General features: G+C 39.3%; 1 long non-coding RNA gene across 1 annotated transcript; it reads right to left on the bottom strand.

Annotated features, from left to right (window-relative positions):
• LOC106508818 lies at positions 46526–80244 on the bottom strand. Its single transcript, XR_001305891.2, has 5 exons — positions 79505–80244; positions 78491–78636; positions 60756–60871; positions 53220–53367; positions 46526–46736 (listed from the first exon to the last, which is right to left on the bottom strand). It is a non-coding gene; the product is annotated as an uncharacterized LOC106508818 (long non-coding RNA).

The following is a 126058-nucleotide window of genomic DNA, read 5'->3' as shown; positions in this document are numbered from 1 at the left end:
ACGTGTAGGAGTTCCCATCGTGGCTCAGTGGTTAACGAATCCGACTAGTATCCATGAGGACACGGGTCTGATCCCTGGCCTTGCTCAGTGGGTTAAGGATCCGGCATTGCCGTGAGCTGTGGTGTAGGTCGCAGATCTGGCTTGGATCCTTCGAGGCAGTGACTGTGGCGTAGGCCAGCAGCTGTAGCTCTGATTCAACCCCTAGCCTGGGAACCTCCACATGCTGAGGGTGCAGCCCTAAGAAAAGACCTAACTAAATAAATAAAATGTGCATGTAAGGAGCTGCTTCTTTGCAAATTAATACTCATTTCCCTTCCCCATTTGTAGCCTAAAAAGTGAAGGAGGGGGAAAATCAAAATCAGGTAAAATATTAACCATAGGATCATTCTACTTGTGGCCATGAAATTCCTAATGAATGATCATAATAGTATTACAACAACACCCATTTTGTGGCATTTACCTATTTATTTTTAAACTAAATTGACTAAATAAAATATATTTTTATCTTCAAATATTTGGAATATTTTGTCTATTTTCACCCTGTGTCTTCTGAATTTTGATGCAGATCTTGATTCTTTTTTGCATATCGTTTATTTTTAGTCACTGATATAATTCTAGATTTTTAGCTTTAAAAATTTCATGCTTACTTGCTTTGTAGGTACTTCATCAATACAGTGGTTCTACCTTTGAAGAAAAGAAATCAACCATTTCACAAAGATGCATATTTTCAAGAAAAAGAAATTATGTTAATGATTTATTCACATTATCTAAGTGTTCTCTACTGAGTTTCTTTAAGCTTAACTACTATGTTTAAAATAATTTTTTTCTCTTTAGGGCCACACCTGTGGCATATGGAAGTTCCTGGGCTAGGGGTCGAATCCGAGCTGCAGCTACCAGCCTATACCACCGCACAGTAACGCTGGATCTGCAACCTACACTGCAGCTTGTGGTGATGCCAGATCCTTAACCCACAGAGGGAGGCCAGGGATAAAATCAACATCCTCATGGGACACTGTGTTGGTTTCTAAATCCGCTGAGCTGTAACAGGAACTCCTAATTTTAATATTTTATTTGAAATATTGTGTTTTGATGTAAGAAGAAAATCTCCTAGAACAACTGACCTTCTATTTTGAACAAACAGCCTTAAGTATCTACTTGTTACTTCATTTGAAACATTTAGAAGCCTACTATATGCTAGCCTCTTTGCTGGACTTGGGGAAAACAGTTATGAACTAGACAAGAAAAGGAAAGCCCTTTTTCTAATAGGTCTTATTTTGGTAGGGGAACAAACACCAAATTAAAAAGTAAATGTTGTAATTTCAAATAATCATAAGTGTTAAAAAGAAACAAAACCATAATGGAAGGTGGGGCTAGGGCACATTAGGTGTGTGTCAGATGGGCCTGAGGAAAGGCTCTTTGAACCAAGGACAAGCTCATTGTCAAAAGGCAGCATATAAGGAGAGGCAGGTGCAGACAATGGCCCTGAGGTAGAAACCAGTGTGTGGTGAGGAGGGAGCTGGAGGCTCTGGAGGGAACAGGGGTCAGGTGAAAAGACTCGTATTTTATTGTAAACGTAATGGGAAACCATAGGAAGGTAATAAGCAGGGGATTAACATGCTCTCATTTACATTTTAAAATAAATCTTTTTGTTTTCTTAACCTCTCAGTTTAGAATATTTTGTGTATTACAGATCTAAACTTCTCATTATATAGTCAAAGATAGGTTTATAGGGCTATGATATTGTGTCATACCAAAATGGTAGAAATATCCAGCAATCTACATGACATTTCTTATACAGATTTAATAACTATAGCAAAACAACTAATACTTGGAAGAAAGAAAACTTTTTCTCAATGAAACCCTCAACTAACTTAATGGCAATGATTTTAGTTACTCAAGAAGATCTTGAAATGCCCCACTTAAAAAAAAAGAAAAAAGTACTTTGAACAACACTGAAAAAAGAAACCATTTTGCTTAAATGCAATTATTAGATAAGTGCGATAGAATCACCTGACAAGATGAACTTCTAACAAGTAGAGCTAATTTTAGGGAGCCTCAGGGCTGAGCCTCATTTTTCCAATGAGATAAAAATATACACAGATAAATCTAGGGACACTTTGAAGCATTCAGTTAGTCATAAAAGAGCCACAGAGGAGGGACCTTTATGGATAAGGCAGGAGGCAAGGCCATACATTTTGGTACTGGTGGGTTAACTTTCTTTTAGAGATTATTACTTTTTATTTCCGTGTAATTGAATTCTAGTCTGTTTCATGGGCTAGTTCTTTGTTGGCAAGAGAAAGATAAGACGGCATTTTTCAATAGGGTTATACTCTGGTGCAATTTTGGCAACAGCTGACATGGTCACTTTCTTCTCTCCTTCATCTTCTCCCAATTCCAGGCCTTTGTGTACAAAGGTTAAATTAGTTCTTACCTTGGTGAACTCCAGAGCAAAGCCATCATATCTGAGAGCTTCAGCAGCGGTAGATGTTTAAGCCATTATTACTTTCTCTGGCGCACACAAATTTCATCTACCTCCCTAATTGAACATGGGAGAAGAAACGCCTAGATGTTTTGTACCACAGGCACCTATGTAAGTGTAAACAGACTGGTGTAAATTCCAAACAAAAAGGAAAAGAAAGTTTGCTTGCTTCATCCAATAGTTTTGAAATATATAGTTCATTATTTAATGGAAGTTTGTGATTTTTTAAATTCAAGGTGTATAGCATAATTTGACTAACATCCATCATGAAATGATTACAACAATGAGTTTAGTGAACATCCATCATCTCATATAGAATTTGGTGTTTTAGAAAGTATGGAGTGTAAAGACTAAAAAGAGAGAAGGGTAGCACACCAAAGTTGTTGTGCAAATTCCTTAAAAGGGTTTCACATGTTTCAGTGTTATATTTTTGTTAACTGTCATTCTAAAACTCTTAAATTGGGAGTTCCCTGGTGGCTCAGCAGGTTAAGGACCTGGTGTTGTCACTACTGTGACTCAGGTTGCTGCTGTGGTGCGGGTTAGATCCTTGACTCAGGAACTTCTGTATGCATTGGGCTTGGCCAAAAAAAAAAAAAAAAAAAAAAACCTCTCAAATTATTTCACAGCTTAATTATGAAGCTTATGAATATTAATTATATTACTTTACAATAGCATTTTGTTATGGGTAGAAAAATATCACTCGGACTTTACAACCTTTTTTTCTTTTTTTTTTTTTTTTTTTTTGTCTTTTTGCTATTTCTTGGGCTGCTCCCTCGGCATATGGAGGTTCCCAGGCTAGGGGTCTAATCGGAGCTGTAGCCACCGGCCTACACCAGAGCCACAGCAACGGGGGATTCGAGCCGAGTCTGCAACCTACACCACAGCTCACGGCAACGCCGGATCGTTAACCCACTGAGCAAGGCCGGGAATCGAACCCGCAACCTCATGGTTCCTAGTCGGATTCGTTAACCACTGCGCCACGACGGGAACTCCAGACTTTATAACCTTTAATGAACTTTACTTCTGGTTGACTTCTATTTTCAAAAATTAAAAATATTTTAAAGATAAACTTTGTCATTATTTGATGATATTTTTAAAAGATATTATGTATGGTAGAATATCAAGTTAAAAAACATTAAACAAAATTGTATTTCATCTTTGAGAGACAATTACATGTTTGCATAGAATAAGAACTTTGGGGAAAATATGGAGTTCCCTTCATGGTTCAGTGGTTAAAGAACCCAACTAGGATCCATGAGGATGCGGGTTTGATCCGTAGCCTTGCTCAGAAGGTTAAGGATCCAGTGTTGCCATGAGCTGTGGTGTGGGTCGCAGATGCGGCTTGGATCCTGCGTTCCTCTGGCTGTGGTGTAGGCCAGCAGCTACAGCTCCAATTTGACCCCTAGCCTGGGAACTTCCATATGCCATGGATGTGGCCCTAAAAAGCAAAAAAAAAAAAAAAAAAAAAAAAAAGAATTTTAGGGAAAACATATCAACATTTAAATAGTGCTAATCTCTGGGTGATGAATTATAGACTTCTTTTTTTGTTTGTTTGTTTGTTTTTTTTTCTTTTTACAGTTACACCTGGGGCATATGGAAGTTCCCAGGCCAGGGGTCGAATTGGAGCTGCAGCTATGGTCTATGTCACAGCCATGGCCACACTGGATCTGAGCCACATTTAACCTATGCCACAGCTTAAAGGATTGCTAGATCCTCACCCGCTGAGCCAGGCCAGGGATCGAACCCACATCATCACAGAGACAACGTTGAGTCCTTAACCTGCTGAGCCACAATGGGAACTCCTTGTTTGCTATTCCTCCCTCACCCCAACCACTGCACTACAACTGCCAAAAGCCTTTAGAAATGGTCTTTAAAAGCCTTAGAAATGGTCTTAAGAGTGAGGCATGTGGTATTAAGGGCAGTGAGAGTGAAGGTAGTTATCAGAATCTTCCCCACAGGGATAAAACATTGAAATGTACAGAAAGCATTATCATCAACATATAGATAAGGCCAGTTCTGCCAGGCAGCAATGGGGACAGAAACAGAGCTGACAGAAAAGCAGGCAGGTGAGTAATCTAATGGCTAGACCAGGCTGGGTTGGGGCAGAGGAATGAACTGTCCTGCTTAGGAAAGTTTCAGAATGTCCTGGATACCTGAGCACTGAAAACTGTCTTCTGTGGAATAGGGTTGTCATCCCAGAGACTCTGCATTACTGATCTGAGTGACCAATTTACCATGTAAGGTCTGGTGCTAGTACCATCTGCCTTCTCTATAGCTGCTGTATGGGAGGAGAAGCTGCAGGAGACTTGGAGAATTTAGTGCTTTACCCAGGTTTTCCCAGGAGAGGTTTCCCTACATTCCTGATGCTAATTTCTAATTTCTAATTCCCTGCTGGTCCATGAACCTCCTTAAGAGACACATATGAGGCGTTCCCAAGTTTATAACTTCTGATTCTGGAATCAAACACTGATCTGTCAATGCGGTAAAATTTCAAACTTTGGAGCCTGGTAGACCTGGGTTGAAGAGGTCTACGTGACCTTGGCTCAGTCATTTGCCCTCTCTGTCCCAGTTTCCTACATGTAAACCAGAGATGAAAATGGTATCTGCCTCATAGGGTTGCTATTAGGATAAAAGAAATAACTTGCTATTTCCTGAAATTTAGCCATTTGAGTCCCATGTGCATGATTTTTATTACTCGTACTATTATTAACACTGCAGTTGTCTTTAAGTTGATTCACTTAGAAGTACCTCTATTTAAAAATCAGATATTTAAAATAAATTTTAAAATTAATTTTTGCCATATAAAGTCAAACTAGTCTCTCTTGCTCTTTAAAGAAGGGAAGAGTCATTTAAAAAATCCCAGAGGAAGAGTTTCCTTGTGGTCCAGCAAGTTAAGGATCTGGTGATGTCACTGCAGCAGCTTGGGTCACTGCTGTGGTGCAGGTTCCATCCCTGGCATGCTGCAGACATGGCCAAAAAAAAAAAAAATTCATGGGAGAAAAGAATCAATGTTATTAGAATTCCAGCTAGTATTGTAGCCTACTAAGACTCTGAGTATAAGATCTACACATTCTCTGTTGAAAGAGGAGATTAGTAAGTATTAGAGAGGAGTTAAAGATGTGCCAGTATCTACTTGAGTGTCCTTTGCTGTATTAGAATAATGGGAAAGGGGTGAAATCTTTCACCACATGATTCAGTGTCATTTAATATTGGATCTCAGAACCCCTAAAATTATCTTCTCCATGGTCTCTTTTTTAAAAATCTGTTCAGGCTGCTATAATGGAATACCATAGAGTGAGTAGCTCATAAACCAGATATTTATTTCTCACAGTTCTGGAGGGTGGGCGGTCTCAAATCATGGTACCTACAGATTCAGTATGATAGCTGGCGAGGGCTCACTTCCTGGGTTCAGGCCAGAGCCTTCTCACTGTGGCTTTATTTGATACAAGGGCTGATTTTTAAAGTATTTTCTAAGTTTTATACAATGGTCACATATAATTTTTATCTGAATGCATTACTTTATATTTTTAAAGTGTACTCACACAAATCACCTAAACTGAAAGTAACTTGGTAAAGGTGTAACAACAGGTGAGACTACAACTTTAGTCATGTGATAGGTGACACTTCATATTTGCTGTCCAAGGACAAATTTTCCCTCAGGAACAATATATATTTGAATGCCATCAAAAGATAGTATTAAGAATTTTTTTTTTTTTTTTTTTTGCCTTTTTACCATTTCTTGGGCCGCTCCCACGGCATATGGAGGTTCCGAGGTTAGGGGTCTAATTGGAGCTGTAGCCGCTGGCCTATGCCAGAGCCACAGCAATGCCAGATCCAAGCCGCATCTGCAACTTACACCACAGCTCACGACAACACCGGATCCTTAACCCACTTAGCAAGGCCAGGGACTGAACCCACAACCTCATGGTTCCTAGTCGGATTCGTTAACCACTGCGCCACGAAGGGAACTGCAAGAATGATTAGTTCTTTTTCAGTGGACTCATTTTAAAGAATAAATTTATGAAGTAAAAAAGGAATTAAAAAAGGAATTGAAAGGGCAAAAGGAACAGAAAAATAATTAACATATGAGGAGTAAAGCTGAAAGAAAGTGGTGTGTCAGGAAACCTTTGTTCTATTATAAGCACTGCAGTGTTCTAGCTCTGTGTCCTTACACAGGTCTCTGGGTCTCATACTCATTTATTTTTTTTTAGCCACACCCCTGGCATGCAGAAGTTCACAGGCCAGGGATTGAACCTGAGCCACAGCAGGGGCAATGCCGAGTCCTTAACCATTAGGCCACCAGGGAACTCCTGGGTGTCATATTCTTTAGCTGTAAAATAAGGAAGTTGAATGAGAGGATGACTATTTTTGGTTTTAAGATTTTTATAAATCTAGACTTCCAAAAAACAAGATTGGAGTCTTGGTTTTGTGTGCAACAGCTAATATATGAATGGGTCCACACAATGTGTGTGCTTTAGCTTTGGTAATATTCAAATATGCTAGTTATTGCCTGATTTCCCCAAGGTACCGTCCTGCCCCAGGACCTTTGCACTCATTGTACCTTCTGTTCTTTTCCTGAGATAATTGTATGCCTAATTCTCTCACCTTCTTCGAATCTTTACTCTAACATCACCTTTTCAATGTTACTACCCTGACTATACTATTTAAAGCTATAAGCTCCTCTTATACCCACCCCTCTTTCCTGCTTTCTTTTTCTCGCATTTATTACCTTCTAATATGTTATTTTCTTTTATTTTTGTCTGTCTTCTTACACTAAAATGGATTGTTTTGAAGAGGGTAAGGGCTTTCCCCTGTCTTGTTCATTCTTATATTTCTAAGATCTATAAAAAACCTGACATGTAAGAGATTCTCAAAGATATTGTATAAATAAATGACTTTTCCATGTCTACAACATCCTGCAACATTTTCATTCAATATTATGAAAGCAGAACAAGAAATATGCCTAAAATCATGGAACATTGGTACAGTGGGAAATTCACTGCAAAAACATGTATCTTTAAAAGGAAAAAAGTGTTTTAACTTTTGACAAAGATTTTTTTAAATTTTATTTTATTAGACAAAGAGTTTTATAATCCTTTTTATTGAAGCAATTTTATTTTTTGCAGAAACTTCAGAGAATATGCAAGCTATATATTTGCTCATATGCAGAAGACATATGATCACATACAGGATATTTAGTATTCTCTAGAGAGCATAAGATCAAATTTTGATCAAGAATACACATTCCTTTGACACTAGCCATTCTTAGTCATATTTAATTAAAGGCACATTTAAATATTTTAAATATTTGGTATAATAGTCTAGTTTAATTACATTGTCTTTACATAGGAAAATTTAGCAAATAGAGCCACACTAGGGGTAAAAAGTCCTTATCATTTGTTTTTTGTTTTTTTAATGTAGGTCTTATGGTAACAAATTTTTGGAAAAAAAAAAACTCTGTTCTGAATTTACAGTGTGTAAGTACTATGTATTAATGAATACATAGGCTTTAAAAAATGTCTTTTATAGACTCCTTGGGCTCTGTTTTCTTCATGTTTGGTTTGACTGCTCTCATTTACATACTTGTTCTCATTAGGGTTTGAATTTCAGAGCTGGCCTCACTCTGCAATAGGAACAAATGTCTTGTCATGTGATACCAACTTTCCATTACATCCTGAAGCATTTACAGTCCCAGAGGCAAAGAATTTATGGTTGGTACATGAGAGATGGAAACATCACATAAAAGAAGCCAAATCTGAAAACATTTTTCTTGGTGCCAATATAGTTTCAAGATAATGAAAATTCAGAATAATCACCTAATGACCAAAAATGAATCATTGTTAAAACACTGTTTCTGGCCTAAAGTAGCTAATGTTTCTAGTTGGCTGATAATTTTCATAGTAACCATGGTATTTGGCATGTCCTAAACACCTTTCATTGGAAGCCTTCAGACCCCTTCGAAGCAGCTCATTATACTCTGAAACAGTTCTGAGAATAACAGAGAATAATACACAAATTTTGCTGATATTCTGTGGCTGTATACAGAGCACCATTTAGCAAATACTGCAAATGCACTACAAAATTTCTCAGTAACTTTCTAGGCAAGTAAGAAATTGAGTAGACCCAGCAAGAGAGATTCAGAAGTACTGAAAGCCAATCCTCAATTTAGAGTTTGGTCAGAATCCCAAACATAATGGTTTCATCCTTTTTTTTAAAGTTGAAGTTTATTAATTGTTTTATTCTTAAAAAATAAATAGATGAATCATGGAGGCTATTTCAATAGCAGGGTCACTGTTAATATCCATAATAATAACATGGCACTGTATTTTCAGTGAGTGCTGTATACTTGCCAGTTTCTCCTTATTCCTCACTTTGTTCTATGAGATTTTTTTTTGGTGGCAAGTAGAATTTTAGTTTTGGCTAGAAAGTCAAGGGTAAAGAGTATTGAGAATAGCAGTCAATAACTGTAAGAACTCATCACAAATCTGTTCATATCTCTAGTCATACCTTGCATTCATGTGACACTTTATGGTTGTCAAACTCTTGCTATGCTTCATATCATTTGACCCTTATAATCCTATGTCTGTGTGACCTTGGACAAATCACTCAGCTCAGGGCCATGTTTCCCATTTGGTAAGCTGCACTTAATAGATGCCCTTAACTAAGTCTACAGGAATGTTTCAGAATTAATAATAGAGTAGTCCAATGCATTATGAACTCTTTAAAAAAACTTATTATTATAAATGTAAGTTATTATTATTTATCTAGCTTGGGAAACTGAAATTTAGAGAGAACAAGTGGCCCTAAGTATTTAACCTAATTGGTGCCAAGAAACACATAGAACCATGGATTAAAATGGTTATGTGTTATAGTTTAGATAATAAGCATTAGCTTTTATCACAAAGTGCAAAATATTGCCTCAAGTGGGGAATAATACTTTATAAAAAAATAAACATATATTAATTCTGCACTGTAAACTCACTAATTTTATTTAAAATTAGCATCAAACTGTACAAAACTGTATACATAAATACATCAATTTGAGTACGATTTCATAAGTTATTGATCAACATTCAGGCTATATATGACAAGTGATGACAAAAACAATTTGTTTGAAAAGATACCCAGTTTCGAGCTAATTAATCCCATAATTGTTCTGAATTACATAACCTGAAAGGAGAAATAGGTAACATTTTTGATAAAAATAATCTTTTTCAAATATGTATATACATAATCAGAACAATATTTTATAAGTAATAGTTAACATGGTCAGCTACTATAGCCTTATCACACAGCTTCCATATTAGAATGAAATCTCCTTGGATATTTTATGTCTCAGGCTGAATGACATGATATTCTCTAGCTTCTAAATTATTGTTCTTTGGGAAGTTCCCATCCTGGCTCAGCGGAAACGAATTCTATTAGTATCCATGAAGATGCAGTTTCTATGCCTGGCCCTGCTCAGTGGAGTAAGGATCCCATGTTGCTGTGGCTGTGGTGTAGGCCAGTGGCTACAGCTCTGATTGGATTCCCTAGCCTGGGAAATTCTTTTTTTTTTTTTTTTTCTTTCTAGGGCCGCACCCAAGGCATATGATGGAGGTTCCCAGGCTAGAGGTTGAATCGGAGCTAGCTGCCAGCCTACACCACAGCCACAGCAACGCAGGGTCCAAGCCGTATCTGGGACATCCACCACAGCAATGCCGGATCCTTAACCCACTGACGAGGCCAGGGATCGAACCCACAACCTCATGGTTCCTAGTCGGATCTGTTTCTGCTGCGCCACAGTGGGAACACCATAGCCTGGGAAATTCTATATGCCATGGGTGTAGCCCTAAAAAACCAATAAATAAATAAATAAATGTTATTTTTAAGATGCATTATTTCCCAAACCTACATTATCGAAAGATTGTTTATATTTACCTAACATTGCTAACATCTGAAAATGATCATTTTAGATTACTTTATTAAAAACTTTTTTATAATGGAACATTCCATTTATATAACAAATGACAATACTTGGATATTTAGCTGGGTTCCTAGAAAATAGAGAAATAGTGGACAACAGAGAGAGATGGAAAAGAATGAGTGTTCAGCATTTGTCAGGCAGTTTGGTAAACACTTAGATGTGTTTGCATAATGTCTCTACAACAATGCTATGGGATAGGTATTATCACCTCTAGTTTGGAGATGAAGACCTTGAGACTGAGGACTCCCTCAAGAGTTTAGAGTCAGAGCCACATTTGAGCTGGATGTGAGTACATCCCAGGTTCAAGTTCTTGCCAGGACTCCATTGGATAATTTATGAACCACCGGATGAGATGTTTCCAAACTCATGAAGAGGAACCACTTTCTGGGTTTTTGTTTTGTTTTGAGGTCTCCTGATGGTGGAAGGAGAAAAAGGCTTGTTATGGATGAATGTGAGAAGAGTTGCTGTTAGTGAAGTTCTTGAGTGGGGAAGAAGCAAGCAGGAGGTAGTTCCTCGCCAGATGAAGCAAACAGTGGACCAGCACAGGCTCTGGGGCAGTCCCTTAAGCTAATGTGTTGGGAACCTCTGCAGTGGTGGAATAAGGCTCTCTGGAGGACTTTCTGTTCACTTATATTAAGGAATAGAGCTTTTATGATATGAAATAAAGAATTTCATTTTTCTACTCTTAAACAGCTGGAGGTGTTGGTCTGTTGCTCTATTTCAATTAAAATGAAGATGCATCTTTAGCTGGAATGTATGTGTAATTGTCTTGGAATTAGACTCTCGAGGGTCAGACTATCTCCACACAGCAGACAAGCAAATTCCCGGGATACCAGGCAATGTTTTCAGCAGGCTGCTGCTGCTTCCTGTCCCAGAGAAGTGGAGACTTTGGTTCTAGTTCCAGCTGTGCAACTGACAAATCATCTTACCTCTCTGGGCCTCTGTTTTTCCCCCTCTGAAAAATAAGTAAGCTGAATGGAACAATTCCTTGACCACCCCCCTTCCCCCCCCCCACCCGCAGCCCCTCTGGTGTATGGTTCCATGAGAAGAACAGAAATCGGTTTATCCCTTAGGCCCTTTGGGGGGATAAAGCCAACATGGAAGGAATTAGCTTCCATGGTAAAACTGTCTGCTATACAAATTTTAGTGTTCAAAGATTTAAAGCCTATTAATCCTGAGGACTTGCTGGGAAGCAGAACATTTTCATACCCTCATTTGAATGTGTTTTAGGGAAGTTAAAAATGTTTATCATAGGCTGAAACTTTGCTTGAGAGTCAAATTTTAAAAATGTTTTTTACACTTCATTTTGCAATTTAAAGTAAATCAACTATACTTCAAAAAATTTGTAAAAATGGAAAAAAATATAGTAATTGACTTTTTTCTTTCTTTCTTTTTTTTTTTTTAGGGCTACCTGTGAGGCACATAGAGCTTGCCAGGCTAGGGGTTGAATCAGAGCTGCAGCCACTAGCTTACATCGCAGCCATAACAATGCAAGATCCAAGATCTGAGCTGCATCTGCAACCTGCACCACAGCTCAAGGCAGCACCAGATACTTAACCCACTGAGTGAGGCCAGGGGTTGAACCTGCGTCCTCATGGATGGTAGTCAGGTTCGTTACTGCTGAGCTACAACAGGAACTCCCCAGTAATTGACTGGTTTTGAGTGTCCTATTTAGGTGCTTTTAAAATATCAAATAATTTTGTCCAACACCCCCAAAATTATGCTCTGCCTTCAGAAATTATTTTAAGAAAAATTGCTTGCTATATGAAATGGATAGATGAAGATTTAAATGTAATGTTATTTCAGTTATTCAAACATATTCAACAATGAACACATGCTCAATGGAAACATTTTTACTGTAAAATTACCTTTTGCTTTTGAACTACATAAAGTTCATTAGTTCAATAATGAGTGGATAATCTTGGTAAGAAAATGAAAAGACTTTTGTGTGAATGTAGAGATTCATCTTCTCTCTCCCTCCTCTTTTTTTCTATGGCTGCACCCACAGCATATGTAAGTTCCTGGGCCAGAGATTGAATCTGAGCCATAGGTCGCAGCTGCAGCAATGCTGGATTTTTTTAACCCAATGTGCTGGGGATCAGACCAATGCCTCTGCAGGGACCTGAGCCACTGCAGTTGGATACTTAACCCACTGCATCACAGCAGGAACTCCCAGATTTGCCTTCTTTTCGAGTGTCTCCTGTTCAGCACACATGTTCTGAGTTCTTGCTAACTTGCTTATTTGCTGAGGCTACAAGATGAGTAAGGTATGCTCACTGCCCCTAGCTAATCACAGCTAGTAGATGCTTGTAGTTTGTTGGGGAAAAAAAGAGATCTCATGAAGTTTTTCTGCTGTATTTTCTTATTTGAACTGATGAGGTGGTATTATTATTTTCTTTATTTTATTCATGAGGAAACTGGGTTTCATAGAGTTTAGATTATTGTAATGGTCAACCTTTTTATTACTTGCTCGGTATCTAATTGTCCTATTGAACAAAGCCTGGGACCATTTCTATCCTTTTCAATCTCTAGCTCCAGTGCCTACCATAGTACCTAAAGATAATAGGTGCTCAATACACATTTGATAGATGAATAGATATTGGATTATTAGTACATCTAACAAATATTGAATGAGAGAAACACTAGTGGCATTAGTTTTCTCACTTTTCAAGTAAGTGCTCTTTTGACTGTGCCTTGCTGCCTCTTTAATTATGTCTGTTTAGTATTAACAGAATGAATGCTTGAGGTCTGGAAAAAGAATTATGCACCACCTAATTTTTTAAATAAGGGAAGAGATTGCCTTTGAAAAGCAGAAGCAGAACATCCTTGCAAAAATACCAGGATAAATCCCCCAGAACTCAGACCTTGAAACTCAACGGTCAAGTTATTCTTTTCTTTATGAAGAAACAGTTACGTCATATGTACTAGGCTTTGCCATTGTTTAATAGTTTGGAATCTTTGGGAATTAGCCATTAGAAGAGATGGCAGCAAGTTTGAGGGTCCAGAAGTACTATGTGTACTTTATTGGTAATTTGGATGATATTTATGAAGCTCATTTTATGGCTGATGCCAAGAAATAGGGTTACTAACACATCAGAATATAAGAATGGAATTCAAAATGATCTTGGCAAAACTGAGAGTTGTTAATCCTAAATAGGAACACATGTAGGCAGAGAAGACAAATGTACAATAACTGCAATGTGCAACGGTGGCAGAAAGGAATTTCGAGTGCCAAATTTAGGAACCACGAAGTAATTCTTGCATTACAGTCTCCGGGCCATTACTGGAATATTCCCATCAGTCTTGGGCCTACCAGTTGCAGAGATTTTCAACAAAATGTGTAAGAGTCAGAGAATATAGAAAATATTAAAAGTTAGAAACTTGGGAATGTGAAAACAGAAAACAAGTTGAATTTTAGTTAGGTTAAGTTCTCAAAAATGTTTACTACTCTTACTGTCATTCTCAGAAGTTACTCCACATGGGCTCCACCAAAATGAGAGGATAAAGCAAGACAGAGAAAGACAATGGGCCCAGGAGGCAGGCAACGAGAGTTCCCAGGAGGTAGGAAGGGAGAAGCTGGTGGCCAGAGTGCACTTGGTCTAGGACCACCTGTCTCGTTGATACATGTTACAGAGTTTGAGGAGAGACTACTTCAAGAAGGTGAAAGGGAAAGAATTTCTAATGTGCTTGAACATTTTCAGAAAAAGATTTAACAAATTGGTGGAGCATTTGGGGTTCAGTTTGTGATAGGATACAGAATATTTGACAAAACAAACAAAATCCAGTTCCAAGGAACCAAGTTTGAGCCAAACAGAGAAGAAAAATTATGGTATGTAAATGGCAGAGCTTTACTGTAGATAACACTTTACCAACTCTAACATAAAAGCCAAATATTCATCTATCCACCTTGATGATCTAATTGATATTGAATGAATGAAGGGATGTGGAGGGGGATATGTGTCACGGGAGTGGGAGGGTGGTTGAAGAAAACTCTGTATTACGTTCCACAGTGTGAAGTCTCAGAATATGTCTGCACTTCAAAAATCAAATTAGCAGTATAGGCAAATATAGTGTACTTAAAGTTGTGGGAGTAAACACCAAAACCATCACCAACCAATGACTGAAACAAACAAAATAAACAGTTTAAAAACCTTCGTATTGTTGCCTTTGGCCTAGGAAGAATGGTGCTGATGGAGGCACGAGGGACTGCTATTTTTCACAACAGACTATATAAATTGGATTCTTTAAACTATGTGCATGTATCACTTTGATTAAAACAAACAGAAAATCAAATCAACTACGTGAAAATACAGTTAAGAGATGACTTAATAATATCCAAATGTGGGGAAATTTGTCACTTCTCAGAGTGGTAACTAACTGCTTGTTGTATTTGTGAGGTCAATGCTGTGGCTGTGCTGTGTGCTCAGAAGGGCTGATCCAAAGGAATTTCTAAATGGATGAGGTGTTTCCTTTCCTGGAGCTGTGTGGGACCAAGGATCCACACTCAGCAGTCTGGCATGGCTTATATGCAGTGATGGAGTTAGGCCCAAGTTGCATTGCCCTGGCTCACCTTCTGTATTCCTTATAACTCTGTGGGCCTCTGGCAGAGGTGTGGTGTGAAGGACAGAGCACTGGCTTTGTAGACACACAGACCCAAGGTCAACTCCGGCACAATCATATAATATTTATGTGGCCTCAGAAAAATTACCTAACCTCTCTGAACCATAATTTCCTCATTTGTAAAATGCGTCTATGTGATACCTACCTCATAGCAGTGCTGAGTGATTAAATGAAATTGTAAAGCACTTGGCAGATACTCAAAACATATCACTGCCTTCCTCTTGGAGGCAGTAATCTCACAGATTCAGGAAAGTCATAATTTGAATCATATTATGATGGCGTCAATTCACTCTAATATAATGAGGTATAGAATCAAAAAAAAATATATATATACACATATATGCTTATTTTACCTTTTACCTGATGCAAACAACCAATTCTCCCATTCTCCCATTCTAAATGGATATGCTTTAAAAATAACTGATTTGCTCAAATGGGATAGCTATTTTGACTTCTTGTAGATACTACCTGAGTGTTTATGTGTTACGTGTGGCCTAGAACCAGGAGAAGACTAAAGAAATGCTCAAGGCCTGTAGGTGATGGAATAGTCAAAACATGTCCCATCCAACCAGTCTCTCAAATTGCTACATAACCCCTTGAGACCCTATGAATCATAGTTTATAAACAACTATTCATAGATACAGATATTTCCCTTAGGGTGTTACTTATGTGAGGCAGCTAAAGAACTTTTTTTTTTTCCCCTGCCAAGTCTTAACCCTAGCACCTGGATCATGAGAGTAGAAGGGTGGGAGGTGGAGAAGAACCCACTTTGGAAGAGAGGCTGAAGGGGCCCCTTGCAGACAGAGGATGGCAAAGAAAAGTCAGCCTGTGAAGAAAAAGTCTTCCTGGAGAACAACAACCATGTGGTCTTGTGGTCCTCCAAAATCCAGATGCCAAGAATGAAAGATTCTGGTTGATGAAGAGCCACTTGCCACTTACTCAGCTTTGTGATTCTGCCTGAGCTGGATTTCCAGCTGAAAGGTTAAAAAAACCAAAAACCAAAAAACCATCTCTGTATCACTGCCTCTCAAATATGCTCTTACCCGATACTAGCAGTTCACGGTCTATGACAGGAGTGCCTATTTTCACACTGAAATTCTTTTATTCAATAAAAATATTTTCATCTTATAAAATTTAAACAATGGGAATTCCCTTCATGGCTCAGCAGTTAACAAACCCAACTAGAATCCATGAAGATTCGGGTTTGATCCCTGGCCTCACTCAGGGGGTTAAGGATCCAGAGTTACTGTGAGCTGTGGTGTAGGTTGCAGATGGGGCTCGGATCTTGTGTTACAGTGGCTGTGGTGCAGGCCGGCAGCTGTGACTCCGATTCAACCACTAGTCTTAGAACCTCCATATACCATGGGTGCAGCCCTAGAAAGCAAAAAAAGAAATAAAAAATAAAATAAAATAAATTTAAAAAATGTAGCCAATAACCATTTTAATTTTTCCAAAATGGGCTCACAGTAATCCAGATTTCTCACCTTTGATCTAGGTGAAAAGCATTGAGTTCCTAGTTTGTATCATTCTACTTTCTCTACCTCAACAGAAACAAAAATCCTTTCAATCATTCATCAATTGGATTCATCGATTCCTTGAATTGAGCCCCTCCTGTGCTCTGAGAATCCCAGAAGACTGTGGCAGGATAGCTGGCCCAAAGGATCTCATTTGCTATTTAGAGATGGTAGTGGAGGCAGAAGAACCTAGATTTAGAAATTGGCAATGATGATAAGATAACAAAAAAACTGTGGACAAAGGTTCAGACTGCACAAAAGCTAGTAAGACTAAGCCTGGGGCTTCTCAGAAAAGCTTCCACAGATGAGGTGAAGTTTTAACTTGGTCTTGAAAGCCTTGTGAGAGTTTACCAGTCAGGCAAAGGGGACACTGAGGACATTTGTGAAGGATGACAAAAGAACGGTATATGTTAAAGGAAAAGATTTGAAAGCCAAACAGCATGTTTGGGGAATGGCATGAGGCTCCATGTGGCCAGGGTAGGGAGTAAATATGGTGGAGGTAAGAAACGAGAGCTAAGACATCCCATAGGTAAGTAGCAGGAGCGACAGCTCCAAGACAGACGGTCAAGAAAATACTACTGACATACTGACAGTGAGGATGGGCTAGAATGAGGTGAAAGTGTAGCTGGTAGTCCAAGTTGGAGATAGGGAGTTTTTGAACTGGCAATAAGCCTGTCAAGAAGGGGATGCTAGGAGTTCCCACTGTGGCTCAGTGGAAACGAATCTGACTAGCATCCATGAGGACCCAGGTTTGATCCCTGGCCTCGCTCAGTGGGTTAAGGATCCTGCGTTGCTGTGGCTGTGGTGTAGTCAGCTACAGCTCTGATTCAACGCCAGGTTCCTAGCCTGGGAACCTCCATATGCCTAGGATGCAGTCCTAAAAAGCCAAAAAAAGAAAAAAAAAAGGAGGGGGAAATGCTAAGAAATTAGAAGTAATTAAAAAAGTATAATGCTGTGTCCCATTATAAAAAGATATCAATTCTTGGTATTATTATCTGTCCTAATTCGGAGTATGTTATGATAAACTATTCTAGTTAAATAAATGTTTCCTATGGCCGATCTAATGCACAGTACCATCTATAGTAGGTATGTGCTATCATCAAACAGCACTCTCACGACTTCCCAGAATTTTTCATAGAAGCTATTTGTGGAACCAACTTGTTTTAATCTCTTTAAACATCATAAAATAAACTTGGATTGCCCATTTGATTTTAAGTATCCTCTAGAAGACAATTAACTTTCCTTCTAACACATAATAATCATGTCTCTATAACTTTTGTGGAATTGGTAAAATGGTGAAATTTAAGGATGTGAAAATTAATGCCTGTGATTTTATAGGCTTTTCACTCAGATGAATGAATTGATGGCTTTGTCAAAGCATTTTCAGCATTCCAAGCTTGTGATAAAATTGAATCCAGTTCAAGTTTCTTTTAACCTTCATTTGAAGGAACCAAGTGGCCCTTCTGATTAGATATGTTAAACATTGGTAAATATGTATCTTTGAATTTAACAATGATTTAACATTTTGACCAAATACCTATGCTAAATCCATCAATGAGACAGCTGAGGAAATAATTTCTGGAAGAAGTTTTACTGTTCTTTAGTGTTCCTTGGGCAGGAAGCCACAGGAAATAATGTATTGTGGTGCATATTTCCCTGCAGGATTTGGTGTGTCATTCATTGTACACAATTTTGCTTTCCAGCTGCCTGTAGTTCACATTTTTGTACTTGCTTTTCCCTCCAGGATAATTTGATGAAGTCAGTTCCTCAGAGACAGAAAACGTCTTTTTCTTTTTTTAAGGTCAGATTTTTTTTTTTTCCCTATTCAACTTCAAGATAAATTTGATTAAACAGAAAAGACTTAAGTAGCCAGAATGAACTATTTCAACATGTGAAATAACTATGATTGGAATTTGAAATAGTCATTAGATAATTTTATTAATCTAATAGGATGAGCATTTGGGGTTAAATAAAAATAAGATCTGTCAAAGTTGGAGCAGTTTAAGATGCGATATATTAGAACCTGAAATATGGAAATGGAAACCATCCTTTTCTGAGAGAACTTCACTATTATTTTATTAGGTATGGTTTTTCACTTTAAAGTTTCTCTGCATTTCTTTTCTTCTCACTATTCTGTGCACCTTCTTTAATGTAGAGTAAAAATATTTCCCCCACTCTTAAATGGGAAGTAGTACAATAGAATGCTTTAAAGTCAGAATATTTGCACATTAAGCAACCGTTTTTTTTGGCAATTGGGGTGGGGGGCAAGGGGGCATGCCCACAGCATGTGGAAGTTCCCAGGCCAGGGACTGAACTCAAGCCACAGCACTGACAGCGCTGAATCCTTTACCTCTAGGCCACCAGGGAATGCCAAACAACTTTTTTCAAACACCTATACTAGTGAATTTTCAGCCCTGCCTGGAGAATCCCTAGAATTCAACTCTAGAATCACTTGGAGTACTTAAAACAACAAAAAACAACATGCAGATTTCACTCCAGAACTACTGATTTGACTGATATGAGATTGGTTCCATTTCTTAAAATCTTCCAAGCTGAGTCTAATGTACTGAGTCTAATGTACGAACACTACCGTCCTTTGTACAGGTATCCTGTTCCCCATTATTTAGGTCTTTTTGATTACTTGTTGTCACCAAAACAGCTCAAATGTTGGCTTTTTGTAGAATGAAATAATGCAACATGGATGGAACTAGAGATTATCATACAGAGTAAATTAAGAGAAAGAACTATAATATCACTTATATGTGGAATCAATAAAAAATGATATAAAAGAACTTATAGAATAGAAAAAAGCACACAGATTTCAAAACCAATCTTATGGTTACCATGGGTGAAACCCTTGGGAGGATCGAAAAATTGGGAGGGTGGGAATAACTTACACATGGTACTGTATAAACTAGATGATTAACAAGAACCTACTGTAGCATAGGAAAATCTACTCACTAGTTCGTAATAACTTACATGGGAAAAAAGAATAGATATGTGTATATGTACGAATGATTCACTTTGCCGTACACCTGAAACTAATACAACGTTGTAAGTCAACTCCAATAAAATTAAATTTGAAAAATGTTGGCTTTTTGTGTCTGCCAATTGCTGTGGTTTTCTAGAGTTATGTATGAAGTCCTGCAAGATGTTTGTCCTCCACTTCATGTCCCAGAAAGGGCAGGATTGTATAAAAATCCATAGAATACAGTCTTGCTTGCTGGATCTTTGCTTTTCCCTGGCTACAGCTTCATCTTCTAAGTCCCCCTGTTAGTGAAATTTTTTTCTCGCCCTTCTAAACTCTTCTAAAATGCATAAGTGCTTTTGCATACAGCAACAGGAGAGATTTTAATGTAGAAATGCCTTCACAATAGCTCTTGATATTAAGAAATAATTTTTAAGGTATAATAATGATATAGTGGTTATTTAAAAAGAATAAAAGGAATCCTTGTTTTTCAGAGACACATAATGTAATATTTATGGAAAATGCTTTAAACTAATATGAGCATATATTTAACCACCATCACTTTTAAAAAACCCTTAATATGTGGAGGAGGCAGATGGATGGATGTTGGATGAGACACTATTGGCCGGGATTTGACAATTACTGACTCAGAATAATGGATACATGAAATGGGTACATTAGTATATTCTGCTTGCTTTTGTTGCACATTCAATTTTCTATAATACAAAGTTTAAATCTTTTGGATCATTTATGGCTCACTTATTTAAAAACAAAACTCTCTGCTCAATTTAACAAAGGCCCTCCAAACTACAACTCTTGGGCCTGAACAATTTCAGATAGGGGCTTCAGGTTGGGTTCTGCAGTGAATTCTGCTCCTTCTGGGGCTGTTTTCCCCTGTCCCCTTGATCTTTCCCCTCTTTTCCTTCACCCCTTAAAGTATGTCTGTCTCTCAACCTGCTAGAATAGGAATCTCCTCCCTAGAGTTAACATCCCCTCTTCCACCAGGTCACTTTCCTCTGCCTTCATGGTTTTCCTAGCACATCATTTTGCTGGGTGATGTACAAATCTGCCTCACACAGATCTAGCACGTCTGCCTCACATCAAGATCCTTTCAGACATCAAATGCTGAAACCCAGTCAGTGCCCTCAGGCCATCATGTCGCCCCTTCACCTAGTTTTGCCCGACAGCCTGGCCAAAGCTCAATCCTACTCTTACTGTTTCCGTTCTGGAGGGCTGGCCAGCAGGGCCAAAAAAAGCAGCGTCCCTTATTCATTTTCTTTTTTTTAAACACATCCAATTCAATTCAATTTCTTTTTTTCTTTTTTATGGCCTCACCCATGGCATATGGAAGTTCCCAGGGCTAGGGGTGGAATCAGAGCTGCAGCTGCTGAGCTATACCACAGCTCATGGCAACACCAGATCCTTAACCCACCGAGTGAGGCCAGGGATCCAACCCGCATCTTCATGGACACTATGTCGTGTTCTTAAACTACTGAGACACAATAGGAACTCTTTTATTTTATTTTATTTTATTTTATTTTATTTTATTTTATTTTATTTTATTTTATTTTTTGCCTTTTTAGGGCCACACCCGAGGCATGTGGAGGTTCCCAGGCTAGGGGTCAAGTTGGAGCTGTAGCCACCAGCCTACATCACAGCCACAGCAACGTGGGATCCGAGCCTCATCTGTGACCTACACTACGCCAGATCCTTAACCCACTGATCGAGGCCAGGGATCAAACCCAAGTCTTCATGGATACTAGTTGGGTTCATTAACCGCTAAGCTATGATGGAAACTTCAGCTTTTTTTTTTAATTTTTTTTTTCCCCCGCTCCTGATTCCCCAGCCAGAGACTGAGCCGGTGCCTCAGCAGCTACCCAAGGCTCTGCAGTGACAACACTAGATCCTTAACCCTCTGCTCCACAAGAGAACTCCATTCCCTCGCCTCTTTTGTGAGTGTATTCTTGATCTCCTGGTTCTGGCCTGAGGTCTCTTCCTGTATGCTCTGCATCTTCCAGCCTTGTATCGCAATCCTGCAAGGGGGAATTTCAGATACTTGTAGACTTGGAGGAGGTGACCTTTCTGTTCCCTTCTCTGAGGCCTGGTGGAAACCACCCTGCCTCCTTGTCTCCGTGAAATGCAAAGTCTAGATTCAGGTTTCAGAGTTTCCGCTGGGGGAATTTCTGGGATGCCTGTTCATTTTCCTGAGTTTTCATACTTTTTAAATATATAAGTTGCTCTGAAAGTCCCTAAAGCATTTATCTTCATAATTGTGATGAATCCCTGATATTTGGAGAACTTCAGCATTTTCAAAATAACTTAGCTATATGTAATCTCACTTATCCAAGCATTTATTTGATTGATTGATTTTGTAACATGCACAGCACCTGCTTTACGCCTTCTGTCACTAGAGTGAGAAGGTCCACTCTTCAGCCCCTTGGATGTGAGCACTACCCCACAGTCTGCATCTCCTTTTCTTCTTAACAACTTTCTGGTCCCCCACCCCTAGCATAGCTCTTAGATATTGCATCACCACTTCCCTTCCCCCTACTGCTCTGTGACCTACCACGTGAAAAGTCTTGGGCAGTGTGGACAGCTAGCATCTCAATGCTGGCAGCCACCTTCCTCTCACCCCAAAGCTAGGCCAGGGTAGGGGAACTAGGGGGAGGGGCTGGAGCTGGGAGAGGGAGAGGAAACCAATAATTGTTCACTTTCTCTTCTCTTTTCGCACTTCCAATTTTAGAGTGACAAGAGGCAAATCTCCTGCTCAGCATTTTAAGGACACCAAGAGAACTAAGTTTAGGACCTGTCAGTCTCACTTGCACCCTCAGGACTGAGACCAAACTGGGCAAAGAAGGAAAAAGAAGAGGCACTGGGGCAGTGCCAGGCAGTCCTAGGAAGATGGGAAAATGGGAGGGAGTGATGGGAGAAGAGACAGCAGAGCGGGAGGAAGCGGAGGAAGGGGAAACATTTACTCTTTCATCTAGTTCTTCTTCTGCTAGAAGGAAACTGGACTATCCTGTGCCTTCTTGCATTAAAAATGCATTTCATTAAACCTCAGACGAGAAATTTGAAATGTCTGAGTGGTAAGGGAGCTACTGATAGGCTAGAACATTATGAGCAAAGTGAGGCAATTTTTCAGATACATCCTAAAACATGAAGTTCCTAATGTTGAGGAGAGAGTCATTTGTTGACTATGTTTATCCAAGTTTACTTTCCAGCTCCTCAACAATGTATTTCATATACTGCATATTTCCCATCAGGTTGATATTTTGACTTAATTTTCCAGGCCATTGGTGGAAACTCTGCTTTTGCCTGTATAGACTAGGCCGATGTGTTGATAAGTTGGGTTTATTCTTTTTGTACAAATCCTGGCAGGCGTGTATAGATAATACTTATCTTTTTTACTGGGGTGGTGATATGTTCACTTAAGGAAATTCAGAAAAAGTACCAAAAAAAAAAAAAAAAAAAAAAAAAGAAAAGAAAGAAAAGAAAAGGAAAGGAAAGGAAAAGGAACAGAAAAAGAAAAGGCCCAATCCTCAGAGATAATTACTGTTAATTTTTAGTGAGTATCCAGCAGTCAGCCTGCCATACATGCATCCAATTCTTCCTTTCTCTTTCTCCCCCAATGGGGATCATGGTGTTCCTTCAATTTTGCATCTTTCTTTTTATTTAATGACTACATCATAGACCCATTCCTATGTACACAGCAGGATTTTTAAAGTATAAATTTTATTGCAGTATAACATACAGAAAATGCACACATTATAAGTGTACAGCTTGATGAATGTTCATGAAGAACAGAACACAACAAGCACCCCAGAAACAGAATATAGCAGCTCCCAAAAGCTTCCCTCATGCCCCCTTACAGTACTGTGATCCATCTGAAGTGTTACCACTAACCTAACTTTTAAAGCATAGATCCCTGCCCAAGCCCAGACCAGTTTTGAACTTTATACAAATGTATATTTGTAAAATAGATGGTATGTAATAAAATATTTATAAAAACTACAGTAGGTAGTTTGGTTTTTGGTTTTGTCTAGCTTTTCTCATTATTGTGATTGTGAGAGTCATTCAATGCTGTGTATGGCTGTACTTTGCTCATTTGAAGTGTTATATAGTATTCCATTTTATGCCTACACCACCATTTATTGAATCATTGTAGTTTGTTTTATTTATTCATTTATTTTTTTGTCTTTTTTGCCATTTCTTGGGCCGCTCCCGTGGTATATGGAGGTTCCCAGCCTAGGGGTTGAATTGGAGCTGTAGCCACCGGCCTATGCCAGAGCCACAGCAACACAGGATCCGAGCCACATCTGCAATCTTTACCATAGCTCACAGCAATGCAAGATCCTTAACCCACTGAGCAAGGCCAGGGATCGAACCCTCAACCTCATGGTTCCTAGTCTGATTCCTTAACCACTGAGCCACGACGGGAACGCCATTCTAGTTTTTAATTTTTTATTTTTTTGTCTTTTAAATTTATTTTTGTTTTTTGCTTTTCAGGGCCGCACCCTTGGCATACAGAGGTTCCCAGGCTAGGGGTCGAATTGGAGCTACAGCTGCCGGCCTATGACACAGCTCATGGCGATGCCAGGTCCTTAACCCACTGAGTGAGGCCAACCCACATCCTCATGGATCCTAGTCAGGTTCGTTAACCACTGAGCCACAAGAAGGGAAATCCTGAACCATTCTAGTTTTGGTGTGCATTTGTGTTGTTTGCCACTCCTGAGCTATTATAAGTAGTGTGGGCATGAAAATCTTCATACTCACCTATTGGTGAACTCTTTTCTCTCCCCAGATTGGATTGTTGGGTGATAGATGAGGTATGTGTTTGACTTTGCTAAATAATGCCAAACAGTTTTTCAAAGTGGCTCTTTCAATTTTACACTCTCACTAGTAATGTCTAAGAGTTCCAATTGTTTCACATTCTTGCCAATACTTCATATTTTTAATTTAGAAAGTCCAGCCCATCAACGGTAATTGCTAGCAACTCTTCTTTTGCCTAGACAGATAAGACCCATATATTTGTTCTTTTTGTATGAATTCTCCAGAAGGTGATAAGTATCTTTTCTTGTCTTTTTTTTAAATTACAATGGGGATATGTTCACTTAAGGAAATCCAAGAAAATTTTGGTCATTTGGATAAGTGGAGAGTAATATCTTATTGTGGTTTTAATTTTCATTTCAGGAGTGTTCATCATGGCTCAGTGGAAACAATTTGACTAGCATCCATGAGGACACAGTTTCCATCCCTGGCCTTGCTGTGGTGTAGGCTGGCGGCTCCAGCTCTGATTCAACCCCTAGCCTGGGAACCTCCATATGCTATGCATATGGCCCTAAAAAGCCAAAATAAAAATAAAAATAATTTCATTTCTTATGTTTATCAGCCTTTGGATATCCTGTTTTGGGCAATGATTGTCAGGTATTTTGCCTATTTTTCTCTTGTGTTGTCTATTTTTTCATATTAACTTGTAGGAGTTCCTTATATCTTTGGAGGCATCCTTTGTCAGATATGTTGTGTAAATATCTTCTACTCTGTGACTTGCCTTTTCATTCTTGTTTGTTTTTTCTTTTTTTTGGCCACTCACAGCATATGGAGTTCCCAGGCCAGGGATCATTAACCCACTGTGCTGGGACTGATCCTGCAACCCAGCGTTTCAGAGGTGCCACACAAGGAACTCCTGCCTTTTCACTCTTTATGGTGACTTTTCATGGAATGTAAGTTCTCAGTTTTAATGTAGTCCAATTTATCAGTGTTTTCTTTTGTGGTTCGTGCTTTCTGTGTTCTATTTAAGAAATCTTGGCCTATTTTAAAGTCATGAAGATACTTTCTTATATTTTCTTCTAAAAGCTCAATTATTCTACCTTTTACGTTTATATCTATAACACATCTAAAGGTGATTTTTATGTGTAGTTTGAAGTAGAGGATCAAGACTTTTTTTTTCATTTATGTCTCTATGTACCTAATCCAATCCAGTGTCATTTACTGAAGGTATCATTCTTTCCCTAAACAATGTGAGTTTTTATGGGTTCATGCATTGCATATGTAAATGTACTATTTAACAAATTGAGAGAGCATTTTAATTATATTAAATGTACATTAATTAGCTGAATAATTAAAATTCTCTTTTATATTTTGAAGATCAGTTTTGGGAATGTAATGATTATTTGATATTTACCAGAGTCCTGGTTTGAGAATAAATTACACTAATGTTTATTGTTATTACACTATTAGATTTCATTCCCTCAGTGACTTATTTTGAGGTTCAAACTTTATTTCAGATGACTCATAATTTTAAAAGTATTAGAAAATGGAAACTTACAAAGCGTTATTTGACAAAGATGATCATAATCAATATTTAGGAAGTAGGGTTCTGTATATTCTGACGATATATATATATATGTGATTTTTGTGATTGAAATTTTAATATTTGCATATGGTTAGAACCACCATTTTGCACAATTAGATTTATCTGATCAGGAAACTTAAAGTCAGTTTCCCAAATGGACTTTAACTATATTATAATATAGCCTGGTATTGGAGGAACGCGCTATTAGTCTTATTTAGCTACTGGGAGAATGTCAGTGTTAATTAGCCTTTAACATAGATTTTTTTCACTCTATTAAGCATCTATATGATTATGAAATCTAATGTATTTGATTTTAAAAAATTAATCTTAAAGTGCTTAATAGTTTTGGCATTTAAAATGTAATCAAAATAAGTAAGATGGGTTTTTGATGAGTAAACTTAATTTTTCTACACTTGGCTGAGCAGAAATTAATTTTAATTTAAAAAGTCTAACTAAACTGCAGTGCATAAAAAAGCATTCAGATTAGATTTTAACTTTTAGTAATTAAACATTTTTTGTAGAACTTATATTATTATATATTTACACATATCTATGCTTACATATATTAACCATTTTTAATTCTGTTGAAATTACTTTAAGATGAATAAATATAGTGAAATTAGATTTATTGAGACCTTTGCCCTTTTTATTTTCACACATGCAAACTGACCTATCTCTTGTGTCTTCTCAAAAATCATATGCCCTTATTTGCTTAAGACTTCCACTGAGCAAAATGGAACTGGAAGCTAGAAATTATCACAGTAAGGTGTGTGGGTTGGTGGAGAGCGATCTAAACCAGAGCTTCCCAAAAAGTGTTTCACAAAATTCTAGTTCATAGGATTTAAGTAGCATTGTGTTAAAACACAACAAAAACAACAAAACACATGCAGTAGTTTAATTCATTTGAGAAATAAAAGTTAATCAGGATTTCCAAATGCTGGGTTATTCAGAGCCTTTAATATGCTAATGTGCATTGTGAGTGCCTGGGTGGTGGTGGGGAGGTGGTGGGGAGCAGTGTTTCCCACACTGAGACTTCAAGGTGACACTAGGGTGACTCCAGGATCTAGTACAGAGTTTCTGAAACATTCTTCAGGAAATGTTGGTTTATAGAAACCTACTTCACCCCACGGCCAGTAGTTCAGCCAGCTCCTGACCACTCTCCCCTTACCCTAAAAGCCCCAAGTCTAAGAAGGATCTGATAATTTGGGGCCTTTTTCCTCTGCCTTTTATTCCTGTACTGAAAAGTTAGCATATCCTGGTTTCTATACGGGAGGAGTTTGAGTTGCCTTTACATCCTTGAACTAGATCCCAACAAATCCCTTCTTTTCTTCTACAAATATTTACAAGATCTTACTCTTCCCTCAGCCTGGAACAGTCTTATCCTTGATATTCTCAGGGGTGGCTGGCTGGCAACTTGCTCATCTGTTTTTTTCTCAAATGCCATGATTCGACGACTTTATCTTATGTTTCCTTCCCTTCCCACTCTGCAGCACATTACACCATTTTATTATCTTCATGGCGCCTGTTGCTATCTGAAAATATTTATATGTTTATCTATTTGTTAATTGTCTGATTTACCTGATGGACCATGAGGTCTGAAATATTGGGGACTTTCTCTCTCTTGTTTGTATTTCCAGTTCCTACAGTGGTACCTGACACACAGGAGTTCCTCGAAAAGGGCCTCTCTGTTCAGGGAGCATTCATTCTAAAGGGAAAAGGATACAAATATAGGCTCCCATGTATCACCAGCGGTACTTCAGGTAAACATAGGCTGCTATGGACCTCCAAAATGAATGCTACTCTTGGGCAGCAGTGGTGGGGGTGGGGAAAGTGTGTCATAGAAGACTTCGTACAGGAGACCTTTGAGCTGAGTCTATTTTTTTTTTTTTTTTTTTTGGCTGCATCCATGACATGCAGAAGTTTCCAGGCTAGGGATGAATCCAAGCCACATCTGCAATGTAAATCACAGCTGTGCCAATGCCAGATCCTTAACCCACTGTGCAACAGTGGGAACTCCCTGAGCTGAGTCTTAAAAGCCAAGTAAGACATACAATGTTTTGGGCCAAGGAAATATCCCTTGCAAAGGGCTGAAGATTAGTTAGATGACCCAGTAACTGCAAGTGTTTCAGGGAGGGCAGTTGGCAGGGTGGAGGAATTAAGGCTGGCAAAGATGGTAGGGAGAGGTGGTGGCAGAACTGGAAAGCTGGGCTACGGAGTTGGGTCTTTATTCTGAATTTGATGTGCAGCAGTAAAATTGGAAGGCTTATAATCATGTTCAAATTAGTATTTTATTTCTGGCAACAGCAAGTTTGATGGATAGGAAGGCATGAAACCATAGGTGGGAGGTCAATTCAAAGACTTTGAAACCAAATAGAATTAACTAGTGTTTGAGACCTGCCATGCACTTTGCCCTTCCTCTCCTTTGCTCATAGTTGTTGCTTTGGTGGAAAACATCTTTTCTTTCATCCCCACATGCTCTAATGCTACCTATTATTTAATGCCCACCTTGAATGAATGAATGTGGGCATGGTGGGCCAAAGACAACCAAATATATAACCCTGGGTTTGTTTTGAGGGTACACAGAGGAGATTATCCTGATCATTCATGCCTTTGTCCTGGGCATTCAGGACTGTATAGAACCATTCAGTGGCTTGTTATTTCCTACATGTCAGATACTGTGTAAAATACTATATTTACAAGGATTATCTATTTAATCCTCATAACCACCAGTACACAGTGTATTTTTATTAACTTTACATCATGGATTAATCGACTGAAGCACAGTTTTGTAAATAAGTTGTTTAAAGACACAACACTATTAGTCAAGATTAAAAATGGAAACTTGGAAGGTTGGCACTAGAAACGTAATAGTAACATTATCTTGTAAAGAGTATTAGACTAAAAGTTAATGGATCAGGATTATAGTCAATAGCTACCATACAACCAGCTCACCAATCCAGTAAACTGGTTGTTATCATTCCATGTTAATAGTAAAGGTACTGTGGATTAGAGTGTTTAAAATAATTGTACAAGGCCACACAGCTTGGGATTTGAGCCCAAGTCCATATGATTCCAAAGTCAACAATTTTAATGACTTGGAAATGCTCTTCCAATCTGTAAAATGGCAGAATTGCACTAGATAGCATCTAGAATCCCTTTTGCTCCATGATCTATGATCTAAGGGCATCCCGGAGCCCCCCCTTGATTTCTTCCCCTGTTACTCATCTTCACTGCTCAGAGTTGGATTTACTCCTTTGAATAGTGAGGGAAATTTGAATAAAGATGACCAGGATAGGCAGCTTGCAAAGTGAGCATGGAGTAGAGAGTAGAGGGCTGGCTCCAACCAACTGGAAACAAAAAGGAATTGAGGAGATGAAAACCTGAAGCCAAGCTCCATACAGGCAAAATATTGGAAGAGAACACTGGGGAAATGATTATGGAGTTTCAAGTCATTCCAAGGCCCTGTGAGTATCATGAGTGAAAAACAAAAGCTGTGTTAGCAATTTGTGCACGTGGCAGGTGCGTTGTAGGGATAGAGGTGAGAATGGAATTCAGCGGAGAAAAACCAGGACTTAGTGGACAGTCTGTTGAGACAACATTGTGTCAAGAATAAAGGTGGAGAAAAGCAGGTCAGTTGGGTGACACCTGATCAAGGCAGCTTGTCTAAAATGGAAAGATCACATGCCATCTGGGGACATTTCCTAGGAAATGTGTTTGCAGAAAACCTGAGCTTTAGTAGATAAATGGCTGGGAAAGCTTTCAGGAGAGAAGATGCAGGTCATGTTTGTGTGGCTAATTATATTTATTTGGGGTTGAGGGATGCAATTAGCAATTTGCCACCTTAGAGTTTTCATGTCAGGGAGACAAAAGCGTAAAAGATGAGAAAGGGTGAGGTTTTAGAGAGTGAAGGGAAAAAAGTCTTAATTGGCACATGATAATGAAGAAAAAGTAGGAAAATAGAAAACTTTGTTGTGCAATCCATGTGTAATACAACTGCAATAGATCATTAGGAAGGGAGGCCCCATTCCCAAGTCTTGCAGGCCTCTCGACAATTGCTTAACTGTCTCTGTCTGAAATACTGAGGCTAAGTCATAAAGAGAACAAGTTGTCATAGACCCAGAAACATTCTTGCACTGGAATGTTTTTCTGCATTATAAATTTGATGAGATTCATTTCTTTTTAGAAGGGTAAAGCTAGGCAAAGTTTCAATATTGGGGCCTGATGACTTAGAGATACCCATTTTATTATCTTTTTGTTCACTTTTCTCCTTCTAGAATAAGGCTCATTTAAGTAAGGTGTGCTTAACCTGTATTAGAGGAACTGATCACAAACTAATTAATGAAAAAAATAAAAATTGGAGACATTTTGACATGAAGGTAAAGTGACAGAAAATATAATTTACATTTCTAGAGTCCTAAATGCTGTGAAATGAAGGTCTGAAAATGTGACCTGGGATAATGACATGAGCAACAAACTACGTCACTAGAAGGCTGTGAAGATAAAAATAGGAATAAAGAAGTTGTTTTAGGGTGAATGATGATATAATGGAAGATAGTTCTCAAGAGGCAAATGCATTAATAATAAGGTAGAAACTTGAGACTTCACAGATGTTTAAGTATTTAGGAAAATGTGGAACCTTCCTTAAGCCAAGGAACACACATAACATAGTGCCTGATCTTCAGAAAATTTTCCTTTTTTTCCTTTCCTCTACCTCTGACTGATGAACCTGGGAAAAGAGAGACTTCCTTACTCTTCCAACACTTCTACTGACCTGAAACGAGTTTTATGTGAAGCTATCACAGGGAAGAGAACAGGTTTCTCTAGAACCAGAAAAATCCTTTGAGGGATGAGGTAAGCAGATTAGGGTATAATGTTTACTGAGCACCTATTTTGTTCCAGACACTTTACTATGTGTCAGTGATTTCATTTTGTGCTCACAACAGTCCAGTCTCCGTTTTGAAAAATGCGGAATCAGAGAATCAAAAGTGTGACAATTTGCCCCAAATCACATAGCTGCTAATGAGGGAAAGTTGAGGATTGTCTCCAACCAAAATTGTTCTCTTTCTTAAACTATCTAACCCTTAAAATCATCATGTAAGTCTTCAAAGGGCAACTTTACAGATGCAAGAGGCAGATGGTGCTACAGGAAGGTCACTTGGCTGATGTGCTTTAGGGATAAGCACAGACATCACTTGCTCCTCTGCTACATGATTTCAGGTAAAACAAAAGTATTTTTTTTCTTCTTGCAAAGATAATACCTATGGACAGTTGAAAAGAAGAAGATGAAAGTCACCCAAATCCTGACACCCATAGATAAACAGGGGTAATATTTTCGTTACATCTCTCTGATGCTTTTTCTAATGCTTGTGCACAGTTGACCCTTGAACAACAGAGGTTAGGGGCCCATTCCCCCTAAGCAGTTGAAAATCCACATATAATTTTACAGCCCACCCTCCATATGGGAGGTTCTGCATCTGTAGATGCAACCAACCTGGGATTTTGTAGTACTGTACTATTTATTATTGAAAAAGAATCTGCATTTAAAATGGGCTTGCACAGTTCAAAACTGTCTTGTTTAAGGGTCGACTGCATTTATAAATATAATGTTTATACAAATATATATTTTACAAAAAGTGATCATAAAGTACATACTAGATTTGCAAACTGATTTTTGCTTAAACAGATGGCATGTGAAATAAGTTTCTTTACTGAAAAATTCTCAGGACTGGTTAACAATATTTTGATCAACAATTCCATGGAGTTCCCATCTTGGTGCAGCAGAAACAAATCCAACTGGAGCCATAAGGTTGTGGGTTCAATCCCTGGCCTTGTTCAGGGTTGAGGATCTGGTGTTGCTGTGAGCTGTGGTGTGGATCACGGACATGGCTCAGATCTGGGGTTGATGTGGCTCTGGCATAGGCTGGCAGCAACAGCTCCAATTAGACCCCTAGCCTGGGAACCTTCATGTGCTGTGGGTGCAGCCCTAAAAAGAGCAAAAAAAAAATTCCTTTTACTTTAATGAAAGCTTTACAATGTTTATTACATGTATTGAGAGTGCCAGAGGAGAAGTAAAACTAATGAAGTTTAAAGCTATTTACATCTATTAAAATAATGTTCATTACATGAAATGTAATAGACTAATCTCACACAAATTTGATGTCCAATGCTAATTCAGTGCTGAAATCGTTGGGTACCCAAAATCTAACTGTATTTCCTTTGAAACTGGAATTTTTTGAGAGTTCCCTGGTGGTTTAGTGGGTTAGGATCCAGTGTTATCACTGCTATGGCTATGGTTATAGCTATGGCGTGGGTTTAATCCTGGCCCTGGGAACTTCTGCATGCCATGGGTGCGGCAAAAAAAAAAAAAAAAAAAATTTATTAAAGAAACTGGAATTTTCTTTGAACAGCATAAAGAGCATCAGAGTTAACTTCTTTTCAGACATTATGAGACCTCAAATTATGTTATTATATTACTCTGGCTGACAGAAATAATATTCTGAGAACACTAAGTAATAACTATTTATCTTCTCCTCTAGGATACTTAAAGTTCTATGCTTGGATCAAATAATTTCTTTAGGCTATAATGTACTTACACTCCTTGAAACCCTTCACTGACTTTAATGAAGATCCCTAGATAAGCATGTACATGAAATTCACTCCTATATTTGCTGCAGAAATGCTATTGTGTGCTGGGAACAGTTTACCACACCACTTGATGCCCCCAATATTGAACTCTTTGAGAGAATTTGCTTCAGATTTTAATTTTAGGAAAAAATGTCTTGCTGAGAAACTCCTGACACTTTCCTTCATCATAATAACAGCAATTTGAATGACTGTTATTCCTAACCTCCCCATTACCAACCCAGAAGCTTAGAGCCAAATTTGATGCCAAATCAAATAAATTATGTTAATAATGTCAACATGTTTGCATTTTCCTCTTTGAGAGTATTGTTTCCTACTTCCATTTTATAACCCTCATTATTATATTTGTATTTAAAGTACAATTTTTTTTTTTTTTTTGGCTATGTCTGTGGCATGCAGAATTTCCTGGGCTAGGGACTGAACCTGAGTCACAGCCTGAGCCACAGCAGTGATAAGACTGCATCCTTTACTGCTAGGCTACCAGGGAACTCCAGGATAATTCTTCTTTATTTCTTTTCTTTCTTAGTTCAGAAAGCTAAAGCAAATATCTTTCTCTTAAAGGGGTATAATATAAACACTGTATTTTGCCACCTTAATAACTGATTTTTTTCACTTCAGTTTGCTGTGCGTATGTCATCTTACAAGATCTTTCTCTCAATCCTTGGAATTTAACATTGCATCAAGATGTAGCTAACTATGGCTCTCTTTTCAATAATCTTTCCTGGCCATGAGTGAACCCTCTTCACCTCAGAGAAATTTTCTTCTCTTATTTCTTTGATCATTGATTCCCCTTCATTTAATCTATTCTCTCATGAAGCTAACTTTTTCTTGGATTAGACCCTTGTGAGGTGGCCAACTCATGCTGGTTTGCCTGGGACGGTGCCAGGTTTAGCGCAAACCAGGACATTGGGTTACCCTACACTTAGCCAAGCTATTGTGTCCCTGGGGACAGTGGTTTTTAAACTATTTATAGTGACTGGGGGAGTTTTTAAAATTTTTACTTTCTAATCCATTGTGGATTCATTTTTCAAAAAAAAAAATACAAATACAGACCACAAAAATGAAATAAAAAACACATACAAAATGCAGGTCCAATTTTAAAAATTATTATTGGATTAAAAGACATACAATTACTCTGTCAAATTGCTCCAAAATTTTCACAGGCTTTCTCTCAGTTTCTCTAGGTAGCTTGTAGGAGCTAGTGTTACCCTGTGGACCACACTTTGAGTAGCCCTGAGCTAGGATATATCTAATCTGCTCTGATAATCCCTTCCATCTCCTCCACTCCACATTCCATTCTCTCCAGCCTGCACTAAATGCCTCTTTTGTGTTCAGATACCCCATTACATTAAGCTGTGTGCTTCTTAAAGGAGAAGGATTGAATCTTATCTTTCTATACCCAGCATCTACCACACTGCCACACAAGGAGTGAGTTCCTTAGGCTGTTGTACTCATTTGTTACTGAGACTGGAAGAAATGTACAGACTTCTAGTTATGGCTGTTTGGGGAGGGAGAGATTGTGGGGCCATTCCTTCTTCTTTTTTTTTTTTTTTTAATAGGTTTTAGTATTTCCTAAAATTTTCTAACACACATCTACTGCTTTTTGAATGGGAGAATTTAAGCATTATTTTAACTGATGCATTGGAATAAGTGATACCTATCTTGTGGCTTGTGGTCAATAAAAAGTCCCCTTTCACAGTGTTGTTGATTTGTAGGACAGAGGCCAGCTTGTGTTAGAACAGAAAACAACAGGAAATAATCCCTGTCTTCATTGAGAAACAGGATCCTATTCTCATCCTATTTAGCTTGGGGAAATCATCAAGAGATAGAAATGATTGATTTTAGGACATGGTCAGGGAAATAGTGTATAAATTTTTCCCCCAAAAAAGAGGATAGAAAGCATGTTCTTTTCACAATGTGTTCCTTTTTAAGTGGCTTCTGATGTCTCGAAGTTCAGTAAGCACCTCATTTGCATTATTCAGAAGCCAGCATAACTGGATGTGATCATTTAAACTGTGAGTGATGGGGCTCTGACTTCCCTCAGTAGACAATAGTGCTGTTTGAACTGGCAGTTAATCACAGTTTAAAAGTGACTTATCGCTAATGTACAATATGACTAATTTAGTAGCTAAACAGTTTCATTGTGATCTTGGTGTCAGTGGAATTCCTGTCACCTATCCAACAGTTAAGTCATATTGCATAATTGTTGAGTGACATCACCAGGCCACAAGATTATTGGCTGAAGAAAAGGAAAAAAAAAAAAGGTTTCCTGGACTGTCAGCCTTTCCGGTATCTGAACGAATAACTTGTACTGTTACTGCCGTACAGCCGGAGAGCAAAGTAAAAATGTGAGTGGAAGTGGCTGGCTTTTGGTGTATTGCTGAAAACCACAGTCTGCAGCACACAAAGAGATTCTCCAACATGCCTAATTATGAGGTCTCTCCCTTTATGTGGGACTCCACAGTGCCAGTCATTAAGGTGTGGAGTGAGAGGGCTGAGACCATGGCTCTCTTTTGTAATGGGGGCATTTAATTTTTCTGAGAACTTGACAGTCTTCTCTTTGGAAGGAAGAGTTTAAAAAAAATGCAGCTCACCATCTGCTATACACATAGACACGGAAAAGGTGGTCAGCTGGGACCCAGTAGAAAATCTTTTATGGTTAGAAGCCTGGCTTATTTCCAAGGGAACTAGTAGTTCAGGTTAATTACCACGGAACACATAAACTTTAATTGTACGAAATATTGAGTTTTAAAATTACCCACAGACATGCATAAAAACTGGAGCTATGGCTGCTTGGAATGTGTGCTAATGATGGCTCACGTTGTTTGTTTTATTATTATTATTAAAGTATAGTTGATTTACAATGTTTCTTCAATTTTTGTTGTCCAGCAAAGTGACTCATTCACACACATGCAGTTCCCTGTGCTGAACAGTAGAAGCCATTCATGTTTGTCGTTTACTAAGGACCAGCACTCGGCATTTTGTACAGAGAAATTTATTTCATCTTATGAAGTAGATACTATCATTTTTCCTAATTTACGGATGAGGGAACGAAGACTCTGGGATCCTGCAGCAGGTAAAGTGTAGAACGAGGACCTGAACCCAGGTAGCTCAGCACTAGAGTACACAGTGTTAACCATTGCCCTCCACTGCATCAACGACAGCAGCAACAAAAACAACCACTACTATTACTTTGATCTTGTGAATGCTTTTCATGTGACTAACACTGTGTTATATTGTATCCTTTCATCAATTCTGTGAGATAGAAACTATGCTATTACTATCCCCATTTGATAGATTTGGAAGCTGAAGCACAGAGAACACAAATCATACAGAGAGTAGGTAATGAAACAAGCACTCAAACCCAGAAGGTCCAGACTCCATGCTTTTAACCACCATACTACACTGCTTTTCATAGCTGCTACTATCCAGTACTTACTGAAGTGTAACTTTCACAGCAATCCTATGATACCTGTAATCCACAATAATACATGCATTGTGGGTATAAATATCCCTGATTTATAGATGAGAAAATTGAGGCTATGAGATATTGGATAACATGTCAGCTTCTAAGAAGCAGAGCTAGGAGATTTCCAAGTCCATTGGACTCCATCATATCACACTACTTCTCAAAAATCCAAAACTACAACTCTGGGGCAGGGTAACAGATCACATGTCAGGGAAAAGGATGGACTCTCAGAAGTCACAGAGAGTGAGGAACCAGAGCTTGGTCTGAGCATCCCCAAAGGGTGGGCGCTGCTACAGAGATGCCAGAAGAGGCCTGGAAGTCAGCTGTGCTCTAAGGGCGCCCTTCCTTGAGTGCCACTCTCCATTGGCAGATTCTAGGAGGATGTCTTGGATGTGGTCAGACTCCCCTCTCTCCCTTATATTCCCTTTCTCTTTTCATTCCCCTCCGTATTTCCAAAACTACACTGCTCTGCCCTCCTTGGCTTAGAGCAGAGCTTTGCACATGCTCAGTTCTCTTGTCTTGAAAGGGTTTCCTCCCCACCCCCGGCCTCCTTTCGTTTTGTAGCACACATTCTGTTCTCTGGAATGTGGCCACCCTTAAGCATGACACATTTTCAAAGGGCTTTAGAAATGAATGTGATTAGTGAATTTAATTTTCTTAAAGGAGAAGCGTATCAACACTGCACAAGTATAACCTCTGCCAGGGTCCTGCCTTTGAGAGTGTAATAACTTAACAAAAATCTGAAATCACAACCAAAAGCAAAAACAAACAAGCAAAAAAACAAGAAAAGTTTATGAAAGAGTTTGAATATTACAAAAACATTTACCTTAGAGTTTTCAAGAGTAAAGAGCTTTTTAAAAAATGTCATTCTATTATAGAAAATCAAATGTATCTATTCATTAATTTAAGTAACAATGTTTTGGGGCATTAAAGAATAAAAATATGTGTGACACTCCTGCATACACATAAGTACTTATAAAACAGACTCAAGAGCCATAGAGTGAAACAAATTGTGAGATAGAGTTGGTCCAATAAGGAAGAGAACTCTTTACATGGAAATAATCAGGGAAATTTCTTGAAGGAGCAGAGACTTGGCTAGAAGAGCTGGTAGGATTACAATAGGTTGATATTAGAAGTTAAAGAAAGGACAGTACATACAGGGAACTAGTGTGACACAAAAAGACAAAATGAAGGTATAAGGCTATGAATTATTCTTTAGGGTACACAGCTATTGAGTAATGTGAGAATCTTCTAGAAAAATCTGTAAGCATGGCCAGGTATTTGTTCTGCTTTTATACCAGAGATTAAGATTTAGTGGGAAAGTGTGTCTCATACCAAAATCAGATAAGGAAACATTTTAACATATTGATGTGCTATGAGCTGGCCATCCCCTGGACTCCCAAATCTCCTTTTTTTTTTTTTTTTTTGTCTTTTTGCCATTTCTTGGGCAGCTCCCACGGCATATGGAGGTTCCCAGGCTAGGGGTCGAATTGGAGCTGTTGCTGCCGGCCTATGCCAGAGCCACAGCAACGTGGGATCCAAACCGTGTCTGCAGCCTACACCACAGCTCACAGTAACGCTGGATCCTTAACCCACTGAGCAAGGCCAGGGATCGAACCTGCAACCTCATGGTTCCTAGTCGGATTCATCAACCACAGAGCCATGATGGGAACTCCCCCGAAGCTCCTTTTAAATGAAGATCAGAGAACACTCAACATTCTAAACAACTGAACGGCACCCAGAAGGTGTGGTCATCTAAAACTCATTCTGGTAATTCTCAGTGGACAGAGAGTTTATTCCTGGGTCATCTGACCTTCTCAGTGACCTCAAGTCAATCACCCCATCTTCCTGGGTCTGAGTCCATTTTCCTGAAAAATGACAAGGTCCTTCTATTCAGAGAGTGGGTGAATTATACATGGGAACCTCTTTCAAGTGCTCTTTGTAGTCCTAGTCAGTATCTGGAGATGACTTTATTGTAACAAAGATTGCCTTAAGATAAATGAGGTCATTTTGATTTTTTGATTACTAAATGCTTTGTAATTAGTGACCGTCCAGGGATGGTCACTTCATTCATTCATTAATTCTCTCATCCCTTCCAACATTGAATAAGTGCTGCTGTGGCTGTGAGGTTCTAAGATGGAACCCAGTGAATCCTGCTTCCCAGTATGCACACCTTGTATACTCTTCTGCATCTACAAGTGTTCTTCTCTGTGACCAATAGAATACAACAAAAGTCATGGTATGTTACCTCTGAGATAGATTACTTAAAAAATTGTGATGTTTGCCTTCCTTTCTTGGGTCACTTTCTCTGGAGAAAGTCAGTTGATATGAAGATTGTCACTGGCTTATAGGGAGGCCCATGTGGTGAGGAACTGAGGCCCTCTGCCAACAGCTGAAGAAGAAGTGAAAATTTTTGTCAACACTTATATGAATGAGTAAACCATCCTGGAAGCAGATTCCACAGCCTCAGTCAAACCTTTGGATGACTGCAGCTTTGCCTGACACCTTGATTTGCGCTTTGTGAGACCCTAAGCCAGAACCCACTCAACTAAGCTGCTCTTGGATTCCCGACCCTCAGAAACTGTCAGATAATAATAACAAAATTGTTGCTTTAAGATGCTAACTTTTTTTTTTTTTGGCCGTGCCCATGGCCTCTAGAAGTTTCCAGGCCTGGGACTTGAACCCACGCCACAGCAGTAACAATGCTGCATCCTTAACCTGATAAGCCACTAGTTTTTAGATAAGCCACTAATTTTTAGCATCTTAAGCAATCTTAAATAATTCTTTTTTAAAAACATAGCAATAAACAACTAATATGCTTGTCATTTGTTTGTTTCTGTGCCAGGTGCCAAGAATGAATGTAGCTTAGATTTTTGCCCTCTAGAAGCTAATAGTACTAAGAAAAACAACACAACAATACCAATAACAACAACAGATCCTTAAGCATCTACTTACAACACAGTACAACGATGCCTTAAGGGAGAACCCTTACCAAATATGAATGGGGCAGGAGATATAACAATTAATTTATTTGGGGAGAAAAAAGGTTCAAAAAAGCTTTACAGACATTTGGAGATTACTCTCCAAAGAAAATCAGGACTTTTCCAGAAAAGATGAAGGAATAGTATAGACAAAGGCCTGGAGGTGGGAGACCCCTGGCATGTCTTAGGGAATGTATTCAGTTCCACAGAGTTATGGCCGAGGATTCGTGTGGGATTTCTTGCTAGGAAAGATGGATTTATTCTAAGATATAAGAAGCCATTGACAGGGCTTAAGCAGGAAATTGACATGATAAGATATATATTCTGGACAGGCAGCTGTTGTGGAATTCATCAGGAGGGCATAGCAGCTCTAGAAGCAGGGAGAGAGGGAGGCCTGTGAGAGGAGAAAACGACTGTGGTTCTCTTCAGTAGCTACTTCTGTTAGAGACTAGTGACTATACCACTCATATTATTTTCCATTGACCTTTTTTTTAATTGGATATATATATATATATATTGTCTTTTGTCTTTTTAGGGTTGCACCCGCAGCATATGGAGGTTTCCAGTCTAGGGGTCTAATCGGAGCTGTTGCCACTGGCCTACGCCACAGCCACAGCAATGCCAGATCCGAGCTGCATCTGCTGCGTCTGCGACCTACACCACAGCTCACGGCAAAGCCGGATCCTTAACCCACTGAGCGAGGCCAGGAATGGAACCCGCAACCTCATGGTTTCTAGTCGGATTCGTTTCTGCTGCACCACGACGGGAACTCCTGGATATATATTTTTATAATAATTTTTTTTTTGTCTTTTTAGGGCAACACCCATGGCATTTGGAAATTCCCAGGCTAGGGGTTGAATTGGAGCTGTAGCCACTGGCCTATACCACAGCCACCGCAACACCAGATCTGAGCAGTCTGCAACCTACACCACAGTTCATGGCAACACCGGATCCCTAACCCACTGAGAGAGCCCAGGGATTGAACCTGCGTCCTCATGGATGCTAGTCAGATTTGTTTCCACTGAGCCACGACAGGAACTCCCTTTATAATAATTTTTAGTGTTTGTTTTCATTTTGAAGGATTTCAGGTTTACTAAAAAGTTACAAAATGAATACAAGGAATTCTTATGTACTTTTCACCCAGCTTCCTCAAATGTTACCATTTTATTTACTTTATTAAATGTTAACCTTTTATTTAACCACAGTACAGTTATGAAAATCAGGACATTAAGATTGATCTAATACTTTACACTAATCTAACAACTTGATTCAAATTTCACCAGTTGTCTGATTAGTGTATTTTTTCTGGTCTAAACTCACACCTTATATTTACTTTTTCTTTTTTGGCCACTCCCATGACATATGGAAGTTCTTGGGCTAGGGATTGAATCTGAGCAGCAGCTGAGACCTACACCACAGCTATGGTAATGTGAGATCTTTAACCTGCTGTGCCACAGTGGGAACTCCACACCTTATTTTTAGTTGTTATGTTTCCTTAGTCTCTGTCCCCTTTAATCTGGGGCAAATTTTCAACCCGTTGTCTTTTATGACCTTGATACTATTGAAGAGTACTAGCCAGTTTTTTTTTTTTTTTTTTTTTTTTTGCAGAATGTTTGCCAACTTGGGCTTAGCTTATCTGATGTTCCCTCATGATTAAATTTAAGTTATGCAGTTTTGGCAAGAATGTCACTGAAAATGCATCACGTTGAAAGTCACATGATATGTCTCATTGTTGACGATGTTAATTTTGATAACTTGGTCAAGGTCATATTTCCTAAGTCTTTCCATTGTATAGTTATTATCATGATTCCTTTTGTGATTAGTATGTTATCTTATGAGAAGATACTTCTGAGGCCATGCACATTTCTTGATTGTTAATTTATTTTTTATTTTTATTTATTTTTTTGGCCACCTCGTGGCCTATGGATTTCCCAGGCCAGGGATCAGATCTGACTCATGGTTGCGACTAATGCTGAAGCTGCAGTAATGCTGGATCCTTTAACCCACTGTACTGGGCCAGGGATCGAACCTGTGTCCTGAAGCTGCAGAGACACCACCTATCCTGCTGTGCTACAGTGGGAACTCCTTTTTTTTTGTTTTTTAATCAAACTTTCACTCAGTTCTTTTAACATCCATTGGTGCCTGATAACGATTACTTTGGTGCTTGCCAAATGGTGAAAATCAAGAAATTTTAAATTGCGTTTTATAGTGATTTGAAAATATATCCCAAGATCTTTGGTACTTCATCCTTCAAGAAATGGAGGCTGCTTCCCCTCTCCTTGTGTATAGGCTATACTTAGTGCCTCTCTACTAATGAATACAAAATGGCAGAAGTGACTTCCAAGACCAGATTATAAAAGTCATCATGATTTCCTCTTTGCGCTCTCTCTCTCTCTGTCTCTCTGTCTCTGTCTCTGTCTCTCATCACTCACTTTGGGGAAATTGAGCTGCCATGTAACGAGGACACTCAAGCAGCCCTATGGAGGCTCCATGTGGAGAGGAACTGAGGGCCCTCTTCCAATGCCCAGCACTCTCTTGCAAGGAGCATGAGTGGACACCTAGAAGTGAATCTTCCATCCACAGATAAGCTTTCAGATGACTGCAACTGTAGGAGAGACCCTAAGCCAAAACCACCCTGCTAAGGCACTCTGGGATTCCCGAGAGCTATGCAAATGAGAATGTGAGATAATAAAGTTGATTGTTTTAATCCACTCATTTGGGGTATAATTTGCCACACAGGAATAGATGATGAAATCATGATGGTGGGTAGGAAAGAAATCATCAGAAAATATGAAGGAAGAGCAAATACTAGGAAAGAAACTACACCCCCAAATGGTGTAGGAATGCATATTAAGATGAGATTTTACTTCTCACCAGATCAACTAAAATGAAATAGTCTGACAGTAACAGATATTGAGAATTACAAACACCAGATATCAGAAAGTAAATTGATAGCCGTTTCAGAAAGTGGTTTGACATTATGTAATAAAGCTGAAGATACACATACCACCAGATAAGTTACTAAAATTTTACTCCTAGACTAACATGCAACAGAAATAGATATACATGGATGCAGAAAGACATGGACATGAATGTCATAGCAGTATTACTCATGATGGCCTGAAACTGGAAACAACCCAAGGATCCATCCACAGTAGAATATATAAACAAATTACAGAACATTCATTCACTGGAATGCTATATCTACATAAAAAAAAGAAAAACTAGAGTTACAGGCAATAATGTGGATAAATCCTAAAAAAAAAAAAAAAAAAAAATAATCAAACAGAAGAGATCCAGCACAAAGGAGCAAAGATTATATGATTCTACTTATGGAGAGTTCAAAAGCAGACAAAATTTAACTATTTTTAAGTTAGGAATATTTAAGTGGTAAATTCACTAAGAAAAGTAAGAAATAGTGAATACCATAAAAGTCAGAATAATGATTTCTTTAGGGAGGAAGGTAAGAGTCGTGTTTAGAAAGGGACCATGAATGGGGACTTTCTGAGGAGTTTATGATGTATTATTTCTCTTTGTTTTTCCATTAAAAATCATTCTCATTGAGGTTTAATGCACATTTAATAAATTAATGTAACACTTTATATATGTATAATGTATATGTATGTATACAATGTATAAGGTAACCTGTATATTAGTTACATAGACATTGACTTCATAATTACCATTAAATTACACATTTGTATTCCATGCAAAATAAGTGTTATATTTTACAGTTTAAAAAGTTAAAAATAGTGTTTGAATACAACAGAGGACCTTGAGAATCAGGCTGCATCAAAGGTGAACATGAGCTAGCAATTTGGGCTCTGTTAAAAACAACATACACACCACTATATATGGAATAGATAACTAACAAGGACATACGTATAGCACAAGGAAATAGGCTCAATGTTCTACAATAAATTATATGGGAAAAGAGAATGGATACATCTATCTATCTATCTATCTATCTATCTATCTATCTATCTATCTATCTATCTATCATCTATCTATCTAATTCTCTTTGCTGTAAACCTGAAGATAATACAACATTGTAAACCAACTATACCCCAATAAAATTAAAAAAATAAAATAAAAACAATTAATACACGTTGGAAAATAAGAATGAGGTAGACAAGACACTATTCTTCCAGCGTATGTGTGGAAGCATTACGGGGTAGACCAGTGGTCAGATCCCCATTGCCAAGGCAGGCCTTAAACCTGGGCAGTATGATTTATGAGCTCTTCCTCTGAGAACAGAAAGCACATGGGCCCAAAAGAAAGTAGGCTTGACACTAGCAACATTATGAAGAAGGTGAAGACTTAGACAAATTATTCCATTTGTAATAGTCCCCTGCTTGTGCTCTGTTTCTTTGGATACTCAGCAGCTTGCCCACTGATCCCTCTCCCTCCCTTTCCTGTCACAAACCCAGAGCCAAAATCAAGGCAGATCTAAAGACCAGCTTTGTTGACTCCTGGTCTAGTCAGTGGTATTTCTATCACATCATAGTGGCCAAAGGTATTTGTACCTTAACCTTTATCGATGATTATGAATGAAAACTTTCATGTCCTGTTAGAGAAATTTCTGTCATCAGTGACTGGTTGTATGAGGTGTATTTTGGGTGGAGTGGGCCTTCCTGCCCCCAAAGTAGCACACTGTAAACTCTGATATGGCATGCCTTGTGGAGAAGGTGTCAGGTAACTTTAAAAAAATCGCCCCAGGTGATTTAGATATGATAACCCATATCCTGCATGACAACCTGCCTTCTCTCCACACCCCAACCTTTGCTGAAAACCACCCATTTACAGGAAAGCCACTCACTGAGCACATATAATATCTATCCATCCCTCCATCCATTCATTCAACAACTATTTCTTAAACTCTAACAGGTGTCTGGTCTTGGGCTAGCACTCATGATTCAGGCTTGAACAAAAACAGCCATGGGCCCTGCCTTTTTGGAATGATTTAGTACAAGGCGAACATTAATGAAATCAAGCAGACAAATGTAAAACCACCTGTCAGGTAAGTGTTATGAATCTCGGTTTATTTATCAAGAGAGGTGATCAAGGAGTAGCTTAATAATTACGATTTTCAAATATAAATGGAGAAATTATATGGAGGAGAATGGTGAGATATTTTTTATTGAAAAAATATATAAGGAGTTCCTGCTGTGGTGCAGCAGCATCAGTGGCATCTCTGGAGTGCCCAGAGAAGATCCCCAGCCCAGCACAGTGGGTTGAGGATCTGGCATTGCCACAGCCACGACTTAGGTTGCAACAGCTGCTCGGATATGACCCCTGGCCTGGGAACTCCATGTTGTGGTGCAGCCAAAAAAGACAATAAAAAAAAAAAAAGATTCATAAAAACAATATTGAAAAGGAAATTTGCTGTAGCATAAAGAATTTACTGAAATAGCTATTGCTCTCTGCTCTGTGCCTGGCATGGTGTTAAGTGGATATATAAAAATAAATGCATATATATACATGTATAAATATAAGGAGTGGTAGATATCACTTAAAATAGTGATTATATATGTATATGTGCATAAATATCAGTGATTATATACATAACAGTGATTATATATCAATATTTATTAAACTTATATAAATAAACCCTCACAGAACAGTGTAGAGATAAGAAAGTATGACTCAGAAATTAAATAACCTAAGGTCACATAGCTAATATATAGTTTAGTAACATTTTATTGATATATAATTCACATAGCATAAAATTCACCTTTTTAAAGTACACAATTCAGTAGTTTTTAGTATATTTGCAGACTTGCAAATTTCTACCAATTTCAGATCTTTTTCATCACCCCCAAAAGAAACCCCATACCAATTAGTTTTCACTTCTCATTTCTCCTCCCCCCAACTAATTGCTACTTTCTTTCCTATGAATTTGCCTATTTTGGATGTCTCATGTAAATGGAATCATACAAGATGCAGCCTTTTGTGTCTGGCTTCTTTGCATGATGTTTTCAAGAGCTATTCATGTTGTAGCATATATCAGAACTTCATTTCTTTTTATTGCCAAAAAATATTCCATTATATGGATATACTACATTATACTTAAACATTTACCAGTTGATGGACATTTGGGCTGTTTCCACCTTTTGGTTGCTTTGTGAATAATGCAGCTTTGAACTTTGTATACAAGTTCGGTATAGACATATGTTTTTATTGCTCTTGAGTATAATTTAGAGGTAGGATTTCTGGGTCATATGACAACCCTACTTCAACCCTTTGAGGAACTATTAAACTATTTTCCACAGTGATGTATGTACGTTTCCACCACTAGCCATAATAATATCCATACCAGTATGTACTTATTATTATGTCTTCTCAGTGATCACCATTCTCCTGAGTATGAGGTGGTATTGCACTGTGATTTTGATTTGCATTTTCTTAACAGCTAATGATATTGAATATTTTTTCATGTACCTATTGGCAGAATACTGTGTAAGATACGATAGATTTTTTTTTTAATGTTAAGATACCAACACTCATAAACAATTGCATAAAAAGTGCATGATGACTATGCACCAAAATGTTAGTGTGCATATGACTGAAGAATAGGATCATGGCAGATGTTCACTTCTTAAGTTCCATGTTATGCATTTTTTTTTCATTTTAAAAAAATTACTCAATGGACATAGTACATTTATAGTTGTACAATGATCATTAAGCATTTCCATCCCAAACCCCCAGTGCATCCCCCCATCCCCAACCTGTCTCATTTAGAAACCATAAGTTTTTCAAAATTTGTGAGTCTGTATCTGTTCTGCAAAAAAGTTCATTATGTCCTTTTTTCAGATTCCACATGTAATGATAGCATTTGATGTTGGTGTCTCATTGTCTGACTGACTTCACTTAGCATGATAATTTCTAGGTCCATCCATGTTGCAAAAAATGCCGGCATTTCATTCCTTTTAATGGCTGAGTGATAGCCATTTGTGTATATGTACCACTTCTTCTTGATCCATGCCTCTGTCGATGGACATTTAGGTTGTTTCCATGTCTTGGCTATTGTAAATAGTGCTGCAATGAACATCAGAGTACATGTGTCTTTGTGAGTCGTGGTTTTCTCTGGATAGATGCCCAGGAGTGGGATTGCTGGATCCAATGATGGTCCTATGTTTAGTTTTCTGAGGAATCTCCATTCTGTTTTCCACAGTGGTTGCACCAATTTACAATCCCACCAACAGTGTAATAGGGTTCCTTTTTTTCCACACCCTCTCTAGCATTTATTGTTTGTAGACGTTTTGATGATGGCCATCTGGCCAGTGTAAGGTGATACATCAGAGTGGTTTTGATTTGCATTTCTCGAGTAATGAGTGATGTTGAACATCTTTTCGTGTGTTTTTTAGCTATCCGTATGTCTTCTTTGGAGAATTGTCTGTTTAGATCTTCTGCCCATTTTTTGATTGGGTTTTTTTTTTTTTTTTTTTTTTTTGGTATGGAACTGCAGAATATGTTTATAAATTTTGGAGATTAATCCCTTGTCAGTCGATTCATTTGCAAATATTTTCTCCCATTCTGTGGATTGTCTTTTTGTTTTGTTTAGGGTTTCCTTTGCTGTACAGAAACTTTTACATTATGCATTGTTGATTTTTATAGAAATGGACATACACTTCTCTCATAATTAGACAAACAAAGCATAATAAACAGAGAGCTCGACCACCTCTAACCCTAGGGTGCCAGAAGCAGTTCTCAACCACTATGCTTCTTTCTTCTTGCATCTAAAACTGCAAAAAAGTGGGAAGAGAGGATGATTAAATGCTTTCCTGAGCTATGCTTTGGAATGCATTTCCCCATGGTAATGATCATGGTGAGTTTCCAAGGCTAGTGCATTCTGTTATAGGTTAAGTATAGGCTACTGAGGCTATTCCGTAAACTCAGCTACCAAATTTAATATTGATTCCAAATGTACACACACACCCATACACACACACACTCTAATGTTCCAAATGCCCAGCCTTTAGGATGCATTCGTACAATCAGTAGAGAAATGTCTAGACAAGTAAATATAATGAATAGATACATGATTTTGACAGTGAACATGGCCTGTTATGGCAATATGTTCAATGTTTTTCATTCTCTTTCACCATAGAATGTTTTTTTTTTCTATTTCTCACTTGCTATTTTGTAGCTCATAAAGGCAATTATATCTCTATTTTAGCACTGTGAGAAGCAAACTTGATAACACAATGTATAAACTTTCTGAGTGGATAATACTTTCTCATTTTTTGTACAGATTGGTTTTTTCAGAAAATGAAGAAAATAAGCAGTTCTTTTGGGAATGGGTTTTTTTTTTGTTTTTTTCCCCCATATGTTTATCCTGGAGTGAATATTTATGGTCTAGATAGAATCCCTTGAAAATAGAAATGTCACATTCTTGTTTATATGTAACACTTATTTATTACAAATGGCAAGAAATGCTAATTTTAAACTAACTCTTACAAATAAGTTCAGAGAAGCTTAGTTTAGAATTAATTTATAGCTTGAAACTTTGTGGGAATATTTGGGTCAATTTATTATTCAGAGACTGTTGAAAATTTATATGATGATTGTTCTGGTTCCATCTCTAGGCAGAAGTTTACTCTCAATGGAAAAAGTCAAACAATATCTAAGTTTATTGAAATGCCAGGCTCCATTTGTAATTTGCATATGTATGTAGGGTATGGTGTGTGTGCACACACACACATACACACCCTTAAAAGTACTTGGATATATTAACAAATAATACCTTTCTTGTATTAGTCCTGTAATATTAGTCAGATAGATGGTTGTTCTGTGAGACCACAAGTATCTTGCTAATGACTAGTTTAATATCCTGACTCCACTGTTTGGAGCCCACAGAAGTTTGCCCACATTCAGACAGTGAGCTAGTAACAGGCGCTATGGAGAACAGAGTACTTCTCTGTCCAGAGAATTCTGGGCACCAGGATGAACACATATGCACTGTATACTTTGAGTATTTTTATATGACTTAGTATAAATGTATACATTCATAACCTCATGAGTGCATGTCTGTAAATATGAGGCTCTCAATAGCTTCATGCATTTTCCTCACTAGCCAGTGTGTTCTCTGGTATATTTTATAAATCCTCTGCTATTTCTGGATAGGAAGTACTAAATTTCTGAGGTTTTAAAAAATATCATGTTTCAGTTACACAGTGTAGAAATTATCTCACTGTTAAGTATATTATTTCTTTAAATGTTTTTGATTTTAACTTTTACTATTTTAAAAATGACATAAATAATGTATGTTCACAGTGGAAACATAAAATACAAATAGGTAAAAAGAAAAAAAAAGCATACTTGATCCCAGCACCTAGAGATAATAACAACCATAATAAATTTTTTATATGCTTCTTTAGATTTTTTTCTATGTACCTTTATAGATGTTTTTAATTTTTTACAAAAATAGATTATCAGACATATTTTAAGACCTTCAAACCCTGCTTTTAATACTTAATATACCATAAATACATTTTAATCTCCAACATAGTATTTAATGACTGTGAGCCAAGGGGATTCCAGTTATATGGGACTGGGAATTCATTGCCCAAAGATTTCAGCTCCCTCCAGAGCCTGGTCTCCTGGGGCGAGCGGGCTCCACCACTGTGGCATCAAAAATTAGCCAAGGGCCAGCTGTTTGAGGTGGCTGATATGGCATCGAAAATTAGCCAAGGCCAGCTGTTTGAGGTGGCTGGATGTCCACATGAGTGTGTGAGTGTGTGTGTGAGAGATTTCACAGAGTTGGGGGCAGAAAAAAGTATAGACTACAGGCTTAGGACCAGTAATCAAGGGCCAGGATCTGGGGTTGAATATCTCCCCACTACCATTGAGAACTCTTTTTTTTTCTTTTTATGGCTGCACCTGCAGCACGTGGCAGTTCCCGTGCTAGGGGTTGAATTGGAGCTACAGCTGAGGTCTGTGCCACAGCCTTAGTAATGGCCATATCTAAGCCACATCTGTGATCTACACCACAACTTGCAGCAACGCTGTGTCTTTAACCCACTGAACAAGGCCAGGATTGAACCTGCATCCTCGCAGACACTATATCAGGTTCTTAACCCCCTGAGCCACAACAGGAACTCCCCATTGAAAATTCTAAATTCAATCCTGCTTTTCAGATACTCTTTTTTTTTTTTTACTCCGAAAAAGGTAGAATACATTTAATTTAATAGTTTTATAACTTTAATAGCTTCAAAATATTTTGCATATGGGAGGTATGTGGCCCTCCATTTGTATTCAAGGTGGGCCCCAATATTTTAGAAATAGGACTAAATATACATATTCTAGGACTTCTAAGTTTCTAAAATGTATATTTCATTTTGTTTAATAATTTACTTTTTCCTTATGGGTGAAAGGAAGTAGTTCATAAAAGTGCTCATTTGTTGACTATTAAGATTCAGCTTTATGATATTTGTTAAAGTGTTACCATATTCCATATTCCACTGGGTACGGGGACAAGAGATAAAAACACAGAGCTAGACCCTTATGGACCTCACAGTCCTCTAGAGATCTCAGACACATTAAATGATTGCTTATGTATGAATCAACTGTGGATATGACCACAGAAACCCCAGAGAGAAAGAAGGAAAAATCTGCAGGTCAGCATCCTGGATTCAGCTGATTAACCTGGCTAACTAGAACCCACAGAAATCTTCAGAAGGGTAGAAACCATTCCATCCAAGATAAATTGTAAACTTTCTAAATAGCTTAGATCTTTTGATAAGTTTGGTAAATTGGTCACTTGACAAAGTAATCATTCAGGAATTCCCTTTCAGCAAATGATTTTTAACTAACTGGCTTGCTTCCTTGAGGGGAAGCTCTGTTCAAACTGAGATATAAAGAATGCATCAGAGTTTGAAGGGGAAGGAACGCAGAGAATTGATGAAAAAAGATATTCTCTGAAAAGGGAAAAGAACATGGGTCATCTTGGAGACATGGAAGGAAAGGTATTTGCTGAGAACAGTAAATATTTAGAAGTGCTAGTGTAAAAAGAGTGACATGAGGAAGCAAAAGTAGACAAAACTGGAGACAAAGACAGAGCCACTGTCTGGAGGGCATTGTGGCCCTGGGTCCCATGAGTTTTATCCAATAGGAAATGGGAGTTATTGAAGATATTGAAGCCAGGAGATGAGAACATTAGGTTTGCATTTGGACAGATCATTTTGGCAATGGTATGGAGGAAGACTTGATGGTGAGTTGTCTGGCAGGATAGAGTCCACCACTAAGAAGGTAGAATACATTAGGGTCATAATGCAGGCAAGTTCTGGATTCAGGCTGTTGGGATTCAGCCTTGCTTCTCCAGTTTAGCAGCTGCTTGTCAGGGCAAACTTAGCCTCTCCGTTTACCTGGTTTCCTCATCTTTGAAATGCAAATCACAACAACTGTGAAGTTTAAAGGAAACAATACCTGTAAAGTACTCAGGGGAGAGCCTGCCATATAGAAAGCTCTCCATACATGCTAGCTATTATTGTTAAAATATAATAATGATTATATTTCAGTATTTTAAAAGAAAGATATTGAGGAGTTCCCATTGCGGCACAGTGGAAACAAATCCAACTAGAAACCATGAGGTTGCAGGTTTGATCCCTAGCCTCATTCAGTGGGTTAAGGATCTGGGGCTGCTGTAAGCTGTGGTGTAGGTTGTAGACATGGATAGGATCCTGAGTTGCTGTGGCTGTGGAATAGGCTGGCAGCTGTAGCTCTGATTCGACCCCTAGCCTGGGAACCTCCATATGCCTTGAGTGTGACCCTAAAAAGAAAAAAAAAAAAAAAAAGCAAAGGCAGATATTGATAGTCTAAATTATAGTCAGTGGAAATTGTGAGGAGGGGATGGGATGAGAAGGATAAGGAGTGAACCTGACAGTGTAGTTGATTAGATTTAGGGGTGAGGAGGGAGGAGGTTGCTAGCTTGAAGGACTTAGTGGAGGGTGTTGGTACCAAAAATGTTGGGGAAGGCAGGAGCATGGAGAAGTTGGGTGGTGGAAGATAAAAAATTCTGTTTTGGAGATATCAACTCTTAAATAGCCATGGGTCATAAAGGCAGAGATGTCCAGTGGGTAGGTGGACATACAGGCCTGGAGCTCAAGAAGGAGAGATGAAGGCCACATGAGTTGCATGCCAGGGTAACAGACTCATTGGCCAGAAATAGTGCACTGATGTACAAAAGTTATTTCATCTTTTTGGCTCATGATGCATGACTTCTGCTAGTGCTCAGAATGGTGGGCATCTTTATAGTTATGTCAGGTGCAACTTCCATCATAAAATCTTTGCTGATGAAGCCACTGGATAGGGTCTTTTTACTCTTGAGACCTTTTTGTTATGGAATGAATGTTTATGTCCCCTCCAAATTCAAATGTTGAAGTTTTAACCCCTAATGTGATGGTATTACAGATCGTGCCTTTGAGAAGTAATTAGATTTGAGATCATGAGTGTGGGCTGCTGGTCTGTGGGATTAGTTCCCTTATAAGAGACACCATGGAGCTTGCATTCTCTCTCCATGCATGTTAAGTAAAGGCCATGTGAGCACCCAGCAAGAAGGCAGCCTTCTACAAGGTGAGAAGAGAGATCTCACCAGGGGAACCAATGCTACTGGACCTTGAGCTAGGACTTCTAGCTTCCAGTACTGTGAGAAAGTAATTTTTTGATGTTTAAGCCACCCAGTCTATTTTGTTATGGCAGCCTGAGCTGCCTAAAACTCTCTTTTATAAAGGATTCTTTGAACTTCTTCGAGTCAGCTCTTCTGCCCCCTTTCATAATGTATGTTTTCTACTACTCCTTTTAGATATAGGCAGCTTGAGGGCAGGTCCTTCATCATATTCAGGTTCCCTGCAGTGCCCTGTACAAGATTTTGCCCCTGGTAGATGTTCAATAAACATCTGATGACCTGAGGTCGACTTGAAAAGACTCAAGATCATGCAGCAATTTGTGTGAAGAGGATCACAGAGAATGTGCTTAGGGCAAGGTACTAGGCAGAATCCTGGGGCAAATTTAAGACTGGGGTTTAGGTGGAAACTAAAGGTTTCAATGTGAAATTTGGAGATAAGAAAGAAAAGTTAGAGTTTCCCAAAGATCAGTGGGAAGAGTGAAATGACCAACGTGACCACATAAGGCATATTTTTTCTTGAGCATTTTGCCTTATGCAAGCCATTATGTAATGTTACATTGTGGCTTGGCTGTTTCAAAGTGACTTTGAAAAAAATCTTTGTAGTTTTTGAGTTAGGATTTGTCTAAAGCAAGTCAATTTAAAGTTTAAAAGTAAGATCAGTTTAGGCCCCTAATTTTATGTAATTCTCTCTCTCACTCTCTCTGTATAGAGAGATGATATATATTATAATATATATCATATAATATTATAATATATTAATGTAATATAATATATTAATGTAATATAATATATTAATGTAATATAATATATATGAGATAATATAATATATATGAGATTATATATATATTATATATATAATCAAGCCAAAGAAAACAACTAATCAACAAACCCAAAGAAAAATCCAATAATAATTTCTTTCCAAAGAGATGAAATGAAACAAAACAAACAGTTTTTTTTTTTTGCTTTTTAGAGTCGCACCGAGGTAGATGGAGGTTCCCAGTCTAGGGGTTGAATCGGAGCTACAGCTGCCGGCCTACACCATAGCCACAGCCAGATCTGAGCCATATCTGTGACCTACACCACAGCTTATAGAAATGCCGGATCCTTAACCCACTGACTGAGGCCAGGGATTGAACCCACAACCTCATAGTTCCTAGTCGGATTCATTTCCGCTGAGTCACCACAGGAACTCCAAACAGATTTATTTTTCTTTAATTGTACCTCAACTTCTCATCAAAGTTACTGGGAATCATTTAAATTTGACTGAAAGTTTTTAAGTGGATATTGGTGGTGATGCTGAGTGCTCTCTGTGGGATGCCAAGTGTATTCTAGAGATCGTGGTAGGAAGCACAGGGAACTTGCCCCCACACGTCTCAAGACATCCCTTTGTGAGGATGAGAGAAGTAGGAAGGATTTATTTATTTTTTTCTGGGGCACCTTCCATTACCATCTTGCTAATCTACTGAGTGCTATTAAAAGCAGAGATTTTGTAGCATCATTCTCTATGAAACCCAACAGTACAGAGGATGGAAATGGATCATATTTGTGTTGACCTCTAACCTAAGAGAAACAAAAGTTGCATGAAGCAATGGACATTACTTACATACAATCTGGAGCTGCAGGGGCTACTAGATTGAACTCTTCAGTATGGAGCCATTCGTCACATGTGACTGGTGAGCAATTGAAACTTGGTTGCTCCAAATTGAGAGGTACTGTGAGTGCAAAACACATGCCAGATTTCAGTGGCTTAGCTAAAAAAAAGAAAGAAAGAAAACGAATGTAAAAGAATGTAAAATAACTTGCTTACATGAATTATAGGTTGAAATGTTATTTCGGATGTATCAGGCTAAATCAAATAAATTATTAAAAAATTTTGTTGTTCCTTTGGTGGTTGTTGTCTTTTTTGTCTTCTTTTTTGGGCATGCCTATGGCAAGTGGAAGTTCCTAGGCTAGGGACTGAACCTCTGCTACAGCTGTGACTAGAGCTTCTGCAGTGAAAATGCCGGATCCTTAATCCTCTGAGCCATATGAGATCTCCCTCTTTTATGTTTTTAATTAGGCAAGCAGAAAACTTAAAATTACATTATATTTCTGCTGGACACAGTCTAAGCCCTACACCATCAAGGGGCTGACAGGATGCAGAGCTTACAGGAATTTGTCTCTTCTCATGTGAGTCATGCCCAGCTGTGTATAGATGCAGTTTTATTGTTTGTGTAAAAGCAATCTGTACATCTAGAGAGTCTTTCATCTGAGGATCTCAAGCATTAATTAGTTCTCATTGAATGGCTGGGGAAGGCTAGTATTCTTAGTTCTATTTTACAGATGAGAAAACTGAGGCATGAAGAGATTGAAATGATTTGCCCAGGGTTACCCAGGGTAGACTGGCAGAGCTCAGAATAGAAGTGTGAGTCATTACAATTAATCACACATCTAGCCAGCAAACAATATTTTTTCTTCCTGATTAAGTGAACTTCCTCAAGGTAGAGACCATGCTTTTAAAATACTATTTCCTAATGCCATTTGCAGCGGCATGGATGGACCTAGAAATTATCATATTAAGTGAAGTAGTCAGGCAGAGAAAGACAAATATCATATGATATCACTGATATGCGGAATCTAAAATATAATACAAATGAACTTATTTACAAAACAGAAACAGATTCACAGACATAGAAAACAAATTTATGGTTAAGAAAGGGGAATGGGAATGGGTGAGGGGTAAATTAGGCGTTTGAGATTAGCAGATAAACTACTATATATAAAACAGATAAACAGCAAATTCCTACTGTAAAACACAGGGAACACTATCCAATATCTTGTAATAAACCATAATAGAAAAGAATTTGAAAAAGAATATGTGTGTGTGTGTATATATATATATATATATATAGCTGAGTCACTTTTCCATACACACCAAACACTAACACAACATTGTAAATCAACTGTATTTCAATTTTTTAAAAAATGCCATTTACAACTAGTAAAATATTGAATACTCAGTGAACATTACAGAACAGCAGTAGTCATTGCTACCAGACTTAACACATTTTGGCATTAACAATTATGTAAAGTACAAAAGAGGTAAATAAGTGGCCCTCTAAAATTATATGCAATATTTCATACTCTGGGGGAAGAAAACTGTTATCATCCCTTGCTTTAGAAGCTGCTAAATAAATCCCACCTTTGATTAGTTCATTTGTTTTTAAAGGTAGATTTCCTGGGTCTTACTTTGACATTTTGATGAGAAGACTTTTCACACAAGTGTATATTGGTCTAGCTTTGGATTCCAGGCTGGCAGAGGAGGGAAGTTTTGGAACCCTTGGTGCCCCTACTAACATTCTTCTGTCATCTTCCACCTGTGACATAGTTTTCCTTTGTTCGTTTGTTTTGTTTTGCTTTTTTTGGGGCCACACCCATGGCATATGGAGGTTCCCAGGCTAGGAGTCGAATCAGAGCTACATTTGCTGGCCTCCCCCACAGCCACAGCAATGCAGGATCCGAGTGGCATCTTCAACCTACACCACAACTCGTGGCAACACCGGATCCCTGACTCACTGAGATAGCCCAGGGATTGAACTCCATCCTCATGATTACTAGTTGGATTCGTTTCCACTGTGCCACAATGCAACTCCAGTTTTTCTGTTGTAAATTCAGGCATTGGAGCTCTAGAGAGTGAATTTTCTCAAAAGAGTGTACCTTTATCAGACTTATTTTGGAGGGAAGACCATCCAAAACAGGCATCAGTCTTTCCAGGCAAAAATTGCATGAAATGAACAATACCCCCTGCCCCCAGTCTTCATATTGATTTTTCTTGTGTTAATCAGGGGGAAAAAGAGAATATAATCTACTACCACCCTGTTCCCTTTGATTGAGGCTGATTTTCCATGTCACTCTAAAATAACACACCACTAAACTACATGAATTTAGGAGTAAACTAAAGAGTTACAGAATACATTGGCTCATGTATTCAATAATATGTACCCTCTACTATGTATTTCAAAAATATTTATTGTGAGTGCAAGAGCGAAAGGTTCTACATCCTCCTAATTCTGTTCCTTATAAAAATTCTTTGAATAAAATGTACTCTTTATCAGGAATGGTTGAAGGACATTAATTTTTGCTGATATGTACATAGGTACACAAGGGTGTATGTTCACACAATGCCCCCTTTAGGCTTTCATTGCCTAAAGAGTTAAGCCTGATCAGTTCTCAGTGTGTCATCTTGCCCTCTGACAGGAAATATGACTGGAGTGCTGAAAGGTTTTTAATTATACTTGCAGTTGCCTCAAATAATGATAGCCTACTTGCGGGCACATGTTTTAGAGAAGAATCATAGTCTGTGCTTTGTGCATCAGACAGATTCCTTCATTTCCTCTGACTTTTGCTTGAACCAGAAAAATGGCTTAGAGAAATTCATGCACACTTCCCTGCCATCCCCACCCACGATGGCCAGGCTGAGTCAGTGGGAGAAGAGTTTTAAGACCTTTGGTGTCTTTGATACCCCAGGCTCAGGATGGAAGAGGGGGTGAGTGGGAGAAGTGGTGTGGAAAATGCTGCAGACTCCATCCTAGATGATCCTTCTGCCCTTTCTCTTCCTTGCAAAGCTGATGAATTCCACTTTGTGGGGGATGGAAGGAAAAGAGGGGAGAACAGGTGAGGTAGAGGAGGTGATATGTGCAGATTGAGTCTTCTACAAAAATTTTTTTTTCCCAAATGGTCCCTGCAAATCTCCTTGGTTACCACATTCTGCCATTCAGTTTGCCTAGATGTTTTTTACTTATTTTCTGGTTGTTGCAAAGCCATTCAGCACCTTACCTCTAGAACAGTGTGATGCTGCGTCTAGCACATCTCTGTTGGCAGAGAAATCAGGAAGACTTTTAAAAACAGTGATCATTTAACTTTGCAGTATAATGGGTCATCTTGTAGACCTTCATAGCTGACGGAAGGAGGAAATATTTTATACAAATCTAGTTGTTATGTGTTCATGCCAATGAGAAGGCATGGAGAGTTAGGATTTCAATACTTGGAGGAAAGAGGGAGTCATTTCATGGATTGATGCCTCAGAACCCTCTAGTCTGGAAAAAAGGCCTATGAAAACAGACCATCTTAATTCTTCCAGCAGCTGGACTAAAATCTATAGCAACTAACCCGCCAGGGAGTATTGTTTGAATGACAATCAAACAGACAATGGAAAGGTTTGTTTCCAACTTAGATCTTTATTTAATAAAGCTTGATGCAAAGTATAAACATTCAAGTGATGATCAATGGAAGTAGTGAGACTGTAATTACGCTGAGGTGGGGTTAATGCATGGATGCTATTTTGCAGCAGGGGAAGTAGGGAGAAATAAGAGACAAATGGAATTGGGGGGGTGTTATGAATTCAGAAAACAAATGTTTTCCTCCCTGATAGGCCCTCTAGGGACCATTTTTGGAACATGGCCCACTGAAATTCTGTACAATGAGAACGCCCTCCCTTGCCCAGGCTAGGCTGGGGTAAGAGTGAGCGGGATGCCTTCTGCCCAGGCTCTAATTCATGCCTGCAGAATAACAATCTGCTCTCCGAGCACCAAACACAATGAAGGCCCTCTAAGCTGCCACTCATGCAGGCCAGCTAACACTCTCAGCCCTTGTTTCTGATTCTTGGCATTGTTGGGGCAGGCAGTGTGGGGAGAGCCACACACTTACATGCTGGGAAAGGCAGGGCCCCTGGCGGCCCCAGCCAGTCATCAGATGGCCTAGACAACAGCAGCAGCCAGACGAGCTAGAGGGGAGCTTACACCTCCTGGCAAATTTGCCAAACATTCAGGAATTTGGGATTATAGTTTCCAAAAGTCTGGTCTCTGCTCTCTCACCCCTCAACTTAAACAGATAAATAAATAAATAAATAAAACCCTCATTAAAAATTCTTTTGGCATGCAGACTGCTGGAAAGTCTGATCACAGCCCTGACATCTTTCTGACACCATTCAAACAGCAGGGCTGACAAATTTCCAACAGTTACTGGGAAGCTATCAAACTATATAATAAGCTATATAATCCTCTTTTTTTTTTTTTTGGCTGTCAGCTCCATCTTCCAAACTATAGACTCTTGACATGGTTGAATTAAAAGTGATGCTAGTGAAGGTGATTGATCGGGGATTATGATCGGCAGACAGATAACATGGGGGGATTATTGGAATGAGCAAGTTTATTACTGATCTTTACAACTCTAGTCAAAAGAAGTGACAAGTCAAAAACATCACCCACCCCATATATTCATTACAAGAGGGAGCAAAACATCCTTAAACTCCCAGGGTAGTTGCACATCAGAGGTGAGCCTCAAAATTTGTCTCATAGACTGGTGTTGATTCCCAGCCAATTGAAAGGGTGAAAGCGGTCATGAGACTATTGGAGGATAAAAATAATAGCTACTACTTTTTAAACACAATGTCCCAGGGATTTTTGAACACATTAGCTAACTTAGGCCTAATGGAAGTTTGTCAGATAGATACCATGGTCCCTCAAGTGTATATACAGCTGAGGATTCTTGAGGCCCAGGGCTGTTAGGAAAGTTCTACTTGACCCCAAAGCCAGTGCTCTTGGATTCACTGCATGGCAATGCCTCCCTGGAGCTAAAAGGCGACACAAGCCCTTGAGACAATTGGATTTTTTTCCCCTAAGAAATTCCAGTTTTCCGGAGTTCCCGTCGTAGTGCAGTGGTTAACGAATCCTACTAGGAACCATGAGATTGTGGATTCGATCCCTGCCCTTGCTAAGTGGGTTAATGATCCGGCATTGCTATGAGCTGTGGTGGAGGTCGCAGATGCGGCTTGGATCCCGTGTTGCTGTGGCCCTGATGTAGGCTGGCAGCTACAGCTCCAATTGGACCCCTAGCCTGGGAACCTCCATATGCCGCGGGAGCGGCCCAAGAAATGGCAAAAAGACAAAAAAAAAAAAAAAAAAAAAAAAAAAAAGAAAAGAAATTCCAGTTTTCCTTGAGCTTGGGGTAGAGCTTTACCTTAAAGAAATAACCATAGCTGCTCATTGAAGATGGGAGAAGACCACATCTAATCTTGAAAGAAGCATCGAGCATTTCTATTTCTGCCAAGTGAATCAAAATGGGACCAATGAAGTCTAGCCTCTGTGACAGTTCTTTGTCTCCTCCTCAGCCGAGAATGTCTGAACACACTGATTCAGTCCCAGGATCAGCACTCTCTTGATCTGGCGCACAACTTATCATGAGTCACTCGAAGGATTCGAAACTCAGAGCTCAGAAAAGCTGCTGCCGTTTAGTTGGGACAGCTAAAAATGTTCAGGCCTTGACCTTATGCTCCTGGTCACCACTGGTTCATTCATCTATTTATTCATTTAACAAACATCTATCCTAATCTATTCTATTAAATACAAAATACAAGGTAAAAAGTTCAATTCATATGAAGTAATAAACAGTGACAAGTTTCTCACCCAATTTCCCCATTCCTTTGCTTAGGGAAAATCACTGTTACCAGTTTCTTCTTTCTTCTTTTTAGGGCTGCTCCTGAGGCATATGGAAGTTCCCACACTAGGAGTTCAATTGGAGCTGTAGCCACCGGCCCACACCACAGGCACAGCAAAGCAGTATCCAAGCCTTGTCTGTGACCTACACCACAGCAACACTGGATCCTTAACCCACTGAGCAAGGCCAGGGATCGAACCTGCATCCTCATGGATGTTAGTGGGGTTCGTAAACCGCTGAGCCACGACGGGAACTCCCTGTTACGTTTCTTAGGGATTTTTCTAAAGTTATCCTAGGTATAAATGCACCTTTCCCCTTGGCTTTCAAAATTGTCATTGAATCCTTGCTACAGCCTGAGCACTGGTTTGTATAAAGGGATGGTCAGGACTTGGCCCCTGCCCCTGGGGAGGAAGTAGACCTGGAAAACAACTGCCACCATATTCATATTATTGATAAATGCCCAGTTGGAGTACTTCTGGGGGTGTTGGTGCTCTGAATGGATCAGGGCTGAAACATTTATGTGCCTGATTGGCTGTCACAAGGAAATTGTGGTTATTAATAGTGAAGTGCCAGTGTTTGCAAATTATTTAAAAAAATAAATTAGAGCTTATTCCTCTGACAATTACCCTCATTTACATTCTAATTTGCCTTTGTGAATGAGAGCAAAAGGTGTGGAGACCAAGTTGTTTCCCTGAGAATTGTGTGTGACCCTGGGCACACCCACAGGGCAGCCCCTTATGAATGTGATCTGGTGCACATTCTGGGGGGTTTGAAAATTTCAGACCCAGGAGAAAGGGGAGCATTATTTCCTTACTTGGGGGGAGGCAACTAGAAAGCTTTCCCCAAATAGTATATGCCTCCCATTCAGTTGGGATATTGGTCTCCTAGTTGCCTGGTTTCAAAATATTCATACTTGTAATAGCAGGAAAGTCAGGAAGTAGTAAAGCCGCCCATCTGGATTGAATACAGTCCGGGACAGTAGTTTGTGCATGGTGAGGCAGATAACATTTTGCAGATTTAAGAGACAGCTGAATCTGATGCCAGTGGATACAAGCTACTGGTGGAAGGCTTGAAGCAAATCCTTTCAATGCAGCTCAGATTTATGGGAACTACTCAGGAGCTTGTAGGCTTTGAAGAGGGGCAAACGGGCGCTGATTTGGTTCACAAAGAGCCCGTGTTTACTTTGGTTTACCTGGATTCTCACCCCATACTGAGTTTGGCTTCCAGTATGATTATAACCAGCTCCAGCTTTGGATGCAACCTCTGCTCCATGTCTGATAAGGAGTTAAAGAGAGAAAATAAAAAATGGCATAAATAAGTTTCACATGATCTCCAATCAGAGCAATGTGCTGGCTCTGTTTCACTCAATCAGCCAGGGGCAGAGAGAATTTTGCAAACTTCAGTGACCCTTTCAGAAAGCCTGGTCTACATCCTGCCTTCAGGAGAAAACCCAGAACCGGTCAAATGTGCCCTGTTTCGTTTTCTATGGCAGCCTGCCTTGTAGCTGTCCGAGGGGAGAATGTGGCCTCAGCACATTCCCCTCTTGATCTTCCCAAAGTGCCCCTCCAAGGGGCAGGAAGGTTAGCTGGTTATTATGACACATGAGGTAGAAATGCATCTTGAAATGAAGCACAGCTGAATTGCTGAGGGCAGGACCATAAAATACCTTTCCAAGGATTTCCTTCCTCTCGAGCTCAAATGGCAGCCCAGCTTGACAGCAGCGTCTCCATGCTGACTAAGTTTTCATATCACGTCTGAAAACTGTAATTACAACTCTTCTCCCTAAAGAAACCCATAGTCCAAATTTGTAAAATTAGTCAAACGTTAGTTGAAAAAATACTGAGATATGTTATTACCTTTTAAAAAGTCCACCATGAATGCTGTGATACAGGGTATGGGGTTTGAGAGTGTTTTATTTTTTTCTCCTTTCTCCCTTCCTTCTTTCCCTCCTTCCTAAAATGTAATAGAAAGCAGAACTAGATCTGAGTGAGATCTTGCCTTTTCACTCAGTTTTTCTTTTTCTTTTTTTCCCCCCTGAGTGAAATAAAGCACAAGAGTGCATTTTCCAAGTACCTTATGGGGTCCTATCAACTTATTTCTACTCCTTGCTTTGAAAGTGACCCACAAAGAGATAAAATTACTTGCACTGATTCTTACAGAAAAGCAGCCAAGGTTTTATTAAAAACACTCCCCTTCATATTCTTGTGTATTTTCTTTCCCTCTCTAATATGGGAGGATATCAAATATAAAAGAAATACAAAGTAAAACACTTCTCCTTTCATCTTTGCTCATTTTCCCAAATCTTCCAACATATCACCTTATTTTTCTTCATTAAACTTTATAGTCGAGCAAGGGGAATGCTGCATTTGAATTTTGAGGGCACGAGGGACTTGGGGTGGGCAATCTGCATCATGTCACTCATTAGATTCTAATAAGATCTTCTTACCCTGAGAACGTGGAGAAAAGGAAACCCTCCTACACTGTTGGTGGGAATGTAAATTAGTGCAGCCCGTGTGGAAAACAGGATGGAGGTTCCTCAAAAGACAAAAAATAGAACTACCATATGACCCAGCAATTCCACTCCTGGTTGTATATATGAAGAAAATAAACACTAATTCAAAAAGATTCATTCACCCCAAAATTCATACCAACATTTTTTACAGTTGTTAAGATATGGGACCAAACTAAGGTCCATCAACAGGTAAATGGACAAAGAAGATGCATTTCACACACACACACACACACACACACACACACACACACACACAGAATACTACTCAGCCATAAAAAAGAATGAAATTTTGCCATTTGCAGCAACATGGATGGACTTGGAAGATATTATACTTAGTGAAATAAGTCAGGCAGAGAAAGACAAATGCCATATGGTATCACTTATATGTGAATCCAAAAACATAAAACAAACTGGTGAATATAACAAAAAAGAAACAGACTTACAGATATAAAGAACAAACTGGTGTTTACCAGTGATGGGGGAGGGTAGGAGAAAGGGGCAATGTCGAGGCAGGGGATTAAGAGGTATAGACTACCATGCATAAAACAAATAAGCTACAAGCACATACTGTCTAGCACAGGGAATATAGCCAATATTTTATAATAATTATAAATGGAGTATAACCTTTACAAATTGTGAATCACTATGTTGTCCATCTGAAATATACAAGATTTTAAGTCAACTATACCTCACACAATGCACTATTGAGTGTTGCTTGGACCTGTGATAGTCTGAAATATATAAGAAAAATAATTTGATGATGAAATATACTAATAGAAAATAATGTAATGAAAAATATTTGGTGACGAGGATTTCTTTCTTTTCTTTTCTGGGGGCACCAAACAGTTGTGATAACAGGTTAAGTGGAAAGAAAGAATACAAAATTTTTTTTTCCCAAAGACTAAAAAGAAACATATGAAGAGAATAGCCTAGAATAACTTGCTGTATTTTTCTTCTGTTTTTGTTCTTTTTGTAATTTGGGAAATTAATTCTCTAACAACACTAACAAAAAGACCAACCATAATCCTTGTAGTTTTAGTGGGTCTGATTTATCCTGGACCACCTTATACTAGCTCTGACTTTTTAAAAAATGTATGTAGTTTAGATTTTGAAGAGCTCATCAGAAACTGTAATGGCACCTGATAAAATCTCAGCCCTAAAAAAAAAATATTAGAGCGGTACAGTACGTGCTGGGATAAACATTTTGAAAGCAAATGAATAATGAGACTAATTCAGTGATGAGCACACCTGAGTTTTGATAAGCATGACCCAATCCCATGTGGCGAAACCCTCCATCCACAGAGAATGTCTCATCTTTACTGAACTCACCAGAATGAACATTTAGTCCTTATAAAGCAATGTGCAATAAATCAGGGGAAAGCTGCAGAGCCCGTCAGACCTGCTTGCATTCCTTTCCCCTCAGTGATTCCTTAGTTCAAGAGGGTTCATCCTTTGGGAATGTTTTAACACCTTTTTGGAAACAATGCCAAAATCTAAGACTTTGACAGCTTGATACAACCTTATTTTCATCCTGAGATAGAGAAAAACCTGACACTGGGCAGGGCTAAATTATGAAAGGCAGTACCATGTAGCAGCTGTAATTTGGACTGGCAGATCTCGGGGAGCTGAGGGCGCCTTTGAACTTGCTGGGAAGTTTAACAGCAAGAGTGCAGAGACCTGGGAGAGAATCTGTTACTCCAAAAATAAAAAACTACTAAGTAGATTTCCAGCTGGACTAAAAACAAGAGATGGAATCTGTCAGATCCAGAATCCACGTTCAATTCTCACACTAGCGGAAGAGAGTAAATGCAGAGAAGTTTATGGAATGGTGTTGAAAATAGAAACCAAGACAAGAAGTTGGGCAGATTCATTTTCCCTTAGTCTGATGGACTAGAATTCAGAATATCAGTTTGAGCAGGGAATTCACTGGACTTGGTGGAATGACAAGTAAGGAGCCATCAGGGAATCTAGTGATTTATCAATGCCAAGGCCAGTTTTCTTCCTGGAAATCTCTTTGAAGTCAAGGGATGTGAGGAACACAGGAGGCAAAGGGGGGAATGGGCATTAGGGTGAGAACTGGCTTTATAGTCGTATAACTTCCCCCAAACCTTTATTGCTTTTTCCCTCCTCATTCATTCAGCACATACTTCATGGCCTCTCTGTGCCTGGCATTTTACTGGGCATTTGGTGTTTGAAGATGAATGCCAGAGAATTCCTACTCTTGGAGTCTGAGGTAACGTCAAATACTGCCCAAATCCCCATTCCCATTCTCAGCAGGAGAAAAAGCTCTGGAGGAGTGATGCCCTGCCCTGTGTTTCTACACCTTTATATCTCTAATTTCAAGACATTTCTCCTTTCATAAGATTTTACTCTTTTAAATAAAGGCGATTCCTTAAAATGTATAAAAGTGGGTTTAATTTTTATCTTATTTATAAGGCTTTTCACCTAACTCAATAATTTATTAGAAAAGAAAATCCAAGGTCAGACAAATCTTCCATTCTTTTTTTAACAACGTGGTGTCTATGTTGATTTCATGACCTTCTTTTTCTGTATGTAGGAATCCATGGATGATATTAGAGACTTGACCTGCTGAGGGAGATGGATTATTTTTTATCAGTTAGATGTCTAGTGAGTCTGAAAACAACCACTGCAGGGTTTTTGTTTGCTTGGTTTTGCCAATGAAAATAATAGACAGCCATACAACCAAAAAAAAAGTTTGAAAAAAAAATCTGTGTTTTGTCCTATCCAGTCATCACTGAAGGGAGGTGTGTGTGGTGTGTGTGTGAGGGGGAGGGGTGGTCTGTAACTTTTTCAGAAGTGAAAACGAGTTAACATTTTAAGAAGTCACTTTACACTGATTACCAATAATGCAGTATGTTTTTAGAAGAGCCATTTCTGATCAGATAGAATATAAAATAGAATTCAAATACCTATTTCCTTGATAGGCTTAAACTGCTTGACTAACGCTCTCAATATTTCTCATTGCACTGAACATTTTTAGTGTCTCAAGGATGCCACAAGGAAGAGACAAAGGGCTCCTAGTGATTTCTCGCTCTGGTATTTATGCCCTGTGGAGTCTTCTTCCTCGCTATATCAGGATTGGTCTGTGCGATAAAAGAATGCAGCAGAAGTGGTGGTATGTCCTTTCCTGAGTTAGATCATAAAAGACATTCTAGCTTCTGCCTCTCAATCTTTCTCCCTTTCTGATCATTCCTCCTGGTAGAAACCAGCTGCTGTATTGTGAAGACACTCAGGTAGCACTGTGAGTCATCATGAGGCAAGGTGTTGAGGCCTTCTGCCTACAGCCGTATGAATGAGCCATCTTGGAAGCAGATCCTCTGGCCCTGAATAAGCCTCAGATGACTGTAGCCTCTGCCAACAGCTTGACTGCAACCTTGTGATAGACCCTGAGCCAGAATCACTCAGCTAAGTCACACCCAGATTCTTAACCTATAGAAACTATGTGAAATAATAAATGTTTGTTAGGTGAAGCTGCTAAGTTTTGGGGTAATTTGTTATGCAGCAATAGATGACTAATACAAGCACCCTTCCAAATCTGAGATTCACTGATTCTCTGATTCTCATATCACACTGGTAATATCTACCACATGAAATATTCTCAGGAGTCTTAAATCTCCTTAGTTTCCTTCATATTGCATGATTGACATATATTTCCATGTATATACATATATACACATTAATATATACATATTAATATACATATTAATATATACACATTAATGCATTTTTTTCTAAACACTTTTTTGAAATTCCTTTTCTATTTTAAAGACAACACAGGGTTATTAAAGAAAATGTGGAGGGGAAAGTTTAAAAAAAATTACCCATAGTTTTAACACTCAAAATAGAACTATGGTTAACATTTGAGTATACTTCCCTCTGTTTTTCTGTCAAAATGTTTAAAAAGCAGTTGTGACCATATGTTATCTACTAACAAGCCAAAATCATTTTCCTTAATAAAATCCAGAGATGTGCCTTGTTCGTTACTGTCATTTGGCTCCCTGCTCAGAGTGACAAGTTCTCAGGGACATCAGATGTGACTGTGCCCTGAGTGTGCAGAAGAGTGTTGTGTGGTTGAAATCAGGTGCTGGCAGCAGTGCCTGGGAGATGGAAGATGGAAGATGATTTATACCAACTAGCAGTTGCCTCTGTGGGAATTCTTTTTATTTTCAGTACTAACATGTGTGAAAAAGGCCACTCTCTGCCCCCAACAACTCCTATTTATATCCACCAACTTTTTAAGAGAAACTACACCCCTTTTTCTCTCTTCTTCTTCAAAGAGGGCTGCCTAAAGATGTAGATTCACTGGGTACTGATGAGGCATGAGCAGCAGGCCCCTTTCCAAGGCCCTGAGCAAGATGCTAGCAATGTGTTTACATGGTCATATATTTTCACAAAATTGGCAAAAGTAAGAAACTTTAAGGACAGTTGGTTAAGAATGTCCTCTCTTCCTACTCTGCCCCCACCCTGCAATACACAAATACTTTGCTTCATGCAGGGTGTGATTGACTGATGTGGGCATTTTACTTTTCATACATTTTGTATAATTTTTCTTTCTTTCTTTTTTTTTTTGTATTTTTATGGCCACACCTTCGGCATACAGAAGTTCTCAGGCTAGGGGATGAATCAGAGCTGCAGCTGCTGTGTGTGACCTACACCACAGCTCACAGCAATGCTGGATCTTTAACCCACTGATCACCAGGGATCGAACCTGCATCCTCGTGAATACTAGTCGGGTTCTTAATCCACTTAGCCACAACGGGAATTCCTTCTATTCTTTTTCTTGACGCTCTGAAAAATTCTTTAAGTTTCAGGACCTAACATGTTGGATATACCTCTTGGTTTCAGAATTGCGAATCATATACATTGAAATAGTTTTTAAAAATTACTTCGTACTTATATGATACTGAGCATCAACTATCCTTCAATTAAAAAAAAAAAAACAATTGCTTTGTCCTGTGAGCTTACTTTCTTTTGTATTCATTAGTCTTATCTGCTAAGTCATTGGGAAATTCAGAACTATGAAAATTACAGAATTAGAGAGTGTCCAGTGAGCTCAATCTGTTCCAAAATGGTTGTATGTATTTCTCGGAGTTGTTTCACCAGAATCTACAGGTCCTCAAAAGGCCCTCCTCTTTGTGCTCAGAAACAATATTCCTTAACTTATGGACACTTTTTGAAGAAAATAGCTGTCCTGACCCCTCAATTAAGACAAAAAAAAAAAAAAAAAACCACTGGAAAGAAACTCATGGACTTGGAGAACAGACTTGTGGTTGCCAAGGCGGAGGGGGAGGGAGTGGGGTGGACTGGGAGTCTGGGATTAATAGATGCAAACTCTTGCATTTGGAGTAGATAAGCAATGAGATGCTGTGTAGCACTGGGAACTATATCTAGTCACCTGTGATGAAGTGTGATAGAGGATAATGTGAGAAAAGAATGTATATATATGTGTGTGTGTGACTGGGTCATTTTGCTATACAGTAGAAAATTGACAGAATATTGTAAACCAACTATAATGGAAAAAATAAAAATCATTAAAAAAAGAAAAGAAAAGTAAAAACCACTGGAATAGACTATAATGGAAAAGAATATATATATATATATAAAAAAGAATGTATATATATGTATGACTGAATCTCTCTGCCGTATAGCAGAAATTGGCACAACATTTTAATCAACTATACTGTAATTAAAAATGTGGCGTGTACATATACGGGAAAAAAAAGAAGCAAATAAATTTAGTCTATTCAAAACAATACTTCTGAACAAAAGAGGAATACAAAATATATACTACCAGTCAGGTGGGCGATTAGCTCTATAAAGGACTGTGCTACTCTGTTTATTCATTTCACCTGTTGATCAGAGGAATGTAGTCTTCTTTTTAAAAACTTTTGAAATTAAAGAATCAAATCAAGACCTGCTGTGGGTGGTTGCAGAGTGACAAGCCCAGCTGCCACAACGTTGGAACTTATGCAGTTCTCACTCGGAACCCCACCCCTCTGGGCTGCTCAAAGCCAATGACTAAACACTGCCAAGGTACCAGGGTGTGAGTGCTGGTCCATCCAGCCAGACCTGGGATTCCCAGAATGGGCAGCTTTGGGTGGGACACTCCCCATCAGCCTGGAAATTCTTTCTCAGACCTACGTGGATTCTGAGCGCTTTCCAATTTTTTCTTCCTGCTCTCCCTTCATAGGTGCAGACCTGATCAGACTGCTTGCTCTCCTATTTCTCCTCCTCCTCTCTCCACCCTGCACAGGCTTGCTTCCAATAAATCTCTCCAGTGTCAAAGCCTGGCTTAGCATCTGCTTCTCTGAGCATCCAAACTGGCATACAAGTACATTGTTTAAAATGAACTAGTCCAGAAGGGCTTATGTTAAGAGCAATCGTTCCCTGGCCCCTTCCCCTTGATTAATTCCATTCCTATATTTCCTCACACGGGAATAAATTTTTTTTTAATTTTAATTTTAATTTTAATTTTTTTTAGGGCTGTACCCATGGCATAGGGATATTCCCAGGCTAGGGGTAGAATCAGAGCTGCAGCTGCCAGCCTATGCCACAGGAATGCCAGATCCAAGCTGCATCTGTGACCTACACTGCAGTTCACAGCAATGCCAGATCTTTAACCCACCGAGCAGGGCCACAGATCGAATGGCATCCTCATGGATAATAGGTGGATTTGTTACCACTGAGCCATAACGGGAACTCTAGGAACAACTTTTAACAGTTTCCATTTTTAGCTCTTTTTGGCTGTTACTTCGATATCTCCAAAAAAACCTGTTTATGCCATATTGTTTATTATTTATTATATTTTATGAGTTATATGTATAAACATATATTTAAATACATGTAGTATATTTATTGTTTATTGCCATAATGTTTACATTATATCTTTTTTTTTTCTTCTTCCTTCTATATCCATGGCATATGGAAGTTCCTGAGCCAGCGATCAAATCCAAGCTGCAGCTGCGACCTATGCCACAGCTATGGCAGCACCAGATCCTTAACCTGCTGTGCTGCATCAGGAACTCCATATGTTATACATTTTTTCTTTTTTAATCATTGTGATATAATTGACATACAGTGAACTGCTTCTATAGGAAGTGAACAATTTGAAAAGTTTTAACATTTGTATACATCGTGAAACTATCACCTCAATCAAGTTAGTGAACGTATCTATCACCCCTGAAAGTTTCCTCATGCCTCTTTAAAATCAGCCTTCCCTTTATCTCTACAGTCCCTAATCTGCCTCTGCCACTTCAGATCAGTTTCATGTTTATATAATTTTAGATAAATGGAATCATACAGTCTGTGCTAATTTTTTTCTGGCTTTTTTCACTCAGCAAAATTAATTTGAAATTCCCCCATGTAGTCGTGTGTATCTGTAACTCATTCTCTTTTTTTTTTTTTTTCTTTTTTTGCTTCTTAGGGCCACACTCTCGGCATATGGAGGGTCCCAGTCCAGGGGATGAATCCGAGCTGTAGCTGCCAGTCACAGCCACAGCCACAGCCACACAGGATCCGAGCTGCATCTGTGATGTGACCTACACTACAGCTCACAGCAATGCCAGATCCTTAACCACCCACTGAGCTAGGCCAGGGATTTAACCCAAAACCTCACAGTTACTAGTCGGACTCATTTCCACTGTGCCACAACAGGAACTCCCATTCTTTTTATTACTAAGTTGTATATTCCATTGTATGAATGTGGCAAAATTTGTTTATCCATTCATAATCTGATGGACATTAGGTGCTATTACAAACAAAGTTGCCGTGAATATTTTTGCATAATGCTTGTATGGACGTATGTTTTCTTCTCCTCCTTCTTTCAAAGATTATTGTCATTTATTGCCTCATGTCCAATGTCTTGAGTCCCATTATTTCACGTATTTTGTCTGATGTTTTAGCTGTCTCAGACAGCACAGTAAATCTGACCCACTTTACTCCATTTGACTGGAAGCAGAAGTACACTGTATTTTTTTAATTTATCATAATCTTCCTTGAAGTCATGCTACAAAAGTTTTAGGGCCACACCTGAGGCATATGGAAGTTCTGAGGATAGGGGTTGAATCAGAGCCACAGCTGCCGACCTATGCCACAGCCACAGCAACGGGGGATTCCAAGTTGCATCTGTGACCTATGCCACAGCTTGTGGCAATGCTGAATCCCTAACTCACTGAGTGAGGCCAGGGATTGAACACTCATTCTCTTGGATACTATTCTGGTTCTTAACCCACTGAGCCACAAGGGGAACTCTGATACTACACCATTTTATGTATAGTGTAAGAACCTCCAAGAGAACTCCAGGAGTTCCCATTGCAGCTCAGTGGAAACGAATCTGACTAGCATCCATGAGGACACAGTTTTGATCCCTGTCCTCGATCAGTGGGTTAGGGATCCGGAGTTGCCCTGAGCTGTGGTGTAGGTTGCAGATGTGGCTCCAATCTGGTGTTGCTGTGGCTGTGGTGTAGGCCAGTGGCTACAGCTCCAATTTGACCCCTAGCCTGGGAACCTCCATATGCCATAAGTGCGGCAAAAAAAACCAACTCTGTTTACTTCCCCCTGGCCTTTGTGTTATGATTGTCATACATTTCGCTTCTACTTCTTATAAATACTGCAGTATGTTACTATTATTTTCCTATTTCTTTATTTAACAGTTTTAGACATTATGTGTTGGTTTCTCTGATGATGGATATAGATTTAGCTCACTAATCTTTTATCTTCCAAACCTGGCCTTTCTTTCTTACACTTCAATAAGATTATGCCACTATTTTTAGGTTCTTTCTATTAGTTGGCTTTGTAGCTATGAAAAAGATAGTTTTATATATTCACAACCTCATTTTTAATTCTATCAATCATTGACGGTATCTCTTGATGCTTCACTTTGTGAGGTGAACGTGAATGTCCTTCCCCTTTCCTTCATCTCTGTACTCCCTCTTACCACAATCAAATGCTTAATTTTAACTTACGATGGCAGGAAAGAAAACACGGTCCTTGTTCTGCAACCAGGCCCAAGTCGTCCTTTTGCCTGGCCTGTAGATTGATTCCAAGAGCTAAAAATTGATTAACAGTGTTTACAATATTATGGCTATGTAAAGTTAACTCACAATTCAGCCACATAGTACACTGTGTCAGGTTCTTAACCCACCGAGCCTCATTGGGAACTCCATATTTTCAACTTCTAAGAACTCTCTTTTAATTCTTGGGTCATTCCTTTTTTATAGCTTCCCATTCTTGAATTATAGCCTTTTTAATTCTCTCTGAGGATACTACATATAGTTAAAATATAATTTTCTAGTAAATGTTCTTAAAGTGTGCTAGTTTGTGTATATTTTGTAGGGACAGTGAGTCTGGGCATATTCACAGACATGTATTTCTCAAGTATTGGCACTTGTAATATCTGCTGAGATACATTTTTTTTTCCTCTTGGTAGATATAAACACCAGCATGAACCGAGTTTTCAAAATATGGATTGTGCATGTTCAGAAACTGTCTTTACTCACTGACCTAGGTTAGGTGCTGCATGGAATTAGCCTTGGTGAAAGTTATTTTTCTTCTTTCAATAATTTTGGGGGATCCTTTCCTTTTTACTGTATATTTATATTTTGCATGTCAGTAGATGATCTGAGTCCAAGCGGCCAATATTGAAGTTTGACTGGAACCAAATGAGGAAACTTAGCAGCCAGAACAGGAATTCTTGCAAGAGTTTGGAAACTAATTAATGTGGCTTCTCACAGAGCTCCTGAAATACGGGTGCAGTGGGAGGGGAGGGGAAGAAAAGTCACTAACTTGTTAGTTGGCCCTCTCGACATATGTCTTTCTTCTAAATAGACTGGTTGGATGACTGCATGGTTATTATGAGTTATTATTTATTTATTTATTTATTTATCTTTTTGGCCATGCCCAAAGCATGCAGAAGTTCCAGGGCCAGGTGATCAAACCTGCGCCACAGCTGCGACCCAAGCCACTGCGGTGACAATGCCAGATCCTTAACCCGCTGTGCCGCCAAGGGAATTTCTATTCTGAGTTTTAAAAGTACATGTGGATTGATAAGCTATGTACCAAAATGGTCGCCATGCTTATTTCTGGGTGTGAGGTGATATATTTCCTTTTTAAAAACAAAATATATATCTGTATTTCTAACTTTTCTACAGGAAGCGTAATTACTTCTGTAAAAAGAAAAGAATTTATTTTTAAAGTATATGTAAGGCTTTCTTCTGAATCTTCATTTACAATGTTGAAAGTAGCAGAAAACAAACAAAATAAAGTTAAAAAAAAAATCCCAATTTTAACCCCATGATGGCTATACCTAAGATGAAAAAACTGAATTCTGTAATTGGCTTGGCCCAACATCCTTAGACCAAGTGTGTGATGAAGAAAAAGGAGGGAAATGAGTGGGCTGAGAATGTTGAGAGGATACAGGGAAGGAGGTGGGCGCAGAGAGGAGAAGGGCCTCAGGTGTACTCTTCTGCCTTTCTCGCAACTCACAAATAATGGAAACATGGCTTTGGAAAAAATAGTCTGGATTTGCATATGGAATATAATTGAAATTAGACCTATGAACTTTTGGATCTCTGTGGTGCATACTAATGAGCTAAGTTTCTTGACCTAGTGTAATAATTCAGAAATAAGTTACACATGTGGGTTGATGGTATATGTATCACTAACTGTCCGTTAACCAGATAATATTCAGCTCGGCCTTGCCACCCAAGCAGCCTCTGATTTAAAGAGGGCTTTTGAGAGGAGGCTGGCTTCTCCCTACTGAACATCTATTCATCTGTAAAATCAACAAATGCAATGGGACTTGTACTGAAATTTTTATTCATAGGCTAGACTTTTAAAAAGCTGTCAGAACTGAAATTGAATATATAAACCACATCATCACAGATCTGCACTCATGAATGATCTAGGAGATGGACTAAAAGTAAACTTTTGATGTATTCTCAAGGGAATGAGAGCAACATGTTGGGAATGGGCTTTTTTTGTGTTTTCTCCTTTGTTAAAAGAACGCTTGAATTATTCACCGATGAGAGTTCTCTTTTGTGGGGATGCTTACAACTCAAGGACTTGCATCCTGGGCATTACGAGGAAATACTTACATTTATAAATCTTGTACCTTGAGTGGCTTGCTGGGCTACATTTCAATCTGTTTAAGTCACACAGCCATCAGCTGCCCTCTGAGACTTATTTGAAAATTCTAACTCTAGAATGTCTAAGAAGACTCTGAAACTAATCTCTGTCCAAGAGAGGTTAAATTCCAGAATTGCAAAATTCAAACTATGGTCTTTTATTGCACTTTGGACTTGTTTATTATTGCTAAAAATGAATTAACAACACAATAATAAATCAAAGGACAAATTCTGTGATGTGCCTCTTGATGTATGACATAACCCTCAAATTGAATCATTTTTCAAGCTTATGATAAGGCAATGACTTGCTATCTTTTATCTTCTATCTTCCTTTTTATTATCAATGTCAGGAACTGGCACTTCCTTTTTTTTTTTTTTTGCCACAACTGTGGCACATGGAAGTTCCTGGGCCAGGGATGGAATCTGAACTGCAGCTTTGACTTACACCACAGCGGCATCAATGTGGGATCTTTAACCCACAGCCACAGCAGGAATTCCAGAACTGGCACTTCTTTCATTTTTCTGTCTTTGAAGAGCAAGAACTGAAATCACCTCTACCTCTTACTTCCCCTAAAACAACTACACCCAAAGAGCAGAATTTTTATTGACATATTTTTAAGGATGGGTCACCTTGGTTTAAAAAATTTTTAAGATGCATAATACCATCAGCTAATGCTGTTGAGTGTTTGTGTTACCAGGGACTATTCTAAATGGTTTACATGCATTAGCTAATACAATCCTCACACCAATCTGATCAAGTAATATAGTTATGGATTGAATTGTCTCTCCCCCCAAAAAAAGATGTATTGAAATCCTAACCTCCTCAATACCTCAAATGTGACCTTATTTGGAGATAGAGCCTTTGTAGAGGTTATCCAGTTAAAATGAAGTCATTAGAGTGGGGCCTAGTCTGATATGACTGGTGTTCTTACAGAAGGGGACACTTGGACAGAGAGAGAGACACACACACACAGAAGATAATATAGAGAGACATAGGGAGAAAACAGCCATCTACAAGCCAAAGAGAGATGCTTGGAACAGCTCCTTCCTTCATGGCCTTCAGAGGAAATCAACCCTGCTGACACCTTGATTTTAGGCTTTTCTAGCCTCTAGAACTTGTAGATGATAAATTTCTGTCGTTCAAGCCACTCATTGTGAGGTACTTTGTTATGGCAGCCCTAGCAAAAGAATACACTAGCACAATTCTTATTGATTCCATGTTATGGTTAAGGAAACTGAGGGACGGAGAGGTTAAGTAACTTGCCCAAAATTGTATAGCTGGTAAATGGAATAGGAGCCCAGACAGTACGGCTCCAAAGTCTAATCTTCTAAATAGCTAAGACGGTCAACCTTTTGGAATTCAATGATTGCAGACAATGCTCTTGGTTCCATTGCTCCTTGGCAACCTCTCTGCACACAATGCAGGGCACCATTATGATGAACCATTGATTAAGGTGCACACAAAGAGAAACAAAGCAATAACAACATAACATAACAACCACAAAACATATATTATTATATTGAGTACTTATCATGAGTCAGGTGTCATTCCAGGAACTGGTTCTATGAAGAAGAAAATGCCCTGGTCTCTTTGGGAGTTCACCCCTTGGAAGGGAGACGTGCTCCTTCAGCAGAGTGAGAGAGCCCCTTCCAAGGGCGTAAGGGAGAGGTGAGTGGCTTTTGCCTGGGGAGAGGCAAAGACCTTAATGGGAAAGACTCCATAGAGGAGGTAAACTTTGAGTTGGATCTTGCTAAGTGGAAAGAATTTGGGCAGGTGGCTGAATTGAGAAATGTTTAGAAATAGTTTCAGGTTGGTGAATGTAACTGGACATGAGGCATCATCTGATCTAATTTTAAGAATATATGAATGAAAGAGGAACACTGGAGATGCAGGCAAGTGCTTGGCAAAATTACGTGTATCCAACCAGAGAATAGCTATAGATAATAGGTGTTTTCCTGTTTTTCACAGCTATATTCCAAAGGCCATTGACTTGGAGTTTAATAAACTTGCATAACAAATTGGAGGGAAAGTCTTGGCAACCTTAATTAGACTCTCGGGGCAGTTGACTGTACCTCAGGAACCTGGGATCGGTGGGGAGAAGTCCCAGGATCAGGGTTCCCACTCCAATACTGAGGCAGAGGTAGCAAATGTGTAGTCCCTGGGATGGACCTGGATCTTGGTCACCTTCAACCTTTACCATACTGGCTAACACTGATAAGCAGAAGTTTACTTATAATATTCAGAATTTCTGTCTTCTCTTTCTCCAATGATCTGGCAACAGAAGGCCTGCCTTCCTGTAGGGGCTGCCTTTGAGTATGAGGAGATGCTCTCCTATGCTGTGGTTACAATAGACCTGGGCATGTAAAGAATCTACTTGGGACAACTGTTTCTTAGTGTCATGTCAAAATCTACATGACAATGTAATTTGGGCAGCTCTTCTCCAAGTGGTGACCCAGGGATCCAGCTTCTTCTATGCTGTGGCTCTGCCATTACTCTTTGCATCATTGTGTGACTCCCAAGATTTTTCTGGACATATTCTCCAATTCAGTTTGGGTAAAAAAAGAGTACACGATCCAACAGGAACTTTTCATGGGCTAGGCCTGTATGTGGCATTCATTCCTTCTGTCCACATTATACTGGCCAGAACTCAGTCACATGGCTCCAGCTAATTATAAGGAAAACTGAGAAATATAGCCTAGCAGGCAGAAAAGGAAATAGTTTGGTAACCACATAGCAACCACAAATGTGTTCTCCAGTTCACCATAGTTCCCACACAGCCTTCTTCACTGATTTGTTATCTACCCAGTATCTGTAGGCACTAGAGTTTGCAATCTCTGATTTAGGTACTGAGAGTTGTAGTGGAAATTACCCAACTTTAGAATTAGACAGGCCTATGTTTGAAAACTTGTTAGCCACAGTATTGCTTAGGATAATGGTGCTTAAAGAGCCAGCAAAACACCATGGCTTAAATGAGATAGAGTTTATTTCTCTCACACTTAAAAGTTCAATTTGGTCCCAGGATATAGGGCGGCTCTAACTCAGGGGGTCATTCAGGAACCCAGGTTCCTTCTGTCTTGTTGCCCTGCTATCTTCTGAGGTGCTGCTCTTGTCCCTGAGATTGAAGATGGTTCATCATCACCACAGATGGGAAGAAGGAAAAAGAAACTGGAGGGCATGACCTGGAAATTAATCATATCCCTCTCTTCCAATCACATCCCACTAACCAAAATATAGTTGTATGGCCCACTAAGCCTCAAGAAAGCCTGAAAAATTGGAGCTTCTGCTGGCCAGCTATGTGCCCAGCTATAGCTTGGAAAGTTAAGTTATCAACAGAAGAATGGGGAGAGAGGGAGGAGGACAACTCTCTGTAGGCCACAGTCACTATTTGCATGGTTTTGGAAAAATACTTAACCTCTCTGTGCCTCTTTAATCTTTAAGAAGGTGGTAATAGGACATTCCTCTATGAGTTAGGTATGTGTTTGGCTGCAATTAATAGAAAACCTACCCACAGCAGATTTAACAAATAGATTTAGTTTTCTTATAACAGAAGATCTGAAGGTAGTTTTTTGTTGAGCAGGTTGATGTTTGGGAAAATATTTCTGATTTTTTTTTTTTTTTGGCCTTTCTTTCACAGATCCAAGACAGTTGTTCAAAGGCAAGAAGAAAGGGGAAAGGGACAGAACCTTTTGTATCCTTCACTTTAATCAAGAAAAGCAAAAATCTTCCCAAGCTCCATGCATTCAGTGAGTGACAAATACCTATGAACTCAAAAATGTGACTTAATCCCTCTGAACCTCAGTTTCCCCATCTGTTTACACAGGATGCTAATACCTGTCTCATGGGGTTGTTGTGAAAATCAATGAAATAATATTTTTAATACATCTAGAATGCTGCCTGACATGTGCTATGTGCTCAACCAAGGAAAGGAATTGCTATCCAAGGAAGCAGAAAGAGCATCAGCTTTGAAAGTTCTGTGTTTGAATCCTGACTCCAATTCATGTGACCTTAAGTTGTTTACCCTCTTTGAATCTGTTTCCTCTTCTTGAAAAATGGCGATAATAATACCTTATTTGCAGGGCTGTTGTGAAGATTAAGTGGAATTACAGATACTAAGCACCTGGCTCAGAGGAGCAATTCTTTCAAAGTTGAAGTAGGAGCCACCCTGAATTTATCTGGGGTGAGCAGGAGACAGCCGGCGATGTTGGGTGTGTATTTCTAAGGCAGCTTCTTCTGGTGCATGCTCAGTGGGTTGGGGCCGCAGAACCATGATGAGTGGAGCAAAAACCACGGTTTGAGGCGTGAAAAGCCCAAGGCTGGTTAGGTCACTAAAAGAAGCGAAAGTCTAGTGGCCAGTTCACCCTCTGCTCTCCTGAGGCACAGACAGCTATCTAGGGGAGTTTGAACAGGACTTTAGTTACCTGCCTAGCAGGAGGCTGAACCTTTTTCAACCAGACAGCAACGGTGAGCTCTGCTGGCCTGCCGGTGACAGGCACAACCTGACGGGGTCTTGCAAACAGAGGGCCCAGGGCCGGGCTCTGGGGACAGCCTTCAGCAGGGTGGCCCACCCTCTGTGTTGGGGCAGGGAGATGTGGTATGTGGATGTGACTGAGGTCAGCTTCAGAAGTTACAAGGAGGTTGGAGGTCATGACTGGCTGTAAAGTCTTTATTTCCTGGGGGTAGATTTGGCCCACCAAAGGACAAGGGCCTTGCCTCCTGGTAACTGGAAGGGCTTGTTGCAGGAGAGATACTGAGGGAGCAAGATTAAACATAATATTTACCCCACCAATCTGCTTCCCCTCCTTCCCTCCCTTCCTTCCAGCACCTTTATTGATACATGATTTATGGATCATAAAATTCATCCATGAAATTGTAGGATTCAGTGGTTTTTAGTATATTCAGAGAGTTGTGCAACCATTACTATTATCTAACTCCAGAACATTTTCATCACTCCAAAAAGAAAACCTGTATCTGTCAGTAGTCACTTCCCATTCTCCTACCCCACCCCCCAAGGCCCTCACCCCAAGCTCCTGGCAACTGTTAATCTATTTTCTGTATCTATGGATTTGCCTAATCTGGGTATTTCATAGAAATGGAATCATACAATATGTGGGGTTTTGTGACTGGTTTCTTTCACTTAGCACAGTTCTTTCAAGTTTCATCCATGTTGTAGCATGCATCAGTATTTCATTCCTGTTTATGGTTAAATAATTCCCCCTTGTCTAAGTATACCACATTTTATTTGTCCACTCAACAGTTGATGGACAGTTACACTCTTTCCACTCTTTTTTGGGCTATTGTAAATAACACTGCTATGAACATTCATGTGTAAGTTTCTGTGGACATATTTTCATTTCTCTTGGGAATATACTTAGGAGTATAACTGCTAGGTTATATGGTATCTTTATATTTAACCTTCTGAGAAACTGTCAGAATGTTTTCCACAAGGGCTGCACGCTTATACATCTCCACCACTGTATATGAGAATTTTAATTTCTCCACATCCTCACCAAGAAGTTACTGTCTTTTTTATTTAGTTGTTGTGAAGTGGTACCTCCTCCCCTGGTTTTGATTTGCATTTCTCTGATGACTGAGGTGTTGAACATCCCTGCCTTTCTTTAGGGGCAAGCCGAGGGGCTCCTTCTGTAGGAAACAGCATGGAGATCAGGCAGCTACTGAGGGAGGAAGGGGACAAGCCCTAGTGCATTCCAGAATGGCTCCTGAGAAGAGATGGAGCTTATACTCACTTGTTCAGAGAAGGACTAAGAAGTGGAAGATGGGTGTTCTAGGTCCATTGACAATTTGCTTCTAGTTTCCCAACTTGGGTTATAGAGAATGCTGTTGTTTCTCCCAGGGTTGAAGAATGGAGGCTTCTACTCTAAGTGGAAAGTTGCTGTAAAAGACAAGATGGTTAATATAGTCAACTGTTCCATAGTGTTAAGGCTGCTCCATTTGGCTTTGCTGAAAACAAAAGTTTATGAACAATTCATTAGGTGCCCTTTTGCTTAAGCAAAAAAGATTTATTTAGTGTTTAGAGCTCTACTTCCCAGCTTCTTGCTGAGTTCTCCTTTTCTTTTTTTTTTTTTTTGCTATTTCTTGGGCCGCTCCCGCGGCATATGGAGGTTCCCAGGCTAGGGGTCGAATCGGAGCTGTAGCCACTGGCCTACGCCAGAGCCACAGCAACGCGGGATCCGAGCCGCGTCTGCAACCTACACCACAGCTCACGGCAACGCCGGATTGTTAACCCACCGAGCAAGGGCAGGGACCGAACCCGCAACCTCATGGTTCCTAGTCGGATTCGTTAACCACTGCGCCACAACGGGAACTCCTGAGTTCTCCTTTTCTATGAGCACAGAGTGGTAATGAAAGACTGGCTGGGAGTAAGTGAGCAGAGTTTCATGGTCCTCTACTTGGAACTAGATGGAACAGCTCCCTCTTCCTCCAGGACCCAGCCACCAAGGTCATCAAGAGGCTGCTTCTCCACCCCCCTTCCTGTGGAGGAGAAAATGTGTGCTCTGTCTTTTAAAAGCACTGAATTCGCCACTCCCCCACAATTCCCACTTTCCCTCCTCTCCAACCATAAAACAAAGTAGTAGATCTGAGAGCTTCCGAAACCTTGCTTTAAGTGCTCTGCACAAGGAATTCTCTTTGGGCTAGTTCTGAAAAAAATCCTCCCCCTCTGCCTGGGAAGAAGAGGGAAAGACGGCAATGTCTCTTACACTCTGGCAAGGAGAACTCCCCAGGAAGAAGCAATAACTCACCGCTCTGCTGACTGTTCTTTGAAGTGGGAGAACCTGGTATTTGCTGAAAAACCACCACCATTTCCAACAGCATTCTAATGGCCCTCTGATGGGGTGGTGGGTGGGGAGGATGGGAGCTGGTTTGAAGCAGGAACAGCCAGTTGTCTGAGAGATCTCTTCCTTTGAAATGCCTGAAATTGTTTTCTTCAAACAATGGCTAAGTGGACTCTGGCTTTCAGGTATCCTGAAAACCTCCTCAGATTTCCAGCAACTTTCCTAACTTGTGTGGAGACCACTCATGTACTTATAAAAAATCATCTGTAAGATCTATCACATTCTGTGTCTGTTCCGGGTAAGTTCCCAGCCATGAAAGGCATGAGTCATGCTCTGTGGAGAAGGGAGTTGGCTGTGTCTCTCACTTTGTTGGTCAAAGATGAGGAATAAAGGTGGAAGGGATTATTTTAAAATTCGGGGAAGGAAGTGGACACATACACGTGTTGCAATGCAGGACCAGGAGATTTCCTGGTGTGCTCTTGTGTGTCTTGGGATGAAAATTCACTTGTGGTGAATAAAAGAGCACAGGAAAAGAAATTTCTTAGGGAGTGTTCTTGGCTGGTGGGGGCGTGAGATGGGGGAAAGGACCAATGGTATCAGGGGAACATGTCTTTGTTCTAGTGACTGGTAGTCTGATGGAGAAATGAATGCTTCTATCCCCAAACTAGCTCCAAAGCTATAAATTTTCCTAGAACTGAGAAGTTACTTTCAACCTAAAATTAAAAAAAAAAAAAAACAACTTCTTGTTTCTTTTCCCCAAATATATTCCCCAAACACCAGTGGTTGACTATTGAATTCTCTTGTTGGGGTGAAGTGGTAGAAAGGAAGGGGTAAGAAGCAGTGGAGAAGCTGCAACCAATTTGTAATACTGCTGTGGTCCAGGAATCCAGAAATCAAAGACATTCCTGGTCATCACTCTATTATAATTCATCCTTTTGAATTCTTAGAATGATTAAGATAATTTACATAAAAATTTTTCTTCATCATACTCACCTTATTAATCTACTTGCTGGAGGGAATCCATAGTCTCACTGAAAGTTAATGAGTTCTTAGACTGAAAATTGGAGAGTGTGTAACATATTTGTAGCATTTTGCTGAACTATGTGGGAGGTTAGAGGCTGTAACTATACTGATTATTTAAAAATAAAACTATTTACATGCCAAAACTGATATAAAAGCATTCCTCTGCATGAATAAGAAAATAAACACAATATTCTGGAAGAGCTGTATAATCATCTGGTAAAGAATTTTTTCACTGAGGATAAAGACATTAGTATATGTATTACATCTGTTGAAATCCAAGTCATTTTGTTTTGCAAATGAGATTTGGCAAATTAAATAAATTTACATAATTGTCAACATATAGACTTAAAAATCACAAAAAGTATGTTAACTTGCTTTTATACGTCCACTATAAATATAGTCAGTAATCATAGTTTTAAAGCCAAAAGCAAGTCTGCAAAACAGTATTTTACAATCATTCATTTCGCATGCATTGCTTGAGTGCCTACTGTGTACCAAGTACTACACTCGTTTCTGAGTTCATAATGATGAACTAGAGAGTCATACAGGGTGATCATAGAGCAGAACATTTAAAATGGAAACTGCCCCAGAAAGTACAGATGACTGATGGCTGTAGTTACACATCATGACTTGTTGGATATTACCAATTTTGCTACATCTTTTGATTGAATTTAATGAGTAACTTTTTTCATGTGACAAAATGTCGGTATTTATACATAGGTTTCCACACGTGGTTTATGGGCTTTTGTTAATGTTAAGTCCCCAAAGCCTGCAATTTAGAAATGGCTTACATTCCAGAAGTTTGTTTACAAGTCACTTGTTCAGTGGTTGGTTTCCAAAGCCAATCAGCAAAAACCTGTTTAATCTAAAAAAGTAGCTGAAACAAAGCACCAGCCATATAATTAAAGCTAACCACTAGGTTTAACACTGTGTCTAAGGTTGAGGGCATGCAAAGTTCAATTTGTGGTTCTAGAAGCACTTTTTTTATCCCCTAGAAGCAGCAGGCAGATAGAGTGGGAACATTCCCCTAATTCCAAGATAATCAAGGGAGTGATCATCCAAACAGGGGCAGGGCCAGGTTTTGTGGTGGCCTGAAGGCTGTTAGAAGAATATACCACTATGAAAATTGCATTAGATATGAGACCTGGGAAGGGAGCTGTGTGAGGACCCCTGGAGTTTAAACTTTCTTGGCATCCCAGTAAATATGTTCCTACACCTCTGACAGGTCAGGCCAAGGGTAACAATTGATAACTTGGGAGATTTGACAAGGGAGGTGAAGATTAGGGTGGAGCAGTTATAGGACTAGGAGGGATAGACACCAGGATCTTCACAAGGTCATTGAATGGAGATGGGACATTTAATAGCTGGGGTTATTTACTTCTGTATCAGGGATAGTGTGGATGGTCAGGGCCAAGGGCACTTTGTTGGAAGGATAGGACTTTGGGTGGTAAGATGAGGCCATATGTGAGGCATTAACAGGTCCGGTAAAGGAGAGGTGGCAAAGGCTAAAAGTAGAGGGATAGGGATGGGGATGGATTATATGGCTGAAGGTGGCGGGGTGCAGGAGTTCACGATTGCTCCAAATTGATGTGATTAGGAGTCGAAGGATTGGATCAGCATCAGGGGAGCGGATTGTGAGGGAAGAAGGGAATTAACACACTTGCCGCACAGCAGGTGGAAGAAAGGAGCATCAGGTACAGGGCCAGTGAGGAAGGGCGGGGTCCCACAAAGTCCAGAAGGGCAGTGATGTGAGAGCCATGTGCAAGTCAGACCCCTTGAGTCAGACACTGCCTGTCATCATGAGAAACGATAAGGCTCTCGCCCCGGCCAGCACAGAATTTGAATAACTTATAAATTGAGAAAACCCAATCATTTCTGATGAATTACAATAATTTGTTAGAAAATTCTCATGAACCTATAAATCACCTGGAGTAGTTAGGCTTGGGCTAAACTTTCGCGAGAACCCTGTGGTGACAAGAGATGGGCTGGTGATCTCTAAATAAAGGCCACTGGTTTGGTCAAGAATATTGTCTTTCCTGAGGAACAGGGGAAATGGGATTTTTGATTTCTTATGCAAGAAGAGCTTGAAAAAAAGCCAGCTGAGAAATGGAGAATCTGTATTTGAGCACCACATGGTCATTTCTCCCTAAAATCTCCGTCAAGAAGAAGCTCTGAATCTGAATTTCCATAGCTAGGCCAGAGTCAGACTAAAAGGTCTGACCAGAGGGATTTCCACATTTAATGCCCTAAGTGTTCTGGTTCTGAAAGGAATGCAGAGGCTATTATTCTTAAGTGTGTGTCTACAAGTGGTGTCATTGAAAAAGCCATCTACAGCATTGGGCAATGATAAAAAATGGTGGTTGTGAAATTACAGGGGTGGAGTGTAAAATACTGCACGCTCCTTGAGTTGGGAGTTCTTCAGTCTGAATCCAAGATCATATATTATTTGAAAGAGTTCTGAGGGTAAGAGATTGCAAAGCAAGAAATAGAAAATGTGCATCTGTAGGAGTTCCCTGGTAACTCAGTGGATTAAGGGTCTGGCATTGTCACTGGTATGGCTTGGGTTGCTGCTGTGGTGCAGGTTCAATCTCTGGCCCCAGAACTTCTGCTCACCATTGGTGTAGCTGAAAAGAAAAAAGAAAGAAAGACAGTGTGGACTTGTGAGGTGTATCAGTCAAGCTGTCTGACAAGAAAAAACAGAAGCCCCTCCAGGCTTTTCCAACAGAGGAAATTTAATATAGAGAATTGATTCCCTAGGAAATGGAAGGACTGAGAAGCCAAACATGGAATCCAAAGAGGAAGTCCAGAGATTAGCAACAGTAGGAAGCTGTTCCCACCTTGACACTGGAAGGACAATAAGAGGAAGTGGAATTACCAATGTCCAGAAGCCAGGGTCATCCAGTAGGAACTAGAACCAGAGTAGAGGCTTCCTAGCTGGAGCTGAGACTTATAACTGGTGCTGGAAATAACACAGAAAATAGAGAACAATACCCTGGTTTCTTTCTTCCTTCCATCCTTCATTCTAGGGCCTTTGCCTTCCATTGGCTGAACCTAGATTGAAATCTAGATGGAAACTGAAGAAACCTGGGAAACGTAGTCCCCTACAACCAAAACAGAGTACTGATTTCATACAAGGGCATACTGGATGTGGATGACATATCACAAAATTAAAAGTTTGTATAATTCAGAATGTTACCAAACCACCTTGGAATTACCAATCCCTCATATGATCAACCCTGAATATTTCCATAAGGTGACTGGAAAGTGTCACCACATCCCCAATGAAATGCTTGAATTTAACTTTCATTATTTTTAATATAAAAATTATTTGTGAATAGGCAATAGAAGCACATGAAGAAAAATTCAAAAGTTACATAGGATAGGTGGTGAAAAGTCTTAGCTACTCCTCATCGCTCCGAGATACCTGATTTTCTTCCCCAGAGGTAACCTCTTCGACCAATTTTTTGTGGGTAAATTTCTATGTATCTATACGTTAGTATCTATGTCTGTGTCTGCCTAGATGTATGTCTCTGCCCATATCCATATCTTAACCTATATCTATCCTTTTTTCTGTAAATGGAAGGTATATATTTCCCCAGACACAAATGGTAACATACTCTATGCCCTGCTCCACTGACCTACACTTTAGCACCAATTGGCACCTACTCATTTAATACCAAAGATATTTCTTCTCTGTGGAAATAAAACGGGTGTGCCCATTGGGTCAGACATGTGCCCAGATGATGATAAGCTATAAATCATAAGGCATGCAGACATCCAATGTTCAACTAGTCATGCAAAGAATTCTCCAAGGCAGTAACTCAGCAGAAAATTTGTCAGGTCTCTCAGAATGATTCAAGGTGTTTGGAATGACTCATTGGGGCTTGAGTTAAATAATCTTGGCTTAATCATATCACTGAGAGCAAAGGTAAGTCAAAGATTTAAATCCTGGAAGCTCAGTATCTCATCTGGACACTGACAGAGTAATTCTCTGCCCAGGGACAGTGTCAGGGTCAAAAAAAAAAAAAAAAAAATCCCAGATGTCTCATACTGTACACCGAGATAGTGTCCGCGTGGATTAAAGAATTTGCATACATACTGGAAGGAAATATATTTGAAAATCTCTAGAGCAGAGGTACCTTTATAGTTTAGAAAGATAGAACAAATTACAAAGACAAAAACAAATCAAATTTATTATAAGAACATTAATGCGTTCTGCACATAAAACTGAGAACACAAAAAAATGCGACGCACTGGGAAAATACTTTTAACAAATGTGGCAGATAAAAGGATGATATCTTAATTATTTAACATGTTCATATGAAGTCATGTAGTGTGGTGAGAACAAGAGCCTGATGTCGGACTTCTCTTGATGTGAACCTATTTATGTCCTAAATTTCTTAGTGGCAAGGAGTTCCCTTTGTGGCCCAGCAGTAATGAACCCAACTAGTATCCATGAGGATACAGGTTTGATCCCTGGCCTTGCTCAGTGGGTTAGGCATCCAGTGTTGCTGTGGCTGTGATGTAGGCCAGCAGCTGCAGTTTCATTGAGACCCCAAGTCTGGGAACTTTCATATGCTGTGGGTGCAGCCCTAAAAAAAAAAAAAAAAGAAGAAAAAAAAAAAAGGATAAAATAGTGGCAATAGTAGTAATTATGGGGCTTTGTGAGGTTAAGATGTGAAATGTCTATATAATACTGAGAACAATGCCATTTGACACTCAGTAGGATTTGCTATTATTCTTACTAATAAAAAAAATTGTTAGATAAATAAATGGAAAAAAGACCTGAACAGTCAGTTCACCAGATGCAATTAACAAATCAACACAAGGGAAATGTTCAAATTTATAATTTATTCTAAAAATATATTTTTCAACTTTTACCGAAAATAGTTTTAAAAACCAATGCTAATAAGGGTGGAATAAAACCAAAAACACTTTTTTTTGTGGCAATAATATTGAACTATATTATTGTCAGTGTATATTATGAACCATAAAATGTTTAAATTCTTGTTTAATTTGATAATTTTTCTACTTAGAATTTTCCTGCAAGTCATAATTCAAAGTGATATGTTATAAGCCAATTTTTTTTGCACTAATTATGAGAACTGTATGAAGCCCAAAGCAGCCAATATGTGTACTTATTCTGGTACAATGATTGAACATAAATACATCAATGCCACATACCAGGTGATAATTTTTTGCAACAAAATGTTAATTCATATCTATAAAAATGTATAATTTAAAATTAGATCATGTGTCGACATTCTTACATAATTTTGCAATTTTGTATGGTTTCCACTTATTTAGGCTCATATTAAAAGCCTGGAAAACAATACACAAAAATAAAAAGATTTGTGTTTGGGTGATTCAGTTATGAGTGACTTTTTTTCTTTCTTTTTAGTCCTTTAAAATTTCTATAAAGTGACTTTTCAATCACAAAGGCAATGCAAACTTATTGTAAAAAAAGGTAAACATTGCAGAGCGAATGTAAAGTAAGTGACCTCCAATAATTCCCTTCCTCAATTTTCTACTCTCCCATCTCTATAACCTCCATCAAGTCCCATTTCTTTCCTCAGAGATGATAATTTAGAAATGCATCTTCCCAGATATTTCTGTCAGCTTTTACACACATGTGTGCATTTGTACATGTACCACACATTCTTTTCTTATGATAATAAGATTTCTACTATTCTGTAACCTGCTGTTTAGTTTCATCAACATATGAATACATACATATGTATGTATACATAAAATACATATACATGTATAACATATATATATATATATATATATATTTGTCAAGAAACAAATATAAAGTCTTACTATTTTTTTTTGTCTTTTTTTTAGGGCTGCCTCCTTGGCATATGGAGGTTCCCAGGCTAGGGGTTTAATTGGAGCTGTAGTTGCCAGCCTATGCCAGAGCCACAGCAATGCCAAATCCGAGCTGCATCTGTGACCTACACCACAGCTCACGACAGCGCCTGATCCTTAACCCACTGAGCGAGGCCAGGGATCCAACCCACAACCTCATGTTTCCTAGTTGGATTTGTTTCCGCTTCGTCATGATGGGAACTCCAGAGTCTTACAGTTTTAAATGAATAACTACACTGTATCCATAAGATGGTCATAGCTCAATTTGTTTAACCAACGCACTATTAATGATTTTTTTTTTTTTTTGCATAGTTTCCAATTTTTTGTTTTTGCTCTTGGACATGTTGCCACAGTCCTTGTACTGTTTATAGCTATATGTGAGTATTTCTTTAGGACAGATTCTGAGAATGAAATTGCTGGGTCTGAGATTCAACATTTTTCGAATTTGCACATTTTTATTTCTGATAGTTACCTCCAAACCATATTGTGAGAAGACTTTATCAACTTATATCTCCACAAAATTTTTTAAGAAAGTAGTTAAAAACAGAAGTCCCATGGAACTAATAATATAAGACACAATCAAATGTGCCTCCACCCAATTGATCTTCACCCCAGAAACAATCCTTTAATTTTGGTTTTATTCTTTTAGATATCCTCATGAGTTTGGGTCACTCATATTGTACCATTCCCATTTTTTTGGAGAACACTTGTGATTATCATTTGTTCAGAATGCCCATTGCTGGGCTAGGTGCTAGCAATGGATGTGAACTGGCTGGAGCACATTGAAGATCAGTAGCTTTATAAAGTAAGCTAACTTTTATGCCCTGTTCCTGAGCCTGTTGTGCAGTAGCCTGGCCAAGAGGATACTGACATCATATCTGGGTTCCACTCACCAAAGAACCTGTGCCTTGGGTGCAGGCCAGGGGGCAGAGTTCACCCAGAGGAAATGGATCTTTTTGAGTTCAAGATGCCTTATGGTGTTTCAGCTGCTCTGATAATTCTTAGTTAAACATTTCTTTTTCTTTCTTTCTTTCTTTCTTTTTTTTTTTTTTGTCTTTTTGCCATTTCTTGGGCCGTTCCCACGGCATATGGAGGTTCCCAGGCTAGGGGTCCAATCGGAGCTGTAGTCACCGGCCTACACCAGAGCCACAGCAACGTGGGATCCAAGCTGCATCTGCGACCCACACCACAGCTCACGGCAATGCTGGATCGTTAATCCACTGAGCAAGGCCAGGGATCGAACCCGAAACCTCATGTTCCTAGTCGGATTTGTTAACCACTGCGCCACGATGGGAACTCCAAACATTCCTTTAAATAACTGATTCTTCAGCCCTTTATTTAGCTGATTTTATTGATAGAACTCATCCTATTAATATGATAATGAAAAATTATGTTAAAAATTAGTCCTAGGATTCAAAATATGAGTACAGTTCAATCACAGTTGAGCATTTGTCTATGGTAAGAAAAAGTATTGGTGAGCTAAGCCCAATTAGCATACAAGCCTTTCGATAAAGAACTGTAATTGAAAATACAGGAGTTCCTGTCATGGCACAGTGGAAACAAATCCAACTAGGAACCAGGAGTTTGAAGGTTTGATCCCTGGCCTCACTCAGTGGGTTAAGGATCCCGTGTTGCCCTGAGCTGTGGTGTAGGTCGCAGATGCAGGTCAGATCTGGTGTTGCTGTGGCTGTGCCATTGGCCAGCAACTGTAGCTCTGATTAGACCCCTAGTCTGGGAATCTCCATATGCCACAGGTGCAGCCCTAAAAAGCAAAACAAAACAAAATGGAAAAAGAACGAAAAAAGAAAATACAGTCTGATCATTTCCATATCATTGATGGATTTTGGAAAATTATAAAAATTAACTCTGACATACATACTTCCAAATAAAGAAATTTTAAAAAAGGGCCAGGATACATAAAACTGCCATAGTTGCTGAATATAGTTTCACTCTTAATTTTTTCCCCTCAAATCCTAATTGAGATATTTTCAAGTTGATATAAGTATTTCTATACAATGGATGTTAAACAAGATATTTCACTTCATCTCTAATTAGGCACAAGTAATAACAATTTCAATAGTTAGTTATCTGATAAGTTGTGGATCGTCTTTGAATTTAAGAAGATACCTACACTACACTTCATATTGTTTAAACTGGAGCATAGCATAGTGTATCTGTAAAAGCAGTCAATAGTGACCAATTAAAGGGAAATACTGAGCATAGAGATAAGGGAATGATGTACAGGTAGGGATCTCACAAAACTTTTATCCCGAGTTATTCCCATGGGCCCAAAGAGCATCAGGAAAGGTTAGGTTAGACCAGAAGGAAGGAAGGAAGGAAAGGAAGGGAAGGAAGGAGAAAAGGGGAGGAGGGAGGGAAAAATGGGAAGAATGAAGAAAGCAAAGCAGAGTTAGGAGAGACTGACTGAGAAAAGGAATGGTTATCTGGAATTTCCAGGGTAAGGACATCATATTTTTGGGATCTCTTTATGAACAAGACACAAGAGTTTATGAAAATAGACTTTTTTGTTTTTATTTTTGGTGATGGCAAGGAAGGACTTTTGGAAGCGAATGAAAGTGACTAACTCTTGATCAGAGATTCTAAAATTCTGCAAAATAATTCCTAACTCTGACAGTTGGCAGGCTTACATTTGATGGTTCCAGTAAGAGTGGTGGTCAGTATTTAACAAAGAGAATCATTCTTTCTGGGATTACCGGTGACTTTGGATCCATGAAGAGGGAACGTGAGAACTGAACTCATGTAGATCATAGCCTTCAGCCTTCTTCTGGCAGCTCCCAACCCTTCAGAGTCTGCAAGGACTCCTATCCTGAGTGGCATGGGGGGTTTGGATCTACTAATGCAAAGTCGCCAGGTCACAGTAACATTGAATCCAGCCTGGGTCCAGCTGTTGAATCCATGAAGGTCTCAGGCAAAATGAGAATGCATAGGGCTGGTAGGAATAGAGTCAGATGGGAGAGCAACATTACACACCTGTGCTGGAAGGTGGATGGAGAGGCTACATGGTAGCAATAACTACTTGCCAAATTCTCTGGTGATGGCAGTAGCTTTGGGATAAGCCATTCTGAGTTACTGGGGTAACATAAATTGGTAAGGTCAAGCCACAGGAAGCCCCTATAATTTCAAAAATTTTCTTTGAGCCTCAGAATCTAGTATCTTTGTCAAAATACGAAACTGAATCAATTTGTAAGTAACATTGGAATGATCTCAATAACCTCATAAATTCTTTCCTTTTCTTTGCTTTTTAGCAAGAGTATTTATTTCCTATTGTAGAAACTAGTCTCTTTCTTTCCTTCAGTTCCTAAAAATGGAGTAAGAGCTGTATGTCTGTGGGATGATTCCCTGGTTAACTGAGTATAGTCCACATGTTTTTATCTAGAAAACATAGACCCTGAGGTTAAATCCCAGATCCTGATAAGACACCTATCACTTAACATTATACAAGACAAGGAGCTCAATTGCAACGACAGTAAAAATAGTTGACATACACAAATCATTGTGGTGAACTGGACACTGTGTTAAGTGGCTGTACACGTTGCATAATGCAGTCTGGACAGTATGCCCTCTGAAATAGATGCAGACTTTATTTATTACGCTTATTATACAGTTGAAGAACCTAAACAATTCAGAAGTCCAGGAACTTGCCGTGGTCACCTAGCTAAGAAATAACAGTAATCAAGACATTTTGACTTTCATGCAGAATTACTACGCTGCATCCTCAACCCAAGAAAATCCTAAATTTAAAGGAGTGAGCTGGGCCCATTTACCTATTGTAGTTTCCTTTTGGTATCTCTATCCATGAATATAAATTATTTTCAAACATAACCTTTGAAGGATAGCTTCAACTTGGGAGGGTGTCCCCCCCCCCCCCCTTTAGTGTATATGGCAACCTGCATAGCATTTTGCAGCCTCTGAGTCCTCTGGCAGGAACTTCAAAGCAGATTTAGTGCTCCTGGGAAAGAACCATCCTCCCTCAATCACAGAGGTCAGTGGAAACACCGTCAGTCTATAGTCCATGACACACAGTGAGGGAGGAAATGACTTTATTTGTGGGGCTCAGGCCCAGTGATAAGGGGCAGTATGAGTGAGGTTTTTTCTTTCGTCATAGTTGGCAGGAGCCCAATCAAGCTATCATCAGCTCCTCCCATTGCCAGAGGCTTAAAAAAAAAAAAAATGTTGCCCAGCAGGTAGAGCATGACAGGCGACTGACCCACACACCCTTCTGCCAGGTACTGGGTTCACACACTGGCTCCAGCAGTCCGTTTTGCTGGTGTTGTGTATTTTCCTTTCTCAGCTTGGTATTTTTGGACAGGACAGAAAAGCCTGGTCTAGTGTCATGCCAGCTCCACAGAGAGGGGCTTAATTGGAAATAGTCTCTCCTCCTCCCCCAGGCTAGGATTCCTGGAGGTCAGCGTTTGAGATACACACTTAGACTGCATCCAGCTCAACAAGGGAGTACCTTGCCACTAGCTAGTGATCTGTAGAATGTTCATGACGCCTTGTTAAGTGAAAACAGCAGCTTATAAAATGGCAATACACTGGAAATATGCACAGAAAAGACTGGAAGGACGGATACCCCAAAGTTAACTGTGGTTACCTCTGAATGGTGGGAATACAAGAGATTTGTTTTTCCTTTTATTTTTCATTCCAATGATATTTATGGAGAGGTTAGCATGACTGAGGCTTAATAAATTCTCAATAAGTATGTTTGCTTATGTTTTAAAGACACATGATGTAGGAATATCTGTTTCTTATGTAATAAGAAGTAAGCAATTTTTCAAAGTCTACCCCTTCTACTTATTAAGAAAAGTTTTACCTCTTTGGAAGAAAACCCAGTGCACAAAAATCCCCAACTTACATACAGATGAACTAGGAAATGACTGTTTCATTTTGCAAATGCTTTCACCACATTGGTGCTATGAAATAGAATACTCTCTAGCACTCAATACCTGATTCGGTCTGTGATATTTTGCCTCGATAGTGAAAGAGATGTAAATTCAAACTTTGTAACAAAGCCTCGATTATTTACAGGCCTTTTGGTTTAGCTTTTTAATCCAAGTTGCAACCAATAAATAAGACGAGCAAACTATGCTGATGAATGTTCTTGTCTGTGGAATACAGATACATAGACCCTGGGCTTGTAGCTGCAGTGCCCTCCTGCCTACCAGCATCTCTAACAGGCTAGGCAGGCTGAGCTGGTTGCAGAGCTTCCACTGCTCCTGCCCCCAACCCCACACAGTCTCCACTCCTACAAGCCTTGCTGCTTTCCTTTGTTTTTTAGGTGCATGGGCTACACTGGGGCCCAGTGGACAGTGAGAGGTGTGAGGAAGGAGGAATGACATTGTGGAACCTGGTGGCAGAGCCTAATGTTAGTGCACAAAGAATGGAATAAAATGACCTCACCATTTTCAGAATTAACCATAGGACTCGAGCATCAATCAGAGGGGTTTTGTTGTCCAAGAGGCTGCAAGAGGCCTTGTAGGGGAATGAGGGGTGTATTGGGTCTTGAGACCCTATAATCTTCCCTTATGGGAATGGAAGCAGTTGAAGGATAGAAATAAGGGTCCCCCTATAACCAAGAGCAGTAGAAAGGAGAGGTAGACTAGGACTTGTGCGCCCTGGAGAGGGAGTTGGTATACCCGTTAGAGGTAATTTCTATTCGGTTCTTACACGTGGCAGGCACTGGGCTAATGTGAGAGATACAAGTGGCTTCCTGGGCAGGGCAAGGTAAAGCTTACAGATAAGTAAACACACCCCGTAAAGTTGGAGGAAGTAAGTGAGGGCTGTGAGAGAGAGAAGGGTGAACAGAAAGTTCGAGCATACAGAGGAACCTAATTATGGGAGGAAAATGTTTCCTGGATTGGGTGGCATTCAAAGGAGTCAAGGATTTTGACAGATGGAGAAGGGGAGAGGTCTATCAGTGGGTGAAGCTACCTGAGAAAAACATGAAGCTGGGAAACATCTGGTTGGAGTGTAGGGTAGAGATGGGCACAGTGGCGCCATCTGTGCCCATGCAGAGGAAGTGCTAGCTATAGAACAAATAGTTTTCTGTGAACAGAAAGAGATACATGTTCCATGGGCACTTTTTTTATTTTTAGGTTTTTTTTTTTTTTTTTTTATCTTTTTGCCATTTCTTGGGCCGCTCCCTCGGCATATGGAAGTTCCCAGGCTAGGGGTCGAATTGGAGCTGTAGCTGCCAGCCTAGGCCAGAGCCACAGCAACTCGGGATCGGAGCCTCGTCCTCGACATACACCACAGCTCACCACAACACCGGATCCTTAACCCACTGAGCAAGGCCAGGGATCAAACCCGCAACCTCATGGTTCCTAGTTGGATTCATTAACCACTGTGCCACAATGGGAACTCCTGTTTTTTTTTTTACATGCACTATTCAGTGATTTTTACTATGTTCACTACGTTGTGCAACCATCACCACTATCCAATTGTGAACACTTTCAACACCCCAAAAAGAAACTCCATACTCACCAGCAGTTCCTCCTCTCTCCAGCCACTGGCAGTGACTAGTCTACTTTCCATATCTATAAATTTGTCTACTCTGGACATTTTATCTAAACAGCATCATGTAATATGAGGCCTTTTGTGTCAGGCTTCTTTCACTTAGCATAATATTTTCAAGGTTCATCCATTTTGTAGCATCTATCAGAACTTCATTCCTTTTTATGGTCAGATAATATCCCACTCTATGGATATACCATCTCTGGTTGATCCATTCATCAGATGGTTATTTGGATTGTTTCCACCTTTTGGCTATTGTGAATAACTGCTATGAACATTTGTATACCTATAGGTATCTGTCTTAGTTCAAGCTGCTGTTTAAGGAACTGTATACTGGTTAGCGTATAAACAACAGAAATTTATTTCTCATTGTTCTGGAGTCTAGCAGTCTAAGGTCAGGAGGCCAGCATGTTGGGGTTCTGGTGAGGACCTCCTGGACTACAAATTGTCATTTTCTTGCTGTGTCCTCAGACGGCAGGAAGAGAACTAGAGAGTTCTCTGGGATTTCTTTTATAAGGGCACTAATCTCATTCACAAAAGCTCCATCCTCATGGTCTGATCACCTCCCAAAGGCCCCACCTCCTAATACCATCACACTGGGGAGTATTAGGGATGAATCTGGGGGGAGGGAGGAGACATAGACATTCAGTCCATAACAGCATCTTAAATACGTACATGAGAGCACCCACTTAGTTACTGACTCAAGTTCCAAGCATTTTATTTACTGAAAAATCTGGAGACCTTCCTGGGGCTTCCCCCTGGCTTGGCCTTCAAGAATTTACATATACTTTTTGATGGTCAACTTGTTTGTTTGTTCTTTTTGCAGGCTCTAGAGTGAATCCATTTATGAGTTCCTACTTGGTAGCTTCTTAACCTCAGATAGGGCGTTTTCTTCCTCATTCCATGTGCAAACAAGGCTCAGGCTGCCACCTGTCTGTGCCAAGCTGGGTGGTTATTTTACAGGTGAGATCCCAGTTCATAAGCACATTGTTCCTTGTGCATGGCTGGTTTTAAAAAATTTTTTTATTAATGATTTTTATTTTTTCCATTATAGTTGATTTACAGTGTTCTGTCAATTTCTACTGTACAGGCCTTTCTCAAAAAAGAAGAAAGATCCCAAATTGACAACTTAACTCTCCACCTAAATGAATTAGAAAAAGAAGAACAAAAAAGTCCTAAAGTCAGCAGAAGGAAGGAAATTATAAAGATCAAAGAAGAAATCAATAAAATAGAGACTCAAAAAACAATAGAGAAAATGAATAAAACCAAGAGCTGGTTCTTGAAAAGGTAACAAAATTGACAAACCCCTGGCCAGACTCACTAAAAAGAGGAGAGAAAGAACCCAAATAACCAAAATTATAAATGAAAAAGGAGAAATCACAACGGATACAGCAGAAATACAAAAAACCATAAGAGAATACTATGAACAACTATATGGCAACAAGTTTGACAATCTGGAAGATATGGACAATTTTCTAGAATCTTACAGCCTGCCAAAACTGAATCAAGTAGAAACAGACCAACTGAACAGACCAATCACTAGAAATGAAATTGAAGAGGTCATAAAATCACTCCCTACAAATAAAAGTCCAGGACCAGATGGCTTCACAGGTGAATTTTATCAAACATATAAAGAGGAATTGGTGCCCATCCTCCTTAAACTCTTTCAAAAGGTTGAAGAAGAAGGAATACTCCCAAAGACATTCTATGATGCCACCATCACCCTCATTCCAAAACCAGACAGAGATACCACCAAAAAAGAAAACTATCGGCCAATATCATTGATGGATATAGATGCAAAAATTCTCAACAAAATCTTAGCCACCCGAATCTAACAACATACCAAAAAAATTATACACCATGACCAGGTTGGGTTCATCCCAGATTCACAAGGATGGTTCAACATACGCAAATCAATCAGCATCATACACCACATTGACAAAAAAAAAGTCAAAAATCACATGATCATCTCAATAGACGCAGAAAAAGCATTTGACAAAGTTCAACATCCATTCATGATCAAGACCCACGCCAAAGTGGGTATAGAGGGAACATTCCTGAATATAATCAAAGCCATTTATGATAAACCCACAGCAAATATAATCCTCAATGGGGAAAAACTGAAAGCCTTCTCACTCAAATCTGGAACAAGACAGGGATGCCCACTCTCACCACTGCTCTTCAACATAGTTTTGGAAGTCCTAGCCACAGCAATTAGACAAACAAAAGAAATAAAAGGCATCCATATAGGAAGAGAAGAGACAAAACTGTCACTGTATGCAGATGACATGATACTATACATAGAAAACCCTAAGGACTCAACCCCAAAACTACTTGAACTGATTAATAAATTCAGCAATGTAGCAGGATATAAGATTAACATTCAGAAGTCAGTTGCATTTCTGTATACCAGCAATGAAATATTAGAAAAGGAATACAAAAATACGATACCTTTTAAAATTGCACCTCACAAAATCAAATACCTCGGAATACACCTGACCAAAGAGGTAAAGGACCTATATGCCAAGAACTATAAAACTTTAATCAAAGAAATCAAAGAAGATGTAAAGAAATGGAAAGATATTCCATGTTCCTGGATTGGGAAAATCAATATTGTAAAAATGGCCATACTACCCAAAGCAATCTACAGATTCAATGCAATCCCTATCAAATTACCCATGATATTTTTCACAGAACTAGAACAAACAATCCAAACATTTATATGGAACAACAAAAGACCCAGCATCGCCAAAGCAATCCTGAGAAACAAAAACCAAGCAGGAGGCATAACTCTCCCAGACTTCAAGAAATACTACAAAGCCATAGTCATCAAAACAGTGTGGTACTGGTACCAAAACAGACAGACAGACCAATGGAACAGAATAGAGAATCTGGAAATAAACCCTGACACCTATGGTCAATTAATCTTTGACAAGGGAGGCAAGAACATCAAATGGGAAAAAGAAAGTCTATTCAGCAAGCATTGCTGGGAAACCTGGACAGCTGCATGCAAAGCAATGAAACTAGAACACACCCTCACACCATGCACAAAAATAAACTCAAAATGGCTGAAAGACTTAAATATACGACAGGACACCATCAAACTCCTAGAAGAAAATATAGGCAAAACACTCTCTGACATCAACATCATGAATATTTTCACAGGTCAGTCTCCCAAAGCAATAGAAATTAGAGCAAAAATAAACCCATGGAACCTCATCAAACTGAAAAGCTTTTGCACAGCAAAGGAAACGCAAAAGAAAACAAAAAGACAACTTACAGAATGGGAAAAAACAGTTTCAAATGATGCAACCGACAAGGGCTTAATCTCTAGAATATATAAACAACTTATACAACTCAACAGCAAAAAAACCAATCAATCAGTGGAAAAATGGGCAAAAGACCTGAATAGACATTTCTCCAAAGAAGATATACAGATGGCCAACAAACACATGAAAAAATGCTCAACATCGCTGATTATAAGAGAAATGCAAATCAAAACTACCATGAGATACCACCTCACACCAGTCAGAATGGCCATCATTAATAAATCCACAAATAACAAGTGCTGGAGGGGCTGTGGAGAAAAGGGAACCCTCCTGCACTGTTGGTGGGAATGTCAACTGGTACAGCCACTATGGAGAACAGTTTGGAGATACCTTAGAAATCTATACATAGACCTTCCATATGACCCTGCAATCCCACTCTTGGGCATCTATCCGGACAAAACTCTACTTAAAAGAGACACGTGCACCCGCATGTTCATTGCAGCACTATTCACAATAGCCAGGACATGGAAACAACCCAAATGTCCATCGACAGATGATTGGATTCGGAAGAGGTGGTATATATACACAATGGAATACTACTCAGCCATAAAAAAGAATGACATAATGCCATTTGCAGCAACATGGATGGAACTAGAGAATCTCATCCTGAGTGAAATGAGCCAGAAAGACAAAGACAAATACCATATGATATCACTTATAATTGGAATCTAATATCCAGCACAAATGAACATCTCAGAAAAGAAAATCATGGACTTGGAGAAGAGACTTGTGGCTGCCTGATGGGAGGGGGAGGGAGTGGGAGGGATCGGGAGCTTGGGTTTATCAGACACAACTTAGAATAGATTTACAAGGAGATCCTGCTGAATAGCATTGAGAACTTTGTCTAGATACTCATGTTGCAACAGAAGAAAGGGTGGGGGAAAAAATATAATTGTAATGTATACAAGTAAGGATAACCTGACCCCCTTGCTGTACAGTGGGAAAATAAAAAAAAAAATTTTCTACTGTACAGCAAAGTGACCCAGTCACACACACACACACACACACACACACATACATACATATATATATATATATATATATATATACATTCTTTTTCTACATTATCATCCATCATGCTCCATCACAAGTGACTAGATATAGTTAGGATCTCATCGCTGATCCATTCCAAATGCAATAGTTTGCATCTATTGACCCCAGATTCCCAGTCCATCCCACTCCCTCCCCCTCCCCCTTGGCAACCACAAGTCTGTTCTCCAAGTCCATGAGTTTCTTTTCTATGGAAAAGTTCATTTGTGCCACATATTAGATTCCAGATATGTGATATCATACGGCATCTGTCTTTCTGTTTCTGACTTCATTTAGTATGAGAGTCTCTAGTTCCATCCATGTTGCTGCAAATGGCATTATTTTGTTCCTTTTTGTGGCTGAGTAGTATTCCATTGGTATATATACTGCATCTTAATCCATTCATCTGTCAATGGACATTTGGATTGTTTCCGTGTCTTGGCTATTGTGAACAGTGCTGCAATGAACGACATGTATCTTTATCAAGGAAACTTTTGTCCAGATATATGCCCAAGAATGGGATTGCTGCATGGCTGTTTTTAAAAAGGCTGCGTTTCCACTTGCCACTACAGAGGAGAAACACCTCAAATCCTATGGCATTCTTAAACCATCATTAATGCACGAGGATGTTATACCTAAACACTTATTTTAAACAAGGAAACATTCAAAGTTATTTTAAAAAAAAAAAACCTCACTGCATAATACTCAAAACTATACTTTGTTCTTTTAGGTACAAGTTTGAAATGTATCTAATTATGAACTTGAGTCTAAGATAAGTAAATCTTGGCTTGAATCTACAGATTACTTCTGAAAACTGCTCTTCTTTCTCCTATCTTTTCTTTTAACCTCCTTCCCCCAAACTTATCCCTTCCCCACCCCTTCCCTTCTCAACCCTCTCAAAATGTTCCTAAATCATAGCCTCCCTTCTTAAACTCTCTTTCCAAATCACAGCCCCTGGCCCTTTCTTTCTAGTTACCTCATCCCCCAAACCACAGCCATCCTTTTCAAAACCTCTCTTAAACTCATTTCCCAAACAATATCTTTTTCCCCAAATCCACGTTCCTGAGCTACAGTCCACTCCCGGAAAGCAAAAGACACACACGTCCTATCATTCACCCATAGGGCTGGGACGAATTCCGGGAGAGAGTATCAGAGTGTTACAATCTGTGAAGGAGGGGGAGAAAGGTGAGGAGGTTGCTGTGGACAGGGATGTGAGAACTGTGATTTAGTGCCCTTGGGATAAGCCCTAGGCTGTGGGCAGCTCCTTTCACTTGGCTGGGTTTTGATTTTCTCATCTGGCATGTTCTCAACCTCTGGCTCATAGGAGGCTCTCAGCAATAATATTTATTGGCTCAATTAAGTGGTCGGATGAAGGACTAGGATGAAGTGACCTCCACGCTGCTTTCGTCTCTATGTAAAATGCTAATATGCATGCAGTCAAGATGGAGAAAATCGGTAGAACTTTGGAAGTTTGAATTATCTAGCCAATTACCTCCATTTTGTTCTTCAGTTTGCTTGTGTAAATAAGAGTCTGCTTTTGTCAAGGAGAAAAATAAATGGAATTTTACTGGGAGAGATATAAAACTGTTATTTTCCCCTTTGGACTCCAAAGTCCTTGCTATCTGTCAGTGGGCTGCTAATGAAAATAGCTTTGGTTCCATGGGAATAACTGTGAGGACAATGAAATCCAGAGATGCGAACCAGGAGCACAGGATGTCCAACTAGGATCATTCTAAATTGCTCAGAAGGCACTAATGAAAGTGTAATGCCATTGTTAGTAAAGATTTGCTGATTGATTAAAGAGCATGAATACTGGGTATACCTGTGATAAAGATATCCTGTAGCTTTAAGCTTATGTACCAGGGAACAAATGTACGTGGACATGCTGGTTTCAATTAACAAGTAACCCCTTCCAAAAAGTTCTAAAAAATTGTGAAAAGTTAAACTATGCAACTTTTAGAAGGAACCATAAGAGAAGATCTTCATGGGTGAGGCAAACAGTTCCTAGATAAAACACCAAAAACATGATCCACAAAAGAAAAAAAAGGATATATTAATCTTCAAGAAAATGTAAAGTTTGCTCTATAAAAGACTCATTGAAGAGAATAAAAAGACAAGTTATAGACTGGGGAAAAATATCTTTAGAAATCACATATCTATCAAAGAACTTGTATCCAGAATATATAAAGAACTCTTAAAATTTAAGAATAAGAGAACAGGAATTCCCTTGTGATGCAGTGGGTTAAGGATCTGGCATTGTCACTGCAGTCTCTTGGGACCCCTGGCCAGGGAATGTCCATATGCTTTGGATGCAGGAAAAAAAAAAAAAAAAAAAGAATAAGAAAACAAACAATAAACTAGGCAAAAGACTTGAAGATTTGAATAGACATTTCACCAAAAAAGATCTATAGGTAGTGATATGCTCAAAAGTCATTAGGGAAATGTTAATTAGAACCAAAAGGTAATGCTACACACTTATTAGAATGGCTAAGAATAAAAACAAAACTGATACTTTCAAGTGCCGACAAGGATGTGAACAAACTGGAACTTTCAGACATTGCTGGTAAGAATGTAAAACAATACAGCTATTCCAGAAAACAGTTTGGCAACTTCTTATGAAGTAAACATACACAAATCATATGACAGAGTCCCAGTGCTAGATATTTTCTCCCTAGAGAAATGAAACTCAAGTTCACGCAAAAAGATACATCCAAGTGTTTACAGAAATATTATTTATAATTGCCAACAACTGGAAACTACAATATCAGTGATTTTCAAATGCATTATGCTAAATAAAAGATGCCAAAACCAAAACATTATATGATATGTAATTCAATTTACATGACATTCTGGAAAAGCCAAAACTATAGTATGAAGTTGCTAAAGCCTGAGGGTGGGTGGATTCTTCCAAAGGGGAAGAATCAGGGACAGATTGGGAGTGAGGAAACTGTTCTGTATCCTGACTGTAGTAATAGTTGCATGACTTTATACATTTGTTAAAAGTTATAGAATTATACACCAAAAACAAAACAAAACAAAACAGGGGAAGGGGGATTTAATTTACTCTGCGTAAACTGAAAAAAATAAGTTCTGCAAGTAATGAGCATGAAAAAAAACTGCTGTCAGGAACTACTCTTGGTTAGGCACGAGGCTTTAACTTTTATCCAGAACGATCCCGTTTTTGATACTTAACTAATAACACAGTGAGTACTAATGAACAGTTCCCTGATACTCTATTTACATAGCAGCTAAGATGACCCTTAAATACAGTCCCCAACAAGGGGCAGCTGGATCCCCTGGCCTTTTCCAACTAAGCTATCCTGACTCTCAAGATCCTGTTACCTCGAGAGAATTATGACTCCCCAGCCAAACAAAGAGTTGATAACACCACGCCTTGTACTTTTCACCTGAGCAAATGTCACCAAGACCTCACGTTCGTCATCTACCTTGGTGAGTATGCTGGCCTGAATGCAGAGTCCACAGGAGGCTTCCACGACCTCCTGGCCAGATCCTCCCTGGCCTTGCCCTAGGGATTAGCCCCCAAAGACAGGTGAGGCCCAACCCAGGTGCCCCGGTCTAGGCTCACCTGGGCCAAGCTGGATTTAGTGCTCCATTTCTTCCCCTCACAAAGCCTACCTGTAAATCCGTGACCATTCATTGTTGAGGAATTAAAGGTCTCCTCGAGAGTCTTTTGCGTCTTTGCCAAACCCTGGCCTGGCTCTTACTACTGCTGTTCTTCTGTCAGCCTCGGGCTTGATTCTGAGGCTCTAAGGAAGTGACAGACAACTTCAGGGCTCACACCCCATACTTAACCTCTTGTTCTTCAATGACCAAGCTCCTGAAAACTCATCCAAGTCCCTGAGGGGGAGCATCTGGAAGTCCTGGCTGCCCGGGAGAGTTTTTGTGTTTTGGTAGTTTGCCAAAGTTGATTGTATGAAGTATTAGCACTTTGTTGGAGTCTGTCGTATGTCTGGATAATGAATAAGTTTAAAAAAATGTAGCTAACAGAAGTTCCAGTTGGATTTCCAAGGCTAATCGAATTATGTTCTCTCTCTCTCCCTCTCTCTCTCTCCCCTCTCTGCCCCCCATCTACCACAGCATATATTAAAAGCTGACATGCCAAACTTGGCTTTCCTGTAGAAATTGCCTCGGAAATGGATGTGAAATCCTGGCCTTGGAGAGAATCTAATCCAAGAAGACAGGCAGAATGGAGAAGCTCAGAAGACTTAAAGTTGGCAGGAAGAAATTCACAGCTAATTTGGGGGATAAACAGAAAATAGTTCCGCAAAATGCGAACAAGTTTTTTTCCTAGTGCTGTGGCAGAGGAAGGGACCTGGGGATAGTTAAGGTGGAAGGGAGGGGAGCTGCCTTTGCCACCTTGGCTTTCCTCTCTTAGGCCCAGCATCCATGACAACCAAAACATTCGCAAAGAAAAGGCTGGTCCCTGCCCCAGGATTTACATAGCTTCACTCTGTTCATACCAGGTTTTCAACAAAACCACAGTTTTAATTTTTTAAAAATTTGTTTTTAAAAAATTGCTCATGATTTCCTTTTACTACTTTGTTTTTGGTGGGTTTTGTTTGTTTGTTTTTTGTCTCTCTCCCCCCCCCCCCCCCCGCACATGTAGCATGTGGAAATGCCCCAGGCTGTGTGTGGAATCCTTACCATGGCACTGACCCAGTCTGAACTACTGCAGTGACAATGCCAGATCCTTAACCCACTGCACCACAAGGAAACTCCTCCTTTTACTACTTTGATCAGCTTTGTGTCCTGAAATTTCGCTTTGCCTGGCAAGGCCTCCCTCTGCCACAGCTAAAAGAGAACTAAGATGGGCTTTCTCTTAAGGAGTGGGACAGGACCTAGTTATCTGGAGTAGTACTGATTTCTTCCTATGCTGATCATTCTATTGATTTTTTTTTTTTTAAACAGGTAGTCACACTAGCTTTGTTAGTCCTTGAAGGAATGACTTAATCAGAAACCCTTCCTGGAGTTACACAATGTATGGGATTTAGAGGTGGTGGGACTAGGTGTTTGGAAAACAGAATTAGGTATATATAGATACTTTAATTTTATGGCTTATGATTTCTTTTTTTTTACTTTTTTTTAAATAGTTGATTTGCCCTATTGATTTCTAAACACTTGCTTTTTGAAGGAAATACAATCTTTTTCATACCTCATTTACACTCAGTTTTAAGAAAGCTTTCCTTTTGTAAGAGTCACATGAGTAGTGTGATTTTCAAATAGCCTTCTTGAGCACCTAGAAGTCTCCTCCTGGAAGCCATGTGTCTTTTCATGAGCTTTTTCCAGAGCTTCTAGATGTCTTCAGTTTCCAAAGTGGGAATCAATGTTTTCTCATTCTAAATTGGAAATCCAATTAAATACACACATGCACACACACTCACAGCTTAGGTGACTGCCAAGAAAGTTTAACTCCAAATTTTCAGCTAATGCTTTCTCTCACAAAGTATTTGAACATTGAAATTTTAGAAGCTAGGAAGAGTCTGTGGTGTGTACTAACCATTCATTTTTCTATCATCCGTAAGCTCTGACTCTGTGGCGGGTCACATCACCAGGAAGCCACACATTTGACTGTTCCTTGCAGCAACTGTGGGCTCTGGGCAGACACCCTGCATTTGAATCCTGTCTTTACCCTCTTAAGTTGTTGTAAATATTAGCTGAGTTAAAACAGGCAAGGCACTAAATGCAGTGCCTGACTGTCATCACTAAGTCCAATTAGCTGTCACCTTCAGTCTTTTGCACACTGCTCTTGGCACTTATTGGGAACAATATAAGAAACTGCTTTATCACAGGAAGATGTTTTTGCAATTATTGTAAAACTGCTTTTGAAGATACCACTCATTTTGCCTTTCAATGTCCCTTATGAAAAAGACTCCTTTGTTAAATTCATGTGAGATCATTCAAGCTAGAAAAACAAATTTATGTCTCTTGATGAACTGGCAGGCTTCTTTAATGAGGTAAATACAGATGAATGATTTTTAATTCTTATTTTATTTTTTGCTTTGGCTGCTAGGATGTTACAGTTTATATTCAGTTTCCAAAGCAAGCCTGAGTTTAATAATAATAATAGCTAAATATGAAATCTCATTTAAAAAAAACCTAAAGTTTAAGAGCATTTTTGAGTGCTATTATCTGATTATCTGTACAAACTCCAAAATGAAAATGAAAGGAGGGCAGTTACTGCTAATAATATACCTGAAATTAGGAGTTCCTGTCATGGTGAAGCGAAAACAAATCTGACTAGGATCCACGAGGATGTAGGTTCCATCCCTCTCCTCGCTCAGTGGGTTAAAGGTCTGGTGTTGGTGTGATCTGTCATTGCTGTGGTTGTGGCATAGGCCAGCGGCTACAGCTCCAATTCGACCCTTAGCCTGGGAACCTCCATATGCTAAGGAAGCGGCCCTAAAAGAAAAAAAAAAAAAGAAAAAAAAAAAAGAAAGAAAAAGAAAAAAGAAAGAAAAGGAAAAAAATGCCTGAAGTTAATAAACAGTGTCTTTTTTTTGAGCCACTTGCTTTATTTCTGCCCTGACTATGACCTATGTTATATCCTCTTGATATAAACTGGATGAAAGAAAGTATAGTCTAACATTACAGATTTCAGCAGCTGTTAGAATTACACAGTAATTGTCCGTTCACACTGTAGCATTACACCGTGGTGAATTTGTTGCTAGTGTACAGGGAAGAAAATCAACATTTAGGCAATAATGAGTACTCTTGAAATCAGATACACACACAAAATATTTGACTGACCCTTCTATTTTTTTTTTTTTTCCTATACTCCAGTGCTTTTTAAAATATACATCTGAGGATTTCTGGGAAAGTTCCCAATTCTCCACTTCCACAGAGTGCCCAGCTGTACCCCAGTAGATAGTAGTTACTCCAGACACCCCAGACCAGAGGACAGCCAAGGAAGGCCCAAACTGGGATTATAGTTCTTGGAGATTCCAAATGGGCTTATTTTTATTTATTTATTTAGTCTTTTTTTAGGCCACACCCACAGCATATGGAAGTCCCCAGGCTAGGGGTCAAATCAGAGCTGTAGCTTCTGGCCTACACCACAGCCACACCAACATGGGATCCGAGCCACATCTTCGACATACACCATAGTTCATGGCAATACCTGATTCTTAACCTACTGAGTGATTCTTAACCTATGGATAGAAACCATGTCCTCAAAGATATTAGTTGGGTTCGTTACCTCTGAGCCACGATGGTAAATCCTGGATGGGCTTTGCTTACAATTTATCATCAGAACTTGTATATCTCTGAAACTGAAAGAGGCACAATTGATAGTTTCACTGGGATCATGGGTGTAAACATATCCTAAATAAATCAAGATACATGATCTGTTCTTAATAGGGTAGGATCTGTGGGAACCCACTAGCAATGTGTCCTGGGGCACCAGGAAAGCCTTTGAGTCAAAATATTCTGTACATCCCTTTCCTCACTGATGACTTAAGTGTCATCAATACTGATTCATTCCTTTGGATAGAGGTTCTCAGTCCGGGATTATCCTTACTCCCCACCCCAAGGGACATTTGCTAATGTCATGATATTTTTCACTGTCACAGCTAGTAGGAGTGCTGCTTCTGGCATCTAGTGAGTAGAGGCCAGGTTGCTGCTAAACAGTCTACAATGCCTTAATAGGTTCCCATGACAAAGAATTATCCGGCCTCAAAGATCAATAGTACTGAGGTTGAGAAATTTTGCTTTGGATTAAGCACTATCTTTCCTCTAGTTCCCACTTGAAGGTACCCAAGGGTCAAGAAAATGAAAAGACAGGAGTTCCCATTGTGGCTCAGCTGTAACGAACACAGTTAGTATCCATGAGGACATGGATTTGATCCCTGGCCCTGCTCAGTGGGTTAAGGATCTGGCGCTGCCATGAGCTGCAGTGTAAGTTGCTGACGTGGCTTGGATCTGGTGTTGCTGTGGCTGTGGTTTAGGCTGGTAGCTGCAGCTCCGATTTGACTCCTAGCCTGGGAACATCCATACCTCTGGGTGCAGCCCTAAAAAAAAAAAAGAAAAGAAAAGAAAAGGAGGAAGAAAATGAAAAACAGACTGGGAGGAAATACTTGCAAAAACATATCTGAGAAAGACTTTCCAAAATATACCCCACAAAATCCTCAACAATGAGAAAGCAAAAAACCTGATTGAAAAATGGGCAAATGATCTGAACACATACCTCACCAAAGAAGATGTACAGATGACAAATACACATATGAGAAGGTGTACAACATCATTTGACATTAGGGAAATGTAGATTAAAACAACGATGTGATACCACCACCTACCTATTAGAATTGTGAAACATTGGTGAGGATGTAGAGCAACAGGAACTCCCATTCATTGCTGGTGGGATTGCAAAATGGTTCAGACACTTTGGAAGACAGTTTGGCAGTTTCTCAGGTAAACATTATTCTTACCATATGCTCCAGCAATCACACTCCTTGTATTTACCTAAGTGAGTTGAAGACATGTCTACACAAAAACTTGCACATAGATGTTTATGAAGCTTTATTCACAATTGCCAAAACTTGGGAGCAATCAAGATCATCTTTCAGTAGGTGAGTGGATAAATAAACCAGGACATTTCCACAGTGGAGTATTATTCAGCACTAAAAATAAATGAGTTATCAAGTCACGAACAGACATGGAGAAACCTTAAATGCATGTTACTAAGTCAAAGAAGTCGGTCTGAAATGGTCATATATTGCATGATTTCAATTACATGACTTTTTTTTTTTTTTTTTTATAGGGCCACACTTGCAGCCTATGGAAGTTCCTAGCCTAGGGGTTGATTTGGAACTGTAGCTACTGGCCTAAACTACAGCCACAGCAATGCCAAATCTGAGCCGAGTCTGCAACTTACATCACAGCTTTCAGCAAAGCTGGATCCCTAACTCAGTGAGGCCAGGCATTGAACCTGCATCCTCATGGACACTGTGTCAGGTTCTTAACCCAGTGAGCCACAACAGGAACTCCTACATGACATTCTTTCCAAGGCAAAATTTTGGAGACAGTAGAAGGACCAGTGGTTTCCAGGGCTAGAGAGGAGAGAGAGATGAGTAAGCAGAGCACAGAGGACTTGCAGGGCAGTGAAACCATTCCGTATGATACTACAGTGGTGGATTAAGATACAGGTTGTCTCACATTTCTCAAAACCCTTAGATCATACAATACCACTAATGTAAACTATGGACTTTAGGTGATAATAATGTATGTTGGTCAATTAAAACAAACATACAGGTCAATGGGAGATGTTGATACCTGGACAAGGGTATATGGGAAATCTCTGTCCCTTCCACTCAATATTGCTGTGAATGTAAAACTGCTTCAAAAAGCAAAATCTATGAAAGAAGATACCTGGGGGAAAACACAGAAGTCCCTCACACTTCATATTGAATGACTTTATCCAATGGTAAGAGAAGAGACAACTTTTAAAGGATGTGCCGAGGTCAAAATATTACCAGCTTTAGACTTTTGCCTATGATGACTTATCACAGAGGACTGACAGGTGGTTAGGAGGTGAGGGAGCAGACTGCAACTCCCCGAGCTTTCAGAGAAGTTAGCACACTCACCCATTCATTTTCTAATCTGCTGTGATGCCGAAGTCTAGAGCAATTAACAGGCTAGAAAAAACCAAAACCAGATGATAAGAAAAATCAGTCTAAGATTGCTAACCACAGTTATTTGGGTTCTAAGAGGACTTGCTCTCTCCTTTGGCTTGTAGGCCTGGAAAGTTGGCTCTCAGAGCTCCTCTTCCCGGATGTCCTCTGCAAATGTACTTCTCCCCGCCTGATGACATGAGCATCGGAGGAGTTTCTGGAATAGACATTTAATAGCCTCTAATGATTTGTGAAGGAAATTAGACAGTGTTGCCCAAACATCAGGGAACGAACGGTGCAGCCGTCTGAGCAGAAGGGTAAGGACATCACAGAGAGAGGTAACTGTGAAGCAAAAAAGGAACAGAAATAGGCTACTGGTTAAGGAAATCTGAGTCTGAGTGAAAAACACAAGGTCTGTGTCTTTGAGTTCCCTAGTAGCTGTGTTAAATTACTTCTCACATTACTTTGATGAATTACTATTTTACTGTAGAGAAGCCACATCATACAAAAGGGTCAAACTTTCTTTTACAAAACCTGGCCCCAGGTTCCCAGACACCTAGTGTCCTAAGGAAGAACAGCAGGAACTTTAATTTGTACATAGGGATTAAAATTCTCAGTTTCTGTATGGTACCCTGCAAATACACACACACACACACAATTCCTGTGGATATTATGCAATTTCCAGTATTTCTTGAAATAAATAGGCCACTGACTTGGGATAAAAATGTTCCTTTTTGTGTTATTTATTTGCAAGAGAATTTGCCTATACTAACAAAATTGCAAATTGGCATGTAATATAAATTTATTGGGGTATACATTTGCAATTGTATATGCCCAGAGAACCTAGCACAGAGGTCTGTCTATTGTCAGCACTTAAACAGTTCTTGGATCAATGCACAAAGGAATGAATCCCAAATTTCAGTGAAGTTGGAAGGGACCTTCCCCATCCAAAATGAGCTAAACGGACACATGCACATGAAGGGGTCTTTCCTTCTGGATTTGCTTTTAATATCAGAACAGCAGGGTCAGTCCCTCATTCCTGAGCATCCATGGGGAATTGGCACTCACAGGCCAAGTTCCCAATTTACAGAATGCTCCCAAACAGTTTGACATGGACAAACTTGAGAAGGACAAAAGGGTATCACTTATCAAGGGCCTTCAGCTATCAAGCCAGGCATTCAGCCTAGTCCTGGCTCAGTAACCAAACAGGCGAGGCAGCATGGCAGAGCCAAATAGTGGAGAGATCACAATCATGCTTTTGCATAATTTATATTTCCAAATTGACAAACATATCCAATCCCAAACCATTCTTTTCTTCATCAAGTCAAGGAATATATGACTAAAACAAAAGATGGTCTTTTTGTTTTTTTCCTTTTTAGTGCCACACCCGCAGCATATGGAAATTCCCAGCCAAGGGGCTAGGGGCTGAATCAGAACTGCAGCTGCTGGCCTACTGTTACAGAAATGCCAGATCAGAGCCACATCTTCGACCTACAACAGAGCTTGCAGCAACGCTGGATCCTTAATCCACTGAGTAAGGCCAGGGATCCAACTCGCATCCTCAGGGATATTATGTCAGGTCTTAACCCACTGAGCCACTAGAACTCCAAGACATTCTCTTTTCAATGGTTGCATGAAGGAGGAATTTCTGGAAGTTTATGGGGAAGAAATGAAAACACAGCACAGGTTTTGTTAGAGTTCTTACAGCAGGAACCAGCAGTTCGTTTCTCCTTTTCACTTATGTGGCCTGGGACTGATGACTGGTCAGTGACTAAGCAAGCACGGAACAAGTGTAAGGAAATGAAGATTAGTTCTTATCAACAGGGATAATCATATCAGTTGAATAGTAATGAAACATGTTGGCACAACTCTAACTGAAAGTGGTATTCCTGGAGTTCCCAATGTGACTCATTGGGTTACAAACTTGACTAGTATCCATGAGGATGCAGGTTCGATCCCTGGCCCCTTTCAGTGGGTTAAGGATCCCGAGTTGCCCTGAGTTGTGGTATAGGTCACAGACACGGCTCAGATCTGACACTGATGTGGCTGTGATGTAAGCCCCGGCGACAGTTCCAATTACACTCCTAGCCTGGGAACTTCCATATGCTGCAGATGCAGCCCTAAAAAAAAAAAAACAAAGTGGCATTTCTACAGTACAGATTACTTTTAGCACATTCACTACCTGTAACAAGACTTTGGCCTTCTTCCTTGCGCACATATTTAGTGGCCAAGACCATGCACCCTGCACTAGGTACCGGAGATAAATAAAGGAAGAGCAACTGCTTTGAGGAAGGAGGATTTTGTGATGCCAACACTGGGTAACTTCCTTCTAAGGGAAGCTAAGAAAGTCAATCCCTACAATGGTTTTTTTATGGTCCCTTAAATTTCCTGACTTCACTCTACCCCAGTCTCTTTGAATAAACCTATGATTCAGACATAATGATGTCATGATCTCCAAGACGATGGTATTTTTTTTGAAGATCCTTAAGTGATGTAAGCCTCAGGTTCAAGGTTGCTGTAAGTTTCTACGTTGGAAACAGCAGTCTCACATGCATTTTTCTTGATAAGTTTTTATTTTTATTTTTTTACTTTTTCTGCTGTAAACTTTTGATTTTTAAATTAAGTGTAGCAGCACCTAATAGCAACACAGTATTTATAATATCTCCTAGTTGAGCCTCATGTAAAAATTTAAATTAAATCTTCAACATAGTGTGTTGTGACTGAATTGAGATATTTTGTATTGAGACAGAGCACCGAATTGTTTAGCAAGCACTGTCAAATCGATTGTCTTATTTACACTTTATTGTTGGTTAGCTTCTTTCTATTGTAGTTGTATTTTAAAATACCTGCTTTCTATCTTAGAAGTAACATATACAGCAGAAAATTGGAAAACAAAGAAAAACCAAAGGAAGCAGGTATATAAGTCACCCTAAATCCTGCCACACATAGACAGCTTCTGTCATCTTTGGTGAGGCTTTGCGATGTGTTTTTTCGTGTAATATTCATGGTGTGTTGCTTGATAAAAATTGTACGCATTACACCCATAACTTTGCACTTGTTTTTCTCACTTCACAATACATTGGGGCTGTTTTCTTATGTCAAAAAATATTCTGTGGAATGGCTGAATAGCATCAAAATCTGTAAGTCATCAACTGCTGCATGCCGTGTTGCCATAGCCCAGTGGAAATGCAGCCCTGGCAAGCCAGGGTTTTATCCAGATCAAGAAGCCATTTTTTGCATTCTCAGCAGAGGGTCCCCCCTTAGGAATGTGGAGCTGATGATGCCAAGTGTGTCCTTGACCTTCTGGGCAGGATGGAGAGCTCTTCTATTTTCTCAGGCTTCTGCCTGATAAGAGTGATCAAACGGCAAGATTCAAGATTTATTACTTGGGAATCTAGTTTATTTGCAGTTGTTTAGACCTTTCATTTCATGTCCTGATCCCTTTATCCAGTTACTGCCTTATTTTAGAAACTTACTGACAGAAAACAATACCAATTAACAAACCTAAAAAAGGCTTCAGTGCACACCCTGTTCACCATTCTGAATGAGTTTCTTTTTGTTGTTGTTTCTTTTTCCTTGGCATTGCTACTATAGTGATCAATATCCATATTTCAAATTTGCTGAGCAGTTTATTTCTGTAAAATGCATCTAAAACATGTTCATTTGTTGTTAAAAAATGTAGAGCAAATGGAAAATTTATCTTGAAATCTGATTGCAATGTACTTGGCTGGATGTATATAACTCATATTTTTATATGAATAATTTTAAAGAACTCAAATCAGCTTTTAAACATTTTTTTTCTCAAATGTAATTAGTTAATAATTCCTGAAGTTATTAGCAAGGTGATATGGCACCTTGCTGCATTTTGAACCTAGGTTTTAGAAGTCATAGAAAAGCCTAGATAACTGAAAACAATAAATTATTGGCAAACCATAAAATAATAATTATTATATTAGCATAAGTTATTGCTTCCATACCAGGCCTCCTCTACCTAAGCACTTTTCATATTTTATTCCATTAATGTCTCAAAACCACTCTGAGCTACAGGCACTCTTATAAACCTCATAATTGCCATGAGGAAAATATGAGTGAGAAGTTCCTAAAACCTAATTTTGGACAATTTTCACTAACTTTCTCCTCTAAGAAACTCCATATGAATCTCAAGGCTAATTGCTCTCTTCTCAAAGTTAACAATGATACTATTAATAGTAACATGAGTCATTAATCGTTGAGTGCATATCATGACTAAGGTATTTTATAAACATTATTTCTGATCCTCATGCGGTAGATTGTATTTGTAGTCACAATAACAGCTCCCTTCCCTTCACTTGCTCCTCCACATTGTGACCTTGTATTTCTCCATCAAAAGAAGTTAATTTCTCCACTCCCTTGGATCTCTGTGGGCCTTGTGACTGCTTTGACCAAGAGAATATGGCAGAGTGACATGGTATTGGATTCAGGACTCAGGCCTGCAGAGCCTAGCTGCATCTATTTCCCATTTCTGGAACATTTGTTGGCTCAAGCCAGCTCTTATATAAGAAGTGAGACTAGCATGCTGTGAGAAGCCCAAGCTAGATGTAAAGGCCCTGGGGCAGGGATTCAGCAAACTATAGCCCATGGGCCAAATCTAGCCCACAGCCTATTTTGTAGGGCATTTGAGCCTTTGAGCAAAGAATGATTTTTACATTTTTTAATGATGGGAAAAATCAAAAGAAGAAGGGTATTCTGTGGTATGTGAAAAGTAGATGAAGTCTAAAAGTCAATGATAAATAAAGTTTTACTGAAATGGCCCCTTGTTTACATTATTGTCTATGGCAGCTTTTATACTAATGGCAGAGTTGAATAGCTCTGACAGAGAATACATGGCCCTCAAAGCCAAAAATATTCACTCTCTGGCCTTTTACAGGAAAAGTCTGCCAAGCCCCCACCCTAAAGGGTGAGAGGGGAAAAGCCAGAAAGTCCCAAGGCACTGGTACACATGAAGGTATATAGCTATGGGTGTATCTCAGACCTCCAGCCCAGCCTGAAACTCAACTGATGCCACGGGGAATGGAGACGAATTGACCAGCTGAACTCCCTCCATCGTGAAAGCAATATTGAAAGCAAAATAAACAGCTTTTTTAAAGCACGAAGTTAAAAGCACTAATCAACTACTGTTGATTACATAGCAATAGATAACTGAAACACCTCACAATCTTGCCCTATAAAAATAAGTATTATCCACATATTTAAGATGAGGAAACAGAGACTTGGAAAGATTGAATGACTCATTTAAGTTCACATAGCTGGTAAATAGGGAACTGGGATTTCAACCCAGGTCCTTTCACTTCCTAAGCTTTATTTATGATACAATTAACACTGTAATATCTGATCTTGTCTCTATGGCTATTCATTTTATACCCCACCTTAGTCTTCATTCATTTAACAAACATTCATTTTATTTTAATCTTTGAGCCTCACCTGGGGTATGTGGAAGTTCCCAGGCCAGGGATTGAACCCGAGCCATAGCAGTGATAATGCCAAATCCTTAACCCACTGAGCCATCAGGGAGCTCCAACAAATATTTATTAACAAGCAAACATATAGCAAGTGTTAGCGAACTTAAGCACTGCACTAAGCTCTGTGGGGAAATAAGAGATGAATTCAGATAGAATCTGAGGATTTCATTTAATTTTTTACTTAGCTAAAACCAGCAAGATTTATAGTAATATGATGATACATGAAACATTTCAAGTTCAAATTCAGCACATTTATTCTGAAGATTATGGACAATGGAATACCTAGGTAACCAACCCAAATTTATATATATTTTTTTAAGGGCCACACTTGCAGCACATGGAGGTTCCCAAGTCTAGAGGTCGAAATGGAGCCACAGTTGCCAGCCTGTGCCAGAGCCACAGCCACAGCAATTCAAGGTCCTAGCCATACCTGCAACCTACACCATAGCCACAGCAATGCAGGATTCTTAACGCACTGAGCCAGGCCAGGGATCAAACCTATGTCCTCATGATACTAGTTGGGTTCGTTCCCACTGAGCCACAATGGGAACTCCCTGCTTTTGATCTTAATGTCACAGATTTAAGACTTATTTTTTAAAAGAACAAGTCAGCAGCCAGTGAATTGATGAAAAAAGTCTCCTTGAAAGCTCATTCTGCCTATCCACAAGTTTAATTACGTTAGATTTTTTTTTTTTTAAATTTCAGATTAACTGTCTTTAATTTCCAAACATACATAACCACACCTGGATAGAAGTTATACAGCTGGAAACCATGACCACTGAAAAGCAATGAAAAGCAGGAAGCAAAGCCTAGGGAAACTGATTTTGAGGGACCAGGGTAAGAAATGTGAATAGAAATACAGAAGGATATTGCACGCTCTTTGCCAGTCTTTTTCTGAAGTTGTTAGTAGAGACAGGTCACTCGGTGAAGACCGTCAGCTGGAAACACAGCTGGACGAAAACACCAAGAAGACTAAGGCAACCTTGGGTTTAAAAGCTATTTCCTTGCTTATCAAGGGCCTCTTTGCGGACCCTACTTGAGTGTTGGCATCTTGAGGGCAGAGAAATGACACACAGGCAGTGGTGGAAGGCCACTGGCTCATATCAGCTTGCAAGAACTATTGTTAAAATTTCAGAAATTTTGGAGTTCCTGTTGTGACTCAGCAGGTTAGAACCTGACACAGTGTCCATGAGGCTGCAGTTCCCTCCCTGGCCTCACTGAGTGGGTTAAGAATCCGGTGTTGCTGTGGCTGTGGTGTAGGCCGGCAGCTGTAGCTCTGATTCAGCCCTAGACTGGGAACTTCCATATGCTGCAGGTGAGGCCCTAAAAAGAGAAAAAGTTTTTTTTTCAGAAATTTTTGTGAAATCTCGGTCACTTGAAAACAGTTATAGGAAGAGTATTTACACTGTGGAAATTTGCAAATATTACAAATCAGGACTTTTTTCTAAGAAAGTCAGTTTACCAAGTACTCCCCCAAGAGAGTCAATTATGATTAACCAAGAGTCAGCAATCCTTTCAATATGGAGTTTATAATAAAATATAAGCAATTGTTAAACAATTATGCTTTAAGTTATTTTTAGCGACATGAGAAAAAAAGCTGGAATTAAAACCTTATCTTGGATAGCCTTGAGAAAATAAAAAACATAGCTATGCATTGAAAAAAATACTAGAAAGAAAATAGATCAATATCTGCAGAGGAGTTATCTTTGGGTTGTGGGTTTATAGGCGATTTTTGCCTTATTCATTGTAATCGTATCTTTCAAATATTCTGCAAGAATTAGGTATTAATTTCTCAATTAAAAAATCCATTGGAGTTCCCTTTGTGGCTCAGTGATTAATGAATCTAACAAGGATCCATAAGGATTCGGGTTCGATCCATGGTGTTGATCAGTGGGTTAAGGATCTGGCGTCGCTGTGAGCTGTGGTGTAGGTTGCAGACGCGGCTGGGATCTGGCATTGCTGTGACTGCGATGTAGGCCGGCAGCTGTAGCTCTGACTGGACCCCTAGCCTGGAAACCTCCATATGCCACGTGTGTGGCCCTAAAGAAAAAAGAAAAAAATCCATTAAAAATGATGTGCTTTGGAATTACAATTTTGTGCACAGAGGGGATGCAGAGAAGGGATAAAGGAAGAAAGAATGGAAAGGCAGGGCTTTTCCTTCCTCCCTCACTCTGTCTCGTGAGAATAGGGTTGAAGAGTAACCATCACAATTTGACTGGGGCCAGGGCTTCTGTTAGGAGTTGGAGAGGGGAAGGGTAGAGAGGCGGGAAAGACAAATAGACAAAGAAAGGCATCAAATGCAATAGAAGCAGTACTGGAATAAGAATCAGAAGTCCTATTTCTAGCAGCTACACTAAGAAGCCACGTGATGCTCATTTCACTTTTGGGGCATCAATTTATTCATCTTTAAAGTGAGTCAGTTACACTAGAAAATGATGCATGGATTTCCTTCTAATCAAGATCTTCTGTGTGACCTTCCTCTGGAGGACAGCCAGCTTTCAGGGTAGATGCCAGAAGACTCCACAGAAGGAGTGCTCACTGGAGAGGAAGGAAGTGGATTTTGGCAAGGTGGGTGTAGGAAGGTGCTATTTAGTGATGGTGCTAGAAGAAAGCCTTATCCTAATTAAAAAACCCAAAGATATCATCAAAGGGATGTGTGGGAACAAAAATAAGTTTTCAGGTTTTTTTGTTTGTTTTTGTTTGTTTGCTTGTTTGCTTTTGCTTTTTAGGGCTGCACCTTTGGCATATGGAGGTTCCCCAGGGAGGGGTCAAATCGGAGCTACAGCTGCTGGCCTATGCCACAGCCACAGAAACTCAGTATCTGAGCCACGTCTTGGACCTCCACCACAGCTCACGGCAATGCTGGATCCTTAACCCACTGAGCAAGGCCAGGGATCGAACCAGCATCCTCATGGATCCTAGTCGGGTTCATTAACCGAGAGCCACCAAGGGAAGGCCAAAATTTCAGTTTTGTTTTATTTTATACTTAGATGAAGAGCTATTGCTTTCACAGATATATTTCTAACTCCTACCAGGGAATTTCTGACTATGGTCTGCATGACAAGATCCTTGATTATATGCTATGATGAGTAATTCAGGCTTCTTCTAACATATGCTATCTGTTTCCTGGAACTCAATAATTCCATTGTGTAGTATTTTAGACATATCTTTTAAAAATCCAGATCTTCTCTAGGATCACATTATAAAATAAACAAACTTCAGAAATATAGTAGAATTTTTATTAGTTGTTAACTCTGATACTAGTTTAGTTAGAAGTAGAAATTAATAGTTCCATATATTGCTTTATATATGGATTCTAATTATCTATTTGTTACTATATATCTATTAGTTATTTATCTATATTAGTTATATAAGTTGTCACTTATTTCTACAGACGGTTTTATGTCTACTAAAGTTCTTCTCAATCTTCTTGAGGGAAAAAGTCTCCTGATGTAATAAGATATGATGGTTCCAGAGTACATATTTTAAAGAGTACTTTTTATTTTTTTATAAAACTTGATTTGAAACATGCTATGTGCATGCCTTTTCCTCGAGGAGTATTGTGGGTTTTTAATGACTTTATCAGTGAGCAAGCCTTGTGAATACATATATAGTGGGAGCTTGCTGGTTCTTTCCGTTTTAATTGGATTTTTGAGACATTGTAAGAAAAATGTCAGTGTTGCCTCCACTGAGTTCCTCTTCTAAGCAAACCTGGATTGGTCTAACTTCCCCAAGGCCTCTGTGCTGTGTGGGGCTGGGTGTTGCGGACATGGACACATCTGTAACCAGACCAGCAAGCGTCAGTGAGAGCTGAGATTCATTTCTGTGGAATGAGAGCCTCTCATTCCTTTGTTCTCGATATTTCCTGGCAACGTGTCCACAAGCGCATGCTATTAACAGATGGTGGAAGGCATAATTGGGATTTTTATCATAACATATCCCCCATGCTTCTATCATGTGCTGAAGAAGCAGAGATGTACGGTCTAGTTCACTCTGTCACAGCAGGATAAAAAACATCTACTTCAAACCTCCAAAGGCTCTCACTACAGCCTTGACCTCTCAGTTAGATGTGGTTTTTCTGTCAGAAGAATAGAACCCACTTCAGCAGACCAGTTCATATCAGATTCCTTTTAAAAATTTTTGTTGTTGTTTTTAGGCTTTGTCTCCAGCCTCTGGAAGTTCCCCAGGGCAGGGATCAAACCCATGCCACAGCAGTAACTGAAGCTACTGTAGTGATACCAGGTCCTTAACCCACTGTGCCACAGGGAACTCCCATATTCCCTTTTTTTTTTTCTTTTTATGGCCAAACTTGCATATGGAAGTTCCCAGGCTAAGGATTGAATCAGAATCGCAGCTGCCAGCCTATGCCAAGACATGGCAACAACAGATCTGAGCCACGTCTGTGACATACTCCACAAATTGCAGCAATGCCAGATCCTTAACCCACTGAGTGGGGCCAGGTTTAATCCACTGAGCCACAACGGGAACTCCTCAGATTCTCTTTTTAAGATAAGTGATTACTGATTGGAATTTGATTTCTCCAGGGCTGAGCTGACCTGGTAAGTTTAGGCACATATCTGCACCACAGAGCTGAGGGCTATGGGATGGTCAGAGCCTTGAACTCTGCACAGAGAAGTGAGCCTCAAAACCCATGCAGATGAAAAGGTCTCCTTTGCTTAACCCCATAGTTATGTGCTGAGCAAGTTAAAAAAAAAAAAAAAAAAAGCAGCAGTAAGGAAAAACTTATGCAAAGAAGCTGAGAGGATTCATTTTTATATTCTATTATTGACATTCAAATTTCGTGTGTGTCTTAGTTCAAAATCAAAAGTGTCAAGGTCTGCTTTATAAAAGCATGTATCTATTGCACTTTTTCTTAGAGCAAGTTAATTTGTTCATGATTTATAGGTCTCTGAAGAAGTACTGTGCATGATGTTCATTAGACACTAGCACATTTATGCAGCTTGCATTATCCAAAGAATTTGAGGGGCTTTGTTAAAAGTATCTGCTGGTTGGGAATATGCACATTACACCCAAGATGATTAAAATTGCAAGACTGTCCTTTTGGCAGATGCCTGAGCATTGCAATCAGTGAAGTTTATATTTGGCGGTCGGTGGCATAGCTAAAGAGGTAGCTCAGAATGCTGGAAATCTAAGATGGCAGTGGTTGGAACTGATGGTCAGGAGCTGGCACTGAGTCTGGAACCAGATGGCTTTGTTCAAGTCTGACTCTTTCTTACCAGCTAAGTGACTTTGATCAAGAGATTTGCCTTTTCAAACCTTGATTTCCTTAGTTCTAAGTGGGCATGAAAATAGTACCTACCTCATAGGCTTGTTGTAAAAACTAGATGAAATGATATATGAAAAGTACCTAGCATAGCGCCTGGCACATAGTATGTGCTCAATAAATATTAGCTGTTGTTATTCATACAAAGTGATAGACAGGGTAGGTACATAATTTTCAGGCCCAAAGGCAAAGTAAAAATTGGAGTCCCTTGTTCAAAAAGCAGGGAAAAAATACTATTAAGGTGTTAAAAATATAAAACTTTTCTTTTATTCCATATCCTCTTTCTCAACCAGTCATGACATTTTCCTTGTTTTTAACTAATAGATTATTTTTTGGAGCAGTTTTAGGTTTACAGAAAAATCTAGCAGAAAGTACAGAGTTCCCATATATCCCTCCCCTACCCCAGCTTCCCCTCTTATTACTGTATTTATTTGCATTAGTGTCATTCATTTGTTATCAAGAGTGATACATAATTATTAACTAGGCCCATAATTTACATTAGGGTACACTCTTACTGTTGTACAGTTCTATGGGTTTTGACAGATTCATAGTTATGTATCTACCATTACAGTATTCTACAGAGTTGTTTCATGAAACTAAAATTCCCCTGTGCTCCATCTATTCATTTCTCCTCCATTCTCCCCTAAATCCCTTACAATCACTCAATCTTTTTACTGTTTCTACACTTTGGCCTTTCCCAGAATATCATATAGTTGGAATCACACAATATGTAGTTTTTCAGTCTGTCTTCTTTTGATTAGGAATACACACTTAAGATTCCTCTTCCAAGACTTTTTGTGACTTGCTGGCTCACTTCTTTTTATTGCTGAATAATATTCCAATGCATGGGTATACCACAGTTTATCCAGTCACTTATTGAAGGACATCTTGGCTGCTTCCAATTCTTGGCAACTGTGAATAAAACGTCTATAAACATTCATTTGCAGGGGTTTTTTTTTTTGTTTGTTTGTTTGTTTTGCTAGTTAATCTTTGTGAAAGATACAAGGTTAGGGACTAAATGAGTATTCTTTTATTTGCATGTGGATGTCCAGTTGCTCCAGCACCATTTATTGAAGTCTATCCTTTCTCCAGTGAATTACCTTTGCATTGTCAAAGATCAGTCAACTATATTTGTATGGGTCTATTTCTGGGCTCTCTATTCTGTTTCATTTTCCCATTTGTCTATTCTTTTGCCAAAACCACACTGTCTTATTAATTAGTAGCTTTATAGTAACTCTTAAAGTTGTATAGTGCCAGTCCTCTGACTCTTTTCTTCTTCTTCAGTATTAAGTTGGCTATTTTAGGTCTTTCGCCTTTCCAATATAAACTTTAGAATCCGTTTGTCAATCGCCACAAGGTAAGTTGCTGGAATTTTGATTGGGATCACATTGAATCTATAGATCAAGTTGGGAAGAACTGATATCAACAATATCAAGTCTTATCCATAAACATGGAATATCTTTCCTTTTATTTACATTTACTTTGATTTATTTGATTAACACATTTTGTAGTTTTCCTCATATAGATCTTAGACATATTTTGTTAGCTTTATACCTAAGTATTTCATGCCATTGTGTTTTAAATTTGCTATTTAAGGTCGTTCTAAGAAAAATTAAAATGTTAATATGAATTTTAGCATTCATTTTATATCATGCAATGCCAGATTTAAATGCAAATATAAGAACACTTAACTCATATGTGGAAACACCAAAATGACACAGTTTATATTTCACAGCTCATAGCTGCATCTGTATTCTGCTCTTGCCAAAACAGTGGAAAAAACTGTACAAAATTAGTTCAACTGCTTTTATTTCACTTCTTGATACTCAGGCATTCTACCAACACTCTCTGCCTTTGGCTTACTGATGAGCAAGGAAGGACTGAAAGAAAAAAATACCTATGGGTTTCTCTATCTTCCTCTTTCCTTCTTTGTCATTATTTTCAGCATGAGCGATTACCTAATACAGAGAACTAACACAAATAACAAAAAATATGTTAGTATTCCTTAATTGTTTATGTCTTATAGAATGCCATTGTCTTCTTTTTGTGTTTAAACCAAGTTCTCATTGGAAAAGAAAGCTGTGAACAGGAGTTCCCACTGTGGCTCAGCAGTAACGAATCCAACTAGTATCCATGAGGATACGGGTTTGATCCTTGGCCTCGTTCAGTGGGTTAAAGGATCCACTGTTGCCATGAGCTGTGGTGCAGGTTAGCAGTTGTAGCTGATTCGACCCCTAGCCTGGGAAGTTCCATATGCCGCATTTGCGGCCCTAAAAAGAAAAAAGAAAGAAAGAAAGAAAGAAAGCAAGCTTTGAACATCCCTACTTACTCAGAGACAATACACTTTGTTTCTACATTGGGTCTTACTAAGCCCCATGCATTGTCGGTTCACTGGGATTCTGTTCAGGTGGGTACTTTGAATGCTATGCTAATGTGGCAAGGAACAGTGGTGGACATGCATCTTGTTTGTATCCTTTCTGCTCATGTGTGTCACTCTCCCTATTATTCCATTGGAGTTCATTTACAAAACACAAGTTAAAATATAAAATTATTAAGAATTTCAAGATGGCGATGGCATAGCAATATATCAAGCACAGGGCCTACTGACTGTGAGGCCCTTTGCATGCACAGGTTGCATGTCCATGAAGCCAGCCCTGCTGGTAACTGAGAAACAGTGAAGATACAAGGCAGTGCAGCTTATCACAGTGGGATATTAACTACTTAGAGAACAAAGAAGGCTTCAGCTGGAAAGGGCATAGAGTTGACCTCTGGTTCAAGAAACTAGGGTGCCAGGAGTTCCCACTGCGGCTCAGTGCTGATGAACCTGACTAGTACCCATGAGGACATGGGTTCGATCCCTGGCCTTGCTCAGTGGGTTAAGGGATCTGGCATTGCTGTGAGCTGTGGTGCTGGTTGCAGATGCAGCGTTGCTATGGCTGTGTTATAGGCTGGCAGCTGCAGCTCTGATTCAACCCCTGACCTGGGAACGTCCATATGCCGTAGTGTCAACCCTAAAAAGACAAAAAAAAAATACAGAAACAAAACAAAACTAGGGCCCCAAATATAACGTGACTAGCTAGGGTCACACAGAACCCCTCTTTCCATCTAAGCAGCATTCTTGGCATTTACTGTGTGATGTTATTTCAGGCTTCCTCTTGCCTGGATTTCAAGTCTGATGGTATCCAAAAGTGTAGTGACCTTGAATTAATGCCTCTGGAAATACTCAGATTTAAACACAGGGAATCTACCCTGATACCCAAAGCAGCTGTGACTGTCACAGCTCTAGCACTGCTACTGGTCACCAACATTTATTGAAGAGGAGATTAAGTTAGGACTAGTTTCAGTGATAGTTTTTTAGTATTGGGTCTATGGGAAAATAGAGAAGGATGCATCTTCTTTCATGCTAAGAAAAGTGACTGGTCTGTGTGTATTCTTGGCAGAAGTTTCTGCCATTTGAACCAAGTTCAGATGCAGAAAGAACATGAGATTCAGAAGGGACCTCAGAGATAAACTCATCCAGAGGCATCTTAGCTGTGCTCTGTGGAAACCAAAGATCCCACAGAATTGCTTTCAGGGATCCGCAAGCATTTGAGTGAATTTATTTTCAGTTATTTTAAAATGAAGAAAATGCATACTATCCAAATGTGTTATAGATCAAAGTTGGATGCAGTTGCCATCACAAAGTATGATCTCTTCGATTGTCTCATTTAGAGATGTTATACATTTCAATTTACAAATAAAATTATGATTGCCCTTTTATCTGCTGCATGTATTAGGGAGCCACACGAGATCTTACTTTATGAAAGGGTAACCTTGAATAAAAGTAAAATTTGAAGAACATTAATATATTCATCTTCCTCCATTTAAACCTCTTGGAACAATATCTGGAATCATAATAGATGCTCAACAAATATTTGTTATTATTATTTCCTACCGATGGAGAGCTTCAGGTGCATGTTGACCAAGTGACTTGTATAGCACATCCTAATCTCTAACAGCAAACCAGAACTCAAGCCTTCTCCTGACTCTTAGATCATTTCTCTTTTGACTCTATTGTAGTTGCCTCTACATCCTAACCCCGGGAATTTTAAGTCTGGCAGCTATGGGCTGTTTTTACCGTCCCATTGATTCTACTCTCCTCTTTGTCTTACAACAAGTTTGAGAGGGAGAAAGAAAGAAAAAGAAGAGTTCCCATTGTGGCTCAGAGGGTTAAGAATCCAACTAATATCCATGAGGATGCAAGTTTGATCCCTGGCCTTGCTCAGTGGGTTAAGGATCTGGCATTGTTCTGAGCTGTGGTGTAGGTTGCAGATGTGGCTCAGATTCTGCGTTGCTGTGGCTGTGGCATCGGCTGGCAGCTGCAGCTCCCATTTGACCCCTAGCCTGGGAACTTCCATATGTTGCAGGTGTGGCCATAAAAAAAGAAAAGAAAAAAGTAAGAGGAGAAAAATAAGGGAGGGGAATGAAAGGAGAAGTAAGGGCTTCTCTAAAATATGTTTATTGGTCTCAAAGTCCCCCTACCCAGGAAGTTAGAGGATGAGTTAAAAGGAGCCCCAGATCCTCATCAAAATGCCAGCAAGTTATTTAACATGTATCAACAAACTGATTCTAAAGTTTATATGGAGAGGGAAAGACGAAGAATCCAACCCAATGTTGAAGCTGAAAAACAACTATCTGACTTCAAGATTTACTCTAAAGTTACAGTAATCATGACAGTGTGGTACTGGCAAAAGACTAGACAAACAGAACAGGGGAGCAGGATAAAGAGCCCAGGAATAGACCCTCACAAATGCAGTTAACCAATCTTTGACAAAGAATATAAGGCAGTATAATGGCAATACATTATAAGAACATATAATAGAGCTGTGATAGTCTTTTCAGCAAGTGGAGCTGGAACAACTGGTCATCCACATGCAAAAAAATTAATCTAGACACAGACTTTACACACTCCATAAAAATTAACTCAAAATAGATCATTGACCTAAATATAAAATACAAAGCTATTAAACTCCTAGAAGATAACATAGGAAAAAACCTAGATGACATTGGGTTTGACAGTGAATTTTCAGATAAAATGCCAAAGACAAGATTCATAAATAACTGATAAGCTGGGCTTCATTAAAATTAAAAACTTCTGCTCTGCAAAGGATACCATTAAGATAATGGAAAGAAAAGCCACAGACTAGGAGGAAATATTTGCAAAAGAACCATCTGATAAAGAACTGTTATCTAAAATATACAAAGAACGCAAAACTCAAAAATAAGAAAACAACTCAATTTTAAAATAAGCCAAAAACTCCTCACCAAAGAAGTGGCATAGGAGTGCCCTTGTGGTACAACGGCCTAAGGAACCATATTGTCACTGCAGTGGCTCAGGTTGCTGCTATGACCCCTGGCCCAGGAACTTTCACATGCTGTGGGCTCAGCCAAAAAAAAAAAGTGTACAGATGGCAAATAAGGATATGAGAAGATACTCCACATAATATGCCAACAGGGAAATGCAAATTAAAACAATGAGATACCACTAAATACTTATTAGAATAGTCAAAATGCTGGTGAGAAACAGAAACTCTCATCTCTTGCTGGTGGGAATGCAAAATGCCACTTTGGAAGACAGTTTAGTGGTTTCTTACAAAATTAAACATAGTCATACCATATGACTAGCAATCACACTCTTTGGTATTTACCCAAAGGAGATGAAAATTTATGGCCGCACAAAAACTTGCACAAGGATGTTTTTAAGGAAGCTTTATTCACAATTGCCAAATCTTGGAAGCAACCAAGCTGTCCTTCAGCAAGTGAACAGATCAACAAACTGTGGTCCATCTATACAATGGAATATTTTTCAGCACTAAAAAGAAATGATCTATTAAGCTACAAAAAGACATGGAAAAACCCTAAATGCATATTATTAATTGAAAAAAAGCCCATCTGAAAAGGCTGCATACTTTTGGATTCCAACTATATGATATTCTGGAAAAGGCAAAGTTTTAGAGACAATAAAATCAGTGGTTGGCAGGGAGGAGGTGGGGTGTTGTTGGAAGAAATGCTGGGGAGAGATATAGGCAGGGCACAGAGGATTTTTAGGGCCGTGAAAATACTCTGTACAATATTCTAATGATGAATATATGTCGTTCTACAGTTGTCCAAAACCAAAGACATGCAATACCAAGAGTGAATCCCCATGTAAACAAGGGACTCTGAGTGCTTAAAATGTGTCAGGGTACATTCATCCTTGGTTAAAAATAATAATAATAATAATAATAATAATAAAAAGGACCACTCCGGGGTGTGATAGGGTACATTCTGATAATGCGGTATTATACCTCTGTGGGAACAGGGAGTATGTGGGAAATCTCTGTACCTCCTTCTCAATTTGGTTGTAAACTTAAAAATGTCCTAAAAAAATAAAGCCTTAAAAAAAAAAAAAAAAAAAAAAAAAAAAAGGAGCCTCAGGCAGGATGGAAGGGAGGGGAGGCAGTTGTGATGGAATTCTATGAGAAACTCAAATCTGCCACTAATCCCTGAACTATACAAGGGGTGCTGTTCTAGGCACTAGAGAGGTTCAAATGGTTGTCTTCAGGGGGTTAAACTCTTGGTACTGAGGCAGGACAAAAATGTGAAAGTTGGGGTTCCCGTCATGGTGCAGTGGTTAATGAATCCGAATAGGAAGCATGAGGTTATGGGTTCGATCCCTGGCCTTGCTCAGTGGGTTAAGGATCCAGCGTTGCTGTGAGCTGTGGTGTAGGTTGCCGATGCGGCTCGGATCCTGCGTTGCTGTGGCTGTGGCGTAGGCCTGTGGCTACAGCTCCAATTCGACCCCTAGCCTGGGAACCTCCATATGCCGCGGGAGCGGCCCTAGAAAAGGCAAAAAGACCAAAAAAAAAGTGAAAGTTTAAGTTAAAAAAAGAGTCTAAGTAAAAAAAAAAAAAAAAAAAAAGACATAACTTAGGCCAAAACTCTGAGATAAATAAATGGAATTAAATAAAACTACAAAGGAGTTTGAACACTGCCTCTTCTCAAGCCCAATAACTTTTTGAGCCTAATAATACTACACCAAAATATAAAAAGCATGTTCCCTGTCTCCCACCCAATTCCTAAGGAGGCGGTGAGTGCAGAGTGACAGTCAAAAACATGCGCTTATGGAGCAAGGCTGCTCAACGAAGTCCTGTCACACTCTTCTGCTGTCTGGCTGATCTTGAGCAAGTTTCTAAACTTCTCCTGGATAACTTCAGCTCTTAAATCGGTAATAATATACCGATCCATATAGCTGTGGTGAGGATTAAACAAAAGGCATTTTAACTGTGCCTGACGCATGGTCTGGTTGCAGTAAGTTTTAGTAATTATGTTTTCTCCACTTTTTTTTTTTTTTTTTTTTCTGTCATAAGAATTCAGAACCAAAGAAGTACTTAAAGGGTTCTGGCATTCCTTCTGTGCTGCTCCCGCTGGCTGTCATTTTACTTTTAGTACAGCTAATGTTCTGACTTTTAGTCAGTGTTGCAGACCAAAGAGAAGGACAAATATCTCCCAAACGGGTAAAAACACTTCTAAGAAATCAACTGAGGACATAAATAAATTTGATCTTTGAAGACAATAGTCTGTGATTTTAGGGGAAAAAGGTAAGGTGGAGAGACTGCTACAGTCTTGGGGTGAGGTAAGAAACCCAAAGGCAGCCATTGAAAACACCAGACTGTGGGAATGTGTCTTGAAGGAAGTCAGGTCTGTCTGCAGACCCTGAGAGAAAGGTTAAATTTTTGTCTTCCCTCATGGACTTGGGCTGACAGAGCAGTCGCCATCTTGAACATACCAGACCTCTGTGCCAGAGAGAACAGAGTGCTCTGAGGACTCTCAAAACAGCAATTAAACGCTCTGATTTATTTCATTATGTTCAACTTGTTTGTCAGAACTAGTCATATGACCTGAGCCAACCAAAAAGGGCCAAGAAAATGCAATGTAACCACATGTCAGATTATAGAGAGTTGGAAATATCTGGTGAATAGTTCCTCTAGTAAAAGCTCATGAAAATATAAATATTTGTAGACTGGGGTAGATTAGAGAAAAAAACAAAAAAACAAAGAACAACTTCTAGACTTTCCAACAATCAGAGCTCTTTGCTACATCTTTAGAATACTGTCTTAGTGCCATTGACAATGGAAAATTACTTTATTTGGTCCAGTCTAATGAGTGCAGTTGATGGGCATTGAGTTTGAATTAGGCTGGAAGTGACAAGGTATTGATTCATAATTTACTGTTTATCACATTAATCTTTAGACCAAAGGACTTCCTTGTCTATGAGGGATGATTTTTTTCCTCTCAGGAAGCCCATA

This window comes from Sus scrofa, chromosome 13 (assembly GCF_000003025.6).
Source record: "Sus scrofa isolate TJ Tabasco breed Duroc chromosome 13, Sscrofa11.1, whole genome shotgun sequence".
Lineage (NCBI taxonomy): Eukaryota > Metazoa > Chordata > Mammalia > Artiodactyla > Suidae > Sus > Sus scrofa.
This window is presented reverse-complemented; position numbering and strand designations above follow the sequence as displayed.